A 144,179-nucleotide genomic window follows, 5' to 3' on the forward strand; every position below is an offset into this window, starting at 1 on the left:
CTTTTCCCATGCATGGCAATAGTTCATTTGAAATGTCTTGAACATGAGGAGCATTTTGCAAAAAGAATGGACCAAATTGGAGCTTTGAATCAAAAGTTATGCCATTTTGAATTTCCATGCACACCTTGTGATCAAATGACCATAACTTCTTAACCATTCGTCATATGGACGTGAATTAGGACTTTTTAGAAAGGGGAGACAAAGATATACAACTTTCATGTTCACCAAAAATCCATTTGAAGCTTCTTTGACATTGACAAGTCAAGTTGAATGTGAACTAAAAACTTTCCAAATTTGGAAACTTTGAATTACAGGTCATTTTCCACTTTTAGTAACTTTTTCCATGACCTTTGAATCTTCAAGATGGATGTTTAGAATGATGTATAGGCCTCATTTGAACATGATTGAGGTGTATCAACTCATTTCCCCACCTCATAGCCCTCAGTTGACTGCACAGTTGACTTTTTGGTCCTCAGATGACCTTGAAATGTCTGGATGAACTTGAGCCTTTACCTCTTGATGAAATGGCTTCAAAATGGAACCCTAGCTCATGTAGGCTCCTAATAATGATCATGTGGTCCTCATCTCAAGAAAAATACCCCATCTCTTGTACAAAGGATCTTCTTGAAGCTCTTGACCTGGTGATTGCTTGAGCTACAAACAAAAATGTTAATGACATATTTTTGTGCTTTTGGTTAGTGAATAAAACAAGAAAAGCAATGATATACAATTCAAGCATGCCTGGTGATCTCAAACGACTCACAAGGAGATCCCACCCAAAGGGAAAGAAAGCCAAGATGCTCAATGATCCTTGAGGCTATGCAATGCAATGCTATGATGCCATGAGGGATCTTAGGGACAAAATTGGGGTCTTACATATACCATTCACAAATATAGGCTAAATATTAAAATACGCACACTTAGATTTTATTTCAAAATGGTTACAACATTTAAAATCCTCAATTTCCCTTTTTCAACAGTGGTAACCGGTTAACGCGTTTAGGGTAACCCGTTAACCCGAAACAGAACTCAATTACTGGGCAGATTTTTCAGCATGTAACCGGTTAACACATTTTGGTTAACACGAAAACATAATTCAATTCCTAGGCAGATTTTCAGCAAGTAACCTGTTAACACATTTTGGTTAACCTGTTAACACGAAAACATAATTCAATTCCTAGGCAGATTTTCAGCAAGTAACCCGTTAACACATTTTGGTTAACCCGTTAACACGAAAACAAAATTTTTCTTAACGTTACTATTACTGTAATGAAATTTAATAAACTAAGTGGTTTCTCAATCTATCCCTCAATTTCATCCATATATCCATTCCAAACGCAATTAAACATCACAAATCAAAGATTACTCATCAAAACCTAACAATTCCAAAACCATAAAAATTAGGGATTTCAACCTAAACATATTTCTACCCATTGACCCAATTATACTAACCCATAATAATAAGGATTCTCCCCCTTACCTCTTCAATTTTCTGGAAATCCTAACTTCTCCCTTGTTCTTCCCCTCTTCTCCTTACTTTTTCCTCTTTCTTTCTCTGTTGCCTTGAAAATACCAAAAGAGTGTTACCTCCCACTCTCCTCACCTCTTACTATCTTATTATTATATTTGGGCTTAAGGAATGATACTTCTAATTTAATTATTAGGCCCAAAAAGACATAGTATTATAATATCGCTATTTAGTTCAAATAAATTAAACTAACACAATATACACACCAAGTCAATTAATTCAATTATTCAATTAGATCTCATATCAACTAAATAATTAATTAACACACCAAATTAATAAAATAAAATATAATAATAATATAAGAAATAAATACTAAAAATTGGGTTGTTACACTTGGACCAGAGATTGTTCAGCAGACTACGGAAAAGACCAATATGATTTGGGAGAAGATGAAGGCTTACAGAGTAGACATAAGAGTTATCATGATAAGAAAAGAAAGAAAATTAAGTTCTAAGAGTAAGATCATGTGTTCTAGAGAGTCACTCCAGTGACTGGTGTAACTGAAGGAGAATTGCCATCCAAGGCGCATCGGAATTTAAAATTTATCCATTTAGTGATCCTTACGAATGGGCATGATCAGTGATAGAATTTAGCTCGTACGAATGAAGGCTTTGAGTGAGAGAGAGAGGGAAACGAAATTCCAAGTCTTCACTTGAGTTTTAGTCTGAGTGACAATGCTTCTACCAAAGGGTTCTATTTATAGAACCACTTGTGTGGGCTTCAAGCTAAAAAGCCCACTTAAGTGTATCTGGCCCATATCTCATAATATGCCAAAATCACTTAAGTATTTGGTACCTTACCATATTTCGTATTCCACTTTAGTGCACCGTACCTTACGATGTTCCTTAGTTACTCTATCTCTCATCAATCTGTCCTTTGTGTGTGACCCTGTAAGTTTTCGCGACGTTGGCAATTATATTAAATCACGCATTTAACATAATAAACAGTGAGCGGTATATAGCAACACATCACTGCTACCCAAGACACGAAAATGTCATGTGATCTGACGAAACCTCCTGTGATAATAATTATGTGTATAATTATCTTTTTGCCCTTATGTCTATATTGAACACAAGGTATAGACCGTGTCATCCTTTTCCAGTTCACTATTGGGACCATAGATATTTATCCTGTTACGCAGGATGGGAAAATTCCATCTAGGACACTCATGTCCCTCAGCATGCTTTATGGAGTACCCATCAACTGTCTTTATGGTTATCCAGTTACAGACAATGTTGGATCAGCAATAAAGCACTTGACTCTACATCTAGGGTCCATAGTGGTTTCAGGTCGAAGAGTGGTATACACTATTATCACCATGAGAATAACTTATGACACTTTGCATAACTTTCTATATAGTATTCTCATAGCGTCAATCCGGTATAAATATTACTCTTAATATTCATACCTATGTTTAAGACTTGATAACTCTTTATCCATGATCCATGAGATGTGATCATCAGTCTACAAACATAATAGTCTTAATGCTTTAATGTTACCCCACTTCACAATAAAGCTCGACTACGGATACTTTAAGAATAGTGTCCTTATGTTTAATGTGATCTCATGATTAAGTCATACTTGATACATTAAACGGACTGACTATTCTAGGGACTTTATTAATCAAACATAATAAAGAAAAAGCCTTTTATTATTAATAAATAATTCGATACAAGTACCAAAAGTATTGGCCTCTAGGGCTTACACCAACAATCTCCCACTAGCACTAGAGCCAATCAGGCATACCCCTAATGCCCATTGATCTAGTATGGCCATCATGTATCTGCTGTGCAAGAGGCTTTGTCAGTGGGTCAGCAATATTGTCAAGTGTAGGTACTCTACATATTTTCACATCTCCTCTATCTATTATCTGTCGAATGAGATGATAATGCCTAAGTATGTGTTTGGATCGTTGGTGAGATCTAGGCTCCTTAGCTTGTGCGATAGCACCATTGTTATCACAATAGAGACCAATGGGATCCACAATGCTAGGAACTATGTCAAGTTCACTAATGAACTTTTTGATCCAAACAGCTTCCTTTGCTGCACTTGAGGCAGCAATATACTCGGCCTCGGTTGTAGAATCAGCAACTGTATCTTGCTTTGAACTTTTCCAGCTCACGGCGCCACCGTTTAAGCAAAACACATAACCAGATTGCGATCTAAAGTCATCCTTATCTGTCTGGAAGCTAGCATCGGTGTATCCAAATACAGCCAACTCTTCCTGACCTCCATATATCAAGAATGAATCCTTAGTCCTTCTCAAGTACTTAAGGATATTCTTGACAACTACCCAATGGGCATCACAAGGATCAGATTGGTACCTACTCGTTGCACTTAAAGCATACGAGACATCTGGTCGAGTACATAACATGGCATACATGATAGATCCTATTGCAGATGCATATGGAATCTTATTCATGCGATCCCTTTCTTCCTTAGTTGAAGGGGATTGTGTTTTTGATAGACACAGACCATGTTGCATAGGTATGAATCCTTTCTTGGAATCATGCATATTAAAGCGTCTCAGCACTTTGTCTATGTATGTACTCTGACTTAGGCCAAGCAGTTTTTGTGATCTATCTCTATAGATTCTGATTCCTAATATATAGGCTGCTTCACCTAGGTCCTTCATAGAAAAGCATTTCCCCAACCAAGACTTTACTTGTTGCAGGGTAGGGACATCGTTTCCAATGAGTAATATGTCATGTACATATAATATCAGGAAAACGATCATGCTCCCACTAACCTTCTTGTAGACACAACGATCATCTTCGTTCTTGATGAATCCATATTGTTTTACTGTTTCATCAAAACGAAGATTCCAAATTCTGGAAGCTTGCTTCAATCTATAGATTGATCTTTGTAACTTACATATCTTTTGGGCTTCTTCTGGTATGTCAAATCCTTCAGGCTGTGCCATGTACACATCCTCAAGAAGATTCCCATTAAGGAAATCAGTTTTGACATCCATCTGCCATATTTCATAATCATGATATGCAACGATAACAAGTAAAATTCGAACAGATTTAAGCATTGCAACTGGTGAAAAGGTTTCATCATAGTTAAGCCCATGAATTTGTTTATATCCTTTTGCAACCAGTCTTGCCTTATAGGTATGTACCTTACCATCCATGTGAGTGTTCTTTTTGAAGACCCACTTGCATCCTATAGGGTTAACTCCTACAGGAGGCTCTACCAAGGTCCAAACTTGGTTTGTGTACATGGAATCCATTTCAGATTTCATGGCCTCTAGCCACTTCTCAGACTCGGGACCAGTTATGGCCTCTTGGTAGGTCACAGGCTCATCTTGATCCATGAGTAATACATCACCTTGATCTGTTATGAGATATCCATATCTCTCAGGTAGGTGACGTATCCTGCTTGACCTACGATGGTCTTGTTCTACTTGAGCAGGTTGCTCTTCCACAACCACTTGTGTTTCCTGCTCTAATTCCTCCATAGGTGTATCGATGCTTTGTGATTCTTGAATTTCTTCAAGCTCTACTTTCCTCCCACTGATTCCTTTGGAAATAAAATCCTTTTCTAGGAAAACTCCAGTTCGAGCGACAAACACTTTGCCCTCTGAAGGATTGTAGAAGTAATACCCTCTTGTTTCTTTAGGATACCCCACAAATAAGCATTTGTCAGATTTGGGCTCAAGCTTAGTTGAAATTTGTCATTTCACATAAACTTCGCAACCCCAAATATTCATGTAAGACATATGTGGTTTCTTACCACTCCATATCTCATATGGTGTCTTTTCAACCCTTTTGGATGGAACACGGTTAAGTGTGTAAGCTGCTGTCAATAGTGCATGTCCCCAAAAGGAGTTTGGAAGATTGGCGTGACTCATCATGGATCGGACCATGTCTAACAGGGTTCGATTTCTTCTCTCAGATACACCATCCCATTGGGGTGTTCCAGGAGGAGTGAGTTGGGATAGGATCTCACACTCTTTCAGATGGTCATCAAACTCTAGGCTTAAATACTCACCACCTCGATTTGATCGAAGAGTTTTAATATTCTTACCTAGTTGGTTTTGTACTTCATTCTTCAATTCCTTGAACTTTTCAAAGGACTCTGATTTATGTTTCATTAAATACACATAATCATATCTACTGAAATCATCAGTAAATGTGATGAAGTACTGAAAACCTCCTCTGGCTGGTATGTTCAGTGGTCCACATACATCAGTATGTATGAGGGCCAAAAGATCATTAGCTCTTTCACCTTTTCCCATGAATGGAGACTTTGTCATCTTTCCAATTAAACAAGATCTGCATGTCTCATATGATTCATAATCAAAAGAGTCCAAGAGTCCATCTTTATGGAGTTTGGAAATGCGTTTCTCATTTATGTGGCCTAATCGACAATGCCAAAGGTAAGTTGGATTTAACTCATTAGGTTTCATCCTTTTAGTATTAATGTTATAAATAGGCATTTCAAGATCAAGGACATATAGTCCATTGTTCATTTGTGCAGTAGCATATAATATATCATTCAAATAAATTGAACAACAATTGTTTTTTATTATAAATGAAAAACCAAACTTGTCCAAACAAGAAACGGAAATAATATTTCTGCTAATTGCAGGTACATAATAACAGTTCTCTAACTGAATTATTAAACCATTAGGTAAAGTCAATACATAAGTTCCTACGGCTAAGGCAGCAACCTTTGCTCCATTGCCAACTCGTAGGTCGACTTCACCTTTTGTCAAATCTCTACTCCTTTTTAGTCCATGCACATTTATACAAATGTGAGAACCGCATCCAGTATCTAATACCCATGATGCAGAAGTAGATAAATTAATTTCAATAACAAAAATACCTGAAGTTTGAGTCTCTACTCCATTCTTCCTATCTTCCAGGTACTTTGGGCAGTTCCTCTTCTAGTGTCCGGTCTTACCGCAATGGAAGCAGGTGCCTTCTTTTGCTATGCCTCCACTAGGCTTTAAAGCAGCAATAGTGGGTTTGGGTTTGACAACTTCCTTGCCTTTCCCTTTATCATGTTTGAGGACAATCCTCATGTTTCGGTACCAATCCAGAAAATTTGTCCTAGATAATTTTTCCTTGTCAAAGATTGATCGCAAGACGTCGTTAGAGGTGTTTGTTGTCACGGTAATCTACATAAGGATTAATGAAAATATAAGTATCATTGACATATTTAATTAGGCATTTAATTAAATATGCTCCCACTATTTTACTCAAAACAAATGACCCTCATCATTTGATTCGGAAAATCCCGTTGGAAGATTTTCTAGTGGGTCGAGATCCATATTTCATTTCGTTCTAAGTCCGCGTAGGCGGATTACACAAAACTAGGTTATTTAGGTAGGAACTCCTTCCAATTGTATCTCATACAACTCTTGAAAATATCAGTTGGGTGAATAACTCCTTATTCCAATCCATCATATGGATCATTCCCAACTCTTGCTTCTAAACATATATAATATTATTATAATTAAGTTTGACCCATCGTTTTAGCAGTTGGATATTACAATTATCCCATCGCACCTTACCAATATAGAAAATGCACCTCGCGTAGGCGAAACCTACATTGTCCGATACTAGTCTTGATGAATGCTAAAACTTGGAAAGCAAACACATATAATATTATTATAATTTGTTTAGTTAAGTTTAACCCATTGTTTTAACAGTTGGATATTACAATTATCCCACCGCATCTTACTAATATAGAACATGCACCTCGCGTAGGCGAAACCTACATTATCTGATACTAGTCTTGATGAGTGTTAAAACTTGGAAAGCATAAACTTAATATTTAATTTGAGGGAATTGCACTTTCTCTGATCTCACCGGCTTATTTATCATATAAATCGCCTCTCACATGCATCAACATACATTCATATGCATCAACATACAAACATACATAATGAAACAGTTATGGCCCCTAGCGCAATTGTTCTCCCAAGCCAATGAGAGAACCTAAGCTAACCTAACAACGATCTAAGCTTCTCCAAGCAAGATCTTCAAGGTTGTCCTCCTTTGGCACTGACTTCTTTGCTTTCTTCATATCATTACATAAAAGAAACTCGTTTTACATACGAGGGAGTGAGATGAGAAAAGAAGTTACATTGAGAGATTAAAAGAGAGGCACGACACGCAGGTCGTATTTTAAAAACCAAAACAAAATAAAGAAAAACTAAGGTCATAACCGATCACCACAAGACAATAATAAACACATTATTATTATTATCAATTTTAATTCTTTAATTAATTAAAACCAAATTAAATTTCGACGACCGATCACACTACGCAGAGTTAGCCGGGGGTCCGCTGCCCGGGCAGCGCCCCTGGCCAAAAATTTTATGAACAATTCATTTAAAATCGACGTCGCTTTTCGCATCAACACTTGATACTTTAAAGCACTGAGTTAGCCGAACGGGTGAATTTTGCCTTGCGTTAACCGGTTAACCATATGCGTTAACCGGTTAACACTGTTTGAAAATCTGTTCAAAAATTGTTTTCTGCCTTGCGTTAACTGGTTAACCAAATGCGTTAACCGGTTAACACTGTTTGAAAATCTCTTGGAAAACTGTTTTCCGTCTTGCGTTAACCGGTTAACCAAATGCGTTAGCCGGTTAACACTGTTTGAAAACCTTAAAATTTTTATTTCGTATTGCATTAACCGGCTAACACTGTTCCAAAAAGTGTTTAGAAAGCACAACTCTTGTGCAGTCATAACCCCAATCGCATAACTCTCTGACAACACAACCCTTGTGCCGTCACTAACCCTGATGCACCAATTTCAGACCGTCAAACACATCTAGATTGTTGATTCAGTATGATTGATCAACACGTCATTACTTCACCATACTAATGTCGGATCAAGAAGCAAACGACCATTGATCGCTCAAAGGAAAACAACCATTGAGTGTTTGAATGAACGAAACGAGAACACTATATCATATATAATGTATTTTGCATCTGGATTATATATATCATATATATAACTTGATCGATCTCAATTTAATCTTTGATTCATTCTGTCTTTAATCGTATTAATACAGAAATTAAACAGTTATCAGATTCATGGTTTCGTAAGTGGCTCTGATACCACTGAAGGAGAATTGCCATCCAAGGCGCATCAGAATTTAAAATTTCTCCATTTAGTGATCCTTACGAATGGGCATGATCAGTGATAGAATCGTTACCTCTTGTGGCGATCACGAACGTTGAACGATGACAATGTCTCTACCCAGTCCACACAAACGGATTCCTTCAATCTTAGTGCTAGCTCGTACGAATGAAGGCTTTGAGTGAGAGAGAGAGGGAAACGAAATTCCAAGTCTTCACTTGAGTTTTAGTCTGAGTGACAATGCTTCTACCAAAGGGTTCTATTTATAGAACCACTTGTGTGGGCTTCAAGCTAAAAAGCCCACTTAAGTGTATCTGGCCCATATCTCATAATATGCCAAAATCACTTAAGTATTTGGTACCTTACCATATTTCGTATTCCACTTTAGTGCACCGTACCTTACGATATTCCTTAGTTACTCTATCTCTCATCAATTCGTCCTTTGTGTGTGACCCTGTAGGTTTTCGCGACGTTGGCAATTATATTAAATCACGCATTGAACATAATAAATAGTGAGCGGTATCTAGCAACACATCACTGCTACCCAAGACACGAAAATGTCATGTGATCTGACAAAACCTCCTGTGATAATAATTATGTGTATAATTACCTTTTTGCCCTTATGTCTATATTGAACACAAGGTATAGACCGTGTCATCCTTGTCCAGTTTAATATTGGGCCCATAGACATTTATCCTGTTACGCAGGATGAGCAAATTCCATCTAGGACACTCATGTCCCTCAGCATGCTTTGTGTAGTACCCATCAATTGTCTTTATGGTTATCCAGTTACAGACAATGTTGGATCAGCAGTAAAGCACTCGACTCTACATCTAGGGTCCATAGTGGTTTCAGGCCGAAGAGTGGTATACACTATTATCACCATGAGAATAACTTATGACACTTTGCATAACTTTCTATATAATATTCTCATAGCGGGTCAATCCGGTATAAATATTACTCTTAATATTCATACCTATGTTTAAGACTTGATAACTCTTTATCCATGATCCATGAGATGTGATCATCAATCTACAAACATAATAGTCTTAATGCTTTAATGTTATCCCACTTCACAATAAAGCTCGACTACGGATACTTTAAGAATAGTGTCCTTATGTTTAATGTGATCTCATGATTAAGTCATACTTGATACATTAAACGGACTAGCTATTCTAGGGACTTTATTAATCAAACATAATAAAGAAAAAGCCTTTTATTATTAATAAATAATTCGATACAAGTACCAAAAGTATTGGCCTCTAGGGCTTACACCAACAGTAACACCATAAACCCCGAAACTTATATATAAAGGATTACTCGATAATTTAAGGTGCTATCCACGATAACTCTTAATATAACATATACATTTTAAAAGCATACAACGGAAAAGTAAATAATATATAACACCTGTCATCGCATTCTCACTTTCACTTAGGATATCATCATAGAAAAATCACATTAATCGCAGTAATAAAACATATTAACTTCAAATTGGGTCTTATAAATACTTAACTTTCACAAAATGATTTCAAAAGGAATTCCAATATCTAACTCTTAACAACTTCAAAACTACTCAACATAATAGTCATTAAACTTCAACAAAACAAGTAAGTTGACATCAAACATAAGAAAAGGAAACATCGTTCTCCCCCAGTGTTACAGAATCAGAGCATATCGACTAAAATAAATGCGATAACTAATGAAAATAACTCCAAGAGCTATTTCTCACTCACAACAGCAACTCTACTCCTGAGTATCTGAAAGATGTCCATGGTGGACAATATCAAAGCAAAGGAAGTGAGAATTCACATCAATAATTTAACGGTATAAGTTGCAAGGTAGAATTCAAACATCTACACAATCAACAACAATTACATAACATCATTCTCACACATAATCCCTCATCATACATAAACCAATCATATATTCATCATTTAAATTATGAAATGAGACTCACAACTTAAACATACTCATATGTATGTGGTACCATATCATCATTAATTGGTTCACTCAGGAACTGGGTTTATCCTACTCGAATCCCTAATCTACCCTGCTTGGATTCGGGACAAGTCACAAATCCACCCTGCTCATATTGCAACTTGCCTCTTTTATCAACAACAACGATATAATGAATGCATATCATAACACGCCAATGCAACAACAACACAATGTTTAAAGTCCCCTCTCAACAATAAACAAAGCATGCATTGACCCAACAATAATAGTTCTCCTCCCAAACTATCATCCTACAACAACATAATTCATGCTCGTACAACAACACATTATCATCATAATTCACAATAATTAACACAACATCATCATCACGTGTGCACATATCCATCATTCATCAAATAATTCATATATTTGATTAAAATCATGTGTAACCGTTAAGTCTTACCAAAACATGATTTAAACAGTTGCTAACAGAGCCTAACAATATCCAAAACATGCACAAAAGTCAAAAAATTGAAATATGCAATTTAATATCATCAAAATAAGCATATGCACCCACTACAAACTCGTGACGGTTTATCCGCCACGGTCACGGCACCCGTCACCAACCTCAACACTTCAGAACATCACATATGTGACGACCGACTTGGAAAATAAGCCTGGGCAGCATGACAGGTTACCCGTCACCAACATGACACCCGTTAGCACCCTACAACCTGCAGAACTCATCCTCTTTAATGAAGTTAAATGCAGAACTCCTAATTCTACTTCCAGGCATACAAAATCGATCCAATATATTACACACATGTTATATATTCATCAATAACATCTAATTGCATCAAATCAACACCTTTCATTCATGGTTTTCATAAAATCACGTCGTTCATAAAACCTTCAAAATAACAACAATGGTGAATATGTGTTAACTCATCAAAATAGAATGTGCCATACATCATAGCACACGAATTTCATCACCAATCATCGTCACATGCATCAATCCAATCATTAATAACATAATTATGTTAAAAACACAATGCTTTATTTGAGGCTAAGGCCTCCTCAATTCTACTCCTCATGAGTATACCTATTATTGAGATAGTTTCCCCCTTACCTGTTTATCCTAACAGTATGCAAAATTCTAATTTTTGGTTCCCTAATCCCCTCCAAGTTCTAAGCCTTCTCTTGCACTTTCTCTAGCCTCTTCTTTATTCTCCAATTCTGGTTATACTGTGAGTGCACTACCCTCTTAAATATGTTTTAAATGATGTCAAACTAGGATACTTAGTATTTGTGTGCATTGGATCATGTTGTATATGTCTAGATGTACATTATCATAATAGGACACTTAAAATCATATTAGATAGGCCATTACAAGTCAAAATTATGAATTTTCATGAAAAACAAATCTATGAGTCGATACATTATGGCTATGTATCGATACATACTGAATGAGTTTTAAAGAAAATGGCTCTGACTTAAAGATATCTATACATATGAGGTATGGGTCGATATACAATGTGAATGAGTCGAATCTATCGTGTTTGGAGTCAACTCCAAATAAAAGTTTTTTTAAGCAAATGGTCATGCCTTCAATGTATCGATACATTGTTGTTGTGGATCGATACATAATAGGTATGAGTCGACTCTCCCGTGTTTGGAGTTAACTCATACTGAATAACTTTTTTCAAGCAAACCTCATTGCCTTCAATGTATTAAATCTTTAAGTCCATGTATCGACTCCAAGGCCTTATATATTGACTCATTCGAATTTGGAGTCAATACATTCAGTTCTATTTTACAAAACTTATAATTTTTTGCTATTTGTTTGTCTGTTATTTTTCTACACACACACATACATATAAATATGCATTCATGCATCATTTCTTATAATCTAAACCAAGAATATACAAAGAATTTCCTTTGCATCTTCAACCTTTTTCTTTATACATTCAACAATTACACATAATCATTTTTGTTGAGTGTCATCTATATTAGATTGATAAGGTCCAATTTAAGATTGTTGTAATCATAATGGGGTTTAGTATTCTTTGAAGGTTTCTTTGATAAAATCGGTTAGGGTTTTTCCTCCAAGATCAAGGGTAATTTGAGGGCTTTGTATAAGATTTCATAATGAGAATTCAGCCGAGTGAAAGCTTTGAAGAACGAGGGTTCTATCAAAGGAGTAGCGGTAACCAGAGGATCAACTTGGAAGTCTTGGGTCACTTGATCTTTCTTAAGATCAATGGGATAGAATAAGTTAGGATCAACATCAAACATAGGGTTTGGGGGGTTGGATTTCTACTTTTTCTCTTGTATACAACTCTTGTAAAGGTCAATTACATATCTCAGTTCTATTTGGAATTGGGGGCAGACGTACCCATAATAAGGACAATTGGGGAATTGCCTAAACAAATCTTGGTGTTCTCTCTCTCTCTCTCTCTCTCTCTCACTCTCTCTCTCTTGGTTGTGTTGAAGTAATTCAAACGGTTTTGTAAAGATAATTGCAATTGGTTTTTCGTACCTTTAACACATAGAAAAATCAGTTTGGTGTTTATTGCACACCAAGTGTTTGATAAATTGTCTTAGCTGATATTTTATTTCCAAATTCATTGAAAATTGACTACAAAATGTGATATTGTTTAAATGATTATTTTGTAAAATATATTGATTTACTTTCTCATCATTAGTATACGTTTTCGTTATGGTTTAAACCCATATTTGATTCTTCCGATAATGGTTCGGGATAGACGAGCGTCAATCTGGAATTGCTTCCGCTTGCCATAGTAAATATTTTCAAAACATAATTTTTAATGTGGTATATGGTTATTGGAATGATTATATACGTATCCATATCAATTCTATTGACAGGAATGTACGGAACACCTTCCAAAATGATCCAATTGAAATTACCATGACCAATGAGGATGGTGTTGTTGTACCTAAATCGGAAGTATAATGGAATACGGATGATGAGAAAAAATGGTCTTGGAAAAGTAAAATTCTAATCTCCGCTTTAAGAGTTGATGAATATTACAGTGTTTCTCATTGCGAAACTGCTAAAGCTATGTGAGACTCATTATTAGTTGCCCCATTTATAAAAAAAATATTAAGATTCACTCATTAATTTAAAAATAACATTTATCATTAATAACATATATTAGTGAAATGATTACATCAATAATGTATAGTTCACTTTTCCATATATTATCTTTAAAAATATTGCATCTTAAATTAAAAATAATTTCAAAATAAAAATATTAGTGATATAAATAATTAAAAAATAATATATTTTTTCAGTGTTTGGATTCATACATTATTTTAAGTATATTTACTTTTATTTTCTTTAATTGTAAAAAAATGTAATAACACGTGGGTTCACACGAATTCTAGTGTGGATACCTATGCGTTCGTACGAGTATTTGTGTATTACACGTATTTGTTTCTAAAATGTAATAAGAATAAAAAAAATAAAAAGACAAAATTATTTAACCAAAAAAGTTTATTATTTTTAAAAGAAAAATATATTTTTATTTATATTTAGAAGTTAAATATAGTTTTTCCATATACATAAATATTTGGATCAACCGTATATTTTCCTGTATCTAAATATTAATTTTGTTTTGACATTTTTTATAAAAATATTTATGCAATCATTTAATTTTATAAATATCAACTAATAACATAATATTTGTAAATATTATTTTAATTGTATAAATAAATAATAGTAACATAAATAAATACATTTTATCGGTATATGGATTCATATTTATTTTAAACATATTTACCTTTATTTCTTTAATCGTATGTTTTTGGTTTGGATATCCGGATGAGTTATGTGCATTTGTTTTCAAAATATAATAAGAATTAATATAGAAAAAAACAAAATTGCTCATATATTAGTCAAATTATTACATCTATAATATATAGTTCACCTTTTATTTATTTTCTTAACAAATATTGTATCTTAAATAAAAATAATTTCAAAATAAAAATATTAGTAATAGAAATAATTAAAAAAACAACACTTTTTTACCTGTGTTTGGATTCATATATCATCTTAAATATATTTATTTTTATTATTTTTTAATTATAAAAAAAATTGTAATAACATGTGTGTTCACACAAATTCTAGTCTATATGCACGCACGTTCGCACATATACGGGTGTGTTACCCGCATTTATTTTTAAAATGTAATAAAAATAAAAATAAAAACAGAGAGACAAAATTATTTAACAAAGAAAATTTATTATTTTAAAAAATATTTTTTTATTTATATTTGGATTAAAAAATTGTTTCTTGTATTTGAATTATTAATATATATTTTCTCATATTTCTATCAATAACACATAATCTATTTTTCCCATATTTATATCAATTTTTAACATTTTATTGTATTTATTGATACAAATATTTATCTAATAATTTTTTAATTATTTATCAATACAGACATAATGATTGGGTTTTATTTGAATGTGTAGATATGAATCCAAACAGAAAAATAGAAAAAACCAATCGTCTTATAATTACAAATTTGACTTGATTTTATTTGATGTGCACATTTATTTTTGTAGTTAACTAATGTGTTTACACACATTTAATTCAAATGGAAATGTTTAAATAATTTGTATTTAATTTGCAATAAAAATGGAGTTAATAAATATATATGATTCACGTTAAAATAAATTAATAATATAATTGTGATAAAAAACAAAAGAAATTATATTACATTTTATTCACTAAACCAAAAATAAAAAATTAGATTTACACATATTTGTAATTAATTGATAAATGACACATTTTTTATATTTGGATCAATAATATATTTTTTTCCATATTTATATGGATGAGGTATATTTCTATAATCTTTATTTTAATGTACTAATTACAATTAATGACATGTATATTATCCTATAAACACATTAAAATATCTATAAAAAAACTTTTTGTATTTGCATAATACACATTTATTAAATTATCATTTTAATGATATAAATAACTAATATTTATATCAATAACACATAATCTATTATTTTCGTATTTATATCAATGACTAATATTTATTTGAAATTATAATTTCATGTATCAATACGTTTTCCCATTTTTTTTTATCAATGGTGACTATAATAGGAAAGTATCATAATTATTATTTTAAAATATAAATAAATGAATGTGATTAAATTATAAATAGTAAATAATATTAGAAGAAATAGATAATTTTTCATGAAGTGTAATAAAATTTATTAATAATGCAATGATGAATCTATGATATAAACGACACTAAATAATAGTAACTTATATTTAAATTTTAATATTATTGATTATGATTTTTATTCTCATAGAATGCAATAAAATTTATTAATCATGTTATGATTTAAAATTTTAATATTATTGATTACAAAGCAAAATAAAAGCAATTTAAATTTAATATTATAATGATTTTCTCCTTTCATTAAATGTTTAATTATTTTTTCATAAAATATTAATTTTCAATTTTTTTTGTTAAACCTAAAGAAGAAATAGACAATTATCAAGAATATAGCATTTTATTAAATTGAATACAAAAAATCAACTTTGATTACAACATTGAAATAACATTGAAGTTGTAGATCTTCAAACCTCATAATTTGAGGTTTCCTTATTCCATCCCTTTATTGCAATATAAATGAATACTAAATGATATTAAATAAATTAAATAAATAAGAAAAGAAAAAATAATTTTGTTATCATTTTTATCCATTTGTGAAGAAGACGATAATTAGTGAAGGAAGATAATCTGCTTTTGCCTAATGAGTGATGGGACACAACAAACTCAGAGTTTGATTCTTGAAGCTTGCAGTCTTGCATCCCCTATTTTTTCAATTGATCTTTTACTAAAAAGTTGTAAAGCAACTCTTTTGTCAAATTAATCAACACATTTATTATCAGAGTTTTGCAATTCTAATGTTCAATTTGACTGTTTGCAGGATGCCTCTACCCCCATTTTCCATATTTTTTCAGAAATTCAAAATGCTCAATTATGCTTTTGCAGGAGGCCTATACCCCATTTTCCATATTTTTTCAGAAAAACAGTTTTATTACTGCATTTCTCAAACTCCTGTCAAATTCAAAAGGAAACATTGACTAAAAAAATCAATACTAAGGTTCAGTAACAAACCATATATTGCAGAACTAAAAATTAGTGAAATATATGCCATCAATACTAAGGTTTTTGTGTAAAATACATATAAAATATATATGCATCATTTGCATAATATGTATGCCAACATTTACACTAGATGCTAGTTTAAGTTTTTGTGTCATTCTTACCTGAATGCTAAAATTTCAATAAACTTTGTATCTACCTATAGAAAGAACAAAAGTAATGGAATTGAGACTTTGAGCATGTAAAAAAAAAACATGATAAATAGACAATATTGTTGGTGTAAACCCTAAAGGTCAACACTTTTGATACTTGTATCGAATTATTTATGAATAATAAAAGGCTTTTTCTTTATTATATTTGTCTAATAAAGTCCCTAGAATAGATAGTTCGTTTAATATATCAAGTGTGACTTAATCATGAGATCACATTAAACATAATGACATTATTCTTAAAGTATCCATAGTCGAGCTTTATTGTGAAGTGGGATAACATTAAAGCATTAAGACTACTACGTATATAGACTGATGATCACATCTCATGGATCATGGATAAGGAGTTATCAAGTCTTAAGCATAGGTATGAATATTAAGAGCAATATTTATACTGGATTGACCCGCTATGAGAATACTATATAGAATGTTATGCAAAGTGTCATAAGTTATTCTCATGGTGATATTGGTGTATACAACCCTTCGATCTGAAACCACTATGGATCCTAGATGTAGAGTCGAGTGCCTTATTGCTGATCAAACAATGTCCGTAACTAGATAACCATAAAGACAGTTGATGGGTATTCCACGAAGCATGCTAAGGGACATGAGTGACCTAGATGGAATTTGCTCATTCTGCGTAACAAGATAAATGTCTATGGGCCCAATATTGAACTGGACAAGGATGACACGGTCTATGCCTTGTGTTCAATATAGACATAAGGGCAAAAGGGTAATTGTACACATAAGTATTATTACAAAAGGATTTGTCAGATCACATGACATTTTCGTGTCTTGGGTAGCAGTGATGTGTTGCTAGATACCGCTCACTATTTATTATGTTAAATACGTGATTTAATATAATTGTCAATACCGCGAAAACCTACAGGGTCACACACAAAAGGACGGATTGATGAGAGATAGAGTAACTAAGGAATACCGTAATGTACGGTGCACTTAAGTGAACTATAGAACATCGTAAGGTACGGTGTACTAAAGTAGAATACGAAATATGGTAAGGTACCACGCGCTTAAGTGATTTTGGCATATTATAAGATATGAGCCACATACACTTGAGTGGGCTTTTTAGCTTGCAGCCCACACAAGTGGTTCTGTAAATAGAACCCTTGTGTAGAAGCATTTGTGTAGTTGCATTTTCGTTTCTCTCTCTCTCACTCAAAGCCTTCATTCGTATCAGCTAGCACTGAGATTGAAAGAATCCGTTCGTGTGGATTGAGTAGAGGCGTTGTCATCGTTCAACGTTCGTGATCGCTCCGTAGATCTGCATCAAAGGTTACAATCGCCGCAAGAGGTAACGATTCTATCACTGATTATGCTCATTCGTAAGGATCACTAAAGGTGAAATTTTAAATTCCGCTGCGTTTTGGATCGCTCTTCTCCTTCAGTGGTATCAGAGCCACTTACGAAATCATGCATCTGATAGTTGTTTATTTTCTGTATTTTCTGTATTAATACGATTAAAAGACAGAATGAATCAAAGAATAAACGAGTAATTAAATTTGGCATCATGTGTGTACGATTTGGATGATTGATGTTGACTATGCTTCGGAATCCGACATTAGTATGGTGAAGCAGCGATACATCGATCGTCCATAGATTATGCAATTGAGATCGATCAAGTTAAATATATGATATAAGTAATCTTGATGCAAAATACGGTATATATGATATATTGTTTCTGTTTTGTTCATTCAAACACTTAATGGTTGTTTTCTTTTGAGCGATCAATGGTCGTTTGCTTCTTGATCCGACATTAGTATGGTGAAGCAATGACGTGTTGATCAATCATACTAAATCAACAATCGAGGTGTGTTTGACGGTCGGAAATTGGTGCATTAGGGTTAATGACGGCACAAGGGTTGTGTTGTCAAAGAGTTATGCGATTAGGGTTGTGACTGCGCAAGAGTTGTGCTTTAAAGTATCAAGTGTTGATGCGAAAAACGACGTCGATTTCAAATGAATTATTCATTAAAAATTTCGGCCAGGGGCGCTGCCCCCTTGACCCCCGTCCGCTGATCGGTCAGCGGAACCACCGCCCGCTAACCGGGCAGCGGACCCCTGGCTAACTCTGCGTAGTGTGATCGGTCGCCGAAATTTAATTTGGTTTTAATTAATTAAAAGAATTAAAATTAATAATAATAATGTGTTTATTATTATTGTCTTGTGGTGATCGGTTATGGCCTTAGTTTTCCTTTATTTTGTTTTGGGTTTTTAAAATACGACCTGCGTGTCGTGTCTCTCTTTTAATCTCTTAATGTAACTTCTTTTTTGATCTCACTCCCTCGTATGTAAAACGAGTTTCTTTTATGTAATGTAATATTATGAAGAAAGAGAAGAATTCAATATCAAAGGAGGACAACCTTGAAGATCTTGCTTGGAGAAGCTTAGATCGTTATTAGGTTAGCTTAGGTTCTCTCATTGGCTTGGGAGAACAATTGCGCTAGGGGTCATAATTGTTTCATTATGTATGTTGATGCATGTGAATGTATGTTGATGCATGTGAGAGACGATTTATATGATAAATAAGCCGGTGAGATCAGAATAATTGCAAATTCCCTCAAATTAAATATTAAGTTTATGCTTTCCAAGTTTTAGCACTCATCAAGACTAGTATCGGATAACGTAGGTTTGCCTACGCGAGGTGCATGTTCTACATTAGTAAGGTGCGATGGGATAATTGTAATATCCAATTGCTAAAACAATGGGTCAAACTTAACTAAACAAATTATAATAAGATTATATATGTTTAGAAGCAAGAGTTGAAAATGATCCATGTGATGGATTGGAATAAGGAGTTATTCACCCAACTAAAATATTCGAGAGTTGTATTAGATACAATTGGAAGGAGTTCCTACCTAAATAACCTAGTTTTGTGTAATCCGCCTACGCGGACTTAAAACAAAGTGAAATGTGGATCTTGACCCACTAGAAAATCTTCCAACGGGATTTTCCGAATCAAATGGTGAGGGTCATTTGTTTTAAGTAAAATAGTGGGAGCATATTTAATTAAAGGCCTAATTAAATATGTTATTGATACTTATATTTTCATTATTTTCATGTAGATTACCATGATAAAAAACACCTCTAACAACATTTTGCGATCAATCCTTGACAAGGAAAAATTGTGTGGGACAAATTATCTGGATTGGCACCGAAATCTGAGGATTATCCTCAAACATGATAGAAAGTTGTATTTCTTGGAGAAACCTGTTCCTGAAGAGGAACCTCCTAGTTCTACACCTAAGGTAGAAAGAGATGCTTATAAGAAGCATGTCGATGATGCCAATGAAACTGCTTGTCTCATGCTAGCTACCATGAACTAAGAGTTGCAAAAGCAACATGAGAACATGGCAGCGTTCGATATGATCGAACACCTGAAGATGCTCTATCAATAGCAAGCAAGGCATGAAAGGTTTGAAGTTTCAAAAGCCTTTTTTCAAGGCAAGTTAGCTGAGGGAGCCCCTGTAGGTCTCCATGTGCTCAAGATGATTGGGTATGTGGAAAACCTTGAGAGGTTGGGTTTTCCCCTCAGAAAGGAACTTGCGACTGATTTGATCTTGCAATCGTTGCCAGATAGATCCAGTCAATTTGTCCTAAATTCAAATATGAATGATATGGACAAATCTCTTCCTGAACTGCTAGCCATGTTAAGAACTGCTGAGCAGAATCTGAAGTCAAAAGGGAAGTCTATTTTGATGATCGGAAATGGAAAGAGACAGAACAAAAGACCCACCAAGCAGGGTGATAAAGGGAAAGGCAAGGAAGTTGCCAAACCCAAACTCAAACCCACTGTTGCTGCTTTGAAGCCTAGTGGAGGCATAACAAAGGAAGGCACCTGCTTCCATTGCGGTAAGACCGGACACTAGAAGAGAAACTGCCCAAAGTACCTGGAAGATAAGAAGAATAGAGTAGAGACTTCAACTTCAGGTATTTTTGTTATTGAAATTAATTTATCTACTTTTGCATCATGGGTATTAGATGCTGGATGCGGTTCTCACATTTGTACCAATGTGCATGGGCTAAAAAGGAGTAGAGATTTGGCAAAAGGTGAAGTTGACCTACGAGTTGGCAATTGAGCAAAGGTTGCTGCTTTAGCCATAGGAACTTATGTATTGACTTTACCTAGTGGTTTAATAATTCAGTTAGAGAACTGTTATTATGTACCTGCAATTAGCAGGAATATTATTTCCGTTTCTTGTTTGGACAAGTTTGATTTTTCATTTATAATAAAGAACAATTGTTGCTCAATGTATTTGAATGATATATTCTATGCTACTGCACAAATGAACAATGGACTATATGTACTTGATCTTGAAATGCCTATTTATAACATTAATACTAAAAGGATGAAACCTAATGAGTTAAATCCAACTTACCTTCGGCATTGTCGATTAGGCCACATAAATGAGAAACGCATTTCCAAACTCCATAAAGATGGACTCTTGGACTCTTTTGATTATGAATCGTATGAGACATGCAGATCTTGTTTAATTGGAAAGGTGACAAAGTCTCCATTCACAGGAAAAGGTGAAAGAGCTAATGATCTTTTGGCCCTTATACATACTGATGTATGTAGACCACCGAACATACCAGCCAGAGGAGGTTTTCAGTACTTCATCATATTTACTGATGATTTCAGTAGATATGGTTATGTGTATTTAATGAAACACAAATCAGAGTCCTTTGAAAAGTTCAAGGAATTCAAGAATGAAGTACAAAACCAACTAGTAATAATATTAAAACTCTTCGATCAGATCGAGGTGGTGAGTATTTAAGCCTAGAGTTTGATGACCATCTGAAAGAGTGTGAGATCCTATCCAACTTACTCCTCCTGGAACACCCCAATGGAATGGTGCATCTGAGAGAAGAAATCGAACCCTGTTAGACATGGTCCGATCAATGATGAGTCACGCCGATCTTCCAAACTCCTTTTGGGGACATGCACTATTGACAGCAGCTTACACACTTAACCGTGTTCCATCCAAAAAGGTTGAGAAGACACCATATGAGATATGGAGTGGTAAGAAACCACATATGTCTTACATGAAGATTTGGGGTTGTGAAGTTTATGTGAAACGACAAATTTCAACTAAGCTTGAGCCCAAATCTAACAAATGCTTATTTGTGGGGCATCCTAAAGAAACAAGAGGGTATTACTTCTACAATCCTTCTGAGGGCAAAGTGTTTGTCGCTCGAACTGGAGTTTTCCTAGAAAAGGATTTTATTTCCAAAGGAATCAGTGGGAGGAAAGTAGAGCTTGAAGAAATTCAAGAATCACAGAGCATTGATACACCTATGGAGGAATTAGAGCAGGAAACACAAGTAGTTGTGGAAGAGCAACCTGCTCAAGTAGAACAAGACCAGCGTAGGTCAAGCAGAATACGTCACTTACCTGAGAGATATGGATATCTCATAACTGATCAAGGTGATGTATTACTCATGGATCAAGATGAGCTTGTGACCTACCAAGAGGCCATAACTGGTCCCGAGCCTGAGAAGTGGCTAGAAGCTATGAAATCTGAAATGGATTCCATGTACACAAACCAAGTTTGGACCTTGGTAGAGCCTCCTGTAGGAGTTAACCCTATAGGACGCAAGTGGGTCTTCAAAAAGAACACTCACATGGATGGTAAGGTACATACCTATAAGGCAAGACTGGTTGCAAAAGGATATAAACAAATTCATGGGCTTAACTATGATGAAACCTTTTCACCAGTTGCAATGCTTAAATCTGTTCGAATTTTACTTGTTATCATTGCATATCATGATTATGAAATATGGCAGATGGATGTAAAAACTGCTTTCCTTAATGGGAATCTTCTTGAGGATGTGTACATGACACAGCCTGAAGGATTTGACATACCAGAAGAAGCCCAAAAGATATGTAAGTTACAAAGATCAATCTATAGATTGAAGCAAGCTTCCAGAATTTGGAATCTTCGTTTTGATGAAACAGTAAAACAATATGGATTCATCAAGAACGAAGATGATCCTTGTGTCTACAAGAAGGTTAGTGGGAGCATGATCGTTTTCCTGATATTATATGTACATGACATATTACTCATTGGAAACGATGTCCCTACCCTGAAACAAATAAAGTCTTGGTGGGGGAAATTCTTTTCTATGAAGGACCTAGGTGAAGCAACCTATATATTAGGAATCAGAATCTATAGAGATAGATCACAAAAACTGCTTGGCCTAAGTCAGAGTACGTACATTGACAAAGTGTTGAGACGCTTTAATATGCATGATTCCAAGAAAGGATTCATACCTATGCAACATGGCCTATGTCTATCAAAAACACAATCCCCTTCAACTAAGGAAGAAAGGGATCGCATGAATAAGATTCCATATGTATCTGCAATAGGATCTATCATGTATGCCATGTTATGTACTCGACCAGATGTCTCGTATGCTTTAAGTGCAACAAGTAGGTACCAATCTGATCCTGGTGATGCTCATTGGGTAGCTGTCAAGAATATCCTTAAGTATTTGAGAAGGACTAAGGACTCATTCTTGATATATGGAGGTCAGGAAGAGATGACTGGAATTGGATACACCGATGCTAGCTTCCAGACAGATAAGGATGACTTTAGATCGCAATCTGGTTATGTGTTTTGCTTAAACGGTGGCGCTGTGAGTTGGAAAAGTTCAAAGCAAGATACAGTTGTTGATTCTATAACCGAGGCTGAGTATATTGTTGCCTCAAGTGCAGCAAAGGAAGCTGTTTGGATCAAAAAGTTCATCAGTGAACTTGGCATAGTTCCTAGCATTGTGGATCCCATTGGTCTCTATTGTGATAACAATAGTGCTATTGCACAAGCTAAGGAACCTAGATCTCACCAACGATCCAAACACATACTTAGGCGTTATCATCTCATTCGAGAGATAATAGATAAAGGAGATGTGAAAATATGCAGAGTACCTACACTTGACAATATTGCTGACCCACTGACAAAGCCTCTTGCGCAGCAGAAGCATGATGGCCATACTAGATCTATGGGCATTAGGGGTATGCCTGATTGGCTCTAGTGCTAGTAGGAGATTGTTGGTGTAAACCATAGAGGCCAATAATTTTGGTACTTGTATCGAATTATTTATTAATAATAAAAGGCTTTTTCTTTATTATGTTTGTCTAATAAAGTCCCTAGAATAGATACTCTGTTTAATGTATCAAGTGTGACTTAATCATGAGATCACATTAAACATAAGGACACTATTCTTAAAGTATCCATAGTCGAGCTTTATTGTGAAGTGGGATAACATTAAAGCATTAAGACTATTATGTATATGGACTAATGATCACATCTCATGGATCATGCATAAGGAGTTATCAAGTCTTAAGCATAGGTATGAATATTAAGAGTAATATTTATACTAGATTGACCCGCTATGAGAATACTATATTGAATGTTATGCAAAGTGTCATAAGTTATTCTCATGGTGATAATGGTGTATACCACCCTTCGACCTGAAACCACTATGGACCCTAGATGTAGAGTCGAGTGCCTTATTGCTGATCAAACATTGTCCGTAACTGGATAACCATAAAGACAGTTAATGGGTACTCCACAAAGCATGCTGAGGGACATGAGTGACCTAGATGGAATTTGCCCATCCTGCATAACAGGATAAATGTCTATGGGCCCAATATTGAACTGGACAAGGATGACACGGTTTATGCCTTGTGTTCAATATAGATATAAGGGTAAAAGGGTAATTGTACACATAAGTATTATCACAAAAGGATTTGTCAGATCACATGACATTTTCGTGTCTTGGGTAGCAGTGATGTGTTGCTAGATATCACTCACTGTTTATTATGTTAAATACGTGATTTAATATAATTGCCAATACCGCGAAAACCTATAGGGTCACACACAAAAGGACGGATTGATGAGAGATAGAGTAACTAAGGAATACCATAATGTATGGTGCACTTAAGTCAATTATAGAACATCATAAGGTACGATGTACTTAAGTAGAATACGAATATGGTAAGGTACCACACGCTTAAGTGATTTTGGCATATTATAAGATATGGGCCACATACACTTGAGTGGGCTTTTTAGCTTGCAGCCCACATAAGTTGTTCTATAAATAGAACCCTTGTGTAGAAGCATTTGTGTAGTTGCAATTTCGTTTCTCTCTCTCTCTCTCTCTCTCTCTCTCTCTCTCACTCACTCAAAGCCTTCATTCATAGCAGCTAGCACTGAGATTGAAGGAATCCGTTCGTGTGGACTGAGTAGAGGCGTTGTCATCATTCAATGTTCGTGATCGCTCCGTAGATCTGCATCAAAGGTTACAATCGCCACAAGAGGTAACGATTCTATCACTGATCATGCCCATTCGTAAGGATCACTAAAGGAGAAAATTTAAATTCCGCTGCATTTTGGATCACTCTTCTCCTTCAAATATATGGCGCATCACATAAGTAGCCGATATTTGACACACTGATTTACATTTACATACTAATACACATAAAAGCCTAACAATCCCATCTCAATTCAATTCAGGACATGTATCTATAATTCATAATCTCCAAGAACTATAATTTTTTCGAATTGTTTAAAAGTAAACAAAAACAAAACACTTAATAAGAATTATTCTTGTTATGTTAGTTATCAACCGATGGACATGAAAAAAGCACATAAATATAAAAACTATGCAGGAGAATAACAATAGAAAAAAATAACTCGTCTTAATTCTATAGGATCGAGGTCGAAGTTTCTTCCATATCTCAACCATCTTTTGTTCCTCCTAGTTCAATCTCATTGACAATAAATACGAATGTAGTAGCCATGGAGTATCAAACATATTAACATCTGCTAGTGGAAATTTCTTTCTCAGATACTTTCACAACATGGATCTTATTTTTAAATCAATCCCAGTTCTATAAAACTTGTCTTCTGTGAATACATTTATCCTTTTGTTAAACCTATGAAAAAATAATGAAAACACATCAAATTTGAAAAACTATTTTGCAAGGTATCATCAAAAGAACAAATAATTACAAAGTATAGTTGGTGTTTCATAATCAGTGGATAATTGTATTTATGATTTTCTCCGCATCTTCAAGTTCCTACAATTTACAAGAATAAATAGAATCATGTTATTCATCCTGAAGCCTGAAATAATATGATAAATCTCAATATCAAACCTTAGTATTTAAGAGAAGAATTTACTAAAGAGTGTTTTCCAGTTCTGAAAGGTAACAGACATGTTGCTGCTGCAACCCAATCCTAAAGTCTCAAGAATTTATTTAGGCAAACTCACAGTATTACGTTTCACATCCATGATGTTATCAACTCCATTTTCATGAGTTCTTAGATCTGGAATGACTGAAAATTTCTTGGTGTGGAATCTACTACAAGGAATAAAAAACTTGAAAACGGATAGGAATCAAAAAATTGAAAACTAACAATGTTCAGAACAAATTTCTACTTCAAACAATTCCTTCAGATCCAATTATAGTGATGATCATTAATAATAATAAAAGATATGAAACTAAGAAGAGCTATTTAAGATCTTTCACTATTTGTGCTTGTAAATGGAATTTCAACTTACAATTAATCTTAGTCTCTCCATAGTCAATATAACAAGCAAATACTTCTTGAGAAGCTGAATCACAACGGGAAGCAATGCAAATGTCTCAAAGGGAAGTTGGATGTATGTATCCAGCAATGCAAATGTCTCAAAGAGAAGAAATAATTAATAAAAATTATAATCAACATATACATTTCAAATAAACTCCAACAACAAAAATAGCAACAAATTGAAAGTGAATCGGCCAAATAGTCACATAAAATCAAACAAAATGAAACCTAACAAATAAACTACACGTAAAAATATATTCTTCGAATCATTTTCAGCAAAGAATACAACAGATAAGAAAAAAATAATTTAATCGATGAACACGCGATTGAAAAATTATGTCATAAAGTCAAAACGATAATTAGAGAAAAATTAGAAAAATGAGGAATGGGGATTGAAGATACGAGATATAGAGTTCGTACCTCTCATTAGTTTTGATTGAAGAGAAGCTAAGAGGAAAAAGGTAGGTACCGTAAAGCCCTAGCTCCTTCTTTCGTTGGCTACAGAAAAACCCCAAAAAATGACACTTATTGAGCTATCACTTTCAGATCTGATTGTTTCAATTTCAAATCCGCAAGAAGCCATTTCAAATCACAGTAAATCCTAGACAGAAAAAAGCATTAAAGTTAGTAATAAGAAGAAGAAAAAGAGAAAGCTTTTTTGAAAAACTCTAACATGCAATCTGAATGATTATTTTTCTGGTTCATTGGAAGGTCGTAAGAGAGAGTGATGAAAGAGGGAGTGTAAGACATAAATGGTGAAAGAGAGAGTAGAGAGGAAAGAAAGACGAATAAGAGGAAATGGAAGAGCATAAATGAAAAAAAAAATCCATAATAGTTAAAATTTTCAAACCAACTAGTTTGTAACATGGAATGCCAAAAAGCAAAGAAATGATGTGTTGGAAAAACAGGCGAAGTGGAAGCATGGAAGGAAGAAGGGTATTATGGTAATTTGTTGAATATAACTTTTTCTTATATGATAGAATTTGAGATGTTTAAACAAGGAATGGCAACCTAAGGTCACTGCCATCAAGGAAGCTAACAACTTATTGATATTAGACACTACTACTTTGTTCGAAAAGCTTAAAGAACATGAGAAAGAGCTTATTTGTCTGGAAAAACATGAGAAGAAGATAAAGAAATAAAATAACAAGGAAAATGAGGTAGTCAAGAAGTCAATCTCTCTTGTGGCTTCTAGTTCTAAGTCCTCTACAAAAGAGCATGATGAAAGTGGAACTAGTGATAATGAGAAGTCGGATGATGAAGAAATGAGATTGTTTGTTAAACGATGCCATGAGTACATTAAGAGAAATGGAGTAAAGCATTTCGATAACAATCTCATCAAATTTAGAATACAAGTAAACTCCTTAAAGAAAGATGAGAATAGGAAAGGAAAGTCCAAAGGTTCATGCTTTAATTGTGGAAAAGTCAGTCATTATAAGTCAGATTGTCCATTACTTAATAAGGATAAAGGAAACGGTCAATACAAAAAGTCTAGCAAGCCTAGAAGAGAATACATAGCTTGGGAAAGTGATAGTTAATGATCAAGTGAAGGAAGCTCAAATGAAAGTTATGAAGCGGAATTTTTTTGCCTCATGGGCCATCATCATAAGAAGAAAAATGTTGGATACCTTGGCTCTATGGAAAGAATATGTTTTATTGATAGTGGTTGTTCAAGGCATATGATGGGTGATATTTCCCTATTCATTGAATTCACACCAAAGAAGAAGGGTTTTGTGACCTACGGAGACAATAACAAGGGTGCAATACATGGTAAAGGTAGTGTAGGTAATCCCTCTTCTACTATTATCTCTGACATAATACTTGTTGAAGGTCTTAAACATAATCTGCTTAGCATTAGTCAACTATGCGACAAAGGCTATAAAATAACTTTTACAAATAGTTGTTGCATCATTGAACAAAATAAAAAGAAAGATTATTTGTTTAAGGGTTTAAGGGTTAACAACATATATATGCTTAACTTAAATGATGCATCATTAACAGGTACTAAGTGCTTAGGAACCATGAGTGAAGACTCTTGGTTATGGCATAGACGCTTAACACATGTTAACTTTGATCTACTCAATAAAGTGGTTTCAAAAGATCTATTTATCGGTCTACCGAAAATTAAATTTTCAAAAGATCACCTAGTGATGTATGCCAAATGGGAAAGCAAACAAGAGTCTCTTTTAAATCCAAAAATATTGTTTCAAATTCCAGACCTCTTGACCTTCTCCATATGGATCTCTTTGGTCCTTCTAGAACCAAAAACTTATGTGGTAATTACTATGGTTTTGTTATAGTAGATGATTATCCTAGATTTTTTTGTACTATCTTTTTGCGTGGTAAAGATGAGACTTTGTCAAGTTTCACAATTTTTGCAAAGTTATCCCAAAATAAACTAGGTTCAAACATAGTTGTTATTCGAAGTGATCATGGAGGTCAATTTGAAAAATACCTCTTTGAGGATTATTGTGATAAACATGGCATCAAACATGATTTTTCTGCTCCAAGAACTCCATAACAAAATGGTGTTATGGAGCACAAAAACATAATTTTAGAGGAGTTGGCAAGAATTTTCTGATGTTATTAGTACGGCGTATTATGTTTTAAATAGGATATGTATTCGTCTTATTTTGAATAAAACACCTTATGAAAATTTAAAAGGTAGAAATCCAAATTTATCACATCTTCATATTTTCATATGCAAATGTTTTGTCTTATATAATGGTAAAGATAACCTTGGAAAGTTTGATGCAAAAATTGACAAAGGTATCTTTCTTGGACACTCGCAGTCAAGAAAAGCTCATAGAGTGTACAATAAGAAAATACTTAGTGTTGAAGAGTTTGTGCATGTCACTTTTGATGACTTTTATCCTATAAGTGTTGGGAATGATATTTCTTTTCATGATGCAGATATATCTTCAGAAGACATACTCAAAGACACGAAAAAAGGAATTGATCAGCCTAAAGCGGTGAAACCTAAGGAGGAGGAAATGACATTTCTAAAAAGGAGAAGGATGAAAGTCCAACTAAAGTGAATGGTCTTACTTTGTCTTGGAGGTCTTCCAAGGACCATCCAATAGACAACATTCTTTGAGACATCACCAAAGGCGTGACTGCATGCTATAAGCTGAGTAATTTATGTTATCATTTTGCAATCATTTCACAAGTTGAACTTAAAACGCAAAAGAAGCCTTGATTAATGAGAATTGGCTCATGGCCATGTAAGATGAGCTAAATCAATTTAAAATAAATGATGTGTGGGACCTTATCCCACCTCCACGATACCACTAAATCATTGGAACTAAGTGGGGTTTTAGAAGTAAACTAGATAAAAATGGAGTGATAACTAGGAACAAGGCCCGAATAGTGGCTCAAGGATATAACCAAGAGGAGAGTATAAATTATGAGGAAACTTATGCTCTAGTTGCCCGCCTCGAGGCTATACGCCTTTTACTAGCATATGCATGTTCTATAGATTTCAAATTATTTCAAATAGACGTGAAAAGTGCTTTCCTTAATGGCTATATAAATGAGGACGTGTATGTTTTACAACCTCCCGGTTTTGAAAATCATGAGCATCCTAATCATATTTTTAAACTAAAATGAGCTTTTATGGTCTCAAATAAGCCCTCAGGGCTTGGTATGAGAGACTTAGTAAGTTCTTACTTGATCAAGGATATTCTAGAGGGAAGGTAGATACAACACTTTTCAAAGGTGCAACTTGGTTCTGGGGTAGAGGTCGAGGTCGTGGTCATTTAGTTGAGCGTCATTATGGATAAAGTTTCGCATGCATGTATTTATGTTTACTATTATTCTATTGTGACCTTCTTATGACAATAAGTAATGAATTTCATCTCCTTTGTCTGACTTGGTTGTGTATTTACGTTTATGCTTTGTTTAAATTTGATGTAATTCTATGTGAGTGAACGTTATAGTTGAATCTTTTAATCTTTGTAATGCCTCTAAGTAATTTATATGTTGTTGTGAATTTTCAATGATACTTCTCACATTTTATACATTTGTCTCTTTTTAATGTTGTCAAAGGGGGAGAAGTACAAAGTCTAATACACATATTCAGGGGAGCTATGATCAAGATACCAAATGCTTTGTAAGTTTGGTCATCATCAAAAAGGAGGAGCATATGAGTGCACTATACTCTTAGATGTGCTTTCAATGATGTCAAAACTAGGACACTTAGTTTTTGTGTACATTGGATCTTTTGTCTATGTCTAGATGTGCATTATCATAATAGGACACTTAAAATCAGATTAGACAGGCCATTACAAGTTAAAATTATGATTTTTCATGAAAAAAAGTCCATGGGTCGATACTTATGGCTATGTATCGATACATACTGAATGAGTTTTAAAGAAAATGACATTGCGAAGCACAATCACATGCTCGCGCAATGGGATTAACAGAGTCAGCATCAATCTTTATTTATTCTCATATAGGTAAAGGTAAAATATCGAATAAAACCCCAAAAGAAGGACAAGGATATGGTCATCACAACCAATATCAGGGTTCGGGAGTCGGTTACGCAAGAGCAATGTATTAGCACCCCTCACGTCCATTGTACTCAAGGGGAACCATTTGGTTAGTTGTGCATGTTAGTGTTTATTTAAAATTTAGGTTTCTCGAGTTATTAATATGGGAAAGAAGAGGATAAAAGGTTTGTTTTTTATTAGTGAGCCTGACAAGATTTCGCAATCTTGCTCCTACGTATCTCAAAAGAGAAGTCAAGGCACACATAGTTCTGGGTAAAAAAAAGTTTGTTTCGTGGTCAACTTTAGCGAAAGTTATCTTGTATTAATCGATGGAAAACATTATTTTACCCAAAACAGGTGAGGAGCGGATGTTTGCACCACATTGAATGGATTTACAAATCACATTCATACCACTTATCTCAACTCAACAGTTATGGATGAAACGTTATTTTGTATCATCTTAATACAAAATATCTTCCGTTTTTGAAAAGGTTTTTTTTAGGTTGTGCCAAAAGGCAAAAAAGGTTTGAATGAGTTTGATGTATTTTTGGCGATGGCGAGAGCTTGGATTAGCGAGATATCCATCTCGAATCCCAGTCTCAAGAGCTCGTGGTATTCACCTCGTTCCGTTTCTATCTTTATTAAAAAAATCATTTCAGACATTTTTAAGTATTTTGAAGTTTTATTGGGAAAATGCACTCGATGTTGATTGAGGTTTGTTTATGGTTATGAAAAAAAAGGTTGAAGTGGTTTTAAGGTTTGAAAAATAATTTGAGTGTGGATGGTTGATAAATTGAGATAGTGGGAACAGTTTGAAAAGAAAAGTTTCAAATGAGTTAGTTTTGAGATGATTTTGAAAATAGCTTGATGTTGGATCAAGCTTTTGACTTGCCTTGCAAAATAGTTTTGAAAATGATTTTGAGTAAGTGATTAAAAATGAATTGAAATCGATGGTTAAAGACGATGAATATGATTAATAACATGAAGGGTGTGAATTGGATCGCGAAGGGGTGCAAGTTCAAGTGTAGTGACACAAACTCAAACACAAGGCGTAAATCAAACGTCACAAGAACCGAATGTACATACAAGCATTCAGCAATGATAAAAAACAAATAATAAAAATAAATACAATAGCATATACAATATTTACATCACGCATCCACAACAAATTATTCAGAAAAGTAAAGTGAAAATAAAATGCACGGATTATAATCATGACGCAAAGACGTGAATCAAAATCATGTACGCGAAGACGTGCAAATCTGATCTAAACATAACGATGTTGAATTGTTATTCTTAACACAAATAATAAAAATAACAATTGCTAACGCATAAGTGGTCATTGCAAGTCGAATCAGAAAACAATAATAAAAATCAAATTAAAGCATAAATTTGCAAATCGAAACGCGAATTGGTAAGCACACAAAAAGCATATCATCGTTATATTAAACCATTGGACGCATGAACAAATCAAAGCACGTTGGTAATTAATTAAAAATATCGCACATAAACCGTTAAGTTAACCAATAACTTGTTACACTTAACGTGATCCTCGCAATCAGGGATGGAGCCAGAAATTTTATGTTATGGGGGCAATATATTAATTTATGGATTTCTAGCATAATATATCTACGACGAATAGAACTTAGAAACATAAATATATATCGTATTCTTTTTTTATCAAATTTATCTTTAAAAATATTTAATAAAGTTTAAATTTTTTATTTATGTAATCTTTTTAATTTTATTATCAAAAATGTTTATCTATCTACTTTTTTATGTAAGCAATTGACAATTGAAGATGATATGAATAAGTTGATTGGAATTTTTTAAAATGATATCTTAGTATTAAAATAAAAACATCTAAAGTAAATTTTTGAAAACACTTTTAGTAAAAAAAAATTGAAATTAAATACAAAATTAATTTAACTATATTTTAACTGAACACATTATAAATTTAAAATCAACTTTTAAAATAAATAACTCACAAATGAAACCCTAAACAATTATTCATATATTTACACCAACGTCCTTTTAAATTGTTTTTGTGTAATAGATTGGTCATTTAAGTTTTTTTTTATAACAACTTGATCTTTTAGATTGATTTTAAATCGTTTTCTTCATGTTTAGAACATTTAGAAATTGGTAATTGTTGTATTTCTAGTTGCACTTCATCATTTTTATATCACTCAAAATAATTGTATCCATAATTTGCACATTCACGCTGGTAAAAAAATAATAATGATGCACACGTTTGATAATTTAAAGGACCGAGTTGTTACACACAAAACCTTAAAAGCTTAATTTATTCCACAAAAATAATTTAAAAAACCTTTGATGTAATTTTGCCTATATACATATAATTTTAAATTATAAAGTCATAACAAAATACTCTTTCAATTATTGTATAGGTTATTATATTTAAAATAAATATTTTTTATCAAATGTCATATAAATATATAATAATATTAAATTGTTTTTGAAAATATAGTTGAGGCACATGCCATCTTACCATCACAAGTGGCTTCGTCCCTACTCGCAATATGAATCAAAATCGTGCGGATCTAAGTTTATTGAAAAGAAACGCAAAGAAAAAGAAATTTTAAATGTGCTAAAAAATACCAACGATGTTGCTAACGCAAAAAATGCGATCATCGCAATCGGGTCGAACCAACACAAATGTCACGCATTATGCACACCTAAATGCAAACAACGTATCGACATGATTCGATCCGAATAACATAATCAAAGTATAAATAAAACACCATCGATCCAGTAATTTTTATAGTATTTATACATCTAATCCAGCGTAATCGAAAAATAGAAAAATAACATAACACACACAATGCCCAATAAAATTTCATATTGTTACAAAATCAAAATAGAACTAAAATAATTATATAAAAAAACATTAACAATAAAAGAAAGATATATATATATATATATATATATATATATATATATATATATATATATATATATATATATATATATATATATATATATATTATGAACATAGAACCTATATTATGAACAAATAGTACTAGGTTTAATATTTTGATCGGTTTCCCCGTTTTTCAAGAAAAACAAATTAGTAAGTGTATGTATGTGTATACTCAGTTTTTCATCTTTTTTGATTGCATCGTAAATGTGCTTTTTTTAGATCTGTCTCTCCTCTCAGCATCACTACTATATATACATATTATTTTAGAGTTTTTAATAAAAAAAATTAAATTCACAAATGCCCTTAATGCTTAATTTTGAGACAAAAATAAGTAAAATTAGTTAAAATTAAATAAAATTAAACACTACAAAATAATTAAAATAAAAACACCAATAATTCTATTTAATTTTTCTAGACACTTTGACAAAAATGCAAAAATAAAAAGACTCAAAATAAATAAAAGTTGGGCGCAAAAATGCCCAAAAAAATAAATTGACTATGCCAAAATGGCCAGCATGAAATAAAATTCTCGGAAATATACATCGTTTGATTTAATTTTGAAATACATTTTGACCGGTAAAAAAGCTCAAACTGATCAAAATACGATCGAAACAATAGTAAAAAAATAAAACGAGCACACCATATTAAACTACGCGAAACATAGATTAATATAATTGACGTCTGCAAGCTCGATTTTGAAATTTTTCGTCCATTGATTTTATGCACAGTTGAGATTCACTTTGACCGGTCTGTCTGTAAATCTGAAAAAGTATTCTCACTGACAATTTGGACATTGTGCGAGATGAAATGCATGTTACGATTGAAGCTAGCGGAAATATACCCGAACGCATTGCACGCTCGAACATACAACAGAGTTGCCATTGAACTTTATTTATTTCTGAAGGAAATGGAAAACATCGATAAAACCCGGGGGAAAGAGGATATGTTGGGTAAGGAAGTCGGTAATGCAAGGGGAATGTATTAGCCCCCCTAACATCCATGGTACTCTATGGGAACCGTTTTGATTATTCTCGCTCGAATGAGTGTTAGATCTAAATATTACTCGCACAAGAATGAAAAGAAAGAAAAATAAATAGATAAAGTGCTCGGTGAGGATTGGGGCCCTCGTGCCTATGTATCCTTGCAAGACACCAAATTTGAACCTAAGATCCCTCATATTATCTCATCATATGCATTGACTTTGGGGTCACACCTTGGCATCCTCCTTACCCCTTATTCATTAGGTTTGCATTGGGAGAGATCATCAAGCACTTTTGATTCTATCATACTTTGTTTTTCATTATTTACTAACCAAAATATCAAAAATATGTCAATGTATAGTTTGTTGCTTTTGTAGGTAGTGTGTGTGTTCACCAATGCCTCATCAAGCTTATATCTAGGATTTGAGACCCTCAATGCAAGGAGACTAATCAAGAGATGGTTAACATTGACTCTATACATCATATATGGATCCCCATGATCTTCACATATCATTTTGATCAAGAATTCATCAAGAGTTTGAAGCTTGTTTGCCTTGGAAACCCTAATTCATCTAGGTATCTTGTGTGACTTCCTCAACAAGTTTCTTCAACATTTGATCAAATATTTATAGTTATACTTCATATTACATCATCTTACACATATATGATCCTCCATGAGTCCCAAAGATCAAGAGAATGTCAAGTTAGCAAGTTGGTTCATGGTGGATGACTAGAGAAAGTCAATTGGTCAAAACTGGGGTTCCCTAGACCCTATCTCCTACAAATTTTGTCATATGAAAATGATTACAAGATAAATGTTACTCCTCATGACATTCTAAACAAATTTCAAGTTGAAGTAAAGATCTAGTTTTGCTTGGAAAGTCATTTTTTATGGTAAAAGATTATAGGTCATTTTGTCTGAACCCTAGTTAGGAGGTCAACTTCCAAAGACCATAACTTTCTCAATTTTTATGATATGGAATCCATTCAAGTTCCATGATTAAATTCAATATGTCCTTTTCAACTTTTATGTTTGGAATAATTTCAAATTCAACTTGAAAATGCATGTTTCAAGAGGAAACATTATAGGTCATTTTGGGTTATTACCATTGAACAAGTGATTTTCCTCAACTTCTAAAATGCATAACTCCTTCATGCCAAATCCAAATGAGGTCAAATTTGTGACCAAATTGAAGAAGTTTGAAAGAGATACAACTTTAATGAAGGAATGTTTTCCATTTAAAGTCCATAGAAAAAGTTATTCAAGATGAAAGAAGTGAACATTTGACTTGGTACTTAGAAAATTTTCAAATATGTTTGATTTTCCAGACTTCCACCTCAAACTTCATCATGATCCCAACTTCAAATGGAAAAGTGTTAAACATTAAATTTGTTCCCCTTGATCTCACCTTTCCAAAAAGTCCAAGATCATTACATTTGAATCAAAATCGAGGGACTTGCGCATGGCTCCATTGTGGGATTTGTTTTGGCATGTTTTGGATTCAAGTGATCATTCCTCTTTGCATGCTTCCATGTAATGACTTAAACATCAATTGCACATGAATTAGAGATGGATTTCATCATTCCTTAGGCCCAAATCATTGCCCATGCATCCATGCACTATGGTTTCCAATTTTGGCAAAATTTCAAATGGTGCAAAAATCAATTCCCTTGCCTATTTAAACAAGCTCATGGCCTCAGCAATCACACATGTAACACCCTTCTAAAATACCCCAAATTTCAATTAAAATATCAAAACATAAATCAGAGTAGATATGCAATTTAAGGGTGTCACACTTGACACTTCACACCGTTTTCCAAAATATCCTGTCATGCTCATTTATTTAATCAAAATAAAACGTTTGCATAATTCGCAGCGGATAAAGTCTAACAACAATGCAAAACATGTAACACATTACATGTAAACTTGTTCAACAATCATCAATGAAAAACAAGTAAAACATCCCGTCCCGATGTTACATCTACCAGAGCATGACCCACTAAGGAACTACACTAGACTCCAAGGACTAGCTTCTACTCAATCATTGCTCGTTACCTGAAACATGGTTGTAAGGGTGAGTTCTTCAATCGATATAATAAGCATTATAAATTATCATGTAATGTTAAGTAAGTTAACACATTCAATCACCCAAATCAGATCACACAATCAGTAACGACAATATCAACTCCAAAATCATACTCAACACAATCACCAAAACAACACGTATAATATTGGAATACATCCATTCATATTATACGGCGTACATACATACATTATGCAATGAGACTCCATGCATGCGGTACCGACTATTCGTGAACATATAGTTCAACCTCACCGATCAAATCCAGATACGGCTACCAAGCTCACTAGTCCCACTCATTTGAGACCTAGTGACTCACTCACTAATTCCTCACCATGGGAATTAGCTACCACCCCAAGGGCTATGATATGCACGCTAACCACCTAGCATGCAAACATCAACAACAATCCACAATAACTCACTCACTAATTCCTCACCATAGGAATTAGCTACCACCATAAAGGCCATAATATGCACGCTAAATCAACTAGCATGCAAACATCAACAGTCCACAATGGACATATGCTCACACTCTAAGCCATAAACAGTCCATTCACAATTGCATACATAATAGATACATTCACAACATTATGCATACCATCATACATCATCAACATATTTATCACATAATCATATCATGTCATGCCACATAATCAATCACAGTATTAGCACACTCTACTAATACCTATACTGCTCAAAACAACGGGAAATGATCCCTACTCTATCATACATCAGCTAAATTACATACTCAGCTGAACAACCAAAAAACTGCACAACAACAGCTCAGAAAATCACAATTCTGCCCATACGCGTATTGCCTAGTCCCATACGCGTATGGCCCATTTCTCAGCCAATCCCATACGCGTATCACCTGTCTCATACGCGTATGCTACGCGTACCACTTCCCCATACGCGTACCCACAGAGACCAAACCACGTTCAAAACATCATCTTCCTCATCCATACGCGTATTGCCTAGTGCCATACGCGTACCAGACCATCTCATACGCGTATTGCCTAGTGCCATACGCGTATGACCAGAAACCAGATTTCCAGATCTGCTATGGTTTTCTCTGCCACGAGATTCCTCAGATCCAACCTCCCACAGTCCAATCTTACACAGTATTCGTTCATATCATCTAACACGAATCATACCCTATTCGATTTCACAAATTCTAACATTATTACATCTAATTCCTACGAATTTCCTTCAACTATAACCCATATTTCGTTCATCCAATATTTCACGAATTTCAGCATACATCATTCTAATCAGAGGCAAATCAATGGTTTATCACTACCCATTACATGTTAACCCATAATACCCATCAAACGACGATAAACCCCCCTTACCTGAGTTAATCCGGCAATCCTTTAGCTTCGAGCTCTTCCTCTCTTCAACCCTTGTTCTCTGGCTCTTTGCCCTTTTCCACTTTTGAGTCGTTTCTCTGTTTTCACGTGAAAACCTCTTTTTACCAAATGGGACTCTTTTTACTGATTCCAACATTATATTCCAATAATAATAATTCCAATAATAATAATCCAATTATTTAATTAAATTAATAAATATATTATTAACTTATTTTAAATAATTATCTTATTTTTATCGGGGTGTTATAACTCTCCCCCACTAAAAGAGTTTTCGTCCTCGAAAACATACCTCAAATGAATAACTCAGGATAAGACTCCTTCATCTGACTCTCAAGTTCCCAAGTCACATTGCCACCTGCTGGTCCTCCCCAAGCTACCTTTACCAAAGCAATCTCTTTACCCCGCAACTGCTTCAACTCTCGATCCTCGATCCTCATAGGTGATGTTTCAACAGTCAGGTTATCTCTCACCTGTACATCATCTACTTGGACTACATGCGACGGATCAGGAATGTACCTCCTCAACTGAGACACATGAAAAACCTCATGCAAATTCGCAAGTGACGGCGGTAAAGCGATACGATAGGCTACCTCCCCTATCCTCTCCAAAATCTGATAAGGACCAATAAATCGAGGTGTCAACTTCTTCGACTTCAAAGCTCGACCAACCCCAGTTATCGGAGTAACACGAAGAAACACATGATCTCCCTCTTGAAACTCAAGTGACTTCCTCCTCTTGTCGTGATAACTCTTCTGACGACTCTGAGCAATTCTCATCTTCTCCTGAATCATCTTAATCTTTTCCGTAGTTTGTTGAACAATCTCCGGTCCAACCACATCACTCTCACCGGATTCATACCAACATAAAGGTGTCCGACATCTCCTACCATACAAAGCTTCAAACGGTGCCATACCAATGCTCGAATGAAAACTATTGTTGTAGGTAAACTCAATCAAAGGTAAATAACAATCCCAAGCACCTCCCTTTTCCAAAACACAAGCCCTCAAAAGATCCTCCAGTGACTGAATCGTCCTCTCAGTCTGACCATCAGTCTGCGGATGATATGCAGAACTCAATCTCAGCTTAGTTCCCAAAGCCCTCTGCAAACCTTCCCAGAACTTCGATGTAAATCTAGGATCTCTGTCCGAAACAATACTCGACGGAATACCATGCAAACTTACAATCTTCTCAATATACAACTCAGCTAATCTCTCTAACGGATAATCCATTCTGATCGGAATGAAATGAGCCGATTTTGTCAATCTGTCAACAATCACCCAAATAGCTTCAAAATTCTTAATTGTCCTCGGCAAACCAGAAACAAAATCCATACTGATACTATCCCACTTCCACTCTGGGATAGCCAACGGTTGCATTAGCCCAGACGGCTTCTGATGCTCAATCTTTGACTTCTGACAAGTCAAACAAGAATAAACAAAACTCGCAATTTCTCTTTTCATTCCCGGCCACCAAAATAACTTTTTCAAATCATGATACATCTTCGTATCCCCAGGATGAATACTCAGGCCACTACGATGTCCTTCCTCAAGAATACTCTTCTTAAGTTCGGTAACATCCGGAATACACACCCGATTACCAAATTTCAAAACACCATTCTCATCAACTCTGAATTCACCACCTTGACCTTGATTCACTAGAGTCAACTTATCAACCAAAAGCACATCGGATTTCTGACCTTCTCTAATCTCATCCAGAATACCACTCGTTAATTTCAACATTCCCAATTTAACACTATTGTGAGTACTCTCACACACCAAACTCAAGTCTCTAAACTGCTCAATTAAATCCAATTCCTTAACCATTAAAATAGACATATGCAATGATTTCCGACTCAATGCATCAGCCACTACGTTTGCTTTACCTGGATGGTAATTCAAACCAAAGTCATAATCCTTCAGAAACTCTAACCATCTCCTCTGTCTCATATTCAGCTCTTTCTGATCAAACAAATACTTTAAACTTTTATGGTCGCTGAACACCTCAAATCTTGACCCGTACAAGTAATGCCTCCATAATTTCAGAACAAATACCACAGCTGCCAACTCTAAATCGTGTGTCGGATAGTTCCTCTCATGAACCTTCAGTTGTCTCGAAGCATAAGCTACAACCTGCTTATTCTGCAACAAAACACCACCCAAACCCAACAATGAAGCATCACAGTAAACCTCAAATGGTTCCGACGGACTTGGTAATATCAGAATAGGAGCAATAGTTAACCTTCTCTTTAACTCTTGGAAACCTTCTTCACATTTTGAATCCCAAACAAACGCTTGCCCCTTTCTAGTCAACATCGTCAACGGTAACGCCAACTTAGAGAATCCCTCAATGAATTTCCTATAGTAACCTGCAAGTCCGAGAAAACTCCTTATCTCAGAAACTAACTTCGGAGCTTCCCACTTAGATACCGCTTCTATCTTAGAAGGATCAACAGCAACACCACCTCTTGAAATCACATGACCAAGAAAACTAACCTCTTCTAACCAAAATTCACACTTGGACAGTTTAGCAAATAACTTCTTTTCTCGTAGAACTCCTAAAACCACTCTCAAATGTTCAGCATGCTCTTCTTCAGATTTCGAATACACCAAAATATCGTCAATAAACACCACAACAAACTTGTCTAGGTACGGATGGAAAATCCTATTCATATACTCCATAAATACTCCAGGCGCATTAGTCACACCAAAAGGCATTACAGAATACTCATAATGTCCATACCTTGTTCTGAAAGCAGTCTTCTGAATATCCTCAGTTTTCACACGTATCTGATGATATCCCGATCTCAAATCTATTTTACTGAACACACTCGCACCAATCAACTGATCCATCAAATCATCAATCCTCGGCAAAGGATACCGATTCTTGATCGTCACTTTATTCAGTTGCCTGTAGTCCACACACAACCTCATAGTACCTTCTTTCTTCTTAACCAATAACACTGGTGCACCCCACGGTAACACACTCGGACGAATAAATTTCTTATCCAACAAATCTTCCAGCTGACTCTTCAATTCAGTTAACTCAACAGCAGACATACGGTACGGAGCCATCGATATCGGCCTAGTACCAGGTACCAAATCAATCGAGAACTCAACTTCACGCTCTGGTGGTAATTCATTCACTTCTTCAGGAAACACATCAGGAAAATCACACACCACAGCTAGATCGCAAATCACCAGTTTATCTTTAGCCTCCAAAGTCGCTAACAGCATAAACAACTCCGCCCCATCTGCTACTGCCTCATTCACCTGCCTTGCTGATAGAAACAAACTCTTTCCTGCCTCACTCTCAGGAAAGATCACAGTCTTATCAAAACAGTTGATATAAACTCGGTTAAACACCAACCAGTTCATACCCAGGATAACATCAATCTGCACTAGTGGAAGACACACTAGGTCCATCCCAAAGTCTCTACCAAAAATACTCAAAGGACAATTTAAACAAACTGAAGTAGTAGTCACTGAACCCTTCGCAGGAGTATCAATCACCATACTTCCATGCATCTCAGATATCTCTAATTTAAGTTTCACAGCACAATCCAAAGATATAAAGGAATGAGTCGCACCTGTGTCAATAATAGCTACAAGAGGAAAGCCATTAATATAACACGTACCTCGGATCAAACGATCATCTGCAGAAGTCTCAGAACCCGATAAAGCAAAAACCTTGCCTCCCGACTGGTTCTCTTTCTTCGGCTTAGGACACTGTGGACTGATATGACCCACTTCTCCACAGTTGAAACAAGTCACAGTCTTCAACCGGCACTCTGCAGCCAAGTGACCACCTTTTCCACACTTGAAACACTTATTCTCATTACTGGTACACTCATGGATACGATGTCCAGCCTGACCACATCTGAAACACTTAGCAGGGGCACTGGAGTCTCCCCCACTAGGCCTCTTCATCCCACTCTGTCTCTGGAAACCTTTGCCAGCTGCATACGGTTTCCCACGATCATTCTGATTCTTGCCTTTCCTATCAACCCTTTGCTGATAGCTCTCCGCTCTGGCCTTGGTATCATGTTCAAAAATCCTGCAACAGTCCACCAGGTCAGAAAACACTCTAATCCGCTGATACCCAATAGCCTGCTTGATCTCGGGACGTAACCCGTTCTCAAACTTCACACATTTTGAAAATTCCCCAGTAGCCTCACTATAGGGAGTGTAATACTTCGACAGCTCTGTGAACTTAGCAGCATACTCAGTAACAGACCGGTTGCCCTGCTTCAATTCCAAGAACTCTATCTCTTTCTTTCCTCTGACATCCTCTGGAAAGTACTTCCTCAGGAATCTCTCCCTGAACACCGCCCAAGTGATCTCAGCACTCCCAGCAGCTTCCAACTCCGTGCGGGTAGCAACCCACCAATCATCTGCTTCCTCTGACAGCATATGCGTACCGAACCTGACCTTTTGGTTATCGGCACACTCCGTCACTCGGAAGATCCTCTCGATCTCCTTCAACCACTTCTGAGCACCATCTGGATCGTATGCTCCCTTGAACATTGGAGGATTATTCTTCTGGAACTCACTCAGTTGACGAGCAGCTCCCAATCCCACAACATTCGGATTCCCTCCAAGTACTCCGGCTAGCATACCCAGAGCCTCAGCAATCGCAGCATCGTCTCTACCTCTTCCAGCCATCTCTATTCTGAAAGCCCAACAAGCTAAAACAATAAGTACTGATAGGGTTACACAACACCTATCCCGTACAGGGAAACAGAATAATTACGACTCGACTCGACCGACTATGCTCTGATACCACTAATGTAACACCCTTCTAAAATACCCCAAATTTCAATTAAAACATCAAAACATAAATCAGAGTAGATATGCAATTTAAGGGTGTCACACTTGACACTTCACACCGTTTTCCAAAATATCCTGTCATGCTCATTTATTTAATCAAAATAAAACGTTTGCATAATTCGCAGCGGATAAAGTCTAACAACAATGCAAAACATGTAACACATTACATGTAAACTTGTTCAACAATCATCAATGAAAAACAAGTAAAACATCCCGTCCCGATGTTACATCTACCAGAGCATGACCCACTAAGGAACTACACTAGACTCCAAGGACTAGCTTCTACTCAATCACTGCTCGTTACCTGAAACATGGTTGTAAGGGTGAGTTCTTCAATCGATATAATAAGCATTATAAATTATCATGTAATGTTAAGTAAGTTAACACATTCAATCACCCGAATCAGATCACACAATCAGTAACGGCAATATCAACTCCAAAATCATACTCAACACAATCACCAAAACAACACGTATAATATTGGAATACATCCATTCATATTATACGCCGTACATACATACATTATGCAATGAGACTCCATGCATGCGGTACCGACTATTCGTGAACATATAGTTCAACCTCACCGATCAAATCCAGATACGGCTACCAAGCTCACTAGTCCCACTCATTTGAGACCTAGTGACTCACTCACTAATTCCTCACCATGGGAATTAGCTACCACCCCAAGGGCTATGATATGCACGCTAACCACCTAGCATGCAAACATCAACAACAATCCACAATAACTCACTCACTAATTCCTCACCATGGGAATTAGCTACCACCATAAAGGCCATAATATGCACGCTAAATCAACTAGCATGCAAACATCAACAGTCCACAATGGACATATGCTCACACTCTAAGCCATAAACAGTCCATTCAAAATTGCATACATAATAGATACATTCACAACATTATGCATACCATCATACATCATCAACATATTTATCACATAATCATATCATGTCATGCCACATAATCAATCACAGTATTAGCACACTCTACTAATACCTATACTGCTCAAAACAACGGGAAATGATCCCTACTCTATCATACATCAGCTAAATTACATTACTCAGCTGAACAACCAAAAAACTGCACAACAACAGCTCAGAAAATCACAATTCTGCCCATACCCATATTGCCTAGTCCCATACGCGTATGGCCCATTTCTCAGCCAATCCCATACGCGTATCACCTGTCTCATACGCGTATGCTACGCGTACCACTTCCCCATACGCGTACTCACAGAGACCAAACCACGTTCAAAACATCATCTTCCTCATCCATACGCGTATTGCCTAGTGCCATACGCGTACCAGACCATCTCATACGCGTATTGCCTAGTGCCATACGCGTATGACCAGAAACCAGATTTCCAGATCTGCTATGGTTTTCTCTGCCACGAGATTCCTCAGATCCAACCTCCCACAGTCCAATCTTACACAGTATTCGTTCATATCATCTAACACGAATCATACCCTATTCGATTTCACAAATTCTAACATTATTACATCTAATTCCTACGAATTTCCTTCAACTATAACCCATATTTCGTTCATCCAATATTTCACGAATTTCAGCATACATCATTCTAATCAGAGGCAAATCAATGGTTTATCACTACCCATTACATGTTAACCCATAATACCCATCAAACGACGATAAACCCCCCTTACCTGAGTTAATCCGGCAATCCTTTAGCTTCGAGCTCTTCCTCTCTTCAACCCTTGTTCTCTGGCTCTTTGCCCTTTTCCACTTTTGAGTCGTTTCTCTGTTTTCACGTGAAAACCTCTTTTTACCAAATGGGACTCTTTTTACTGATTCCAACATTATATTCCAATAATAATAATTCCAATAATAATAATCCAATTATTTAATTAAATTAATAAATATATTATTAACTTATTTTAAATAATTATCTTATTTTTATCGGGGTGTTACAACACACACACACACTCCTTGCCTAAGCTTTGCCAAGAGAACTCAGACCCTCACACTATAGAATTTCTTGAGGATTTCATTGAAATCGAGTTTGAATTTCACCTTCTGTTTTGAAGTTCAAACTCCAAGAATTCATTGCCTTTTCCATCTCAATTGATCACTACAAATAAGAGGAGGAAGAATCAAGCAAATTCAGATCAAGATCAAGCTGAATTGAAGCTACTCGAAGGTAAAATTTTAGAAACTTTATCTCTTCAATTCTCTCTCAATTCTTCACTATTCTTTGTGATTTTTGGTTGGCTGAAGTCCTACTGTGATACGGTGAACTGACTTTGTGTTTTTGCTTTGAAAAGCTATGTTGCGGATAGCAAGAGTCGCCACCGACTTTTCTTTTATCCAATAAGGAAAGGCGGAAAAGAACAGGAAAGACCTTGATTAGATTTTGAGTTCGGGAGGTACATTATACAAAGGGAAGGTGTTAGCACCCTTTGTATCCATGGTTATCCATGGGCTCTTAATTGCTTAACTCACTTATGTTTTCCTTGTTTGAGAAAGTGTTTGAGAAATGTGGTGTGTTTAGAAAATATTTTGAAAGGAGAGTTTAACTTTGTAATGATTCTTGTACGAATGTATACAAAGTGTTTATCTCGTTTGATTTTGAAAGATGTTTAGAAAAATATAACTCGGCGATGATTCTGGTGCGAATGTATACCAAGTGGTGATTTTCTAAAAGATGTTTTGAAAAGTGTGAGGTGTGAAAAGTATTTTAAGCTGTGAGCAAGCATTTAAGAGTTATACCTAACCAAGGTCTTTATAGGTATTTCCTATCCTTAGGAGGGTAAAACTGTCCTTACTATTGAGAAGTAAGTAGTCTTATCCTTTGGATGTAAAGGGACATTGTGGGGTCGTCGATTGGTCATTGAAGGCAACATTTGTAAGGATACCTTAGCATTCAAAGGGACGATCATCATTTAATCGTAGGCTACAATGAAGGGTCATCGAGGGACAAAGTCATATATTCGAAGGCAACGTTCGAGGGACAAGGTCATATATTCGAATGCAACGTTCGAGGGACTATGATTTATCTTGTAGGGACATTGACCTTTTAATCGAAGGGACTCTGACTTATTTGTTTAGGGATGATGATGATTTAATCGAAAGGGCCTTTGCTAAGGGTATCCCCACATTCGCAGGACATGACCGTAATATCGTAAGGCAACAAAGAGAGGGTTACCCTAGAGGTGCAAGTGTGGAAATGATTGGATTCGGATATATTATCTTGAATTAATTTATCTAAGTTCGATTATTTATCTTTCCATGCAATCCTATTAGCATATATCTAGACAGTTATATTCACAATACGGAAAAATTAAAGTACGAAAAAATAAGACTACGCTATTACATGGCTTCGGGATGGGGGGTACATAATTTAAAAGGGATATAAAATATCTATATCTTAATTAACGAGTACAAAATTAAAAGGGCATACAAAATAATAAAACCTAATTAAACTAAAAAGAAAGAAATAAAAAAAATCCTAATTAAATCTATTACATAGAAAGTTCATGACAAATGAAATAAATAAATTAAATTTAAGAATGAATTAAGAATATTTTTAGTCTATAATAATAGAAACTTTTTTTTTATGAATTTATGGAAAAACTTATACTAAATTGATAGAAATTTTAAAAGAGAAGAGAAAAAAAATATATAATTAGATTTTTATTATTCAAAATAGCTCATTTTAATTAATTAAGTGATATATGAAAATTTAATTAATAAACTAGATTAAATTATATCCTAGTTTAAATAACTAATATAATATATTAATTAGAAAATTAATTAATGGGTTTTATTTTAATAATAGAAAAAGAGTTATGAATTAATTATAGTGGAAAGGGAATAAACATAGTAAAAACACTCAAAAGCTAAAAAATAGGTCCTGGGGGCTCAAACCCAGGACCCCTACGTTGCAGTGAGGGGGGAGCTACCAACGAGCCATGTTGGTCCATTCGTTATTTATTCGCCTTCATTAAAATATATATTAATTCTACATGGATTTTTCCATTTTGACACAACACCACCATGCATGTTACAACTTTCTCTCTTACGGCAAGCTACTTTATTTTTTTCTCATGCAGTTTCTTTCATGTGAATACAACAAACCTGTAACTTCATCTTATATCAAACCACACACATAAAATAAGATCACATGTAATCATCATGCAATAATAAAAATAGTCATGCACAAATCAAGAAGCTTATATTATTTTACTCATGTATTAGTTCTCTTTACTGCAAGTGATAATGATAAAACAAACCTTCCACATCCATGTTAAAGACAACCAAGGATTTATATTATCACCATTATATCATCATCATCATTATTATGTAATAACAACATGTGAAATAAACATAATCATGCTAGAAATAACACTCATATAATAATAACTAAATGGCAGATATAATTCTTTAATCATGCAAACAGAATTTCTCCAACATGCTATGACATATCAAGAACAGATGCATACTTGAATAAAACAATATCAACATCCACCAAACCATGAATACATCATCTCAATATATATATTAAACCAATATTATTCATGCATGAATTAAGGAGTATTGAAAGGTAATCATGCTGGATGCAAATTCCATAATGAACACTTACTGGGGATTTGATTCTTCTAGCTTGCTCACTGTATGTGTGTTGTTCTTATTCAGGCTATGAGTGCTTTATGGTTGCTTCTCTTTTCCCTGCCCGTGAATCTTCTTGCTTCTGCCTTGCCTTGTGTATCTTCTTCTGCTATATCTCTCCTCTTTTTCGTCTTTTTCCTCTCGCTGCAGCCATATGAAGTATTTATAATGGTGTGGATTAGGGTTTAACCTTGCTAAATATTTGGATCCCTTCCTATACTTTAGGAGAGTTAGGGTTTAACCTTGCTAAATATTTATTAAATACAAATATTATTATAAATAATGAATAATTTAAATGACTTTTAACAAATAAAAATTAATTTAAATTTTAGTTACATAATTGAATTAAAATTTAAACCTATTTCTATTTTTACTTTCATCATTTAAAAAAAAAATCAAAACTATTCTTACTTATATCAACCAGAATTATTTTATAATTTATGGGCTTTTAAAAAATGTTACTTTTATAAATAAATTTTATTAAGTAAAAAACGTGAATTACTAAATAAATACTATTTATAAATAATGAATAAATGGAACATGAGTCACTAAATTATAAAAAATAGTTATTATAATTTAATGAGCTTTAACAAATAAAGTTAATTTAAAATTTTAATTATACAATTAAAATTCAAATCTATTTTTATTTATCATTAAATTAAAACTATTTTATTTATATATATAAAATTTATTTATATCATACAAATAACCAAAATTATTATTATTTTTTATATCTGTATCACATAATAAATAAATTAAAATTTATAATTTATATGAGAATGTATGCTAATGAATGAATGCAAATGTGAAATGAATGTCATGCATGAATCAATTTATCATAAAAATTAACAGACAAGTTTTGGGGTATGACACCTACCAATATAGACATCAAGATTGAGTTGCTTTGAGGTCAAACCGAAGCAACTCAATTCATGATTCTCAAAATTCAAATCTCTGTATCTTTTATATACTTGGAATTGGAGAAAGTTGAGGCTAAATTCGAGCTCTTGGGCATTTTATCTTTGAAATATTGTCCTTGTTTTTTCATTTTTCATGAAGTTGAGGTTGGACCAGTCCGATGGTGATCATCGGAGAAGATGACCGGAGCTCGGACTCCGGTGGTGCGTGGGCAGGTCCCAAGTCATCTGATTTAGTCCAAACGTTTCAATCGTGGCCCTTGGTTGTGATTACCATGTGTGTGGCGCTTGGACTCGGGTCTTTGGTGGATAGCGCGCGTGTGGCCATCAGATATGCCACCTCAATTAATAAGGGAGATCTAATGGGCCTTGAATTTTTGTATTTTCTGATTTTTTATTTAATTGCTTTATTTTGTTTAATTCATAATAATTTTATTTTTAATCCAAAAAATATGAGACTTCCACCAAAAATCTTTAATATTTTTCTATTTCATTTTCTGAATTAAAATTATTTTTTGGATTAATTTTGATATTTTTCATGAATTAAATGTTTTGTGCATATTTTTAATTGTTTGAAAATACTTCTGACTTTTCAAAAACCATGAAATTTTTCGTCTAAGATCCTTTGAGCTTGTTTGACCTAGGATAAATCTCTTGGCCATTTATTTGGTGTTTTGAAGAGGTTTTAGGTTTTGACCAAACTAATTTGTATTTTAATGATTTTTTAAAATTGATTTTTAATTGATTAAATGTGTAAAAATTATGTTGAGCCATTTTTATGGTCTTGTGATGTTTGACTATTTGTTTGGGCCTTGATCAAGTTTGATTTGACTTTTGTTGGATTAAAATCATTTGATTTAGGGGATTGATGAAATGTACATTTCATCTCCCAAAATGAATGAATGATTTTAATTTGATAAAATTCCTCCCATGGTCAATTTGTGTTTATCTCACTCCCCTCCCTTTTCATCTTCATCCTTATTCTTTCCCATTCCTTTCATTGACCAATGAAATCTCAAATATCCTAAGGCTAATTGGTTCATCAATGACTTTGTGTCAGATGAACCAATACAAGTATGGATGAGATAAATCCATCCCTTTTGATCTTTTCTTTTAGTGTGTGGTATATTTTAGGAGTTTGGTTCATTATACCAAATCTCTAACATGCATTAACACCTAAATTTTTATTGCCCAGCCTCAGATAGTTGTGACTTCTACATAAGTCCAATTATGATTGTTTAACATAGAGCTAAATTTGACCCTAAACGCATAGCATTATAGTAAGTGAGATTGTAAGTCTCCCATCTTTTATGGTATTGTATGGAAACTTGGCTTTTTTTCCTTCCTATGGAAGATGTCGTGGTTCAAGGATTCATGCTTATGAATAGATGGTTGAGTGTTCTCCAAAGAATGACTTAATCAATTAAAAATCAAAAAACACTATTATCATTCAATTAACTTTGACTAACATTTGATTAACTCTTGTTAATATTGCTTTATGTTCAAGTCATTTACTTTATGCAATTTAAATTTCAGTCATTTATCATTTATTTCCATTTACATTTCATTTAATGTGTTTATGTTTATGTCATTTTCACTTTGATAATATGTGCCATATCTTGTGATTGTATATATTTGTTAGTGTATTTTGATTGTGCTTGTGGTCTTAGGACCTTAAAATACTTAATAAACAACAAAAACCCTAAAAAATGTTTGGTGGACTGTTGATCGTGATTTGAACTTTTGGACTTAGAACTAAGCAACATTCCCTATGCAAAAAGTACTTGGCCAATGCCAACATTTTGAAATCAAGTTATTGAGAATTGAGCCTTCATATGATGCAAGTCTTGGGATTTATTTTGAACTCATCTGCTACATTATCTTGATGTCAACTGTTATTCTGATCTTATGTCTAATGCTTTATTCTGAGTTGATCAAGGAATATGTCATCTGATACATGAGAAGACAAAGAAGATTTCTAGCTATGGGATTTGCTTTCTTGGATGTGGCTATCTTTATTTGATGCCTTAATCTTCATGATGTCTGGTATTTGCTAATTGTTTGATTGATTATTGCTTGATTCAAAGTCCAAAGGGAAAGTGTGTTTTCTGTATGACATTCTTGTCTGTATGATTGCATCCCATTGGTCAGATCTTTTCAACTCTTAACTTTTAATTTTGTGCTTAGGATAGTCTCTTCATCTTATCCCACTTCTTAAATTTAAAATCCCCCCCTTTTCAAAAACTTTCCTTGCTTGTGTTTTCAAACTTAGACTTTGTTTAAATGATTAGAAACTTTGGCCTTATGCCAATGAATTTTCAAACTGTTTTTCTTAAATCAAATTTGTAAATGAACTTAACCATATTGACTTAAAATTTCAAAAGACAAAAAGAACTAACACTCATTCAAACTTTTGGGCTATTTGTGTCCCTTTTATTAAAACGTTTAATTAACAACAACTCGCCCATTTTGAAATTGATACCACAAACTACGAGGTTTTGATCCCTCATTTTCACGTTGGTACATAGGCACAAGTCTGAAGGTCTTGTCAAACACAAAAATATAATCAATGAATTTTTTTCTCATCCCCGCACTCTATTTTTCTCAAACATCTTTTATACCAAAAACACATACACACATAAAAAAGGGCTCCCTGGGAGTACCTAGGACACTTTGGGTGCTAACACCTTCCCTCTGTGTAACCAACCCCCTTACCTGTAATCTTTGGCATTTTATTAGTTTTGATTTGAAAACTTCTTATTTCTGGGTTTTGTTCGTACTTTTCCCTTTTCCTTTGGAAACAATAAAAGTGCGGTGGCGACTCTGGTTTTATTGACGTTAAGCTTATCCATAGCTTGATGGTCATGAATTTACCGCTACAAAAATTAAGTGGTGACTCTGCTGGGGAGTAGTCCTCAGTGGGTTTAGCCTACTTTTTTCTGTGTATATATTTGTATATTTGATTGTTTGTATATTTGTTTGTATGATATAATTTATCTGTTGTGCTTGGTGATCTCTGAGTGGTGAGATAAGTTCTAACCCAAACATGAGTGAAATTAAGATAGGAGGATGGCATAGTCATGTTCGACTTGTGTGGAGTAGTCCTTAACAAGTTGGCTTGATACCCATCTACTTAGTGGAGACCCTTTTAGAGTTACTAATGTCACACAAGTTATTTGTGGTTAGGCATTATTTTCTCTGATTTGGGGTCCAAGAAGGTGAGGACCGTAGAACATTTAACCCAACTTGGCCTATTTAGGAATTAGTGCAGAGACTGTTAAGGTGTAGACCTGATAACAGTTGTTATGTGATACTACACTCAGACGAGTTTCTCTTGAGAATATTATGGGTTGATGAGTCAGCCATCCTAACCTATAATATCCGATATATGAGATTAAGACTCTAGGAACTTTTTAGAATATGATCTACAGGTTTTTATCCTTAGTACACTCCTTTGGGATGGTTCTTAACCCGACTCCATGCTTGTGACTCACAATAAACCCTTTGATTCTTGGTTGATCCGAAAAGTCTTGTCAATATCAATGGAACTTGGGTGTTGATAAGCTGAAAACCGCAATCCACCAAAATGGATGATTGATCTTGATAATGACTTGATCCATCCCTTGACCTTTATTTGTGTTTGCCTTGTGTGTGATCCATTGTTTATGATTGTTGTATCCATGCGGATCATAACATTTATCACAGAAAATAAATTTCAAGGAACTGTGGTCTTATTTGCAAATATTTTTAGACCATAGATTGTGGACAAAGGAACACAAAGAAGTACATTTTCAGATGTCCTGATTTGAAAGAGCTAAGGAAGTCGTCATATTTTGTATTAGATCCCTTGAACTTCAAGCAATGTCGTGGGAAACTTCTCTCTGTGTTATCTGCTAATGTAGTTAAAGGACTTCTGAGTGTTTTGGTTCAGTTTTATGATCCTCTCTACCGGTGCTTCACTTTTCCTGATTATCAGCTTGTGCCTACGTTAGAGGAGTATGCTCATCTCTTGGGTATACTCGTATCTAACAAGCTATCTTTTAGTGGATTGGAGGAGATTCCCAGATCTCATATCATAATTGAGGCTCTTCATCTGAAGAAATCTAAGATTGAGGCTCATTGGGTGAAGAAAGGAGGTATTCTTGGGTTGACTTCTGAGTTCATCATTCGTAAAGCTACTGTCTTTGCTCACGCCGGTAGTGTGGATGCTTTTGAAGCCATCTTTGTGTTTCTCATCTATGGTCTAGCCTTGTTCCCTAACATTGACGGTTTTGTTAATGTTAACGCCATTAGAATCTTCTTGATTGGGAATCCTATTCCTACTCGGTTGGGTGATATGCATTTCTCTTTGCATTTGAGGAATTCTAAAGGTGGTGGTGCGACTATTGTATGATGTGTTCCTCTTCTGTACAAGTGGTTTATTTCGCACTTGCCTCAAACGCCTGCTTTCTTGGAGAACAAGCAATATCTACGGTGGTCTAAGAGACTTATGTATCTCATTAATGATGATATTGTTTGGTATGATTCTACATTGAGTAGTGTGGATATTATTGACAGTTGTAGTGAATTCTCTAATGTGCCTCCCATTGGTACACAAGGAGGAATCAATTACAACCCTGCTTTGGCTCGTCGTCAACTTGGGTTCCCCTTGAGAGACAAACCTAATAACACTCAATTAGAAGGTATTTTCTATCAAGAAGGTAAAGTTCCCCATCATTTGAAGCAGAAGATGATACATGCTTTGCATAAGGTGCATAAGAAAGGAAGATTCGAGTTTGGTCTGTATAACTGTGTAGCTTTGGAAGCTTACACTATTTGGTTCGCGCAACTGTGAAGATGTCGTATGCTTGTGAAAGACCTATGTCTTTGGTTGCGGCTGAGCCATCAAATCTCCCTAACCAAGATGTAGAGGAGTTGGAAGACACACTCATCAAGATGAAGCAACAGAGAGATATGTGGGAAGAGTGGTTCCATGATTTGAGCCAAAAGCATGAAGAGCTGCAACTTGAGTCGAAAGACAAGGATGCACTTATTGAACTTCTTGAAGACCGAGCAATGAAGAGACAGAGAGAGCCAGAGGGCCTACCTTCCTCTAGCATGCCTCAGCCTTCCAGTGCTTGGAAGAAGATTGTTGACCAGCTTGTCCTTGAGAAGGCTCAGATGAAGACATCCTTTGAGTCCGAGATTCGACGCAATCGAAGGAATTACGTGCCCACAGCTAGATCATCTGATATCGTTGCTAAGGGGTCCTTAGGATGATTAGTTTCCTTTTTTCTTGTACTTTAGTTTCTGAAATTGTACTTAGTGTAATCCTTCCAAATTTTATGAATAAAAAGAGTTTTTATGGTCAATCAAATTGTTGTTATTATTATTATATATATTTGCAAATAAAACTTCATATGTTCCTTGAAATTTTAATAAACAAAAACATTACATTTCATGCATCATTTGCATAACAGGTTTTCTTCCGTCAAATGTCTTATCGGTTATTCTTATGTGCTTCAGCCAAACTGACTCACTGATACAACACTCACGTTAATCAACTGAAGATCATGGAACACTTAGAGCAAGAGAACAGAGAGCTGAAGGATGAAATTTCCAGGTTAACAACCTTGATGGAATCTGTCATTGCTGCGTAGAACCGGACTTCACCAACTCCTGCAACTCCTCCTCAGAGGATTTTCATTTCTGAGGTTGCTACATCGGCTGTTCCCGTTGCTTCCAGCCAATCTGGTACTTCTATGCCTACTAGATTCCCTTGGGGAATGCCATCCAACTTTATGCATGAAGGGTATGCACCCACTTTTGTTTCTATGTCGGCATCTAGCTCGATCATGTCTGTGCCACCTCCAGTCGTTCATACTCTGCCTCGTGTTGAGGATACTATCTACCATTCTGAGCCATCTGAGGGCCTAGATGTATATGAGAAGATGGACAAAATGAAAGATCAGTTCCTCGAGCTGCACAAAGAATTGAAGACTCTGAGAGGAAAGGATTTCTTTAGGAAGAGCGTTGTTGAATTGTGTTTGGTTCCTAATGTCAAGATTCCAGTAAAGTTCAAAGTCCCCGACTTTGAAAAGTATAAGGGAAACATTTGCCCGTTGAGCCACCTTATGATGTACGCCAGAAAAATGTCAACTCAAACTGATAATGATCAGTTGTTGATTCACTACTTCCAAGACAGTTTGACTGGTGCTGCTTTGAGATGGTATATGGAGTTAGACAGTGCAAGCGTTCGTACTTTCAATGATTTGGGTGAAGACTTTGTCAAGCAGTCAAAATACAACATTGATATGGCGCCTGATAGAGACCAACTGAGGTCTATGTCTCAGAAGGATAAGGAGACGTTAAAAGAATATGCTCAGAGATAGAGGGAGTTGGCTGCCCAGATTAGTCCACTGTTAGAAGAAAAAGAGATGACGAAGATTTTCTTGAGGACGTTGAGTTTGTTTTATTACGAACGTATGATTGCTAGTGCCCCCAATGACTTTACCGAAATGGTAAATATGGGGATGAGGTTAGAATAGGGAGTCTGTAAGGGACGTATGTGTAAAGAAGAAGCATCGTCTAGAAAGAAGTATGGGGGTAGTTTCTCCAAGAGGAAGGAGGGGGAAACTAATTCAGTGACTGTGGGGAGGAAGAGGAGGCCTCATGTCAGAAAGAGTTCTCAACCTTGTCAACATCAACATCAAGTTTCTTCAGTGATTCTAGATTTTTCAAACAATTCCAACAATCAATCAGTTCTGATTCAACAACAACCACGTCAACAACAACCACAACAAAGAACCAATTACAACAACAACAATAATAACCATCACAATTTTGAGAGGAAGAAGGTCTCCTTTGACCCTATTCTTATGTCGTACGCAAAATTGTACTCATCTTTGGTTCTCAAGAACCTCATTCAACCCAGAAATCCTCCACAAATTCCTGAGCCACTTCCATGGTGGTTTAAACCTGAACTTCGTTGTGCCTTTCACTAGGGAGCCCCTGGCCACGACATAGAGAACTACTACCCATTGAAGTATGAAGTAAAAAAGCTTGTGAAGAGTGGGATGGTGTCCTTTAAGGATCAAGCGCCTAATGTGAAAGCTAATTTGTTGCCTGCTCATGGTAGTGCTTTTGTCAACATGATAAATGGTTGTCTTGGTGAGTACAAAGTTTATGATGTTCGCCATATCAAACAATCTTTGGTGGCAATTCACAAAGATATTTGTTTGGTCAATGACTGTGAGCATGACCATAATGGTTGTTTGATATGCAGTGTGAACCCTCGAGGATGTGTTATTGTCAAGAGAGATATTCAGAGGTTGATGGATGAAGGTATTATCCAAATTTGTCAGTCGAGAGATGTAAATGATGTAAATGTGACTGTGCCAGTGTTCAAGACCCCTAAGCGGGTAGTTATTCAATTTGATAGCAGCAACAACAATAGTGTTAATAGATTGGTATCGTCGTTGGTAATACGGTTAGCGGACCCTATTCCGTATGCATCCGATAAAGTTGTGCGTTATCAATATAACGCCACAATGATTGAGAATGGTCAAGAGGTTCCTCTACCAATAGCAGATTATATGGTGAATATTGTTGATATTGCAAAGGTGACCGTAGTGGTCATGTGTTCGGTCCGGTTTTCCCGAGAGAGGTAGAAGATGATGCAGCCAGTAAGAAAGAAGAGATTCTAGTGGTGAATCCAGTTAGTGCTCCAGTGTGTCAGTCTGGTGAATCCAGCAAACTAAAGGCTAATGACGATGACGAAGTGTTGAAATTGATAAAAAGAAGTGAGTTTAATGTGGTGGAGAAGCTGCTCCAAACCCCGTCAAAGATCTTAGTGTTGTCCCTATTGATGAATTCTGAGGCACATAGAGAGGTGTTGTAGAAAGTGCTCGAGCAGGCTTATGTTGAGCATGATGTGACTAAGGATCAGTTTGACCATATTGTTGCCAATATTACTTCTTGTAATAACTTGAGTTTTTGTGATGAAGAGATTCCCGAGGAAGGCAGAAATCACAATTTGGCACTCCATATTTCAATAAACTGCAAGGAGGATGCTATGTCCAATGTGTTGGTTGACACTGGATCATCTTTGAACGTGCTTCCAAAGTCAACTTTGTCCAAACTTTCTTATCAAGGCGCCCCAATGAGATACAATGGCGTAATTGTGAAAGCGTTTGATGGTTCCCGGAAAACCATCATTGGTGAAGTGGACCTTCCAATTAAGATAGGTCCGAGTGATTTCCATATTACTTTTCAAGTAATGGATATTCATTCGACCTATAGTTGCTTGTTGGGAAGACCATGGATTCATGACTGGAGTGGTGACATCTACTCTACACCAAAAATTTATGAAGAACGGAAAACTTGCCATTGTTGGTGGAGAGAAGGCATTATTAGTAAGCCATTTGTCATCCTTTTCGTATGTTGAAGCTGAGGAGGAGGTTGGAACACCGTTCCAAGCCTTGTCTATTGCTGATGAAGTAAAGAAAACTGGGACACCCATGTCTTGTTTAAAAGATGCACAAAAGGTATTGAAACTGGCAACATTGATCAGTGGGGTCGTGTGATAGAGATTCCTGAGAACAAGTGTAAGACCCCAATTTTGACCCTAAGATCCCTCATGCAATCTCATCATATGCATTAGCATTGGGATCATACCTTGGCATCCTCCTTACCCCTCTTTCATTGGGTTTGTTTTGGGAGAGATCACCAAGCACTATGTGATTGTATCATACTTGGTATTTTATCATTTTACTAACCAAAATACCAAAAATATATCTTTGCATTTGCCTAACTCCTTTGTAGGTAAGGCATGATCTCCATTGATCTATCAAGTTCATATATAGGGTTTGAGACCCTCATGACAAAGAGCACAATCATGAATTGGTCCAAGAATGGTTATAAGCATCATATATGAGTTCCATTCATCCTACATGATATATTGATCAAGTGTTCTTCAAGAGTTTGAGGGTGATTTGCCTTGGAAACCCTAGTTTGACTAAGTATCTTGAGTAACTTCTCCAACAAGTTATCTCACCAAGTGATCAAATTTCTCAAGGGAAACTTCAAAGTTCATCATATTATGCATATATGATCTACCATGAGCCAAGAAAGTCAAAATAATTGAAGGTTAGCAAGTTGGTTGATGGTGGTTGGCCAGATGACCCATGTTCATTCATTTTGGACAAAGATTGCTAGGTCTACACATGGCTTTAACAGGGTTACATCATTGGAAAGAATCAATTGCACAAACTTCAGTTCACAATGCCTTTCCATTCAAGCTTCATTCAGACCTCAATTGGAATCATTTTAGACCTTAATGCATTGCACCATAGGCATGTACATTCCCATGCACTTGTGCCATCCATATTGCCAATTTCGGACAGATTTTGAAGTGTGCAAATATCATTCCCTTTGGCTATAAATAGAAGGCCTCTGAGCTCATTTGAGGAGGACTTTGCGTGCCAACTTTTCCCCCCATTGAAACCCTTTCATTCTAAAGGAAACCCTGAGAAATTTCAATTTGAAATTTGAATTTGAATATCAACTGTTGGAGATTCAAGAACTCCAGGATCCAAAGCCTTGCAACCTCTCTAATCACTTCTTGCTAGCCTCTCAAGTGTGATCAGACTGTGTTTGGAGCAAGCCACATCAATATCTGCATAGCATTGAAGGTAATTTTCATAAAACTTCATCTCTTCGATTCTCACTCAAATCTACTCAATTCTCTTGGATCTTTGGTTGTCTGAAGTCCTACCAATGTAGGCAAGAAGATTGAGTTGCTTAGAGGTCAAATCGAAGCAACTCAGTTGACACACCTCAAAATTCAACTCTTCATATCTTTTTATATATTTGGAGTTAGTTGAAAATGAGGTCAGATTCGTGCTCTACACCATTTTTTATTTCAGATCGTGTCCTCCTTTTTTATTTTGGTGATGGTTGAGGATGGACTAATCCGGTGAGATTCACCGGAGAAGAAGACTGGAGTTACAGCTCCGGCGATGTGTTGGCATCTCTCCAGACCACAGGATTCTTTTCAAATATTTTAATCTCACGCGTTGGTTTTGATTACCATCCCTGCAGCGCATTGACTAGTGTCCATTGTGGAACGCGCATTGAGGACCACTTGATCTTCCACCTCAATTAATGAGGGAGATCAAGTGGTCCACGTTTTTTGCTATTTTCTTATTTTCATTTTAATCCTTTTATTTTCATTAATTCATATTAATTTTAATATTGATCCAAAAAATATGAGAGTTTCACCAAAAAAATTCAAATAATTTCCTCTTTCATATTTTGAATTAAAATTATTTTTTGGATCATTATTAATATTTTTCATGATTTAATTGATTTTTCATTTGTTTTTAATTGTTTAAAAATATTTTTAAGTCTTTAAAAATTTTGAAATTTTTTCTCCAAGGTCCTTTGACCTTGTTTGACCTATGATAAATCTCATGGCCACTTCTTTGATATTTTGATGAGGTTTTAGGAATTTGACAAATCATATTTAATTTAAATGTATTATTTTAGTCTTTTTAATTTGAATAAATGTCAATTAATTGTGTTGACCAATTGTGATGACTTGTTTGAGTTTGACTCTTGTTATTGGGCCTTGGTCAAGGTTGATTTGACTTTGTCAAGTTAATATCATGGGATTTAGGGGATTGATGGAATGTACATTCCATCTCCCAAAATTAATGGATTATATTAATTTGGTAAAGTCCTCCTTTGACCAATTTGAGTTTTGATCCATTCCCCTCCCTCTTCAACTCATTCCCATTCTTTATGCATTCATCTCATTTGGCCTATGATAGCTCAAAATCCTAAGGCTAGTTGATTGAAAAATCAACATAAGTATGGATGAGATTAGGCCACCTCTTTTGCATATTCTTTTTGTGTGTGGTATGTTTCATGAGCATGGTCCATTATATTATGTCTCTAACATGCATTAACACCAAAATTCTATTATCCGACCTTAAATAGTTGTGACTTCTATATAAGTCCAATTATGATTGCTTAACATAACGCTAAATTTGTGACATAAAATACATAGCATTCTAGTTAGTGAGATTGTAAGTCTCCCCTATTTCATGGTATTGTTTAGAAACTTGGCCTTTTTTCCTTCCTTTGGAAGATGTCTTGGCTCGAGGATCCATGCTTGTGATAAGTGGGTTGAGTGTTCTCCAAAGAATGACTTAAAAATGAAAAGCAAAACCAAAACAATACTAACTTCTAACTTATTAACAACTAACTTTTTGTTGGTGTAAGCCCTAGAGGCCAATACTTTTGGTACTTGTATCGAATTATTTATTAATAATAAAAGGCTTTTTCTTTATTAAGTTTGTCTAATAAACTTCCTAGAATAGATAGTCCGTTTAATGTATCAAGTGTGACTTAATCATGAGATCACATTAAACATAAGGACACTATTCTTAAAGTATCCATAGTCGAGCTTTATTGTGAAGTGGGATAACATTAAAGCATTAAGACTATTATGTATATAGACTGATGATCACATCTCATGGATCATGGATAAGGAGTTATCAAGTCTTAAACATAGGTATGAATATTAAGAGTAATATTTATACTGGATTGACCTGCTATGAGAATACTATATAGAATGTTATGCAAAGTGTCATAAGTTATCTTCATGGTGATAATGGTGTATACCACCCTTCGACCTGAAACCACTATGGACCTTAGATGTAGAGTCGAGTGCCTTATTGTTGATCAAACATTGTCCGTAACTGGATGACCATAAAGACAGTTGATGGGTACTCCACGAAGCATGCTAAGGGACATGAGTGACCTAGATGGAATTTGCCCATCCTGCGTAACAGGATAAATGTCTATGGGCCCAATATTGAACTGGACAAGGATGACACGGTCTATGCCTTGTGTTCAATATAGACATAAGGGCAAAAGGGTAATTGTACACATAAGTATTATCATAAAAGGATTTGTCAGATCACATGACATTTTTGTGTCTTGGGTAGCAGTGATGTGTTGCTAGATACCGCTCACTGTTTATTATGTTAAATACGTGATTTAATATAATTGTCAATGCCGCGAAAACCTACAGGGTCACACACAAAAGGACGGATTGATGAGAGATAGAGTAACTAAGGAATACCGTAATGTACGGTGCACTTAAGTGAATTGTAGAACCTCGTAAGGTATGGTGTACTTAAGTAGAATACGAAATATGGTAAGGTACCATGCGCTTAAGTGATTTTGGCATATTATAAGATATGGGCCACATACACTTGAGTGGGCTTTTTAGCTTGCAGCCCACATAAGTGGTTCTATAAATAGAACCCTTGTGTAGAAGCACTAAAGGAGAAATTTTAAATTTCGCTGCGTTATGGATCGCTCTTCTCCTTCAATGGTATCAGAGCCACTTATGAAACCATGCATCTGATAGCTGTTTATTTTCTGTATTTTCTGTATTAATACGATTAAAAGATAGAATGAATCAAAGAATAAACGAGTAATTAAATTTGGCATCATGTGTGTACGATTTGGATGATTGATGTTGACTATGCTTCGGAATCCGACATTAGTATGGTGAAGCAGCGATACATCGATCGCCCATAGGTTATGCAATTGAGATCGATCAAGTTATATTTATGATATAAGTAATTCTGATGCAAAATATGGTATATATGATATACTGTTTCCGTTTTGTTCATTCAAACACTTAATGGTTGTTTTCCTTTGAGCGATCAATGGTCTTTTGCTTCTTGATCCGGCATTAGTATGGTGAAGCAATGACGTGTTGATCAATCATACTGAATCAACAATCGAGGTGTGTTTGACGGTATGAAATTGGTGCATTAGGGTTAATGACGGAACAAGGGTTGTGTTGTCAAAGAGTTATGCGATTAGGGTTGTGACTGCGCAAGAGTTGTGCTTTAAAGTATCAAGTGTTGATGCAAAAAATGACGTCGATTCCAAATGAATTGTTCATTAAAAATTTCGGCCAGGGGCGCTGACAATGCAGTGGACCCCCGACTAACTCTGCGTAGTGTGATCGGTCGCCAAAATTTAATTTGGTTTTAATTAATTAAAAGAATTCAAATTAATAATAATAATGTGTTTATTATTATTGTCTTGTGGTGATCGGTTGTGGCCTTAGTTTTCCTTTATTTTGTTTTGGGTTTTTAAAATACGACTTGCGTGTCGTGCCTCTCTTTTAATCTCTTAATGTAACTTCTTTTCTGATCTCACTCCCTTGTATGTAAAACGAGTCTCTTTTATGTAATGTAATATTATGAAGAAAGAGAAGAATTCAATATCAAAGGAGGACAACCTTGAAGATCTTGCTTGGAGAAGCTTAGATCGTTATTAGATTAGCTTAGGTTCTCTAATTGGCTTAGGAGAACAATTGCGCTAGGGGCCATAACTGTTTCATTATGTATGTTGATGCATGTGAGAGATGATTTATATGATAAATAAGCCAGTGAGATCAGAATAATTGCAAATTCCCTCAAAATTAAATATTAAGTTTATGCTTTCCAAGTCTTAACACTCATCAAGACTAGTATCAGATAATGTAGGTTTCGCCTACGCGAGGTGCATGTTCTATATTAGTAAGGTGCAATGGGATAATTGTAATATCCAATTGCTGAAACAATGAGTCAAACTTAACTAAACAAATTATAATAAGATTATATATGTTTAGAAGCAAGAGTTGGAAATGATCCATGTGATGGATTGGAATAAGGAGTTATTCACCCAACTAAAGTATTCGAGAGTTGTATTATATACAATTGGAAGGAGTTCCTACCTAAATAACCTAGTTTTGTGTAATCCTCCTACACGGACTTAAAACAAAGTGAAATATGGATATCGACCCACTAGAAAATCTTCCAACGGGATTTTCCGAATCAAATGGTGAGGGTCATTTGTTTTAAGTAAAATAGTGGGAGCATATTTAATTAAAGGCCTAATTAAATATGTTATTGATACTTATATTTTCATTATTTTCATGTAGATTACCATGATAACAAACACCTCTAACAACATTTTGCGATCAGTCCTTTACAAGGAAAAATTGTGTGGGAGAAATTTTCTGGATTGGCACCGAAATCTGAGGATTATCCTCAAACATGATAGAAAGTTGTATGTCTTGGAGAAACCTGTTCCTGAAGAGGAACCTCCTAGTTCTGCACCTAAGGCAGAAAGAGATGCTTATAAGAAGCATGTCGATGATGCCAATGAAACTGCTTGTCTCATGCTAGCTACCATGAACTCAGAGTTGCAAAAGCAACATGAGAACATGGCAACATTCGATATGATCGAACACCTAAAGATGCTCTATCAAGAGAAAGCAAGGCATGAAAGGTTTGAAGTTTCAAAATCCCTTTTTCAAGGCAAGTTAGCTGAGGGAGCCCCTGTAGGTCCCCATGTGCTCAAGATGATTGGGTATGTGGAAAACCTTGAGAGGTTGGGTTTTCCCCTCGGAAAGGAACTCACGACTGATTTGATCTTGCAATCGTTTGCAGATAGATTCAGTCAATTTGTCCTAAATTTCAATATGAATGATATGGACAAATCTCTTCCTGAACTGCTAGCCATGTTAAGAATTGCTTAGCAGAATCTGAAGTCAAAAGGGAAGTCCATTCTGATGATCGGAAATGGAAAGAGACAGAACAAAAGACCCACTAAGCAGGGTGATAAAGGGAAAGGCAAGGAAGTTGCCAAAGCCAAACCCACTGTTGCTTCTTTGAAGCCTAGTGGAGGCATAGCAAAGGAAGGCACCTGCTTCCATTGCGGTAAGACTGGACACTGGAAGAGAAACTGCCCAAAGTACCTGGAAGATAAGAAGAATGGAGTAGAGACTTCAACTTCAGGTATTTTTGTTATTGAAATTAATTTATCTACTTCTGCATCATGGGTATTAGATACTGGATGCGGTTCTCACATTTGTAAGATATGGGCCACATACACTTGAGTGGGCTTTTTAGCTTGCAGCCCACATAAGTGGTTCTATAAATAGAACCCTTGTGTAGAAGCATTTGTGCAGTTGCAATTTCATTTCTCTCTCTCTCTCTCACTCAAAGCCTTCATTCTTAGCAGCTAGCACTGAGATTGAAGGAATCTATTCGTGTGGACTGAGTAGAGACGTTGTCATCGTTCAATGTTCGTGATCGCTCCGGAGATCTGCATCAAAGGTTACAATTACCACAAGAGGTAACGATTCTATCACTAATCATGCCCATTCGTAAGGATCACTAAAGGAGAAATTTTAAATTCCGCTGCGTTATGGATCGCTCTTCTACTTCACTTTTAATTTCAAGCCATTTAATTTTAGTCTTTATTCATTTGCCATTATTCATACCATTCTAATTGTTTATGTTAATGCAATTTTCACTTTGTCCATTTGGACCATATTGTGTGATATATCTTGTTTGTGTATACTTTGCTTGTTTGTGTGGTCTTTGACCATTAATGTACATAATAACAGTAAAAACCCTAAAAAACTTTTGTGAGGACTTTTGGCTTGATCTTGGACAAATGGACTTAGAATTTAGGCAACATTCCTATGATAAAGGACTTGGCCGATGCCAACTTTTGTGAAACCAAGTGCTTGTAATTTGAAATTTCATCTGATACATCATTCAAGATCCCTTTGAGTTCATCTGTAACATGATCATTATGAAGCTGTTATTTTGAACCTGTGACTTGTGGAATTCATCTGTTACATGGGCTAATTGAAGAAGATCACGGAGTGGCTAAAGCTTGGATGTGGCTATCTTTATTTGATGCCTTTGCTCTTCAAGATTGATATAATTGTGCATTTGTGTGTTGCTTGATTCTAAATATCCAAGGGAATTTGGGGTTTCTATATGGCATTCTTGCCTATTGGATTGTTACCCATCGGCCAGATCTTTTCAACTCTTAACTTTTAATTTTGTGCATAGGATTAGTCTCTTCATCTCCTCCCCATTTCTTTAATTTCAAAATCTATCCCTCCCTTTTAAAAAAATCTTCTTTGTTTGAACTAGTTTTATTCTAAACTTTGACCACTTTGCAAAAAGATAGAAACTTTGGCCTTATGCCATTACATTTTCAAACTTCTTTTCTTAAATCCAAATTTGTAAATAAACTTAACTATACTTGACCTAAACTTTCAAAAAGCCAAAAAGAACTAACTCATTCAAACCATTTTTGGGCCTTTATGCCTTTCGAACTTAATTTTTGTTAAAAGCAATGCATCCACTTTGAAATTTGTATCACGAACTACGAGGTTTTGATCCATCATTTTTATGTTGGTACGTAGGCACAAGTCTGAAGATCTTGTCAAACACAAAAATATAATTAATGAATTCTTTTCTCATCCCCCCATTCTATTTGTTTGTAAACATTATTTTGTACCAAATACATATGCACACAAAAAGGCTCCCTAGGAGTACCTAGGACACTTTGGGTGCTAACACCTTCCTTTTGTGTAACCAACCCCCTTACCTGTAATCTCTGACATTTTATTAGTTTTGATTTGAAAACTTCTTACTTTTGGGTTTTGTTCGTACTTTTTCCCTTTTCCCTTGGAAACAATAAAAGTGTGGTGGCGACTCTGGTTTTATTGATCTCTAGCTTATCCATAGCTTGATGATTATGAATTTACCACTACAGAAATTAAGTGGCGGCTCTGTTGGGGAGTAGTCTCCAGTGGGTTTAGCCTACTTTTTGTGTGTATATATTTGTATATATGTGATGTTTGTATATTTGTATGTGTGATATAATCTGCTTGTCGTGCTTGGTGATCTCTGAGTGGTGAGATAAGTTCTAACCCGAACTTGAGTGCAATTAAGATAAGAGGATGGTATAGTCATGTTATACTTGTGTGGAGTAGTCCTTAACAAGTTGGCTTGAGATCCATCTGCTCAATGGAGACTCTTTTGGATTTGGAAATGTCACACAAGTAGTTGTGGTTAGGCATTACTATCTCTAATTTGGGTCTGAGAAGCTGAGGACCGTAGAACATTTACCCCCTCTTGGCCTATTTAGGATGTAGTGTGGAAACTGTTCAAGTGTAGACTTGATAACAGTTCTTACGCGATACTACACTCAGACGAGTTTCTCTTGAAAATATTATGGGTCGATGAGTCAGTCATCTTAACCTGTAATATCCGATAGATGGAATTAAGACTCTAGGAACTTTTTAGAACATGATCTACAAGTTTTATACTTAGTTCACTCCTTTGGGATGGTTCTTACTCAAACTCCATGCTCGTGACTTACAACAAACCCTTGATTTTTGGTTAATCCAATCAAGTCTTGTCAATATCAATGGAACTTGGGTGTTGATAAGGTGTAAGCCATAATCCACCAAAATGGATGATTGATCTTGACAATGACTTGATTCATCCCTTGACCTTTGTTTGTTTGCCTTGTGTGTGATCCCTTATTTGTGATTGTTGCATTCATGCATTCATGCGCATCATAACATTAATCACACGGAAAATTTCAAAGAACTGAGGTATTATTTGCAAATATTTTCAGACCATGGATTGTGGACGAAGGAACACTAAGAAGTACAGTTTCAGATGTCCCGACTTGAAAGAGTTAAGGAAGCTAGCATCTTTTGTATTAGATCCCTTGGACTTCAAACAACGTCATGGGGAGCTTCTATCCATCTTGTCTACTGATGTGGTTGAAGGACTCTTAAGTGTGTTGGTGGAGTTCTATGATCCTCTCTACCATTGTTTCACTTTCCCAGGTTTTCAGCTTGTGCCTACCTTGGAGGAGTATTCTCATCTTTTGGGGATACCTATTTCTAGTAGAGTGCCTTTTATTGGATTGGAGGAGATTCCCCGATCTAGTCTTATTGTTGAAGCTCTTCACTTAAAGAAGTCTGAGATAGAGGCTCATTGGGTCCTTCCTCTTTCAAACTTGTTCATGCAGCGCTAATGATCGCCTTGACAGGGGCCGTGTCCTTCCTCTTTCAAACTTGTTCATGCAGGGGCTGACACGGGCACCCGTGTCAGGCCCTTGGAAAACACCCTTCTCTATTCACTTCCTGACAGGGGCCGTGTCAGCTGACACGGGCACCCGTGTCAGGCCCCTGATTTTTCTTTTTCTATCATTATTGTCTCGAGCTTGTGTCGGGCTTATGCTTCCGATTTTTCCAGATACTTTTTGCATACAAACTTTTGGCTCCTCTAGCAAACATTGTTCAAACCTACAAGTTAATAACACGCAACAAAACAAAGAAAATAATTGGACACAAAAACGTGGGTTGGCTCCCACGTAGCGCTTCGTTAACGCCGCCTTGCTCGACGGTTTTTTCATCTTATCAGACAAGATGAAAAATATCAATTTGACCAACTTCTTGCTCCACATTGTAAGGCTTCAACCTTTGGCCATTCACTTTAAAAATGTCCCCATTGGATGGATTTTTTATGTCAATTTCTCCATGGGGATATACCTTGTGTACCATAAACGGTCCTGACCATTTCGATCTCAGTTTTCCCGAGAACAACTTCATCCTCGAATTAAACAATAGTACCATTTGTGCTTCCCAAAATTCCTTCCTTTGAATCCTTCTATCATGCCATATTTTTGTTTGATCTTTGTCAATTTTGGCATTTTCGTATGCTCGGTTCCTAAATTCTTCTAACTCACGGAGTTGAAGGATTCGGGACTCTCCCGCTTTCGAAAGATCCAAATTAAGGAATTTTGAAGCCCACAAAGCTTTCTGTTCAAGTTCTAAGGGTAAGTGACAGGCCTTACCATATACCAATTGATAAGGAGACATACCAATCGGTGTTTTGAAAGCAGTTCGGTATGCCCAAAGCGCATCATCAAGCTTACTTCCCCAGTCTTTGCGAGATGAGTTAACCGTCTTCTCCAGAATTTGTTTCAGCTGCCTATTCGACACTTCAACTTGACCACTTGTTTGCGAGTGGTACGGAGTGGCTATACAATGTTTTATATTATACTTCAAGAGTAGCTTCTCCATTAGGTGATTTAAGAAATGAGTTCCCTCATCACTTATTAGAGCTCTTGGCACTCCAAACCTGACAAATATGTTCTCCTTTAGAAACTTGACTACCACTTTTGCATCATTCGTTGGTAGAGCAACTGCTTCTACCCACTTGGATACATAATCCACTGCCACCAGGATATAGTTCTTTCCGAATGAAGGTGGAAATGGTCCCATAAAGTCAATACCCCAAACATCAAAGAGTTCAACTTCCAACATGGGGTTTTGAGGCATCTGATTTCTTTTCGAGATATTTCCCATCCTTTGACACTTATCGCACTCTTTGATTAATTGTTGAGCATCTTTGAAAAGTGTAGGCCAGTATAAGCTTGACTGGAGGACTTTGGCTGCGGTTCTATCACCACTAAAGTGTCCACCATAGTCAAAGTCATGGCATGCTTTCAGGATATCTCTCTGTTCTTCTTCGGGAACACATCTTCTAACCAACCCGTCTACTCATTTCTTGTACAAGAATGGGTCATCAAGCAAGTAAAACCTGCAATCAAGCACAAACTTTTTCTTTTTGTTAAAGTCAAATTCGCTAGGGATCACCCCACCTACTAGATAGTTCACATAGTCTACGAACCATGGCATTCCAATAACAGCAAGGATGTGTTTGTCAGCAAACTCATCCTTTATTGGACGTTTTTCCTCATTCTCCTCTATAGGGGACATCCGAGAGAGGTGATCCGCCACAGTATTTTCACACCCTCTTTTGTCACAAATTTCCATATCAAACTCTTGGAGGAGTAAGATCCATCTCAATAGTCTTGGCTTAGAATTCTGCTTAGCAAATAAATACTTCAAAGCAGCATGGTCAGTATTAACAATGACTCTAGAACCCAACAGATATTGCCTAAATTTATCGAAGGCATAGACCACTGCTAGCAACTCCTTCTCGGTAGTCGCATAGTTCATTTGTGCAGGGTTCAAAACGTGACTAGATAAATATATGACATGCTGTTGAATGTAGTTTTAAGTGTCGGGTTTTTGTTATCGTCTCCACAGGGATTGTGAGATATCGCCGCCGTTTGACAGTTGTTTCAATTCTTAACTCGTAGTAACAAGGGGGTTTTGGTTTTAGTCACAGTATCTTGCATAAAAGTGTAATAAAATGCAGTAAAAGTTTTGGTTTTTCTATTTGAGAAATATTGTCAAAGTTAGGGTTCGACGATCACTTTGCATGTATATGTTCGATCAACAAAACTTATAAACTCCTTTAGATGACAAACTATTTCACAAAGTCCTCCCAATGTGTTTATCTCTAACACACATTGTGGGTTTTCCCATTTTGATCCATTGTTTATCTCTAACACAATCTATCAAAATGACAACTTTTTGGTTCAACCTTATGGTGAACAAAATCATTCATTACTATCTCTAGCTAACAAACAAGATTGGATGAAAACCTAGGTAAAGAGTTGGTAAACATCTCTCGATCATAAACCAACACAAAGAGTTTTCAATAAAACAAGGTTTTCACCATATATTCATCATTAAAGAGTTTACAAATGAAGATCATCCCATTTACACACAAAGTTAATGATCATCTACATCTAACCTTGACAAAATGAAGAACTTAGCCACTCATTTTCATGGTGGCTTGCACAACAAGTCTCGGTTGAAGGTTGATCAACATCCAAGTCGAAGAATCGAGATTGGATGGGAATCCACCTTCTTTTTGTAGAAGAATGTTAAGAGATGAAGAAAAATGGGTTTCTAGGTTACAAAATATCTCTAGAGCAATGCTGAAAATATCTAAAAAAAGTACAAAGTATGGAAGTGTAAAAGTATGGCTCCAAAAAGTAGCCCCTGCTACTTATAGTGCTGCTACTGAGCTGTCATGCTCGCTAGGCGAGCAGAATGGTTCGCCTAGCGAGCCCCTAAAATAGGCACCAGAGGCACCTGCGCCCAGAGAAATATCCTTTGCCAGATTTGCATGTTCGCTAGGCGAACAAAACCTTCGCTAGACGAAGCCCATGCTTCAACCTTCGCTCCAACGAGCTTAGGAGGTTTTGCTACTGGAATTGCTCATTGGGAGCTCGTTAATGGCTCGCCTAGCGAGTGAGTGCTGGCTGCGCTATTGACCAAGTCTGGGCGTGTTCGCTACCACCTTCGCTGGCTGCTCGCCTAGCGAGTTTGTTGATGTTTGCTACTGTAAAATACTGGAGATGTTCGATGGGTGCTCGCTGGGTGCTCGCCTAGCGAGCACTTCGCCACAGCACTCGCCTAGCGAGCGTGCTGATGAATGCTTTCTTCTCTTGGTCCCTTTGCCAACTTTCTTTTGCCTTCATTTTTAATTATTTGATGCCTAATTCCTGCACAATAACACACAAATCAAAGGTACCAAGATCGTTTAACATTGTATTGCGATTCATCTAAAACAAAGGCGGTTTCAAACGCTTTAGCAACAAAAAGGAGTGAAAGATGCCCACATTTGATAGCTCAAATAAGCACTTTTGGGCATCTAACAACTCTCCCCAACTAGATTCTTGCTTGTCCTCAAGCAAAGTATGCCTCTTGAAGGACAAGAGGATTTGCTTTAAGAAAAAGGTTTCTCCGAAGTCGGATAAAACGGCTCAAACACAAGAAAATCAACCAGGCATAAGTTCCCAATGGTTAGAATAACATAATGCACAAGAACTAAAACTTAATAGCAGTGCGAAATATTTATCTATCCACAACAATATTATCTTGAATGAATCACCCTATCTCTCCTCTTCGAATAAGGATTGAAGAAATTACGCGTTTGCAACTGCAGGGACAATCTCTCTCTCCAACAAACAATGAAGAAATAAATTCAATTCATACAATGTCTAACAATTATAAATGGAAATGCGGAAGCGAGAAGATCACTAAGGACTTTTCCGGTTGTAGCTTGGTTAGGTTTACAAACAAGGGTCATTTCTAAGGCCATTGAAAACGAAATTGCCGATGCAAAAGAGATATTCACTGTACATTATTCACACATCTCAACTTCGTTCCATTTGTTTCTCATTTGAAACCTTCACAACTCTTATTTCACAACTCAATTTTTGTTTTTCACTATTTTTCTTCCAAGCAAGCATTCATTTTCATTTTTTCTATTTTTTCTTTTCTTTCACATCATATTTACAAAGCAGATGTTTCTCTTTTCTATATATTTTTTATTTTTTTTATTTTCAATGCTTGCTCGGTTTTTCCAGAGTTGTGGCACTTACCGATTCTCTTTTTCGTTCTCCCTAACTTATTTCTTACTCACCCTAAGTGAATGCTCTTGACTTTTTATGGCAAAAGAACAATTATCAAAATTTTCCGGGTTTCAAGAAAAAAGATTTTTGACATCTCGCTTTATTTCAAGCTGAGATTCAACTGTTTAAGCTCAAAGCGGTTAACGAATACTCTCTCTGCTCACGGGTAAGTTGTATTTGGAATTGGTTGTGCTCATAAGAAAACAAGCGCCTTGATCATTTCTAATTGCTTCCACAAATTCACAATAATAAAAGACCAAGCATGAATCAAATGAATCAACAAAGTTTATTAGAATCCAGCATTTAAGTGTACAATGGAGGTTTCCTCATAATTTGTGGTTCTAAGTCCTAGATGAAACATTCATTCAATTATGTTGCAAAAAGAACAATATTCAATTACAAAAAAGAGTAAAGTTCTTAATGCATTCTAAAATTCTAACCGGAGGTAACCATGTACCTTAGCATTATTCACTTGTTTATTTTTATCATTGTCATCCAAGCTCGGATGCACCTTCATTGGATACTTCTTTGAGGAGCAACCAATCTAGAAGGTTTGACACTCAACAACCAAAAATTTATTAAACAAAAAGAAATTTAAACCAAACACACAAATTAAAAACATAAACAATGCTCATTACTTAAAAATTTTAAAAATGTGCATGGGGGACAAAACACCCCAAAAGTACATAACCAAAATCAAAATACAACAAATCTGAAAAATACAATAAAATAAAACAAACTTAGCCCTCAAAGGACTCAAAACCCTCATCACTACCGGCTTCAGAACCGGTAGCATCATCATCATCATCATCCTCAGCACCACCTGAAGCACCGGCACCAGATGCACCGGCACCCGCCCCCTCTCCAAACATAGGCCTGTCCACAGGCCAGCTAGCGTTCTGCAGAAACTGCTCACGCGTCATCATCGAGTGATCACCGGAGGGGTCACGTGCCTGCAACTACAACAGCTGCATAGAGTCGTGCATGTCAACCATGGCGCGCTGAGTTGCCGCCATCCAATCCCAATTGTAGTTGCAGACAGCCTGCTGGAAAGGATCGGATCCATGAGCAAAAGTACCAGGACCATCAGACGTCCCGGTATTACCAGCAGCTGCACCACTTCTTAAGTTCTTAGGCTTGCAAAACTTGGCCACATATCTATTATTGATGGCCGGCGGGATCCTTACTTGACTCCGGGAGGGTAGCTTCACCTTCGCATGTTGGCACAAAGCCATGATTAGACACGGGAAAGCAAGGGGGCAGTTAACTCGTGCCCCCGACTTTAGCCCGCTCTCGACCACAGACTTCATCTCCAAAGCAATTACCCTCGCCACATCAATTTGAATATTCGTGAAGATGCAGTGAACCAGATGTGCCACTGGGATCGGCACGGTAGAGGTGTGAGACTTGGGTTTTATATTTGTGAGAACCAACATGAGTATCAGCTGAGCCATGGGAATCATGTCTTCCCTATGGTATCTCATCGGAACCCCAGATGGGTTCAGCTCAACTGATTTCCCTTCAAAAAGCAGGGCAGCAGAAATTGAATCGGTATCCCGGTGAAGCCTCAAATCCCTATGGTAAGTGTCTCTCTCATTCGCTCCCAGATGGAGCGGTTCACCCAAGACACGGTTAATTGTGTCCCGATCGAATGCAACCTAACGGCCAGACACTCGTGTTGTCCATGTGAATGGCTCGTCATCGTTAGGCAGTGCGTTCGCGTAGAACTCACGCACTGTTTCGATGTCATAGTGTTCAAGTGGAGATATCAACCGGTCCCACCGCTTACTGTGAATCAACCCGGCAAATGTACGGTATTCGCCCTCGGGGTTGATTATGAATCTTTTCTCCGGCAGAATCTTTCTCTTCTCCAAAGCGATATATCTAGCCGCTTGCTTTGGCCCGACAAATTTGTCGGTGTCGAATTGTATGGGCACGGTACGGGAAGTGCTCCCGACCTTTCTCTTTTTAGGCGCGCTTAATCTAGATGCCATCTGCAAAGACATAGAGAGGAAACAACACAAACACAAAACAGATTAGAAAGCAAAACAGAATATCCAATTATTGTCATGTTCTCCACTGATTCGCCTAGCGAGGTGCTAGCGAATCTTGCGGGTTTTGGGTTCTGCCTTGTTAACACTGAAATTTCAGAAAAACCCAAGGTCTCATGGTATCTATTTCAGAACAAAATGATTTATCATGAAAGGCATCATTCTAAGGTACATGCAAATCTACATCCACATGTAAAACCTAATGTACCCATTCCCTCAAATTCACCCTAAATGACATATACATCATAAATTTACAAAGTTAAAACATAAAGAAATGGAATTAGGGCAAACCTTAGTGAAAGAGATTGATTAAATTTGAAGTGCACAATGAGGTTTGCAATGCAATGTAACCGTTTAGGTTTTGAGTGAGATGAAAAGTGAGAGAGTGATTGTGAGTTCTTGAGTGAGTTTGATCCTTTATCAGACTAAAAAAACGAAATAACAAGTGTTTGGGCCCAAATGAGTGGCCCTGTGAAACAGAAATAAAGTGCTGCCACGCAGCGCTCGCTGCTGCTTCGCCTAGCGAGCAGATAGCGAATCAGCTCGCTACTGCCTTCGCCTAGCGAGCATGACAGCAATTTGTTTTTTCATAACAGCAGGTAAAGCACATTCAGCAAGGTTTTTCAAAATGGACACCAATACAACATAACAGAAAACTGTAAATACTTACAATGTTGGGGAGCGCTTGTTTAACGTCGGATAAGCTCGACGGTTCGATGCTCACAGAGGAGCATCCAAGGAAATAGCACAGCTCCCGCGATCCACATGACCGCCGAGATAAACCTTCAAACGTTGGCCATTTACCGTCCAACTCTCCTTCTTTTCCATGTCCTCAATGATAATAGCTCCATATTCCTTGACTTCTTTGACCCGAAATGGCCCGGACCATTTTGATTTCAATTTTCCGAGGAATAGCTTCAACCTGGAATTGAACAATAGGACCAACTGTCTGGGCACAAAATCCTTCTTTTGAAGCTTTTTGTCATGATATTTTTTTACCTTTTCTTTATACAACCAACTCGAGTGATATGCGGCATTGCGCATCTCTTCCAACTCAAGCAGTTGCACTTTCCTTTTCTCACCGGCCAAATCCTTATCAAAATTTAATAATTTCAGGGCCCACAATGCTTTGTGCTCCAATTCAACCGGCAAATGGCAAGTTTTACCAAACACCAATTGAAAAGGAGTTAGCCCAATTGGAGCTTTGAAAGCGGTACGGTATGCCCATAACGCTTCATCCAATTTTTGTGACCACTCTTTTTTCGAATTTGACACAGTTTTCTCAAGAATTCTCTTAATCTCACGATTAGAGACTTCGGCTTGACCATTAGCCTGTGGGTGATACGGAGTTGTCACTCTATGCGATACACCGTAATGTTTTAAGACGTGTTCTAACGGTGCATTACAAAAGTGTGACCCTCCGTCACTAATCAACACTCGGGGGGTTCCGAAACGGGAAAATATGTTTTTCTTCAAAAAATTTATTACCGTTTTCGCATCCGCCCGAGGTGAGGCAATCGCCTCAACCCACTTTGAAACGTAATCAACAGCCTCAAGCATATACTCGTTACCATAAGAGGGTGGGAATGGTCCTACAAAATCGATACCCCAACAATTAAATACTTCAACCTCTTGGATGTTTTGGAGAGGCATCTCGTCTCTCTTACCAATCCCACCGCTTCTTTGGCAACTATCACAACCTTGCGCATGGGCATGTGCGTCTTTGAAAATAGTGGGCCAATAAAATCCCGACTGAAGGACTTTAGTGGCCGTTCTTACCCCATTATAGTGTCCGCCGTAAGGCGAGTTGTGACAATGACAAAGGATGCTCTGCGCCTCATCGCTGGTAACACACCTTCTCAAAAGGTTGTCACCATGCAACTTAAACAAATATGGGTCATCCCATACGTAGTACTTGGCATCCGAGAGAAATTTCCTTTTTTGGTTCGAAGTTAGGTCGGGAGGCACCAAACCACTAGCCTTGTGGTTCGCAAAGTCCGCAAACCACGGCCTAACTTGAACTTTAAAAAGTTTTTCATCAGGAAACTCTTCTCGGATTTCTTTCTCTGAAGCTGTAACCTCCACATTAACTAAGCGAGATAAATGATCCGCCACCAAATTTTCCGATCCTTTCTTGTCTTTGATTTCAACATCAAATTCTTGCAACAAGAGGATCCAACGGATGAGCCTTTGCTTCGAATCCGGTTTGGTGAGCAAATATTTAATCGCCGAGTGGTCGGTATACACTACGACTTTGGACCCTATAAGATAAGACCTAAACTTTTCAAGCGCATACACTATCGCAAGTAATTCTTTTTCAGTGGTGGCATAGTTAATTTGAGCCTCATTAAGAACTTTACTTGCGTAATGTATCGCATGAAAAATTTTCTCTTTTCTTTGGCCTAATACCGCTACGATTGCATAGTCGCTCGCATCACATATGAGCTCAAAATTTAAATTCCAATTTGGAGCGACTATAATTGGAGCGGTAACCAATTTTTCCTTTAAAATCTCAAAAGCTTGCAAACATTCATCAGTTAAAAGAAATACCTGGTCCTTGGCTAGCAAATTACTCAAAGGCTTAGCACCTTTGAGAAGTCTTTGGTAAAGCTCCGATAGAAACCGGCATGCCCCAAAAAGCTTCGGATTCCCTTCACATTCACCGGAGGAGGTAACTTTTCAATCACTTCAACTTTAGCACGATCAACTTCAAGCCCTCTTGAAGAGACTTTATGGCCAAGCACTATCCCCTCGGTCACCATGAAGTGGCACTTCTCCTAATTAAGCACAAGATTGGTCTTCACACATCTTTCAAGAACCGTTTCCAAGTTTGCCAAGCATAGACTAAAGGAACCACCAAATACTGAGAAGTCATCCATAAAGACTTCCATTTTTTTCTTGATAAGGTCGGCAAAAATAGCTTGCACACATCTTTGGAAAGTCGCTGATGCATTGCATAACCCAAAGGGCATTTTACGGTATGCGAAAATTCCAAAGGGACATGTGAAAGTCGTCTTTTCATGATCGGCCGGGTCAACCACAATTTGGTTATACCCGGAATAGCCATCTAAGAAACAATATTATTGTTGCCCCGAGAGTCTTTCTAACATTTGATCCATAAACGGGAGTGGAAAATGGTCTTTTCGAGTTGCGGTATTCAACCGCCTATAATCAATGCACATACGCCACCCCATTGCAACTTTGGTTGGGATCAACTCATCCTTATCATTTCGAATCACGGTAATGCCACCTTTCTTCGGAACCACATGCACAGGACTAACCCATGGGCTATCCGAAATCGGGTAGATCATTCCCGCATCCAACAACTTAACAACTTCCTTCCTAACAACTTCCTTCATAGTAGGACTTAAGTGGCGTTGTGGTTGAGCTACCGGCTTAAAATCCTCTTCCATTAAGATCTTGTGCATGCAATAGGAAGGACTAATTCCCTTGAGATCGGAAAGAGTCCAACCCATGGCTTCTTGATTCTTTTTCAACACTTTGATCAAACAGGCTTCTTCATCTTTTGTCAAAAGATTGCTTATGATAACCGGCTTTGCCTCGGTCTCGTCGAGGAATGCATACTTCAAAGTAGAAGGTAACATTTTCAATTCAATAGGCGATTTTTCCTCATTAACCTCCCTCTTCAAGTCTTCCTCCTCAACTTCCCACGATTGTAGTTCGTTTAAACTATCAAGTTCCCTTAAGCATTCATCAAGAGCTTGCTCTTCTTCAACTGTGAAAACTTCAAAGGAGTCATCAAGAGCTAACTCCATAGGAGATATCTCATGAATATGCTTAGAAACTTCAAAGGTTACCTCTTCAATCGCATCAATGCGAAAACTATCACGTCTATCATTTGAATGCTTCATTGCTTCGAATAGGTCAAATGTAACTTCTTCATTTTGGACCCTTACCTTCATCAAACCGTCGTCAACGTCTATCATCATGCGCGCGGTTTTCATGAACGGTCGGCCAAGAATGAGCGGAGCATCATCATCTTCTTCCATATCAATCACAATGAAATCGACCGGGAAAAAGAATTTGTCGACATTAACCAAAACATCTTGGGCTACGCCATGAGGATGGGTAGTCGACTTATCGGCCAATTGCAACGTCATCCGGATGGACTTAATTTCAATGTTGCCAAGCCTCCTCACAATAGACAATGGTATAAGATTAATGCTTGACCCCAAATCAATTAGTCCCTTTCCGACATAGACATCACCAATTTTAACCGGCAAAGTAACTCGTCCCAGATCAACCTCTTTTTTCGGAAGCGTCCGTTGGATGATCGCACTACAACTAGCATCGAGGACAATCGTCTCCGGTTCCGTATACATCCGCTTCTTTGTAAGTATGTCTTTCATGAATTTGGCATACTTGGGCATTTGCTCCAGTGCTTCGGCAAACGGAATGTTGACTTCCAGTTGTTTGAAAATATCCATGAACCGGGCGTAATATCGTTCATTCTCCCCTTTAGATGGAGCATGTGGATAAGGAAGGTTTTGGATTGGAGTAGCGCTCACTACCTCCTTTCCTTTAGCAACTCTAGAACTTCTCGCTCTTTTCTTTTTCACTTCATTACTTCATCACTCTTATTTTTCTCAATTTCCACACTTTCTTTCTTTTCAACTTCACCATTCTTTTCGTTCTTTTCAACTTCTTCCTCACTTCACTCCCCCACTTCACCATCAATATTATCCTCTATTATTTTCTCCTCATCATTTTTTTCTTCCTCTCTTTTTTCACTCTCATCTCTTTTTTTATTCTCACTAATCAACTCCCTTCCACTTCTCGTTGTTATCGCTTTACAATGCTCTTTAGGATTAGTTTGCGTGTTCGCCGAAAAAGATGGACCGGGTTGTTGTTCCGCTAGTTGCTTAGCAAGTTGTCCGACTTGAGTCTCGAGGTTTTTGATTGCCGCATCGTTACTTTTTTGATTAGCCATTGACATTTGCATAAATTGTGTCAATGTCTCTTCTAGCTTTGAAGTCACGACCGGCGGTTGTTGAGGTTGGTAAGGATTTTGGGGAGGGTTTTGACGGCTAGAAGAACCACCCCCATAACCTTGGTTATGGTAATAGTTACTCCTAGGTTGGAACCCTTGATTCCCTTGGAAGTGTTGTTGTTGATTTTGAGGATGTGGTTGATAAGGTTGTTGTTGTTGTTGTTGTTGTTGTCTCGGTTGGTAGTCTCGTTGGTTCGCCATGTAGTTTACTTCTTCGAACCCGGGAGGTGGACAAAATCCGGTGTCATGCTCACCTTTGCAAAGCTCACAACAAGCTATTTGTTTAGCTTTTGAAGGTTCTCTCAACTCTTTTATTTGTTGAGTTAAGAGTTCCACTTGTTGTGAAATGAGTTTGTTTTGGGCAAGAATAGCATCGTTCGTCCCAAGTTCAAGCACTCCCGGCTTCTTCAAAGAGTTGCCTCTACTTTGACTTTGGAGGTCATTTAGAGCCATTCGGTTAATAATATCTGTAGCTTCTTCGGCGCTTTTAGACAATAAAGAACCACCCGAGGTAGCATCCAACAAAGTCTTGCAATTCGGTTGAAGGCCATTTTTGAAAATGTGGATTTGAGTCAATTCGTCGAAACCGTGCCCTTTGCACTTCCGAAGCATGGATTTGAGTCTTTCCCATGCCTCATTCAACGATTCGTTGGTCCCTTGTGAAAACACGGAGATGGCCGTCTTGGATTCCATGAACCGGTTGTGGGAGAAAAATCTTTCGATGAACTTCTCTTCCAACACGTTCCAATCTATCATGACGGCAGGTGTTTGATCTAAGTACCAATCTTTTGCTTTGCCGAGCAAAGCGTGGGGAAATAATCTTTGAACAACGGTAGCTCTTAAGCTTGATCAACTCCGGCCGCCAATGCTATCTCGTAAAATTTGGTGAGAAAAGCAAAGGGATCTTCATGGTCCATTCCGGTGAATGGACTTCCATATAGTAAATTAAGAGTTCCCGTCTTCATCTCGGCTTGCCTTCCCGTGTGGTTGGCAAACTGAGCAGTATTCCTTGGACTGTTTACACATGGAGTGGAAATGGGCGGTGGTTGTGGTGGTTGATCCATGATAGGTATGAACGGTGGTGGATGTATGGTAGAAGAACTTTCACCTTGTTCTTGTCGTTGTCTAGCTTGTTGCCTCCTTCGTCTCGTTTTGCTATTCAGTCTCCTGGAGGTTCTTTCGATCTCGGGATCAAAAAGAAGTTCGTCCACAGGAATCTGCCCTCGCATAAAACGAAAGCTGCACACTAAACCAAACAAATTACAAGCACAGGTCAAAAATTCGAAAGCTAAAAATTAAGCAACTATTGCGATGCTCGCAATATCAATTCACAATCCCCGGCAACGGTGCCATTTTGTTGAATGTAGTTTTAAGTGTCGGGTTTTTGTTATCGTCTCCACAGGGATTGTGAGATATCGCCGCCGTTCGACAGTTGTTTCAATTCTTAACTCGTAGTAACAAGGGGGTTTTGGTTTTAGTCACAGTATCTTGCATAAAAGTGTAATAAAATGCAGTAAAAGTTTTGGTTTTTCTATTTGAGAAATATTGTCAAAGTTAGGGTTCGACGATCACTTTGCATGTATATGTTCGATCAACAAAACTTATAAACTCCTTTAGATGACAAACTATTTCACAAAGTCCTCCCAATGTGTTTATCTCTAACACACATTATGGGTTTTCCCATTTTGATCCATTGTTTATCTCTAGCACAATCTATCAAAATGACAACTTTTTGGTTCAACCTTATGGTGAACAAAATCATTCATTACTATCTCTAGCTAACAAACAAGATTGGATGAAAACCTAGGTAAAGTGTTGGTAAACATCTCTCGATCATAAACCAACACAAAGAGTTTTCAATAAAACAAAGTTTTCACCATATATTCATCATTAAAGAGTTTACAAATGAAGATCATCCCATTTACACACAAAGCTAATGATCATCTACATCTAACCTTGACAAAATGAAGAACTTAGCCACTCATTTTCATGGTGGCTTGCACAACAAGTCTCGTTTGAAGGTTGATCAACATCCAAGTCGAAGAATCGAGATTGGATGGGAATCCACCTTTTTTTGTAGAATAATGTTAAGAGATGAAGAAAAATGGGTTTCTAGGTTACAAAATATCTCTAGAGCAATGCTGAAAATATCTACAAAAAGTACAAAGTATGGAAGTGTAAAAGTATGGCTCCAAAAAGTAGCCCCTGCTACTTATAGTGCTGCTACTAAGCTGTCATGCTCGCTAAGCGAGCAGAATGGTTCGCCTAGCGAGCCCCTAAAGTAGGCACCAGAGGCACCTGCGCCCAGAGAAATATCCTTTGCCAGATTTGCATGTTCGCTAGGCGAAGCCCACACTTCAACCTTCGCTCCAGCGAGCTTAGGAGGTTTTGCTACTGGAATTGCTCGCTGGGAGATCGCTAATGGCTCGCCTAGCGAGTGAGTGCTGGTTGCACTTTTGACCAAGTCTGGGCGTGTTCGCTACCACCTTCGCTGGCTGCTCGCCTAGCGAGTTTGTTGATGTTTGCTACTGTAAAATACTGGAGATGTTCGCTGGGTGCTCGCCTAGCGAGCACTTCGCCACAGCACTCGCCTAGCGAGCGTGCTGATGAATGCTTTCTTCTCTTGGTCCCTTCGCCAACTTTCTTTTGCCTTTATTTTCTATTATTGCATGCCTAATTCCTGCACAATAACGCACAAATCAAAGGTACCAAGATCGTTTAACATTGTATTGCGATTCATCTAAAACAAATGCGGTTTCGAACGCTTTAGCAATAAAAAGGAGTGAAAGATGCCCACGTTTGATAGCTCAAATAAGCACTTTTGGGCATCTAACACATGCAACAGTTTATCTCTATGTTGCCCGAGAACTACTCCCACTGCAATGTAACTCGCATCACACATGATCTCAAAAGGTAGAGACCAATCTGGGGCAATGACAATTGGTGTCGTCACCAATTTTATTTTTATAGTTTCAAATGCAACGACACACTCTTTATCAAAAATAAAAGCCTTGTCCTTAACCAACAGGGTAGTTAAAGGTTTAACTATCTTAGAAAAGTCTCTTATGAACCTGCGGTAGAAACCCGCATGCCCTAAGAAACTTCTTATACCTTTTTCGTTTGTTGGAGGGGGTAGCTTTTCTATTACCTCGATCTTGGCTTGGTCCACTTCTATTCCTTTGTGGGAAATTTTGTGACCCAAGACTATGCCTTCTCGCACCATGAAGTGACACTTCTCCCAGTTGAGAATTAAGTTCGTCTGTTGGCATCTTTCTAAGATAAAGGAAAGGTTAGTCAAATAATTATCAAAAGAGAAACCAAATACCGAGAAGTCATCCATGAAGACCTCCATATGCTTTTCGAGCATGTCAGCAAAAATGGAAGTCATGCATCTTTGAAATGTGGTTGGTGCATTACATAACCCGAATGGCATCCTTCTGTACGCAAAAATACCATAGGGGCAAGTAAAAGCTGTCTTCTCTTGATCTTCTGGTGCAACTGCTATCTGATTATATCCAGAGTAGCCATCAAGGAAACAATAGTAGTCATGACCAACCAACCTTTCCAACATCTGATCGATGAACGGTAAAGGAAAGTGATCCTTTCTTGTCGCCAAATTCAACCTTCTGTAATCGATGCAAACACGCCATCCCGTGACTATCCTTGTAGGGAGCAACTCATTTTTCTCATTCCTTATCACGGTAGTTCCTCCTTTCTTTGGAACCACATGAACAGGACTCACCCAGGAGCTATCGGATATGGGATAAATTAACCCAGCATCTAATAGTTTAACAACCTCTTTCCTAACCACTTCCTTCATTGCGGGATTTAGTCTTCTTAGGGGTTGCACCACTGGTTTGTGACCATCCTCCATGAGAATTTTATGCATACATACCGTAGGACCAATCCCCTTCAAGTCTTCTATCACCCATCCTATTGCACTTTTGTGCTTCTTTAGAACCTTGACGAGCTTGTCTTCTTGGGAAACTTCTAGATTAGAGCTTATAATAGTCGGGCATCTCCTTTCAGAATCTAAAAAAACATACTTGAGATTTTCCGGCAGTTGTTTCAGCTCAGCTACTTTCTTGGTCTCATCTTTCTTTTCCTCAAACTGAGGTTCCCTCAAGTTTTCCCATCGGAGTGATCGGGATCCCTTAAAGGGTGGTTGTGTTTCCATCATAGCTAACACTTCCCTCTCCTTCTCATCGGCTTCTTGAGTGTCTTCAGAAATTGATAGACTTAGAACTCTCTCCAAGGGCAATTTTGGTTCACCTAAAGGATTTTCTTGCAGAACCACTTGATCAATCACCTCTATGTGTTGACTGGTGGTCATATCATCTTTGTATCTCATGGTGTTACACACATCAATTTTCAATTCTTCATCGTAAACTTTTAGAGTCATGGTGCCCTCTTCTATATCTATCAAACATCTTCCTGTCTCTAAAAATGGTTTACCAAGAATGAGCGGCATCTCTTCATCTTCCAGCATTTCTAAGATGTCAAAGTCCACCGGAAATACAAACTTATCAATCTTCACAAGAACAACTTCTACTACTCCATAGGGTCTCTTCACAGAGTGGTCAGCAAATTGAAGTGTCATCCTGGTATCTTGCACTTTTCCGATCCCCAACCTCTTGTAAATGGATAACGGCATGAGACTCACACTTGCCCCCAAGTCTATAAGGGCCTTTTTGAAAGATCCATCCCCAATAGTGCAAGTGATAATTACCGAGCCTCGATCTTTCTTCTTCACTAGAATCTTCATACCGTGCAAAATTGCACTACAAGTTTCAGTTAGTACAATAGGGTCAGTGTCGGTGCTCCTCTTTTTTGAAATAATATCCTTCATAAATTTGGAATAAGAGGGCATTTGTTCAAGTGCCTCCAAGAACGGAATGTTAATCTCAAGCTTTTTGAACATCTCCAAGAATTTCTTGAAGTTCTTCTCATGTTGCTCTTTCTTCTTATTTCTTGTGGGGAAAGGGAGTTTGACAACCGACTTTGATTCACTAACTTTTTCTTTAACCATCATTTTAGGCACTACCACCTCTTCACTCACAACCTCATTTTCTTTTATTTCCAACTTAACTTCAAACAATTGGTCTTCTTGGTCATCATCTTTCTCAGGGACTTCTTTCAATTTACCACTCCTTGTGGTAACAACACTCACATTATTATACTCTCGTGGATTTGTAATTGTAGCACTCGGTAATGCACCCGATGTTTGAGAACCCGCGAGCTGTTGAGCAATCTGACTCATTTGCACTTCCAGATTTTTTATCGAAGCACCAGTATTTCTTAGATTACTTCTAGTCTCCTCTTGAAATTGGGAACTTTGAGCCGCCATTTTTTCAATGGCAATTTCCCAATCTGCTTTCCTTGGTACCTGTTGTTGAAATTGTTATTGGGGTTGGTGAAACTGTTGCTGGTATGGTTGTTGTTGTTGTGGTCGATACTGTTGTTGTGGTTGGCTTTGATATTGATTGGGTGCTTGTTTCTGAACATTTCCTTGCTGGTCCTTCCAGGAGAAATTTGGATGATTTTTCCATCCAGGATTATATGTATTGGAGTAAGGGTTGTTCTGCTTCAGAAAATTAATCTCTTCTACCTGTTGTGCAGTTGCCACACAATGCATGGCGAAGTGAGGCCCCCCACAAATTTCACAACTAAATGCTTGAATAGGTTGAACCGATTGAACTTGTGTCACCGTTTGAATGTCAAGAGCCATTTTCTTGATTCTTCGCTCTACTTCAGTTGTTATTTGATCTTCCATCTTCACAACTTGATTTGCTAGCTTGAGATCAATGATACCTTCAGGTTGACTTACACTGCGGTCATAGAGCTCCAGATGCTCATTTGCTGCAATGGCTTCGATGATTTTTTTTATTCCAGTGGTTGTTGTAAAATTTGTTGAGCCACCGACAGCTGTGTCTATGAGTTGCTTAGTCTTCATTCTAAGGCCATTCACAAAATTTTGCATCTGTACAGTTGCATCCATGTTATGAGTAGGACATGCAACCAACAATCGCTTGAACCTCTTGTAAGCGTCTCCAAGTGACTCTCCTTCCTTCTGTTTGAAATTAACAATATCATATCTCTTACGGATATACACAGAGGCAGGGAAGTACTCATTCAAAAATGTTGTCTCCATTTGTTGCCAGGCTGTAATGCTTCTCGCGGGTAAAGAGTAAAACCACTCTTCAGCATCTTTTGATAGTGTAAACGGAAACATCACCAACTTTTTAGCTTCCTCTGAGTGTCCCTCAATTTTCAACGATGTCGGCATGGTCATAAATCTTTATAAATGCTTGTTGGCATCTTCATTGATTTTTCTGGAGAACGGTCTCCTTTCGAGTTGACGAATCGTTGAAGGGTGTAGCTGAAAATGATCAACATTCACCGGTTCATTTACAATTTTTAACCTTCCAGTCGGAGCATTTGCACCTCCATAGTCACTCAGAAGTCTTTCCACGGGAGGTAGGGCTTCAGCCATCGTTTCAGATACGGTTTCGGAGTCTTCTAAATGAACTGAAACAACTTCTTCTTTTTCAGACTCAGAAACAATAGGGGTTTCTTCTGATAGTTCTAGTCTAGCTTTTCGGCGTCTTGCACGCAATAGTCTTTCTGGATCTGCATCAAAAAGAAATTCAGTTGAGGCCTTACCTCGCATACAAAGATTAGACAATTATTAGAATTTATAAAAAGAAACAATAGTACAGAGAAATAAAATTTAGGTTACAGAGCAACAAAATTTCAATTGAATTATTATTCAACTTATACTTTGGCAGTCCCCGACAACGACGCCAAAAACTTGATCGGTAAAATAGCAAGTGTATTATTTGCACCAATGTAGTAATAAAATGGGAGTTATCCCGAGTATCGATCTCGAGGACTGCGTATTAAGTACAAATCGTTACAATAATTCCATTGAACAAAAGATCCAAGGGGGTTTTGATTGTTTTCAAAATGATAAGAACGAGAATAAATTATATAAAGCGTATAAAAATCAGTTAATCGATATAAGAAAGTATGTTAGGGCAAGATGTATGAATTTCTTTGTACTACACTACTTCCACATTATATAATATCTACGTTGTAATTATTCAAAGCCGATTCTCAAGAATTGTTTTCTCTAATTCCTTAGCCGAAAACCATTAACAGTCAATTTCAATCCTAATTCCTTAGCTATTCAAAATGACGTTAAGAAATACGCAATTTGATCAACAATTAACGGCTACTACAGTTTGATCCTTATTCCTAAGTGATTAAACCGAAGTATTATTATACAACAAGCGATAAGGTGGTTTGTCCGACCTAAACCTTAACCATAGATCAAAATTCCATTTGTCCGATAAAATAAAGCATTAAGAATGTTGTATAATAATTTGAATTAAGAAAACGTTGATGATCATACAAACATAGAAATAGTGTTCATACAGTAGCAATTCAGGGACACCCCCTAGCATTGGGGGGTTTAGATTCTCATAGTATTAAAAGGAAACAAATTACAAAATAGAGACATTACAATTATTTGGTGATGAAGGTTGATCTTCAACCTCTTCCGATCTTGAAAATCTCTTCTTCTCCACACCATGCAAGCTTTCTTCCCCTTTCTGTTTCTTCTTCGTACAATCTCAAAAAGTCCCTTTTCTCTTTACCAAAATGCAGACTAAATAGTTCCCAATCATCTAAAAACATCGTGAAATATTAAGACTGTCCTCCGGATTTACAAAGACACCAAAATAATAAAAATCAGCAAACTGGGCGAATTGGCCAACACGGGCCGTGTCAGATGACACGGGCACCCGTGTTGGCTCTCTGTCAACTGTTTCCTTCAGCCTTTGCTGACACGGGCCATGTCAACTGACACGGGCGCCCGTGTCAGCCCCATGTTTTCTTGTTTCCTTGATCTCCACTCTGCACATGCTGACACGGGCACCCGTGTCAGCCCCCTGGTTTTGCCTTATTTCGCTTTGTATGATGTCCTCGACTTCCGTTCTTCCTTTACGCATCTTTCGGGCTTATTGTTAGACCTGGAAACCAAATAGAACTACCACGGAAACGCATAAAATGCGAAAAAAGAGATGAATCACTAATACAACATAAAATAAACATGAATTTAGAAAATGCGATAAAATTTAAGAAATCAACTAAAAGAAAGAACAAAGGGTTACCGATTCTTGAAGATTCATGTTGGATGGATGATGAAAACTAAGTGCAAATGGTGAGCGATCACCCTACAACATGATCCGTTAGTTTTTGGCAGAGCTAAGGATTTAGAAACCAAAGGAAAACAACAATTACTTTGATATCGGAATGACTTAAGGAATCTCAATTACTTCCCAATTAGTCAAAGTTACTTAACACTGATACACCAAATTTGTCATGTCTTCATCTTCAGTGTCTTCTTCAACTGCATTAACTTGATCTCCATAGACATAGCCTGCATTGAGGAATACTTCTTGAATGCTTCGCATACGATCCTTTGTAGGGTCCGGAGCTCCTTTTTTAGAAAATGGCTTGTACCCTAAACCGAAACGGTCTTTCTTCATGCTGATGTGAATAACTTGTCCCCAACCTTCAGAACTCCCATTCTCAATAGTTGTCTTTGTACTTTTCACAAATGCAAATGACAGGATGAGTTTCTCCACAAATTCCTTCACTTCCACAAAAGTGGCATTGGCTATCTCTAGAGCTTGGAAAGAAGTTTCTAAGGCATATTCATTAGCCTCGATGTAACGGAAGGAGGAGAGGTGGCTAACCATGAGATCTTATTGACCATAAATGATTACAAGCTTGTTGTTGATGACAAACTTTATTTTCTGATGCAAAGTGGAGGTTACTGCCCCAGCAACATGTATCCAAGGTCACCCCAATAGACAATTGTGGCAGGATTGATATCCATGACCTAGAAAGTTATGTTAAATGCATGTGGACCAATCAGAATTGGTAACTCCACTTTGTCGCATCCGCGAAAAACAACCGGCGGGCTGAAACAAAAACAACACAGAGCCGCCACCGTGCGTTATTTATCCCAAAAGAGGGAAAGGAAACGCTCGAAGTAAACCTGGAAAATACATGGTCTCGCGACCAAAGAGAGATGGGATCGGGAGTCGGTTATGCGAAGGGAAGGTATTAGCACCCCATACGCATCCGTCGTACTCGACGGGATCCACGCTCAGAAGATAGGAAAAGGTTGCTAAAACAAACATCACACACACACTGAAACAACACAGGTGGAGGAAGAGGGGAGAGGGCTCGCTAGGATATCGCATCCTATGCCTACGTATCTCGTCTGGAACGAGAATCAGAGCTACCGTAGTTCGGCTCACGCACGCCAAAATAAAACACACGCACAGAAAGGCAAACATGGAACCCGAATGCCAATTGCTGGACTTACATCAGCTTCCGAACCAAACAAACCCACACTGGAAACCAGATGCCACTTGATGGACTTATACCGGACTCCAAGCACACAACAATAGGATACGAAATGCCAATTGCTGGGCTTACATCCGTCTCCTAACTCACACACAAGAAGAAACAAGCAACAAGTTACTAAGGAGTCGGGAACTCGAGCCTAGCAACTGTCAAGCAAACACACACAAAAAGAAAAAGAAGTGCCCGGAGAGATCTCGTACGACCTCCTGCCTACGTACCTCATCTGGTATGAGGATCAGGGCAACGTAGTTCCCCTGAACAGGGGAGAAAGACTAGCCTAACCAGATACAGAGGGAGACACAACTACCGACTATGACTCGAGCCTAGATGTTATCATGCATATCATCCCTAAGTTAAGGTTGGCTATCTATCTTGCTCAGGAAGCAAGCTAATCCTAAACAGGCAAAGCAAAGCATGCAAGCATAATCAAAACACAGCAAACATTCACAATTAACACACACTATATACAGACAAAGTGGGCTCACACAAGGGTTAGGCTGCAAAAGCAAACCAACTGTATCAGGTGATGTTAGCTCTTAACCCTAACATTGAGAGTTAGGGTGAAGCTGATGAAATAGGAAGTGAGGGGTGTGCCTCACAGCTCTTATCCCTGGCCAGGGAGAGCTTTAGACAAAGGAAGTGTGGGTTCAGAAAGTGGGAACCCTTCTACACTTATGACACTGACTCAACTGTACAACTGTACAAGGATCTTGGGTTACTATCCACAATGCATCAACACAGTGGTGTGAGCAGAGGGATGACTCAACTGAATAGCAGGAGATGGATTGCACATCTCTTGTATCTGCCAATTGCCTTAACAAAGGTCTTTTCCTGCTTGGGGACAAAAATAAACAATCACAAGCATTGCCTCTTAAGGAGGACTTCAGACAGGTGCCTGGCCAAATAACAGGCCAGGTCTTCCAGACTACATGGAGAAGAAATGTTATACCTCAAATGGTTTATACAACCAAGCAACAGCACAAGCAAGTTCAAAATGAACTATAGCAACTAAGGTACCTGAAATCAATCTAACATAATCAGTACACAACTTAAACAGTCAAACAGACAAACTAAAAGTCAACAGTTAACTGTACACAAGCAATGCATCAAGCAAAGCATAAGCCAATGCTCAACACAAATGACTTAGAAGCCACCTACAAAACAAACTTAATGTTAATCAACATCAATCAAATAAGCTACTCAAGCCAAGTGAATTAATTCCTCCATGCCATATGCTTTTTGTCCTGAAAACACAACTCAAACATTAAGCACTAACCACTAGGACATGGCCTAGGGTCAAAATGAGAGCAATAAACCAAAACAGAACATGAAAATCATCAAAAATCAAGTTCAATCAAATAAAAAACAAATCCAAGTGGTCTCACATTCATATCATCAACCAATATCATTTCATGAAGCATTCAGTGCAAAGCATTCAATTTCAAAGCTCAAAGGACCAAACAGAAAGATCCAACTCAAATCAACTCAAAAATATTTCAATAAATCCCCAAAAAATTCATGGCTAAACAGCACTCATTAAAGGATCATCACACCAAATTTCAGGCCATTTGGACAAAAGGAAGCAAGTAAATTAAATTCATCAAGCCAAAGCATACTCAAACAAGCTCATACAAGGCATTAAATCATGCATCAACTTCAAGCAATCATAAAATAGAAACCAAACATGATAAATGAGTGAAACCAAAACCATGGCAAACCTCAAGATGTCTATAATACACATGCCAAATTTCAAGTCCATCCAATAAACCACAAGAATTTCACAAAACATATGAGATCATGACTCACAAAAGGTTCACAATTGGTCAAACAGGGGAGAAATTCTCAAACAAATAGGAAATGCATTCAAAAATTCCAGGAAAATTCACAAGACATCCTAACATCCAGAAGATTCAACATGCAAAAATTCACATCATTTTGAGTTCATATGGCATGGTAATGAAATTCCACAAATTGGACAAGAAATGGTGTGACACACATTGTCACACCCATATTGATCATAGCATATCTCACAAACCAGGAATGCAAAAATCACAAACTCTATACCAAAATGCTCCTCATGGTGTCTAGATTATGCATACAAAATTTCAGCTCCATCCAATTAAGCATCTTTATTTCATGAGCAAAATAGCAAGCAATGTGCAACAAATGACATGTATGAGCAAACCCTAGCCAAAACAGAAATCCATACGTGCACAATTTTCCTAAAAATCATCAAAAAATACTAGACATGGCAAGGATTATGGCACAAAAAATTCCAGCTCAATTGGATCAATAGTTTAGGAGATATGATTTTTTTCATGTGGAAGAAAATTAAAAATGTGAATGAAGTCATGTAAAATATGTAAGGCATATATGAAGAAAAAGCAAATGTCAAAATGTGGAAAAGCTCTAGCCAAGAATCGAAGTATGTCCACGTTTGAAATGCTGCGCGCGCTCACCAATGGCCATGACACGTGGTCCAATCGCATGGCCAATAACACTCAACACCATGCAAAACACGGAAATGAAGATCAAAAGAGGTTTTCTGGAAAATATTTAAACCTTCATCGCGTGTTCATCCTAAAACCTAACTCAAGAACGATTCTTCACCAAAATCAACAAAACGCATATCATTGGAAAGGTCTTTCCAAGCACATTAACAATCTCACATCAATTAAGCCTAATTCTTCCTAGATCAAAAGTTTCGAAGCAAAACATATTTGTGCATCAATCTTAAAATCCACATAACTTCCTTGTTTCTCAACCAAATTCAGTGATTCAACTTGCAGTTCACTCTACTAAGGAAGATCTATCAAACACATATATCAATTGCAAGAATCATCAAAGTCGAAAACTCACCTTCCAGAAATTGCAGTGGTGAAATCGTCCGTTTTAGGCTTGACGAAGCAAAAACAGAAACTCCTTGATGCTTGGATAGGTGAATGGAACAAGGTTTTGATGTTGATTACCTTGGATCTAGCTCAAATCCGCATTTGCCATTGTTGCACTCACTTGTAACAGTCCTTGATTCTTCAAGATTTCTTCAAGATTTTGCTTCAATCCACTTCCAATATGCATGTAGATGATGAATAGATCGAAGGCAAGGCAAAAAGAATGAAGAAAATTGATGAAGAAAGTTGAGAGGAAAATGAAAAAGTTTTGGATCTAGATCTAGAATTCACAATTCTGTTATGGTTAATCAGAAAACAGTTATGATTATGGTTTTATATGTGATGTTAATGATGTTCACTAATCATGATTAGGCTAATGTGAGTGTTTAAGTGAAATCAAGTTTTGGTGCATTTTAGCATTTTGGCCAATTCACCTTCTCATGTGAAAACCAATGTAACAGTGAAATTTCTCGTTTGGAGCAAGTTTAAAAACATGTTTGTAAGCTAATGCAAGTGGAATCATGTGAAAACAATGCTTATTTTGCAAAATGACCTTTTTCCCTCCACTTTTCAAATTAAGTCCACTTGAAAAATGCACTTTTTGTGTGAGCAAAATTCATGAAATGTAATGCTTGAATTGAATAGAGGAGGTCAAAAGAAATTTGCTCCAAAAAGTCTCACTCCATTTGGCCTTTTGAATCAAAAGTTATGCACCTTTGAAATTCAACTTTTCTTGACAAAGATCAATCCATAACTTGCCAACCACAAATGAGAAATGGATGTTCTTAGACTTTTTGGAAAGGTGAGAGAAAGATCTACAACTTTCATGTTGAACAAAATTTCATTTGAAGCATTTTTGGACATGTAATTTTGAGGAGAAAACCTTTCCATTTTTGGCAATTTTGAATTACAAGTCACTTTCTATTTTTGGAAAGTTTTCATCTGACTTTATTTTCTTCATTGTTGACGTTTGAAATGTCAAATGAAACTTGTTTGTACATGAATGAAGTGTCTCTAACCCTCTCCCACCTCCAAATCCATCAGTTGACTTGTGGTTGACTTTTGTTGACTGATAGATGAATTTCAGCTTGACTGTTGAACTTGAGCTCCAAACTCCTGATGAAATGGCTCAATGATGAAACCCTAGGCTTGAATATCTCAACCTCTTTATCCTATGATCGAGACCTAAGAGGATGGCTTGCTTGTTGTTGCCATATGATATGCAAAGATGTAATGACTAATGACCTAAAAATGAAATGCAATATGCTAAGCTAGTCCCAAGAGAGGAGGGCAAATTTTGAGGTGTTACACACTTCACCAATCACAATCCTCTGAGACCCATCAAATGCTTTAACGATCAGTGCACTAGGCCTCATTTCTGATCCATGAAAATCTAATTTGGCAAGTGTCATCTTAGGTAGAACATCAAGGGAGGACTCGGTATCCACTAAAACTCTTGCTAGAGTATCCTCTTGGCACTTCACTGACACATGCAAGGCGCGATTGTGACTTTTTCCTTCCTTTGGCAACTCTCACCTTTGATCCGACATATTTTCATCACTTTGGTAAGATTTGTGGTTGTTTTTAGTTGTTTTATAGTCATTTGACATGTTTTGTTAGTTTATTATCGCATTGCATTTTGTTACATGTTTGTGTCAAAAAGTCTCTTTTATGCTTCGATTGGGTAGTGTTATTGTTACAGGTTGTTACATAGGTTCAAAAGGGCTAATAGTTGATTGTTGGATGCTCAGAAAGGCAAAAATATGAAGATACAGCAAGTCAACACGGGCCCCCGTGTGCATCAACACGGCCCGTGTTGTTTGCTAGGAAAAGAGAGCTCAAAGAGGTAAAACAGAGGGTTAACACGGGCACCCGTTTGAATCCACACGACCCGTGTTGACGCCCCTGTAGCTTGCTCTAAAAATTACACCTTTTGAAGATCAACGCGGGCACCCGTGGGAATCAACACGGCCCGTGTTGATGGGCGCGGCTGGGAATTTCTACTTCATGTTGTGTGGATCTGCCCTGTTCATTAAGGGTATTTTGGACTTTTTGCTGGGAGAAAATCCATCTGAGGCTATTAGAAGACTTGGAAGAGAAAGAGGAGAAGACTTTTTTTTACGTACGAAAAGAAACATTGCACCGGAGAAGATAGCTACCACGGAGGATTTGAAGACGGCGAGATTCAAGGGCATCAACCATTGAAGATCAAAATCTCCTAATTCTTTGTAATGTTTCATTTTTATACTTTGATTTCTTTGAATACTATGAGAGGCTAAACCCCCAATGCTAGGGGGTGGTCCTGATTTGATCTGATGTTATGAATTCTAACTATGGATTACCTTATTACTATGTTAAGAATTTCAATCCAATTGCGTGATGTGCTTATGCTTTTGTATTGGACAAATACAATTAGATCTATGACTATCAATAACAGGATTGTGATTGTTAGGGTTTTCACACAATTGGGTTTATAATTGCATCACCTAGGACTAGGAACTTTTGTAATTCACCATAAACCTTGATATTGTTTATGATTAAAACCAATGATTAATTGAATGGACATTTGAGTAAGAATTGGTAGTTTAATAGTTTCTTCCTTATGGACTTAAGGAAGAACATTCTGAGGTTAGGTGATTGAATGTTTCATGTGTATTAAGGAAATCTTGACTGAATTCATAACTAGTTAAATCAACCACTCACCCTAGCATGTTTCATCTTAATCAATCATTTTTACTATCTTTTTGTGTTTATCGTTATAAATTCCCAAAACCAACCAAACCATTATCTTTTTGTTCAAATAGAATCAGAAGTGAAATAAGTATTTTCTACGCAATCCCTGAGATCGATACTTGGAAATAAAACTCCTTATTACTACATCGGTAAAAATAGTATACTTGCTATTTTTTCGATCAAGTTTTTGGCGCCTTTGCCAGGGATTGACAAAATACCTATTTTAATTTTTATTCTATTGAAATTTTGTTGCTCGTCAACCAAAAATTTATCTGTGACAATCTTGTTATTCAATTCTAATATTTGTCTAACTTGTTTATGGGAGGTAAGGCCTCAGCGGATTTTTCTTTTGACGCAGATCCAAAAAGAACTCTTCGCGCTAGACATAGACAAGCTAAGCGAGAAAAACTGGAATTAGCAGAGAAAGCAGAGGAGGAAGTTGTTTCAGTGCATTCAGAAAATTCAGATTCAGACGCAGAAGCAATTCCTGAGGTCATGGCTGCATATCCACCACCACCAGAGAGACTTCTCGGTGACTATGGCGGAACCAACACTCCGGGTGGTCGTATGACAATTGTAAACCAACCGGTTAACGTAGAACAATTTCAGCTGCATCCTAGCACAATTAATCAACTCGAAAGGCGGTCCTTTTCTGGAAGAGTGAATGAAGATGCCAACAAGCATCTCCAAAGGTTTTTAACTATGAGCACAACGCTGAAAATGCCTGGACATAACGAAGAAGCAATAAGGCTTCGTATGTTCCCATTCACCTTAGCAAATGAAGTCGGAGAGTGGTTCTATTCCTTACCTGTTGGCAGTATCACTACATGGGAGGAGATGGAAACAACATTCTTGCATGAATATTTTCCTGCATCAGTGTCACTGAGAAAAAGATACGAGATCCTAAATTTCAAGCAGAAGGAGGGTGAGTCACTAGGAGATGCCTATAAAAGACTCAAGAGAATTCTAGTGGCTTGTCCTACTCACAACATGGATGAAACTGAGCAGATGCAAATGTTTGTTAATGGTCTTCGAATTCAAACGAGACAAATCCTTGATTCAGCAGCTGTTGGCTCAGCTAACTTTGCAACAGCCACCGGTATGAAGAAGATGATTGAAGCAATTGCCTCAAATGAGTATCTGGAGTTGTATGATAGGGTGTCAAGCAAATCTGCAGTCATTGATTTGAAGCTTGAAACAAACAAATAGGTGAAAATTGAAGAAGCAGTTGCTGCAGAGGTAGAGAAAAGGTTGAAGGCACTAAACATAGGTGCTCAGAAAGTGGCTCAAGTACAACAGGCACCAAACGATGTGTGTGGCATTTGTAATGGACCACACAATATTGTTCATTGCTTTGTAACACCACAGCAGATAGAAGATATCAAGTTTTTAAAGTAAAACAATCCCTACTCCAACACATACAATCCGGGGTGGAAGAATCATCCCAACTTTGCATGGAAGGGTCAGAAAGGGAATGTGCAACAACAAGTACAAGGTCAATATCAAAACCAATATCAGCAACAACAACAATAAGTCCCAAAGAAGGCAGATTGGGAGATTGCAATTGAAAAGATGGCAGCTCACAACATCCAGTTCCAAGAGGAGACTCGAAATAATCAGAAGAACACTACATCATCCATAAAAAATCTTGAAATCCAGATGGGTCAAATAGCTCAACAGTTAGCTTCCAGTTCCCAGGTACCTGGCACGCTTCCGAGTGGAACAATTGTGAATCCACGTGATCAAAGTCACATTAAAGCAGTGGTCACAAGAAAAGGAAAAGTTAATGAAAAACAAATTGACGAACAGGTCGAAGAAGATGGGTTGTTGGAAGTTGATTTAGAGATTAGAGAAGAGCCAAAACGAGCTGAAGAAGTGGTGGTACAACTGGCAAGCCAGCAAGAGAAACAAAAACCAAAGATCATTCTTCCTTTCCCTACGAGAACAAAGAAGAAAGATCTCAATGAATTTTTTTTTGAGAAGTTCTTAGAATTATTAAAGAAGATCGAGATCAACATACCTTTTACTGAAGCTTTAGAACAAATGTCGATCTATGCCAAATTCATGAAAGACATCATATCGAAGAAGAGGTCGATCGAGGGCGAGCCGATTATGCTAACTGGAACTTGTACTGCTATTTTGCAGGGCCTAAAAATTCCGGTGAAGAAAAAAGATAGAGGTGTTGTCACTATTCCTTGCACCATTGGAGATAGATCATTCAAGAAAGCACTAATCGATTTGGGAGCAAGTGTTAGTCTAATGCCCCTTTCGATTTACAAAAAATTGGAGTTAGGAGAAGTGCAAGACACTCGTATGACACTGCAGTTTGCTGATCATTCTATGAAGAGACCCTATGGTATAGCAACAGATGTTCTGGTGAAGATTGATAAATTTGTTTTCCCGGTGGATTTTGTGATACTCGAGATGCCGAAAGACGAGGAAATCCCTCTCATTTTGGGAAGACCTTTTCTTGAAACTGGAAGATGCATGATAGATATTGAGGAAGGAACTATGACCCTCAAAGTCTATGATGAAAAGCTCAAAATTGATGTGAGAGATACTATGAAATTCAAGGATGACGAAGGTGCAAGTAAAAGTATTGAAGTTCTGGATACAATGTTTGCTCAATCTATGCAGATTACAACACCAAAGCTTCCCTTAGAAAGAGTTTTAAGCTTATCTATCATTGAGGATACTGACGGAATAGATGAGAAAGAATCTGAAGTTGTGTCTATGTTAAAGGCACAACCGCCTTGGATTCATTCTCGACCACAACGGTGGGAAGAGCTTCGACCTAAAGTATCTCCAGAAGAAAAGCAAGATATAAAAAAGGGGATGGAGTTGAAACAATTACCATAACATCTCAAATATGTCTTTCTAGACAATGAAGAGAAATGTCCAGCAATCATCAATTCGGGTTTGAGAGAGATTCAAGAAGAAGAGCTAATCAAAGTACTTAAGAAATACAAGAGTGCTATTGGTTGGGCGATGGAAGATTTGAAAGGAATCAGCCCAACACTGTGTATGCACAAGATTTTGATAGAGGATGATCAGAAACCTGTTGTTCAACCTCAACGGAGACTGAACCCAGCTATGAAAGAAGTCGTTCGCAAGGAGGTTGTTAAACTTTTAGATGCGGGGTTGATTTACCCAATATCTGATAGTTCGTGGGTGAGCCCAGTTCATGTGGTACCGAAGAAGGGAGGAACAACTGTGATAAAAAATGAGAAAAATGAGTTGATCCCCACCCGTACAGTAACAGGTTGGAGAGTCTGCATTGACTACAGAAGACTGAACACTGCAACCAGGAAGGACCATTTTCCCTTACCTTTTATTGATCAGATGTTGGAAATATTGGCAGGTCATGATTTCTATTATTTTCTGGATGGGTATTCAGGGTACAACCAAATTGTGGTGGCACCTGGAGATCAAGAGAAAACGGCGTTCACGTGTCCGTATGGAATCTTTGCTTATAGAAGAATGTCGTTTGGATTTGTAACGCACCAGCAACATTTCAGAGGTGCATGACATCCATATTTGCCGATATGCTTGAGAAACATATGGAGGTATTTATGGATGATTTTTCTGTATTCGGATCTTCTTTTGAAAATTGTCTGTATAATCTGTCACTTGTGCTGGAAAGATGTCAACAAACCAATCTGATCCTAAATTGGGAGAAGTGTCATTTCATGGTGAGAGAAGAAACATAGGGTTTAGGGTTTAGGGTTTAGGGTTTGTGATACTCGAGATGCCGGAAGACGAGGAAATCCCTCTCATTTTGGGAAGACCTTTTCTTGAAACTGGAAGATGCATGATAGATATTGAGGAAGGAACTATGACCCTTAAAGTCTATGATGAAAAGCTCAAAATTGATGTGAGAGATACTATGAAATTCAAGGATGACGAAGGTGCAAGTAAAAGTATTGAAGTTCTGGATACAATGTTTGCTCAATCTATGCAGATTACAACACCAAAGCTTCCCTTAGAAAGAGTTTTAAGCTTATCTATCATTGAGGATACTGACGGAATAGATGAGAAAGAATCTAAAGTTGTGTCTATGTTAAAGGCACAACCGCCTTGGATTCATTCTCGACCACAACGGTGGGAAGAGCTTCGACCTAAAGTATCTCCAGAAGAAAAGCAAGATATAAAAAAGGGGATGGAGTTGAAACAATTACCATAACATCTCAAATATGTCTTTCTAGACAATGAAGAGAAATGTCCAGCAATCATCAATTCGGGTTTGAGAGAGATTCAAGAAGAAGAGCTAATCAAAGTACTTAAGAAATACAAGAGTGCTATTGGTTGGGCGATGGAAGATTTGAAAGGAATCAGCCAAACACTGTGTATGCACAAGATTTTGATAGAGGATGATCAGAAACCTGTTGTTCAACCTCAACGGAGACTGAACCCAGCTATGAAAGAAGTCGTTCGCAAGGAGGTTGTTAAACTTTTAGATGCGGGGTTGATTTACCCAATATCTGATAGTTCGTGGGTGAGCCCAGTTCATGTGGTACCGAAGAAGGGAGGAACAACTGTGATAAAAAATGAGAAAAATGAGTTGATCCCCACCCGTACAGTAACAGGTTGGAGAGTCTGCATTGACTACAGAAGACTGAACACTGCAACCAGGAAGGACCATTTTCCCTTACCTTTTATTGATCAGATGTTGGAAAGATTGGCTGGTCATGATTTCTATTGTTTTCTGGATGGGTATTCAGGGTACAACCAAATTGTGGTGGCACCTGAAGATCAAGAGAAAACGGCGTTCACGTGTCCGTATGGAATCTTTGCTTATAGAAGAATGTCGTTTGGATTTGTAACGCACCAGCAACATTTCAGAGGTGCATGACATCCATATTTGCCGATATGCTTGAGAAACATATGGAGGTATTTATGGATGATTTTTCTGTATTCGGATCTTCTTTTGAAAATTGTCTGTATAATCTGTCACTTGTGCTGGAAAGATGTCAACAAACCAATCTGATCCTAAATTGGGAGAAGTGTCATTTCATGGTGAGAGAAGAAACATAGGGTTTAGGGTTTAGGGTTTAGGGTTTGTGATACTCGAGATGCCGGAAGACGAGGAAATCCCTCTCATTTTGGGAAGACCTTTTCTTGAAACTGGAAGATGCATGATAGATATTGAGGAAGGAACTATGACCCTCAAAGTCTATGATGAAAAGCTCAAAATTGATGTGAGAGATACTATGAAATTCAAGGATGACGAAGGTGCAAGTAAAAGTATTGAAGTTCTGGATACAATGTTTGCTCAATCTATGCAGATTACAACACCAAAGCTTCCCTTAGAAAGAGTTTTAAGCTTATCTATCATTGAGGATACTGACGGAATAGATGAGAAAGAATCTAAAGTTGTGTCTATGTTAAAGGCACAACCGCCTTGGATTCATTCTCGACCACAACGGTGGGAAGAGCTTCGACCTAAAGTATCTCCAGAAGAAAAGCAAGATATAAAAAAGGGGATGGAGTTGAAACAATTACCATAACATCTCAAATATGTCTTTCTAGACAATGAAGAGAAATGTCCAGCAATCATCAATTCGGGTTTGAGAGAGATTCAAGAAGAAGAGCTAATCAAAGTACTTAAGAAATACAAGAGTGCTATTGGTTGGGCGATGGAAGATTTGAAAGGAATCAGCCAAACACTGTGTATGCACAAGATTTTGATAGAGGATGATCAGAAACCTGTTGTTCAACCTCAACGGAGACTGAACCCAGCTATGAAAGAAGTCGTTCGCAAGGAGGTTGTTAAACTTTTAGATGCGGGGTTGATTTACCCAATATCTGATAGTTCGTGGGTGAGCCCAGTTCATGTGGTACCGAAGAAGGGAGGAACAACTGTGATAAAAAATGAGAAAAATGAGTTGATCCCCACCCGTACAGTAACAGGTTGGAGAGTCTGCATTGACTACAGAAGACTGAACACTGCAACCAGGAAGGACCATTTTCCCTTACCTTTTATTGATCAGATGTTGGAAAGATTGGCTGGTCATGATTTCTATTGTTTTCTGGATGGGTATTCAGGGTACAACCAAATTGTGGTGGCACCTGAAGATCAAGAGAAAACGGCGTTCACGTGTCCGTATGGAATCTTTGCTTATAGAAGAATGTCGTTTGGATTTGTAACGCACCAGCAACATTTCAGAGGTGCATGACATCCATATTTGCCGATATGCTTGAGAAACATATGGAGGTATTTATGGATGATTTTTCTGTATTCGGATCTTCTTTTGAAAATTGTCTGTATAATTTGTCACTTGTGCTGGAAAGATGTCAACAAACCAATCTGATCCTAAATTGGGAGAAGTGTCATTTCATGGTGAGAGAAGAAACATAGGGTTTAGGGTTTAGGGTTTGTGATAGTCGAGATGCCGGAAGACGAGGAAATCCCTCTCATTTTGGGAAGACCTTTTCTTGAAACTGGAAGATGCATGATAGATATTGAGGAAGGAACTATGACCCTCAAAGTCTATGATGAAAAGCTCAAAATTGATGTGAGAGATACTATGAAATTCAAGGATGACGAAGGTGCAAGTAAAAGTATTGAAGTTCTGGATACAATGTTTGCTCAATCTATGCAGATTACAACACCAAAGCTTCCCTTAGAAAGAGTTTTAAGCTTATCTATCATTGAGGATACTGACGGAATAGATGAGAAAGAATCTAAAGTTGTGTCTATGTTAAAGGCACAACCGCCTTGGATTCATTCTCGACCACAACGGTGGGAAGAGCTTCGACCTAAAGTATCTCCAGAAGAAAAGCAAGATATAAAAAAGGGGATGGAGTTGAAACAATTACCATAACATCTCAAATATGTCTTTCTAGACAATGAAGAGAAATGTCCAACAATCATCAATTCGGGTTTGAGAGAGATTCAAGAAGAAGAGCTAATCAAAGTACTTAAGAAATACAAGAGTGCTATTGGTTGGGCGATGGAAGATTTGAAAGGAATCAGCCAAACACTGTGTATGCACAAGATTTTGATAGAGGATGATCAGAAACCTGTTGTTCAACCTCAACGGAGACTGAACCCAGCTATGAAAGAAGTCGTTCGCAAGGAGGTTGTTAAACTTTTAGATGCGGGGTTGATTTACCCAATATCTGATAGTTCGTGGGTGAGCCCAGTTCATGTGGTACCGAAGAAGGGAGGAACAACTGTGATAAAAAATGAGAAAAATGAGTTGATCCCCACCCGTACAGTAACAGGTTGGAGAGTCTGCATTGACTACAGAAGACTGAACACTGCAACCAGGAAGGACCATTTTCCCTTACCTTTTATTGATCAGATGTTGGAAAGATTGGCTGGTCATGATTTCTATTGTTTTCTGGATGGGTATTCAGGGTACAACCAAATTGTGGTGGCACCTGAAGATCAAGAGAAAACGGCGTTCACGTGTCCGTATGGAATCTTTGCTTATAGAAGAATGTCGTTTGGATTTGTAACGCACTAGCAACATTTCAGAGGTGCATGACATCCATATTTGCCGATATGCTTGAGAAACATATGGAGGTATTTATGGATGATTTTTCTGTATTCGGATCTTCTTTTGAAAATTGTCTGTATAATCTGTCACTTGTGCTGGAAAGATGTCAACAAACCAATCTGATCCTAAATTGGGAGAAGTGTCATTTCATGGTGAGAGAAGAAACATAGGGTTTAGGGTTTAGGGTTTAGGGTTTGTGATACTCGAGATGCCGGAAGACGAGGAAATCCCTCTCATTTTGGGAAGACCTTTTCTTGAAACTGGAAGATGCATGATAGATATTGAGGAAGGAACTATGACCCTCAAAGTCTATGATGAAAAGCTCAAAATTGATGTGAGAGATACTATGAAATTCAAGGATGACGAAGGTGCAAGTAAAAGTATTGAAGTTCTGGATACAATGTTTGCTCAATCTATGCAGATTACAACACCAAAGCTTCCCTTAGAAAGAGTTTTAAGCTTATCTATCATTGAGGATACTGACGGAATAGATGAGAAAGAATCTAAAGTTGTGTCTATGTTAAAGGCACAACCGCCTTGGATTCATTCTCGACCACAACGGTGGGAAGAGCTTCGACCTAAAGTATCTCCAGAAGAAAAGCAAGATATAAAAAAGGGGATGGAGTTGAAACAATTACCATAACATCTCAAATATGTCTTTCTAGACAATGAAGAGAAATGTCCAGCAATCATCAATTCGGGTTTGAGAGAGATTCAAGAAGAAGAGCTAATTAAAGTACTTAAGAAATACAAGAGTGCTATTGGTTGGGCGATGGAAGATTTGAAAGGAATCAGCCAAACACTGTGTATGCACAAGATTTTGATAGAGGATGATCAGAAACCTGTTGTTCAACCTCAACGGAGACTGAACCCAGCTATGAAAGAAGTCGTTCGCAAGGAGGTTGTTAAACTTTTAGATGCGGGGTTGATTTACCCAATATCTGATAGTTCGTGGGTGAGCCCAGTTCATGTGGTACCGAAGAAGGGAGGAACAACTGTGATAAAAAATGAGAAAAATGAGTTGATCCCCACCCGTACAGTAACAGGTTGGAGAGTCTGCATTGACTACAGAAGACTGAACACTGCAACCAGGAAGGACCATTTTCCCTTACCTTTTATTGATCAGATGTTGGAAAGATTGGCTGGTCATGATTTCTATTGTTTTCTGGATGGGTATTCAGGGTACAACCAAATTGTGGTGGCACCTGAAGATCAAGAGAAAACGGCGTTCACGTGTCCGTATGGAATCTTTGCTTATAGAAGAATGTCGTTTGGATTTGTAACGCACCAGCAATATTTCAGAGGTGCATGACATCCATATTTGCCGATATGCTTGAGAAACATATGGAGGTATTTATGGATGATTTTTCTGTATTCGGATCTTCTTTTGAAAATTGTCTGTATAATCTGTCACTTGTGCTGGAAAGATGTCAACAAACCAATCTGATCCTAAATTGGGAGAAGTGTCATTTCATGGTGAGAGAAGAAACATAGGGTTTAGGGTTTAGGGTTTAGGGTTTGTGATACTCGAGATGCCGGAAGACGAGGAAATCCCTCTCATTTTGGGAAGACCTTTTCTTGAAACTGGAAGATGCATGATAGATATTGAGGAAGGAACTATGACCCTCAAAGTCTATGATGAAAAGCTCAAAATTGATGTGAGAGATACTATGAAATTCAAGGATGACGAAGGTGCAAGTAAAAGTATTGAAGTTCTGGATACAATGTTTGCTCAATCTATGCAGATTACAACACCAAAGCTTCCCTTAGAAAGAGTTTTAAGCTTATCTATCATTGAGGATACTGACGGAATAGATGAGAAAGAATCTAAAGTTGTGTCTATGTTAAAGGCACAACCGCCTTGGATTCATTCTCGACCACAACGGTGGGAAGAGCTTCGACCTAAAGTATCTCCAGAAGAAAAGCAAGATATAAAAAAGGGGATGGAGTTGAAACAATTACCATAACATCTCAAATATGTCTTTCTAGACAATGAAGAGAAATGTCCAGCAATCATCAATTCGGGTTTGAGAGAGATTCAAGAAGAAGAGCTAATCAAAGTACTTAAGAAATACAAGAGTGCTATTGGTTGGGCGATGGAAGATTTGAAAGGAATCAGCCAAACACTGTGTATGCACAAGATTTTGATAGAGGATGATCAGAAACCTGTTGTTCAACCTCAACGGAGACTGAACCCAGCTATGAAAGAAGTCGTTCGCAAGGAGGTTGTTAAACTTTTAGATGCGGGGTTGATTTACCCAATATCTGATAGTTCGTGGGTGAGCCCAGTTCATGTGGTACCGAAGAAGGGAGGAACAACTGTGATAAAAAATGAGAAAAATGAGTTGATCCCCACCCGTACAGTAACAGGTTGGAGAGTCTGCATTGACTACAGAAGACTGAACACTGCAACCAGGAAGGACCATTTTCCCTTACCTTTTATTGATCAGATGTTGGAAAGATTGGCTGGTCATGATTTCTATTGTTTTCTGGATGGGTATTCAGGGTACAACCAAATTGTGGTGGCACCTGAAGATCAAGAGAAAACGGCGTTCACGTGTCCGTATGGAATCTTTGCTTATAGAAGAATGTCGTTTGGATTTGTAACGCACCAGCAACATTTCAGAGGTGCATGACATCCATATTTGCCGATATGCTTGAGAAACATATGGAGGTATTTATGGATGATTTTTCTGTATTCGGATCTTCTTTTGAAAATTGTCTGTATAATCTGTCACTTGTGCTGGAAAGATGTCAACAAACCAATCTGATCCTAAATTGGGAGAAGTGTCATTTCATGGTGAGAGAAGAAACATAGGGTTTAGGGTTTAGGGTTTAGGGTTTGTGATACTCGAGATGCCGGAAGACGAGGAAATCCCTCTCATTTTGGGAAGACCTTTTCTTGAAACTGGAAGATGCATGATAGATATTGAGGAAGGAACTATGACCCTCAAAGTCTATGATGAAAAGCTCAAAATTGATGTGAGAGATACTATGAAATTCAAGGATGACGAAGGTGCAAGTAAAAGTATTGAAGTTCTGGATACAATGTTTGCTCAATCTATGCAGATTACAACACCAAAGCTTCCCTTAGAAAGAGTTTTAAGCTTATCTATCATTGAGGATACTGACGGAATAGATGAGAAAGAATCTAAAGTTCTGATCCTAAATTGGGAGAAGTGTCATTTCATGGTGAGAGAAGGGATAGTGCTAGGCCATAAAATCTCTCATAAAGGAATTGAAGTTGACAAGGCAAAAGTGGAGGTGATAGCCAATCTCCCTCATCCAGTAAATAAGGTATACGGAGTTTCTTGGGACATGCGGGATTCTACCGTAGATTCATTAAATATTTCTCCAAGATCGCAAAATCGTTAACTAGTCTTCTTGTGAAGGATACTCCGTTTCTGTTTGACAAAAAGTGCAACGAGGCCTTCGATACTCTGAAGCATAAATTAGTGTCTGCTCCTATAGTGATCTCGCCTGACTGGTCTCTACCCTTTGAGATAATGTGCGATGCGAGTGATATAGCAGTAGGGGCAGTCTTGGGGCAAAGAAGAGACAAACTCCTCCACGTGATCTATTATGCCAGCCATGTATTGAATCCAACTCAGATGAATTATGCAACCACAAAGAAGGAGCTACTGGCTGTGGTGTATGCCTTTGACAAATTCCGGTCATACTTGTTGGGAACAAAGGTAATTGTTTATACTGACCATGCTGCTTTGAAATATCTTTTTTCTAAACAGGACTCGAAGCCAAGGCTGCTCAGGTGGATTTTGTTGTTGCAAGAATTTGATCTAGAAATTCGAGAGAAAAAGGGGTGTGAAAACACAGTTGCTGACCACCTATCTCGAATGTCCTCGATAGAAGAGACTGAAGAAGAACACCCAATCAAGGACGAGTTTATTGATGAACGAATCCTCGCGGTGGTGGGTGTTCCATGGTTTGTCGATTACGCAAACTATCTGGTAGGTGGCATAATTCCTGAAGACTTTGATTATAACAAAAAGAAAAAGTTTCTTCATGATTGCAGGTTCTATTTGTGGGACGAACCATTCTTGTATAAGAAAGGGGTAGACGGACTGATTCGTCGATGTGTCCCGGAAGAAGAACAAAATGAAGTCTTAAAAGCTTGTCATGATTCAGATTATGGGGGACATTTTAGTGGAGATAGGACAGCCGCAAAAGTCCTCCAATCGGGGTTGTACTGGCCTACTTTGTTTAAAGATACCCAAGTCATTGTGAAGGAATGCGACAGATGCCAACGGACAGGGAATATTTCTAGGAGGAATCAGATGCCCCAAAAGGGCATGCTTGAAGTGGAATTATTTGATGTTTGAGGGATTGACTTTATGAGGCTATTTCCACCCTCATTCGGGAAGAATTATATTCTAGTGGTTGTGGACTACGTCTCAAAATGGGTGGAAGTTGTTGCCCTCCCTACTAATGATACGAGAGTAGTGGTAAACTTTCTCAAGCAAAACATCTTCTCAAGGTTTGGTGTGCCAAGGGCACTTATCAGTGATGAAGGGACACATTTCTTAAATAAGCTCATGGAGAACTTATTGAAGAAGTATAATGTGAAGCACAAGATTGCCCCTCCGTATCATCCTCAAACGAGTGGGCAAGTTGAAGTGTCCAATAGACAAATAAAACAGATTTTGGAAAAGACAGTGAGTGCTTCAAGAAAAGATTGGGCGATCAAATTAGATGATGCACTATGGGCGTATCGAACCACCTTTAAAACCCCAATCGGCATGTCTCCTTATCAACTGATTTATGGTAAGGCTTATCATCTCCCTATGGAATTAGAGCACAAAGCCTTTTGGGCATCCAAGTTCTTGAATTTTGATCTTGCAAAAGCCGGTGAATCCCGAATTCTTCAACTTCACGAGTTAGAAGAATTTCGTAATCAGGCCTATGAGAATGCGAAGATGTACAAGGAGCAAACACGGAAGTGGCATGATCAGAGAGTCATCAAGAAATATTTCTGGGAAGGATAACTGGTGTTGTTGTTTAATTCGAGGCTCAAGTTGTTTCCTGGCAAATTGAAATCAAGATGGTCCGGGCCATTTGTTGTGCATAAGGTATCTCCCCACGGAGCGATAGAAATCAAGAATCAAACCAATGGGGATATATTCAAGGTGAATGGCCAGAGGTTAAAGCCCTATCACATAGGCCAAGAGTCTGGATTGATTGACCATGTGCGCCTCACCTAATGAGGTGGACGACCGTCGAGCCATGCGATGTTAAACGAAGCGCTTCGTGGGAGGCAACCCACGAGTTTGATTTCTAACTTATTTCGTTCTTCTTTTTCTTTGTGTGTGTTAAAATTTTGTTGTAGGTGAGGAGGAGAACTAGAAGGGAAAAGTCAAACACCTCCAAATGGAAGGACACCACGCAAATGCAGTAAAACAACAAAACAAATTTCAAAAGTTGAGGGAAACAGGTCAGCAACACGGGCGCCCGTGTTGATCAACACGACCCGTGTTGATTTCCATGAACCAGAAAGTGGGCGTGTGCAAGAGGAAAAAACAGTTCATTTACACGGGCACCCATGTGGATGCACACGGCCCGTGTTGGTGGCCCTAAACCAAAGAAGAAAAGAACAAAAAACAGTTCGTTAACACGGGCACCCGTGTGGATGCACACGGCCCGTGTTGTTTCATATGGGTTGGATTTTGAATTTTTTTGAATTTTGTTGTTTTTTAATGGTGGGACCCACGTGGCTTTTATCTCACCTCCACCACTTATTCTTCATTATTCTGATTTTTCATGCCTCTCACTCTCTCTTCCTCCATTGTTAACCTAGCCTCCACCACCTAAAGCTTCACTTTTCACCACTACCCACTCCATAAAACCTCATCTCCCTTTCATAAAAACTGTTCTACTCTCCGTCCTCTACATAGTGACGGTGACCATTTTCACTAATTTGTTATTTGGGTTTTGAGAATTTTTGTAGGTACCCATTATGCCCCCGAAGAGAGCAAGCAAAGGAAAGGTTGTGGCCACATCTTCCAGGCCAAAGCAACGTGCGAGACGCACCCCGAATGCACATGGCATCCTATTTGAGGAACCGGATCACCATGATAGGTATGTGATACTTGCTCAACGAAAACTCATTCCTACAAGATATATGTGTGATGCTACACTTGATGAGCTAGGATTAAAGGAAGAAGTGCATCGCATGTTTCACAACATCGGTATGCTAGAATTTATGCAATTCGAAGCACCGACTTTTGCACACATCACACTTGAATTTTTTAGCATTGTTGAGTTTAAGATGAGACGCAAGTGGACTGGTTCCGAAATGGAATTTTATGGTCAGTTGACTTTCCGATTGTTTGATGAGGACCATGAGTTGTCTGTGGAGGAACTTGGGGGGATTATGAGACTCCCAGTATCTGGACCCGGAGCACCCCCAGACACTTTTTCAGCGGTTGATTTCTGGAGGGCCATTACAGGTAAAAATGGTTACAACCCGAGTTCTGGCAAGGCTTCCGGGATTCATAACCCTTGTTTCAGGTATGCATATAAGGGGTTAGCGTACACCTTGTTTGGACGGGGTGATAGCACCGGGGTGGCCGCAAAGAGAGAGCTGTTTTTCTTACATTGCATGGCCAACAATGAGAGAGTAAATGCAGCCGTTTTTGCTGCCAATCATTTGAAACAAGTTGGCCATACAAGTACAGGTGATATTTCTGTGGGTGGCATGATCACTCAGATTGCAGACCACTTTGGTTATGGTCAGCTCTTGATGGAAGAATCAACAGTGGTAGGGAAGACAAAGATCGACATGAACACTCTTGTCAATCAACAAATGATTGCAATCATGCCGAATTATTACTCTCTGGTTATTCATAATGTGGAAGTTCTTGCATTACCAGCACCTGGTTCCATTAGTATTGCAAATGTTGCTAACTGGCTTTATGCAGCTTCTGCCCCATCTGTAGGGGACAATGTTCAGTATGACCAGGATTTTTCAGGTGATGAGATGGAGGAAGATGATAGACCAGAAGAGCAATTTATGCCACCCCCACAAGATTCAAACTTACATGGTGAAGGGCCCTCTTCTATGTCTCAGGACCAGTGGGGTTGGATCCAAACTGAGATGGGTATCCTCCGAACCGAGCAAACCGGACAAGGTGCGGAGTTGTCCAGACAAGGTGTGGAATTATACCGTCAAGGGACGGTCATGGATGACATGCAAGCTATAATGCAACGTCTGATGTTGCATTTCCTGCATGATCCTCCACCTCCTCCACAACAGTAGTCGTTGTAAGTCCCCTTTGTATTTGGATTTAAACATTGAGGTCAATGTTTAGTTCAGGTGTTGGGGGGGGTTCCTTTCATGTTTTATTTCGTTTTTAATTTGTTTATGTTTTTGGCTTTTGTTTTTGCTTCTGTTGTCGTAGTATTTTGTTTTTGTTGTTTACCTGTGTGTACAGAGTGATGAGAAATTGTTGGACGAATCTGGGATCGATTATAGTGGATGAAAGACACCCCTCATACTTGTTCTGATAAGGTACCCCGGAAGTTGATGCAACCATGAGAAAGAAAAAGTCAGACACAATTTGGTGACACTGGACCAAGAGAGCGGTATGGTAGAACCGAATCGGAAAAGAAACCACATGACACTAAGAGGCTTCAGAGCTTGTAAGTTTAACCAACATGGTGAGAATACAAAGGCCAAACACTAAATATCAGCATGAGAGTTCAGCCAGGTATGACTCTATTACTCTGATTTTGCGTATGTTCTTTTGACACTTCACAGCATGACAACACACACTGAGGCAAATTGTTTGTTTAACCCAGAGCCTTTCTAGCCATCCCTATTTGTATGTTTACCCTTCGTGAACCCCGTTGAGCCTTAGCCATTTTGTTCGTAATAAACCCCATGTTAACCATTAATCATTCATTTCTTCCATTAACCGGCATGATTGTTGTGAGTTACATGATGTGCAAAAAGCTAAGTTTGGGGTGGTAATCTTGAAAGAAAGGGCAAGTGCATAATAAGAGATCTAAAAGTAATACAAAAAGAAAGACATGTGTATGTCCAAACAAAAAAGAAGAGAAAAATGCACTTGCCAAGACTGGAGACTCTAACACCTGTAAAATGCTCACAGAGAATTGAGTAAAAAGAGTCAAAAGTGAATAAACCCCCAAAGCTATGAGTTAAGCACGAAAAGAAAAAGAGAAAATAAAACAACATGAATGCCGAGTTCAAAACCATTTGTTATCCATTTCTGTGTTTATCCTACCGCACCCAAGCCCCGTTACAACCGAAAAGACCTCATAAAGTGTGTGGAATCTGTTGTTGCAGCGAAATTAGAATGTATTCAAATTTAAGAGTTTGGTATTGCATGTTGTGTTGTGAGTGTAAACACCCTAACCATGAGAGATGTTGTGAGTATGTGAAAAAGCTTGCAGGTAACGAGGCTTCTGATGTGAAAATGTGGTGAACAGTCTGAGTCGGGAAAACCAGAAACTTGATTGGAAAGGAAGAATACAAGTTGTGAAGAACAAGGTTGCATTGTGGAAAATGAATTCGTGGGTGACCTTTGTTTGGACTCAATACATCACTTGAGGATAAGCAATTAGACAAGTTTGGGGTTGTGATCGGTCACCATTTCCATTGAATTCTCACCTTTGATCCAACATATTTTCATCACTTTGGTAAGATTTGTGGTTGTTTTTAGTTGTTTTATAGTCATTTGACATGTTTTGTTTGTTTATTATCGCATTGCATTTTGTTACATGTTTGTGTCAAAAAGTCTCTTTTATGCTTCGATTTGGTAGTGTTATTGTTACACGTTGTTGCATAGGTTCAAAAGGGATAATAGCTGATTGTTGGATGCTCAAAAAGGCAAAAATATGAAGATACAGCAGGTCAACACGGGCCCCCGTGTGCATCAACACGGCCCATGTTGTTTGCCAGGAAAAGAGAGCTCAAAGAGGTAAAATAGAGGGTTAACACGGGAACCCGTGTGAATCCACACGTCCCGTGTTGATGCCCCTGTAGCTTGCTCTAAAAATTACACCTTTTGAAGATCAACACGGGCACCCGTGGGAATCAACACGGCCCGTGTTGATGGGCCCGGCTGGGAATTTCTACTTCATGTTGTGTGGATCTGCCCTGTTCATTAAGAGTATTTTGGACTTTTTGCTGGGAGAAAATCCATCTGAGGCTATTAGAAGACTTGGGAGAGAAAGAGGAGAAGACTTTTTTTTTTACGTACGAAAAGAAACATTGCACCGGAGAAGATAGCTACCACGGAGGATTTGAAGACGGCGAGATTCAAAGGCATCAACCATTGAAGAACAAAATCTCCTAATTCTTTGTAATGTTTAATTTCCATACTATGATTTCTTTAAATACTATGAGAGGTTAAACCCACAATGCTAGGGGGGTGGTCCTGATTTGATCTGATGTTATGAATTCTAACTATGGATTACCTTATTACTATGTTACGAATTTCAATCCAATTGTGTGATGTGCTTATGCTTTTGTATTGGACAAATACAATTAGATCTATGACTATCAATAACAGGATTGTGATTGTTAGGGTTTTCACACAATTGGGTTTATAATTGCATCACCTAGGACTAGGAACTTTTGTAAATCACCATAAACCTTGATATTGTTTATGATTAAAACCAATGATTAATTGAATGGACATTTGAGTAAGAATTGGTAGTTTAATAGTTTCTTCCTTAAGGACTTAAGGAAGAACATTCTGAGGTTAGGTGATTGAATGTTTCATGTGTATTAAGGAAATCTTGACTGAATTCATAACTAGTTAAATCAACCACTCACCCTAGCATGTTTCATCTTAATCAATCATTTTTACTATCTTTTTGTATTTATCGTTATAAATTCCCAAAACCAACCAAACCATTATCTTTTTGTTCAAATAGAATCAGAAGTGAAATAAGTATTTCCTACGCAATCCCTGAGATCGATACTTGGAAATAAAACTCCTTATTACTACATCGGTAAAAATAGTACACTTGCTATTTTTCCGATCAATTACTCTTGAGATTAGGCCCCAAGTCTCTGAACGAAAGAATCTTCTTTTCCACCAATTCTTGCACCATATGCTTCAAAGCGTAACATCCTTCTAAATCATGCCCAGGTGCACCCTCATGGAAAGGGCAATGAGCATTTAGCTTATACCATGGAGGAAAAGGATCAGGAGGTGGACCCTAAGGTCTAGGAACCACTAATCCTTTTTGCAATAGAGAAGGATATAACTCAATATACCTCATCGGAATCGGAATGAATGGAGGTTTAACACATTGTCTAAAGGAGAAGGGCATGATCAGTGATAGAATCGTTACCTCTTGTGGCGATCACGAACGTTCAACAATGACAACGCCTCTACTCAGTCCACACGAACGGATTCCTTCAATCTCAGTGCTAGTTGCTACGAATGAAGGCTTTGAGTGTGTGTGTGTGTGTGTGTGTGTGGTGTGTGTGTGTGTGTGTGTGTGAGAGAGAGAGAGAGAGAGAGAGAGAGAGAGAGAGAGAGAGAGAAATGAAATTGCAAGTGTAACAATGCTTCTACACAAGGGTTCTATTTATAGAACCACTTGTGTGGGCTGCTGTCGCATCCGCGAAAAACAACCGGCGGGCTAAAACAAAATAACACAGAGCCGCCACCGTGCGTTATTTATCCCAAAAGAGGGAAAGGAAACGCTTTGCAGTCCTCTACGGTATGCCCAGGAGCACCTGAATGGAATTCACACTTAGCATTTTCATCGAAACTGGCTGACCTCTGATCAGGTCTCAAAGGTGCCAGAGTTCTCAGCTGTACCAACCCCAGATCTTTCAGCTTTTTCAATAGGAAAGAGTAAGTCACAGGCGGCCTATCAAACTGCCGATCATTCATCCTCCCCCTGACCTGATATCCAGCCCTCTGAGGTCTCTGCTGAAACGGTTGTCTTTGTTGTTGTGGTTGCTGCTGTTGCTGTTGTGCAGGCTGATTGTTAGCAGGAATAGTTACCGCAGCAGTGTGCTGGAAGTAACGATCCCTACTTTGTCCTCTCTGAGTGTACACAACACTTGTATCACCCTCCTTCTTCCTCTGGCCATTTCCGAAGGGCTTCTTCGATCCTGACGATGAAGCATTACCACCCTGGATTTTTCCGAGCTTCAACCAACTTTCTATCCTCTCACCGGCCACCACTATGTCAGCAAAGTTTGTCACCGGGCAACCAACCATTCTCTCAGCAAATGCCCCCTGCAGGGTACCCATGAACAGATCTGACATCTCTCGGTCCACCAGTGGAGGTTGCACTCTGGCAGCCAACTCCCTCCACCTTTGAGCATACTCTTTAAATCCTTCACTTGACTTCTGAGACATACCCTGCAGCTGGGTACGACTAGGAGCCATGTCAGCGTTGAATTGGTACTGTTTAAAGAAGGCATCACCAAGATCCTGCCAGCTCTTAATATCAGAAGATTTCAGCTTGGTGTACCACTCCAAGGACCCTCCGGACAGACTGTCCTGGAAGAAGTACATCCACAGCTTCTGATCCATCGTGTATGTAGAGATCTTGCGGACGAAGGCCTGAAGATGAGTTTCTGGGCAGGAACTTCCATTATATTTATCAAAAGCGGGCGCCTTGAACTTCTGTGGGATCACAATCCCCTCAACCAGCCCCATGTTTGACATGTTGACAACCCCGGGAGTGGCATAGCTTTCTAGAGCCCTGATCTTTTCTGCCAACAACTGAATCTCTTTGTTGGGTGGCTGGACACCATATTGCCCAAACGGCTCATTGTGCATGGAGAACTGATCAGCTTCTCTGTCTTCCTCTCTGTCATCATCAACCCCAAAGAACGGAGGAAACAGACTATCTTTCAGATTAGGACCCATCGGACCAGGTTGACCTCCGGTAGCAGCACCGAAACCACCAGCATTGTTCACTACACCCATAGTCGTCCTTTTTCCACCTTCCCTCGAACCACCAAGCCCCTGGTTGGAGACACCATCCAGGTTGATACCGCTGTTGGCAGCTGAAGCTCGCTCGAGCTTCTCAACTTTATCAGCCAGAGCCTTCTGACCAACTGCAAACCCTTGCATAATGTTGATCAATTCATTCATCTTGTCCTTCAGCTCGAGAACATCTGCATTAGGAAGATCCATCAGCCTTGGAGTGTTGCGTCTGGTAAAATATCGGTGCGGACGTGTTGAGTGCAAAGGTACAACTCTACGAGCACGAGCAATGATTCCTGAAACAATCAAGCACGTTAGAACTGATACCTGCAAAACAAAAAACAAGTTATTATGATTATGCATGAATGCAGTGTTTATCCACGTGAGGAACACTTTGTTTCTCGATCCTGGCTTCATCGAGACAGATAATAATCTGGCAGCAATATTCTGTCATTCATCATTTGATTTCATCATACAGATCAGAGATATATGATTTAGCAAAATACCACCCAACCATGTGTGTGCTGTGTGAGTGCATACGGTAAAGCAAATAAAGCTTGAAGATCAATCGCTGAATGAAAATAACCATGCATATCAAGAGTGCACAATAAGCGCCATAGTCATACACCAAGCTGATACAAGTCAAATACAATCCTCCAGAATCAGAAAGAAAATACAAGCAAATGAATTCCGTCAACAGGCCTGACGGTAATCCACACAAATAAGAAAGGTCTATCCTGATGAGGGTCCCACAGAAGGCCCTATATCATCAACCATCTTAGCAAACTCCGCGGCGAACCTGAGCTCGGTGTTCTCCTGCTGTAATCTCCCCACCTCCTTCTGGTGAATCTTCATCTGCCTGAAGTAATGATCTCTCTCAGCAATGTAGTGATCTCTCTCGGCGATGATCTTTGCTTTCTCCGCTTCCCATTCTGCAGCAAGGACTCTGGCTCTAGCATCTCTCTGATCTCTCACGAGGATTTGCCTCCTCTTCTCATCTTCAATGACCTTTGAGGCTCTGGCTAGCTTCTCCTTAGTGATGTCGTGCTCCCTTGTGGATGACGCTAAGGCTTGGCTGATCTTCCCATAGTAAGCAGTATCCATGTCAAAGCGCTTCACTTCCAGGGCATGTCGCTTATCCTGATCCTCCATCCTTACTTTGATCTCCTGATTAGCCATCTGAACCCGAGCGACACTCATCTCCAATTCCGTTTTCTCTGCAAGCAACTGATCTCTCTCCCGCTTCATCTCTAGGAACTCTTCCATACTAACAGAAGAAGGAGATTCCTCAATCAACGGATACCAAGGATCAACCATAGGAAACGGTAGACAAGTAAGCTCCACTCTCTTGCTGAGCCAGTCATCAAACGGAGGAAAAGACCTGTTATTGGCTCTACCCCAAGAAAACTTGCCTTTCCTTTGAATGATGCCCCATGCATCAGATACCTGCCTTAACTTGGCCTGATTGCCCTCAACCGGGAAGTACAAAGTTTCCTGAATCTCACTCTTGAGAGGAGGAACCTCCATAGCGAATCCCATTTGTCACTTAAGGAGCGTAGGGTTATAATTAATGCAACCCTGAACTCCTATAAGTGGCACATTGGGAAAACCCCCACAACTGCAAATGAAATCTTGTCCAACCCCACTACTGTGAGTCCAAGCTATGTCTTTGGCCCGCAAACCCATCAGCTTGGTCGCCCAATTGACAGTATGGTCAAGAAGAACAAAAGCACCCTTGGAAGGCAAATATCCCATAAACCACTTGTATAGCAGCTGAGTGCAACATCGAATCAATCCCCCACGTCTCTTCTCGTTCCGATTGTGGACCGAGTAATAGACATCTCCGATCAAGGTAGGGATAGGATTCCTCTGAACAAACAAGCGGATCGCATTAATATCCACGAAGCTCTTCTGATTAGGAAACAGAATGGTCCCATAAATGCTAACAGCAATCAAGGCACAGACAGCCTTCCAGTTACCCAACTCGGCATGCTCCTTGGCCTTGGCCTCCAAGAAACTTAAGTGAAAACCGGGTAACTTTCCCTTCTCTTTCAGACCCCCCTTAGTCACCTCCGGACTCAAATAAAGAGCACGGGAAATCCCACCGATATCGGGTTCTTCCTTAGTAGCATAGAAAGGAACCTGATTTCTGATCTGAATGCCCAAGATACCAGCATAGTCCTCCATCAAAGGCCCCAATAAGTAATCTGGGAAGACGAAACACCTCAAACCAGGGTCGTAAAACTGAAGAAGAGTATGAATGGCACTCCTATCTCTGTCAGTGAGTCTGAAAACCATCTTCAGAACACCACCGTATATCTCACGAAACATCCCCACATGGTCGGGTGTAATCAATGCTATCATATCCCTCAGCACACTGATCTCTGGGTCAAAGAAACTGTAGACAACATCATCCTTCAAACCGGGCCTCATATCTGAGCAAGAAGTCTCTCAACCAGGATCTCGATCAAGAATGTCCCTGCATATGGATAAACATGTGTTAGATGCAGGTAAATGCAAAATGTGATGATGCTGATGAATGAATGCAATGCATTGTGCCATCCTCCAAGTCATCTGAACATCTTGTTGCACTGAAGCCTGATCTCTGAACTGATCACAACCATCTGAGGTACTGAGCAAACACAAGTCCGACTTGGGAGTTCCGAAATAAACGGAACTGAAAGATACATCACCATCATCATCAGACAATCACTGAGCAGACAACCACAAGACCCTCTGAATCGGCCCGGGGAATCCTAAAATAAACGGATCCCCACTGATAAATAACACGGACAGCACTCTGGCGTCTCAGAAATAAATGCGCATAAATCTGACTTATAAATAGGACTCTGATCAACAGAACCAATAATCACCATCAAAGTCACCATCTGAGCATGCATCTGTAAGAATCACCCTCCCCTCACAGGTAAATTCTAATCAGGTCATCCTAAGGCGGATAATGGTTTCGACAATCGGGCAAAGATACTCAACGGGTTTTCCCTTTCGGGTGTGCCGTTGCAGCTCTCTTAAGAACGTCTAAACCAAAGATCCGGGAAAGAACGGTCACCGAAGTCAATAGTTCAAAAGAAGTAACCCAACCAAAGTGGAAAACCCCACAAAGGAAGAGCTCTCTCAGATGAACCTCGTCCGGCTTGTGGTATGTCACGTCGCAACAACATGCCCAACCAGCATGTGAGGAACGTGAGACCACACTAATCCTAGGTGTATACTCGGGCCTGGGTTTTAGCCCCACTCAGAACACCCACCCCAAAACAGAGGAACCACCTGTACAGAGGACAGCAACATGATAGTATGATGCATGCAAATATTTATGCAAATATATACACAGCAGAATAATCATAAGTGCCATAAATAGAGCAACAAGCAACCTAAACTATCCTAGAACGCTAGGAGAGACTCGCTTAGGGAAGATGGACCAGCAATAGGTCAACTTTTGAGTCCCCAGCAGAGTCGCCAGCTGTCGCATCCGCGAAAAACAACCGGTGGGCTAAAACAAAACAACACAGAGCCGCCACCATGCGTTATTTATCCCAAAAGAGGGAAAGGAAACGCTCGAAGTAAACCTGGAAAAGACATGGTCTCGGACCAAAGAGAATGGGATCGGGAGTCGGTTATGCGAAGGGAAGGTATTAGCACCCCTACGCATCCGTCGTACTCGACGGGATCCACGCTCAAAAGATAGAACAAGGTTGCTAAAACAAACATCACACACACACACTGAAGACAACACAGGTGGAGGAAGAGGGGAAAGGGCTCGCTAGGATATCGCATCCTATGCCTACGTATCTCATCTGGAATGAGAATCAGAGCTGTCGTAGTTCGGCTCACGCACGCCGAAACAAAACACACACAAACAGGCAAACATGGAAACCGAATGCCAATCGCTGGACTTACATCAGACTCCGAACCAAACAAACCCACACTGGAAACCAAATGCCACTTGTTGGACTTATATCGGACTCCAAGCACATAACAATAGGATACGGAATGCCAATCGCTGGGCTTACATCCATCTCCTAACACACACAAGAAGATAACAAACAACAAGTTACTAAGGAGTCTGGCACTCGAGCCTAGCAACTGTCAAGCAAACACACACAAAAAGAAAAAGGGTGCCCGGAGAGATCTCGTAAGATCTCCTGCCTACGTACCTCATCTGGTATGAGGATCAGGGCAACGTAGTTCCCCTAAACAGGGGAGAAACTTTCTCCTAACCAGAGACTGGGAAATGACCAACTAGAAGGGAGACTGACTCGAGCCTAATAGTTATCATGTATTCCACAATGGTCCTAGGTTGAGTTTTCTATCTAACTTGCACAAGCAGCAAGCTATCCTAAGCAGGCAAAGCAAAGCATGCAAGCATAATCAAAACAAAGCAAACATACACAATTAGCACACATTATATACAGACAAAGTGGGCTCACACAAGGGTTAGGCTGCAAAAGCAAGCCAACTGTATCAGGGTGATGTTAGCTCTTAACCCTAACATTGAGAGTTAGGGTGAAGCAGATGAAATGGGAAGTGAGGGGTGTGCCTCACAGCTCTTATCCCTGGCCTGGGAGAGCTTTAGACAAAGGAAGTGTGGGTTCAGAAAGTGGGAACCCTTCTACACTTATGACTGACTCAACATTGATCTTGGGTTAATATCCACAATGCATCAACACCAGTTGTGTGAGCAAAGGGATGACTCAACTGAATAGCAGGAGATGGATCGCACATCTCTTGTATCTGCCAATTGCCTTATCAAAGGCCTTTTCCTGCTTGGGGACAAAGATAAACAAACACAAGCATTGCCTCTTAAGGAGGACTTCAGACAGGTGCCTGACCAAGTAACAGGCCAGGTCTTCCAGACTACATGAAGTCAATGAGTTATACCTCAATTGGTTAAGCAACCAAGCAACAGCAAAAGCAAGTTCAAAAGAACTATAGCAACTAATGTACCTGAAAACAATCTAACTCAATTAGTATTCAACTCAGACAGTCAAACAGACAAGCTAAAAGTCAACAGTTAATTGTACAAACAGACAACAAACAAGCAACAAGTGCAAGCACAAGCTCAACTCAAATGACTTAGAAGCCACCTACAAAACAAACTCAAGATTAGTTCAACATTGACCAATTAGTCAACTCAAGCAATGTGAATCAATTCCTCAATGCCATATGCTTCTTGTCCTGAAAACACAACTCAAACATGAGAAGCAAACCCCTAGGACAAGGCCTAGGGTCGAAGAGGGAGAAATAATTCAAAACAGAACATGAAAATTGGCACAAATCAAGTTCAATCAAATTAGAACAATGTCCAAGTGGTCTCACATTCATATCATCAACCAATTTCATTTTATAAAGCAAATAGTGCAAAGCATGCAAGTTCAAAGTTCATTGGACCAAACAGAATGAATCAATCCAAACTAACTCAAAAATAATTCAATAAATCTCAAGAAAAATCATGTCTAAAAAGAATTCATCACATGATCATCATACAAAAATTCAAGTCATTTGGACAAGTGGAGACATGTCAAATAAAATCCATAAGGCAAGGTATGCACAAACAAGCACATACAAGGCACAAAATCATGCATCAACTTCACACAAGCATAAAACAGAATCTACACATGATAAATGCATCCAATCAAAGCCAAGATAAACTTCAATGTGTCTATAATCAATCCACAAAATTTCAAGTCCATAGGATAAACATCCATCATTTCACAAATCTTTGAAGATCATGACTCTCAAAAAGCCCACAAATGACCAATCAGAAGAGAAAATCTCAAACAAATCCAAATTGCTTCCAAAAAATCCACAAAAATTCACAAGCAATCTTAACATCCAGAAGTAGCATCATGCAAAAATTCACATCAATTGGCATTCATATGGCATGGTAAATAAAATCAACAAGTTGGACAAGAAATGGTGTAACACACATTGTCACACCTATATTGATCAGATCATATCTCAACAACCAAGCATGCTAAAAATACAAACTCAAAGCCAAAAGATCAATCAAAGTGTCTAGATTAAGCATGTAAATTTTCAAGAATGTTGAATAGAATCTCATCATTTCACAATCAAAATGGCAAGGCATGTCAAGAAAACACATGTACATACAATCCCTAGCCAAAATAAAAATCCACCAGTGCACAATTTCTGGAAAAATCATCAAAAAATAGTAGAGATCATGATGAACATTGTGCAAAAACCTCATGTCATTTGGATTAATATTGATTGAGATATGAATTTTTGAATGGAAGAAAAAAAATAAAAAATGCACATGGAAGCATACATGGAATAGCATGGTTAAAGGTGAAAAATGCAAAAGCAAAAAAAGAAAATGCCGGAGGCCAGGATCGAGCGCGCCACACATTCAAATATCCAAGGCGCCAAGACCAAAACGAGGTCGTTTCAGCCAAGCCCTAGGCGCATGCATGCTGGGCAACGTGAATCCGCAGGAAAAGCATATGGATCCGCAGGAAAAGACGCGGCAAACGCTATGAAGGTCACGGATAAATCCGCAGGAAATTTCCAGCGATCAAGAACACATGAAGATCTTCATGATCTTCATCCATAATTTTTCCAGAAAAATTGAAAGGTTCCAGAAACACAAATCGTGCATTGCATCATGTAGATCTAACATTAGGCAACAAGAATCAACAATTAACACATCCAAAAACACTACATCAAGCATGAATCGATCAAAACAAAAATCATCCATCAAATTTCAAATCAACCGTTCTCTCTCATTTTGGCATGGTTTTACACGATTCAAAGCTCAATCAACTCAGCAATAAAGGATCTATAACATTAACATAAGAAAAAGCAAGATTATGAGAATTAGTTTGTGACCTCTTGTAGCAATAGAAGCGGATTCAGCTGGAAATAGGCCTTGTGATGCTTGGAGAATCTTCTACAATGCTTATGGAGATGTTTAGAAGGAAGATCGAAGCTCATCCATGCACGATTCTACAGTTTCAAGACTTCACCATTGTTGACATTCTTGCTTTGAGGAGCTTCAATTTGCACGAATTTCAGTTGAATCTTGCTTGAATGTTGCTCAGTAATGATGCTTGATGATGAACAGAGCAAGGATTATGCCAATGCTTTGAAGAAATGAGAGAAAAATTTGAGAGAAAAAGTGAGAGAAAAAATTTTAGATCTGAAAAATGAATTGTGGTTAGGGTTTTTCTGTTATGATTAGGGTTATATACCCCCTGTTAATCATGTTCACTAATCATGATTAGGTTAATGCAAAGGTTTAAGTGAAATGTAAGTTTTAGTGCACATTAGCAAATTGCCTTGTACATGAAATAACCAATGTAACAGTGCAAGGTTTCTAAACCAATTCACTTCAAAATGCTGTTTCTAAGCCAAGGCAAGTGGAATCAAGTGAATTCAAAGCATAATTTTCAAATTGCATTTTTCCCTCCAAAATTCCAATGGAAAGTCCAATTTTTTTTTTCCAATGGAAATTCATGGATTTTGATTCTTGAATTGGATAGAGCATGTCAAGACAAGAATGTGGCAAAAAATCCCACTCCATTTGGCCTTTCGGTTCAAAAGTTATGCACTTTTGAAATTCAAATTTTCTTGACCAAGATTGATCCATAACTTGCCAACCACACATGAGAAATTCATGTTCTTGGACTTTTTGGAAAGGTGAGAGAAAGATCTACAACTTTCATGTTGGACAAAATTTCATTTGAAGCATTTTTGGACATGTAATCTTAAGGAGAAAACCTTTCCATTTTTGGCAATTTTGAATTACAAGTCACTTTCTATTTTTGGAAAGCTTTCTTCTGACTTTATTTTCTTCATTGTTGATGTTTGAAATGTAAAATGAAACTTGTTTGAACATGAATGAAGTGTTTCTAACCCTCTCCCACCTCCAAATCCATCAGTTGACTTCTGGTTGACTTTTGTTGACTGATAGATGAATTGGCTATGCACAGATGAATTTGAGCCTCAATCTCCTGATGAAATGGCTCAAACATGAAACCCTAGCTTCCATAAGCTCAATAAAAGCATATGATGATCCCCCATCTCAATGAAGACCTCATCTCCTTGACAAGCCCTGACTGGCACAATACAGATGATTAGGGTTGATTAGGGTTGACCAAAGGTCAAAACCCTAATCCCCAGGAAAATGATCAAGCACAATGAACCTCTTGGTGATGATAAGACCATGATGATGATGATGTACCATTTCAACCAAGATAATGTCCACTCTCCTTGAGGAACCAAGAAACCCTAATTTGAAGCACCAACCCTCAGATGATTAGTGATCAACTCATGAAACCCTCAGGTTGAATCTTTTTAACCTCTTTATCTTCTGATCAAGACCTAGGAGGATGACTTGCTTAATGTTCCCACATGATATGCAAAGATGCAATGCCTAATGACCTAAAAAATGCAATGCAAGATGCTCAAGCTAGTCCCAAGAGAGGAGGGCAAATTTTGAGGTGTTACAGCTGCCCCTATTCAATCCACTGTGAACCTGTCGATATGAATAGCCTCGGCTTTCAGATGATCAGGATGAAGAGTGATTGAATACCAAGAACAGACGAACAATTTGCACTCTGATGGGAAAATAATTAACAATGCCTGTCAGAATTGGCAAAGAAGGAATCTTGAAAGATAACCCGTCTGGTACGGAGAACAGTCGACCTGAACACTGAAACAGAAATATTTGTCTGGATACCAAAATAAAAGGTGACAGGGATAATCATGGCATGAACACCACTGGTCAGTCCGCATACTGAACATCAGAATATGAGACTACGGATATCGGTCTGACTACCGGGAGATTGGCCTGAATGCCCAACAACTGGCCTGAACGCCACTTTGGTCTGAACACCACTTCGGTCTGGATACCATGTTGGTCTGAACACCACTTCGGTCTGGATACTGGGAAAGCTGGCCTGAATGCCATAAGCTGCATCGATCTAAACTTCGGAAGCTTCTTCGACCTGAGAATCGGAAAATTGGTCTGAATACCACAAGTTCTTTGACCTGATTGTCGAGAACTTCTTCGATCTGGAAATCGGAACCTGGCCTGAGTGCCGCTTCGGTCTGAATACCCGCCTCGGTCTGGACACCGGATGATTGGCCTGACTGCCACAAGTACTTCAACCTGATCGTTGGAAACTTCTTCGATCTAGAAATCGGAAACTGGTCTGGATACCATTTCGGTCTGGATACCGGGAGCTGGTCTGAATACCACCTTGGTCTGAACACCGGGAAACTCTCCATGCCTATCAGCATCGGCAAAGATAACAAAACAGTGATAAGTGAGTCAGCACGCGTGCCAACGACCCATGTTGGGGACAACAAGCCACAAACCGACCATTCTTTGTTCAACTCTAACCAACGATCGCGTTTAGCTGGGGATTATCTCTTTTCCTTGTTTTTCTTTTTGAACCCCGAAAATTCCTTGATTAACATTCCCATCTCTGCTCGACAGAAACTCTTCCTCCAATATCGCACTACTGGGGAATACCTGTTGATGCGGCGCCAAACTCCTCGGAGTAACACCTTCACCCTCGGGCAAAACCACCTCTCAAACAATAACTACGGTTTGAGACTAGCTTATGCTTGCAATAATGATGCATGATATTCTTTTCAGCGTAATGCTCCATAATCATGGAAATGCTACGCGATTTGTTATGCAACATGCTATGCTTATCTACATGATGAATGTATAAAAAGTATCCCCCTCAAGGGACTCTTCTGGGGAGCTCGAGACACTCTGCTGAGGAACTCGACGACACTCCGATTTCCACCCTGCTGGGGAATAACACTGCTGCCGGGAAAAAGGAAACCCTTGCTGGGGAAAACCTCCTTTGCACCCGATCCGCTTGGGGAATTGCTGGGGTAAGATCCACCAACGCACTCTGTGGGGAAACAACGGTCTTCGACTTGCCGGGCAATATCAATCCCGACTCTGCTTGGGAAACCACCACCCACAAATACCTCCGCTGGGAAATAGCAACCTTCAGGCCTGGCTGCTGAGGAAACATCGATCCTAAACCTGCTGGGGAATAACCATCCCGACCCTGCTAGGGAACCACAGACCACAGATACCTCCGCTGGGGAATTAGTCATCCCGACTCTGCTTGGGGGATGAGGAAACCTTGGTACCGAACACCCGTCGACTCGTCGAACCATGGCATTCACCGTCCAAATCCACTGTCAGCTTTCCAATTTTGAGAATTCCCAGACTCGTCTGGACTTTTCTGATTCATCACCTTGTACTCCTCGACCGCTCCGTACTCGACGAAGAGCGAACTCCTGGGATTTACACAGACTTTCTAATCTTCCGACTTTGAAGAGTCTTCTTGATTAATATCCAAGATCGTCGTACGTCCTTTCGCCGTCTTTTCACTAGTCTTCTATTCATTTGTCCCTGATTGGACTCCGTGGGGATTGTTTTGTCAAAAGCTTCCACATCACAACCTGCAAGTGAGTGAAAATACCTAACAGTACCTGCAAAAGAGATCGTTAGATAAAAACGTGCCTCAGGCATGTCAAGATTTCAACACTTGGGTCACTCAACCTTCCGAATAAGATTTCAAATTTTCAATCTTATAAACATGCATTGGAAGGGACCTGTATGTCTTAAAATGCAAGATTCTTTATCACAAACAATCGGATGTTTTTGCAATCAAAGCGGTAATGAAAAACAAAAACAAAAATTATTTGACTGAATATGCATTTATTGATTGAAAAGTGTGGCTCAAATTGAGCAATACAAAGGAAGCAATTCCTGAAAAGAGGTAATTGCGCACAAAAGGAAAAATCTATCCTAATGGCAATGTGAAATCGTGATCTCATCGAGTTCCAACTCGGTTACACCCCATATGTCCTCAGACTTTCCGTACTTTCTGCCTTCTAAACAAGACGTTTCTGATTGATCCCTATCGGGGATTATCCATGTGCCTTAACCAAAGCAAACGATCATGCTAGACGCAGTTGTTCGTTTCAATCCCTCTTTTGCCTGGACCGCCCTTTCGGGTTTTCAGTCCACCGGGATACCCTTTTTTGCCCAAGCCGCCTTCTCAGGTTTTCGACTTGCCGGGTGTACATTTTTTCTTTTTATCCCTAATTTTTGCCCGAACCTTTTCTTTCTGTTTTTTGGTTCACCGGGATGCCCATTTTTGCCTGGACTATTTTATTCTTTTTGTCCAGCGGGTCTCTTTATACGAAGTATTTTTTAACTGCGTCTGCATTCACAGGGGATGGAAAATCTTCGCCATCCATGGTCGTTAACAACAAGGCTCCTCCAGAGAAAACCTTCTTGACCACGAACGGACCTTCATAATTGGGTGTCCATTTGCCCCTACGATCGTTTTGAGGAGGAAGGATCCTTTTCAGCACCATATCACCTACGTGATACACCCGAGGTGGTACCTTTCGGTCAAAAGCACGCTTCATCCGCTGCTGGTACAACTGCCCATGACAAATGGCTGCCAGCCTCTTTTCCTCAATCAGGCTCAACTCTTCATACCGGGTCCTTACCCATTCAGCCTCGTGCAACTTTACGTCCATCAGGACTCTCAACGAGGGAATCTGGACCTCAACCGGTAGCACCGCTTCCATTCCATATACCAGAGAGAAAGGCGTTGCCCCAGTAGATGTACGCACCGAAGTTCGATACCCATGCAATGCGAACGACAACATCTCATGCCAGTCCTTATAGGTCACCACCATTTTCTGCACAATCTTCTTAATATTCTTATTAGCTGCCTCAACCGCCCCATTCATCTTCGGACGATAAGGAGAAGAATTGTGATGCTCAATCTTGAATTCCCGGCACAGCTCTGCCATCATCTTGTTATTCAGATTAGAACCATTATCAGTAATGATTCTCTCGGGAACCCCATATCGGCAAATGATGACTCTTTTCATAAATCGGGCAACGATCTGCTTTGTCACATTCGTATAAGAGGCTGCTTCCACCCACTTGGTGAAGTAATCAATAGCCACTAATATGAACCGGTGCCCATTCGAAGCCGTAGGCTCAATCTTTCCGATCATATCAATGCCCCACATAGCAAACGGCCACGGAGACGACATTAAGCTTAACGGATTTGGAGGCACGTGCACCCTGTCAGCATAAATCTGGCATTTATGACACTTCCGCACAAAATTGAAACATTGGGCCTCCATTGTCATCCAGTAATAACCTGCCCTCAGCAGCTTCTTCACCATTGCATTCCCACTGGCATGGGTACCAAACGATCCTTCATGAACCTCTTTCATCAATTGGCTTGCTTCTCTATCATCAACACATCTGAGCAAGACCCAATCAAAATTCTGCTTGTACAAAACCCCATCCTTATTGAGATAGAACACCATGGCCAACCTCCGCAGAGTCTTTCGGTCCTTCTTGGATGCTCCCTCAGGATACTCTTGAGTCTCCAGATAGCGCTTGATATCGTAATACCACGGCTTCTCATCGTTAGGCACTGTATCAACAGCAAACACATAAGCCGGCCTATCCAGACGTCCCACCTCAACACTGGGGAATTGATTCCACCACTGCACCTTAATCAAGGCGGCCAGAGTAGCCAAAGCATCTGCCAAAGGGTTCTCCTCTCTAGGCACATGATGCATCTTCACCTTGGTGAAAAACGTCAACAATCTCCTCGTATAATCCCGGTATGGAACTAAATGAGATTGATGCGTAAACCATTTTCCGTTAACCTGATTCACAACCAGAGCTGAATCTCCATATATGACAAGGTTCTTGATTCTCAAATCAATCGCCTCTTCAATCCCCAGGATGCAAGCTTCGTATTCAGCCACGTTGTTGGTGCACTCAAATGTTAGCCGGGCAGCAAAAGGAATGTGGGATCCTTTCGGCGTAACCAAAACAGCACCAACACCGCTACCATTCCCGTTAACGGCCCCATCAAACATCAGAATCCATTCGGACTCAGGGTCAGGCCCCTCCTCCGGGATCGGTTCCTCACAATCTTTCGATTTGAGAAACATGATGTCCTCATCAGGGAATTCAAACTTCATCGGCTGATAATCCTCAATGGGTTGCTGGGCGAGGTAATCAGACAATACACTCCCCTTGATTGCTTTCTGAGAGGTATACTGTATATCATATTCTGTCAAAATCATTTGCCACCTCGCAACCCGTCCGGTCAATGCTGGCTTCTCAAAAATGTACTTGATTGGATCCATCTTGGAAATCAATAAAGTGGTATGAACCAGCATATACTGCCTCAGTCGGCGAGCAGCCCAGGCCAAAACACAGCAAGTTTTCTCGAGCAGTGAATATCTTGTTTCACAGTCGGTAAACTTTTTGCTAAGGTAGTATATGGCATGCTCTTTTCGACCAGACTCGTCATGCTGCCCCAATACGCACCCCATAGACCCCTCGAGGACTGTCAGGTACAGAATTAACGGTCTTCCCTCCACAGGAGGCATCAGAATCGGAGGCTCCTGCAAATACTCTTTGATCTTTTCAAATGCCGCTTGGCAATCATTATTCCACCTGACCGTTTGATCTTTTCTTAACAACTTGAATATTGGTTCGCACGTGGCTGTTAGATGAGATATGAACCGTGAAATGTAGTTCAATCTACCTAAGAAACCACGAACCTCCTTCTCTGTTCTCGGTTCAGGCATTCCTTGTATTGCTTTTACTTTCGCAGGATCAACCTCGATTCCTTTCTCACTTACAATGAACCCCAGCAATTTACCGGACCGCACTCCGAAAGTGCACTTGTTCGGATTCAACCTCAGTCTGAACTGTCTCAGCCGGTCAAACAGCTTGGCCAGATCTACCAAATGCCCCTCTTCTGTCTGGGACTTTGCTATCATGTCATCAACATAGCATTCGATTTCATGATGAATCATATCATGAAACAAAGTCACCATAGCTCTCTGATAAGTAGCACCGGCGTTCTTGAGACCAAATGGCATCACCTTGTAACAGAAAGTGCCCCATGGTGTGATGAACGTTGTTTTCTCCATATCATCTGGCGACATTTTGATTTGATTATAGCCAGAAAAGCCATCCATGAAGGAAAACACCGAGAATTGAGCTGTATTATCTACCAACACATCAATGTGAGGTAATGGAAAATCATCCTTCGGGCTAGCTCTGTTCAGATCCCGGTAGTCCACACACATTCTCACCTTCCCATCTTTCTTCAGGACCGGCACAATATTCGCGACCCAAGGCGGATAATTAGTGACAGCAAGGAAACCAGCATCCCACTGCTTCCGCACTTCCTCTTTAATTTTCATCGCCATGTCAGGTCGAGTTCTGCGCAACTTCTGCTTCACTGGAGGACAATCTGTTCTCAACGGTAGCTTGTGCACAACGATATCGGTATCCAACCCTGGCATATCTTGATAAGACCAGGCAAAGATGTCGACATACTCTTTCAACAACGCCACCATTCTGCTCTCACTTTCCTCCAAAGCAGCCCCGATTTTCACCTCTTTTCTGACCTCTTCGGTACCCAGGTTCACTACCTCAACTTGCTCTTCATGCGGCTGAATCACCTTCTCCTCTTGTTTTAACAACCTGGCTAACTCTCCTGGCAGTTCACAATCTTCTTCGCCTTCTTCTTCGGCATGATAGATCGGATTGTCGAAGTCATATGAGGGTGTAACAGGATTGTTATCAATGAGATCCGGAGAATGATCGCATCTGCATGAATGTGGATTCATGCATTGCTTTAGAACCGGAACGAGACAAATTGGAAAAGAAAAATGAAAACATCGCCATTTTTATTTGTTTATTTTTAAACTGTAAAAATAAATGAAAAACAGGGAACACCGCTTTTAATTGAAAAACATCCATTTATTGATGATGCAAAAAGTTGCAAAATTAAACATGAGGTGGCCCTTACAATGAACCATTACGTGTCGGGCAACACGTATGGCTTTCATGCAAATAAAACTGAAAACAGGAAAATATTACTCTTCGAGCAGAGTGACCGTGATGATCTTTTCAGCCTTCCAGTTCTGGACTTCCATCCCTGGTGCGCACGGCTTTATCCATTGATCCAATTCGCGGTCGCTATCAGCTTCATCACCCACCATACAGATGTGATCTGGATCCAGCATCCCAGCACTGGTGAATGTGACGAACGGACGACGTCCTCTGCCTTGTCCAGATGAGCCTCTGCCCGGCTGATAACCCACTCCGAAGCGGTCTTTCTTGGCGGAGATGTCCATCATCTTCCCCCAACCAGGAGCTTCTCCATTCTTCACCACCTCGGCGGCCTGCTTGTATGAAGAAATGGACGGTTTTTCCTCCTCTTTTTCAAAAAGAGCATTCTCTACCTTAACGGTTTCAAATGCTTGACTCGGCGTCTCCCATATCTCACCGTCCATCTCCACGTATTTGAATGATGAAAGGTGGCTGACGAAGATATCCTCTTCTCCACAAACGGTGACGACCTGTCCTTCCCAAATATACTTCAGCTTTTGGTGCAAAGTCGAAGTCACTGCCCCAGCAGCATGAATCCATGGGCGACCCAACAGGCAACTGTATGCCGGCTGAATATCCATGACGTAGAAAACTGACTTAAACACCTCAGGGCCTATCTTCACCGGAAGCTCAACCTCTCCGAACACAGCCCGTTTCGACCCATCGAAGGCCCTTACTATCAGATCAGTGGGCGTCAGGATCAACCCTTCACAGTTCAGCTTCGCCAAGGCCTTCTTTGACAACACATTCAAAGAGGAGCCAGTATCAACCAGCACATGCGAAAGCACGGCCCCTTTACATTCCATCGTAATGTGTAAAGCCCGGTTATGATTCCTCCCATCCACAGTCAAATCCATATCGGTGAAACCCAGCCCATGGCTGGCATGCACATTAGACACCACCGTCTCCAACTGATTAATCGTTATCTCCTGAGGAACATAGGCTTTCTTCAGAATTTTCATCAAAGCCTCTCTCTATGCCCCTCAGAGCTCAGCAGCAAAGATAGAATTGATATCTTGGATGGAGTTTGCTGCAGATGGTCAACAAGTTTGTACTCAGACTTCTTGATGATTCTTAAAAATTCTTTCGCTTCATCATCAAGTTCTCTCTCCGACCCCACAGGCGCCGGTGTCACTACAGGAGTACCTTCATTGGTCACTGCTTGTTTTCCTTTCGCCCTGGCTAAAGCCTCGGCCTTTTCTTTCTTTTCTTTTTCTCCCTCCCCACTTCTTAAAGCATCGGGAGCAAACAACCTTCCACTACGAGTGAAACCACTGGGTCTGGCATTATCCACCTTTGAAACGGTGGCTTCACTTGTAGTTTGATCCTCAACCTTCTCTCCATTACAATAAACTTCCCCACCATAATGCCACGGCACGGCATCATCTTTGTCATACGGAATCGGCTCAGGTACCGTGATAGTAACTGGAGCCGCCTCAGCCAGAGTTGACAAATCAACCGGGTCGAAGTATATAGTTATGGTGGAGACATCCTCTTTCCCTACATCAGCCCTCTCAAACCTGAGACTTCCTTCGTCCATCAGCCTCTGGACAGCCTCCCTTAACAATACACACCCCTCAGGGGTAACAGTGCACTCAGCACAACAGTCATCACAGCCCGGATAGACCCCATTCAACAACAACTGCCTCTTGACCTCAGCCAAAGGAGTCTTCAATTGATCAACATTCAACAGCCCAATTCTATCCTCCTCAGAGATAGCATTCACCCCCCTTTGACCATGCGCGGGCATGGGATTAGCATTCACATTTGGGGAAGGAGCGAAGTTGATAGCTTTTGAATCCACCAGGTCTTGGACCACGTGCTTAAAAGCTTTGCAGTCCTCTACGGCATGCCCAGGAGCACCTGAATGGAATTCACACTTAGCATTTTCATCGAAACTGGCTGGCCTCTGATCAGGTCTCAAAGGTGCCAGAGTTCTCAGTTGTACCAACCCCAGATCTTTCAGCTTTTTCAATAGGAAAGAGTAAGTCACAGGCGGCCTATCAAACTGCCGATCATTCATCCTCCCCCTGACCTGATATCCAGCCCTCTGAGGTCTCTGCTGAAACGGTTGTCTTTGTTGTTGTGGTTGCTGCTGTTGCTGTTGTGCAGGCTGATTGTTAGCAGGAATAGTTACCGCAGCAGTGTGCTGGAAGTAACGATCCCTACTTTGTCCTCTCTGAGTGTACACAGCACTTGTATCACCCTCCTTCTTCCTCTGGCCGTTTCCGAAGGGCTTCTTCGATCCTGACGACGAAGCATTACCACCCTGGATTTTTTCGAGCTTCAACCAACTTTCTATCCTCTCACCGGCCACCACTATGTCAGCAAAGTTTGTCACCGGGCAACCAACCATTCTCTCAGCAAATGCCCCTTGCAGGGTACCCATGAACAGATCTGACATCTCTCGGTCCACCAGTGGAGGTTGCACTCTGGCAGCCAACTCCCTCCACCTTTGAGCATACTCTTTAAATCCTTCACTTGACTTCTGAGACATACCCTGCAGCTGGGTACGACTAGGAGCCATGTTAGCGTTGAATTGGTACTGTTTAAAGAAGGCATCACCAAGATCCTGCCAGCTCTTAATATCAGAAGATTTCAGCTTGGTGTACCACTCCAAGGACCCTCCGGACAGACTGTCCTGGAAGAAGTACATCCACAGCTTCTGATCCATCGTGTATGCAGAGATCTTGCGGACGAAGACCTGAAGATGAGTTTCTAGGCAGGAACTTCCATTATATTTATCAAAAGCGGGCGCCTTGAACTTCTGTGGGATCACAATCCCCTCAACCAGCCCCATGTTTGACATGTTGACAACCCCGGGAGTGGCATAGCTTTCCAGAGCCCTGATCTTTTCTGCCAGCAACTGAATCTCTTTGTTGGGTGGCTGGACACCATATTGCCCAAACGGCTCATTGTGCATGGAGAACTGATCAGCTTCTCTGTCTTCCTCTCTGTCATCATCAACCCCAAAGAACGGAGGAAACAGACTATCTTTCAGATTAGGACCCATCGGACCAGGTTGACCTCCGGTAGCAGCACCGAAACCACCAGCATTGTTCACTACACCCACAGTCGTCCTTTTTCCACCTTCCCTCGAACCACCAAGCCCCTGGTTGGAGACACCATCCAGGTTGATACCGCTGTTGGCAGCTGAAGCCCGCTCGAGCTTCTCAACGTTATCAGCTAGAGCCTTCTGACCAACTGCAAACCCTTGCATAATGTTGATCAATTCATTCATCTTGTCCTTCAGCTCGAGAACATCTGCATTAGGAAGATCCATCAGCCTTGGAGTGTTGCGTCTGGTAAAATATCGGTGCGGACGTGTTGAGTGCAAAGGTACAACTCTACGAGCACGAGCAATGATTCCTGAAACAATCAAGCACGTTAGAACTGATACCTGCAAAACAAAAAACAAGTTATTATGATTATGCATGAATGCAGTGTTTATCCACGTGAGGAACACTTTGTTTCTCGATCCTGGCTTCATCGAGACAGATAATAATCTGGCAGCAATATTCTGTCATTCATCATTTGATTTCATCATACAGATCAGAGATATATGATTTAGCAAAATACCACCCAACCATGTGTGTGTTGTGTGAGTGCATACGGTAAAGCAAATAAAGCTTGAAGATCAATCGCTGAATGAAAATAACCATGCATATCAAGAGTGCACAATAAGCGCCATAGTCATACACCAAGCTGATACAAGTCAAATACAATCCTCCAGAATCAGAAAGAAAATACAAGCAAATGAATTCCGTCAACAGGCCTGACGGTAATCCACACAAATAAGAAAGGTCTATCCTGATGAGGGTCCCACAGAAGGCCCTATATCATCAACCATCTTAGCAAACTCCGCGGCGAACCTGAGCTCGGTGTTCTCCTGCTGTAATCTCCCCACCTCCTTCTGGTGAATCTTCATCTGCCTGAAGTAATGATCTCTCTCAGCAATGTAGTGATCTCTCTCGGCGATGATCTTTGCTTTCTCCGCTTCCCATTCTGCAGCAAGGACTCTGGCTCTAGCATCTCTCTGATCTCTCACGAGGATTTGCCTCCTCTTCTCATCTTCAATGACCTTTGAGGCTCTGGCTAGCTTCTCCTTAGTGATGTCGTGCTCCCTTGTGGATGACGCTAAGGCTTGGCTGATCTTCCCATAGTAAGCAGTATCCATGTCAAAGCGCTTCACTTCCAGGGCATGTCGCTTATCCTGATCCTCCATCCTTACTTTGATCTCCTGATTAGCCATCTGAACCCGAGCGACACTCATCTCCAATTCCGTTTTCTCTGCAAGCAACTGATCTCTCTCCCGCTTCATCTCTAGGAACTCTTCCATACTAACAGAAGAAGGAGATTCCTCAATCAACGGATACCAAGGATCAACCATAGGAAACGGTAGACAAGTAAGCTCCACTCTCTTGCTGAGCCAGTCATCAAACGGAGGAAAAGACCTGTTATTGGCTCTACCCCAAGAAAACTTGCCTTTCCTTTGAATGATGCCCCATGCATCAGATACCTGCCTTAACTTGGCCTGATTGCCCTCAACCGGGAAGTACAAAGTTTCCTGAATCTCACTCTTGAGAGGAGGAACCTCCATAGCGAATCCCATTTGTCTCTTAAGGAGCGTAGGGTTATAATTAATGCAACCCTGAACTCCTATAAGTGGCACATTGGGAAAACCCCCACAACTGCAAATGAAATCTTGTCCAACCCCACTACTGTGAGTCCAAGCTATGTCTTTGGCCCGCAAACCCATCAGCTTGGTCGCCCAATTGACAGTATGGTCAAGAAGAACAAAAGCACCCTTGGAAGGCAAATATCCCATAAACCACTTGTATAGCAGCTGAGTGCAACATCGAATCAATCCCCCACGTCTCTTCTCGTTCCGATTGTGGACCGAGTAATAGACATCTCCGATCAAGGTAGGGATAGGATTCCTCTGAACAAACAAGCGGATCGCATTAATATCCACGAAGCTCTTCTGATTAGGAAACAGAATGGTCCCATAAATGCTAACAGCAATCAAGGCACAGACAGCCTTCCAGTTACCCAACTCGGCATGCTCCTTGGCCTTGGCCTCCAAGAAACTTAAGTGAAAACCGGGTAACTTTCCCTTCTCTTTCAGACCCCCCTTGGTCACCTCCGGACTCAAATAAAGAGCACGGGAAATCCCACCGATATCGGGTTCTTCCTTAGTAGCATAGAAAGGAACCTGATTTCTGATCTGAATGCCCAAGATACCAGCATAGTCCTCCATCAAAGGCCCCAATAAGTAATCTGGGAAGACGAAACACCTCAAACCAGGGTCGTAAAACTGAAGAAGAGTATGAATGGCACTCCTATCTCTGTCAGTGAGTCTGAAAACCATCTTCAGAACACCACCGTATATCTCACGAAACATCCCCACATGGTCGGGTGTAATCAATGCTATCATATCCCTCAGCACACTGATCTCTGGGTCAAAGAAACTGTAGACAACATCATCCTTCAAACCGGGCCTCATATCTGAGCAAGAAGTCTCTCAACCAGGATCTCGATCAAGAATGTCCCTGCATATGGATAAACATGTGTTAGATGCAGGTAAATGCAAAATGTGATGATGCTGATGAATGAATGCAATGCATTGTGCCATCCTCCAAGTCATCTGAACATCTTGTTGCACTGAAGCCTGATCTCTGAATTGATCACAACCATCTGAGGTACTGAGCAAACACAAGTCCGACTTGGGAGTTCCGAAATAAACGGAACTGAAAGATACATCACCATCATCATCAGACAATCACTGAGCAGACAACCACAAGACCCTCTGAATCGGCCCGGGGAATCCTGAAATAAACGGATCCCCACTGATAAATAACACGGACAGCACTCCGGCGTCTCAGAAATAAATGCGCATAAATCCGACTTATAAATAGGACTCTGATCAACAAAACCAATAATCACCATCTGAGCATGCATCTGTAAGAATCACCCTCCCCTCACAGGTAAATTCTAATCAGGTCATCCTAAGGCGGATAATGGTTTCGACAATCGGGCAAAGATACTCAACGGGTTTTCCCTTTCGGGTGTGCCGTTGCAGCTCTCTTAAGAACGTCTAAACCAAAGATCCGGGAAAGAACGGTCACCGAAGTCAATAGTTCAAAAGAAGTAACCCAACCAAAGTGGAAAACCCCACAAAGGAAGAGCTCTCTCAGATGAACCTCGTCCGGCTTGTGGTATGTCACGTCGCAACAACATGCCCAACCAGCATGTGAGGAACGTGAGACCACACTAATCCTAGGTGTATACTCGGGCCTGGGTTTTAGCCCCACTCAGAACACCCACCCCAAAACAGAGGAACCACCTGTACAGAGGACAGCAACATGATAGTATGATGCATGCAAATATATACACAGTAGAATAATCATAAGTGCCATAAATAGAGCAACAAGCAACCTAAACTATCCTAGAACGCTAGGAGAGACTCGCTTAGGGAAGATGGACCAGCAATAGGTCAACTTCTGAGTCCCCAGCAGAGTCGCCAGCTATCGCATCCGCGAAAAACAACCGGTGGGCTAAAACAAAACAACACAGAGCCGCCACCGTGCGTTATTTATCCCAAAAGAGGGAAAGGAAACGCTCGAAGTAAACCTGGAAAAGACATGGTCTCGCGACCAAAGAGAATGGGATCGGGAGTCGGTTATGCGAAGGGAAGGTATTAGCACCCCTACGCATCCGTCGTACTCGACGGGATCCACGCTCAAAAGATAGAACAAGGTTGCTAAAACAAACATCACACACACACACTGAAGACAACACAGGTGGAGGAAGAGGGGAAAGGGCTCGCTAGGATATCGCATCCTATGCCTACATATCTCATCTGGAATGAGAATCAGAGCTGCCGTAGTTCGGCTCACGCACGCCGAAACAAAACACACACAAACAGCCAAACATGGAAACCGAATGTCAATCGCTGGACTTACATTAGACTCCGAACCAAACAAACCCACACTGGAAACCAAATGCCACTTGTTGGACATATATCGGACTCCAAGCACACAACAATAGGATACGGAATGCCAATCGCTGGGCTTACATCCATCTCCTAACACACACAAGAAGATAACAAACAACAAGTTACTAAGGAGTCTGGCACTCGAGCCTAGCAACTGTCAAGCAAACACACACAAAAAGAAAAAGGGTGCCCGGAGAGATCTCGTAAGATCTCCTGCCTACGTACCTCATCTGGTATGAGGATCAGGGCAACGTAGTTCCCCTAAACAGGGGAGAAACTTTCTCCTAACCAGAGACTGGGAAATAACCAACTAGAAGGGAGACTGACTCGAGCCTAATAGTTATCATGTATTCCACAATGGTCCTAGGTTGAGTTTTCTATCTAACTTGCACAAGCAGCAAGCTATCCTAAGCAGGCAAAGCAAAGCATGCAAGCATAATCAAAACAAAGCAAACATACACAATTAGCACACACTATATACAGACAAAGTGGGCTCACACAAGGGTTAGGCTGCAAAAGCAAGCCAACTGTATCAGGGTGATGTTAGCTCTTAACCCTAACATTGAGAGTTAGGGTGAAGCAGATGAAATGGGAAGTGAGGGTGTGCCTCACAGCTCTTATCCCTGGCCTGGGAGAGCTTTAGACAAAGGAAGTGTGGGTTCAGAAAGTGAGAACCCTTCTACACTTATGACTGACTCAACATTGATCTTGGGTTAATATCCACAATGCATCAACACCAGTTGTGTGAGTAAAGGGATGACTCAACTGAATAGAAGGAGATGGATTGCACATCTCTTGTATCTGCCAATTACCTTATCAAAGGCCTTTTCCTGCTTGGGGACAAAGATAAACAAACACAAGCATTGCCTCTTAAGGAGGACTTCAGACAGGTGCCTGACCAAGTAACAGGCCAGGTCTTCCAGACTACATGAAGTCAGTGAGTTATACCTCAATTGGTTAAGCAACCAAGCAACAGCAAAAGCAAGTTCAAAAGAACTATAGCAACTAATGTACCTGAAAACAATCTAACTCAATTAGTATTCAACTCAGACAGTCAAGCAGACAAGCTAAAAGTCAACAGTTAACTGTACAAACAGACAACAAACAAGCAACAAGTGCAAGCACAAGCTCAACTCAAATGACTTAGAAGCCACCTACAAAACAAACTCAAGATTAGTTCAACATTGACCAATTAGTCAACTCAAGCAATGTGAATCAATTCCTCAATGCCATATGCTTCTTGTCCTGAAAACACAACTCAAACATGAGAAGCAAACCCCTAGGACAAGGCCTAGGGTCGAAGAGGGAGAAATAATTCAAAACAGAACATGAAAATTGGCACAAATCAAGTTCAATCAAATTAGAACAATGTCCAAGTGGTCTCACATTCATATCATCAACCAATTTCATTTTATAAAGCAAATAGTGCAAAGCATGCAAGTTCAAAGTTCATTGGACCAAACAGAATGAATCAATCCAATCTAACTCAAAAATAATTCAATAAATCTCAAGAAAAATCATGTCTAAAAAGCATTCATCACATGACCATCATACAAAAATTCAAGTCATTTGGACAAGTGGAGACATGCCAAATAAAATCCATAAGGCAAGGTATGCACAAACAAGCTCATACAAGGCACAAAATCATGCATCAACTTCACACAAGCATAAAACAGAATCTACACATGATAAATGCATCCAATCAAAGCCAAGATAAACTTCAATGTGTCTATAATCAATCCACAAAATTTCAAGTCCATAGGATAAACATCCATCATTTCACAAATCTTTGAAGATCATGACTCTCAAAAAGCCCACAAATGACCAATCAGAAGAGAAAATCTCAAACAAATCCAAATTGCTTCCAAAAAATCCACAAAAATTCACAAGCAATCTTAACATCCAGAAGTAGCATCATGCAAAAGTTCACATCAATTGGAATTCATATGGCATGGTAAATAAAATCAACAAATTGGACAAGAAATGGTGTGACACACATTGTCACACCTATATTGATCAGATCATATCTCAACAACCAAGCATGCTAAAAATACAAACTCAAATCCAAAAGATCAATCAAAGTGTCTAGATTAAGCATGTAAATTTTCAAGAATGTTGGATAGAATCTCATCATTTCACAATCAAAATGGCAAGGCATGTCAAGAAAACACATGTACATACAATCCCTAGCCAAAATAAAAATCCACCAGTGCATAATTTCTGGAAAAATCATCAACAAATAGTAGAGATCATGATGAACATTGTGCAAAAAACCTCATGTCATTTGGATTAATATTGATTGAGATATGAATTTTTGAATGGAAGAAAAAAAATAAAAAATGCACATGGAAGCATACATGGAATAGCATGGTTAAAGGTGAAAAATGCAAAAGCAAAAAAAGAAAATGCCGGAGGCCAGGATCGAGTGCGCCACACATTCAAATATCCAAGGCGCCAAGACCAAAACGAGGTCGTTTCAGCCAAGCCCTAGGCGCATGCATGCATGCTGGGCAACGTGAATCCGCAGGAAAAGCATATGGATCCGCAGGAAAAGACGCGGCAAACGCTATGAAGGTCACGGATAAATCCGCAGGAAATTTCCAACGATCAAGAACACATGAAGATCTTCATGATCTTCATCCATAATTTTTCCAGAAAACTTGAAAGGTTCCAGAAACACAAATCGTGCATTGCATCATGTAGATCTAACATTAGGCAACAAGAATCAACAATTAACACATCCAAAAACACTACATCAAGCATGAATCGATCAAAACAAAAATCATCCATCAAATTTCAAATCAACCGTTCTCTCTCATTTTGGCATGGTTTTACACGATTCAAAGCTCAATCAACTCAGCAATAAAGGATCTATAACATTAACATAAGAAAAAGCAAGATTATGAGAATTAGTTTGTGACCTCTTGTAGCAACAGAAGCGGATTCAGCTGGAAATAGGCCTTGTGATGCTTGGAGAATCTTCTACAATGCTTATGGAGATGTTTAGAAGGAAGATCGAAGCTCAGCCATGTACGATTCTACAGTTTCAAGACTTCACCATTGTTGACATTCTTGCTTTGAGGAGCTTCAATTTGCACGAATTTCAGTTGAATCTTGCTTGAATGTTGCTCAGTGATGATGCTTGATGATGAACAGAGCAAGGATTATGCCAATGCTTTGAAGAAATGAGAGAAAAATTTGAGAGAAAAAGTGAGAGCAAAAATTTTAGATCTGAAAAATGAATTGTGGTTAGGGTTTTTCTGTTATGATTAGGGTTATATACCCCCTGTTAATCATGTTCACTAATCATGATTAGGTTAATGCAAAGGTTTAAGTGAAATGCAAGTTTTAGTGCACATTAGCAAATTGCCTTGTACATGAAATAACCAATGTAACAGTGCAAGGTTTCTGAACCAATTCACTTCAAAATGCTGTTTCTAAGCCAAGGCAAGTGGAATCAAGTGAATTCAAAGCATAATTTTCAAATTGCATTTTTCCCTCCAAAATTCCAATGGAAAGTCCAATTTTTTTTGCAATGGAAATTCATGGATTTTGATGCTTGAATTGGATAGAGCATGTCAAGACAAGAATGTGGCAAAAAATCCCACTCCATTTGGCCTTTCGGTTCAAAAGTTATGCACTTTTGAAATTCAAATTTTCTTGACCAAGATTGATCCATAACTTGCCAACCACACATGAGAAATTCATGTTCTTGGACTTTTTGGAAAGTTGAGAGAAAGATCTACAACTTTCATGTTGGACAAAATTTCATTTGAAGCATTTTTGGACATGTAATCTTAAGGAGAAAACCTTTCCATTTTTGGCAATTTTGAATTACAAGTCACTTTCTATTTTTGGAAAGCTTTCTTCTGACTTTATTTTCTTCATTGTTGATGTTTGAAATGTAAAATGAAACTTGTTTGAACATGAATGAAGTGTTTCTAACCCTCTCCCACCTCCAAATCCATCAGTTGACTTCTGGTTGACTTTTGTTGACTGATAGATGAATTGGCTATGCACAGATGAATTTGAGCCTCAATCTCCTGATGAAATGGCTCAAACATGAAACCCTAGCTTCCATAAGCTCAATAAAAGCATATGATGATCCCCCATCTCAATGAAGACCTCATCTCCTTGACAAGCCCTGACTGGCACAATACAGATGATTAGGGTTGATTAGGGTTGACCAAAGGTCAAAACCCTAATCCCTAGGAAAATGATCAAGCACAATGAACCTCTTGGTGATGATAAGACCATGATGATGATGATGTACCATTTCAACCAAGATAATGTCCACTCTCCTTGAGGAACCAAGAAACCCTAATTTGAAGCACCAACCCTTAGATGATTAGTGATCAACTCATGAAACCCCCAGGTTGAATCTTTTTAACCTCTTTATCTTCTGATCAAGACCTAGGAGGATGACTTGCTTAATGTTGCCACATGATATGCAAAGATGCAATGCCTAATGACCTAAAAAATGCAATGCAAGATGCTCAAGCTAGTCCCAAGAGAGGAGGGCAAATTTTGAGGTGTTACAGCTGCAAGCTAAAAAGCCCACTCAAGTGTATATGACTCATATCTTATAATATGCCAAAATCACTTAAGCGCGTGGTACCTTACCATATTTCGTATTCTACTTAAGTACACCGTACCTTACGATGTTCTATAATTCACTTAAGGGCACCGTACATTACAGTATTCCTTAATTACTTTATCTCTCATCAATCTGTCCTTTGTGTGTGACCCTATAGGTTTTCGCGGCATTGGCAATTATATTAAATCACATATTTAACATAATAAACAGTGAGCGGTATCTAGCAACACATCACTGATACCCAAGACACGAAAATGTCATGTGATCTGACAAATCCTTCTGTGATAATAATTATGTGTATAATTACCTTTTTGCCCTTATGTCTATATTGAACACAAGGCATAGATCGTGTCATCCTTGTCCAGTTCAATATTGGGCCCATAGACATTTATCCTGTTACGCAGGATGGGCAAATTCCATCTAGGTCACTCATGTCCCTTAGCATGCTTCGTGGAGTACCCATAAACTGTCTTTATGGTCATCCAATTACGGACAAAGTTTGATCAGCAATAAGGCACTCGACTCTACATTTAAGGTCCATAGTGGTTTCAGGTCGAAGGGTGGTATACACCATTATCACCATGAGAATAACTTATGACACTTTACATAACATTCTATATAGTATTCTCGTAGCGGGTCAATCCAGTATAAATATTACTCTTAATATTCATACCTATGTTTAAGACTTGATAACTCTTTATCCATGATACATGAGATGTGATCATTAGTCTATAAACATAATAGTCTTCATGCTTTAATGTTATCCCACTTCACAATAAAGCTTGACTACGGATACTTTAAGAATAGTGTCCTTATGTTTAATGTGATCTCATGATTAAGTCATACTTGATGCATTAAACGGACTAGCTATTCTAGGGACTTTATTAAACAAACATAATAAAGAAAAAGCCTTTTATTATTAATAAATAATTCGATACAAGTACCAAAAGTATTGGCCTCTAGGGCTTACACCAACATTGTCTTCTATTCTGAGTTGGTGCATTCTGACGAGGAGCTTGAGCTTTTGGTTGTTGATATGTTGGGGTTGCAGGCGCTTGTTGATATGCAGGAGAAACCTGCGCGGGTTGATAAATTGGTGTTTGCTGAACTGGTTAATAAATAGGTACTTGTTGTTGGTTGAAATTTGGCTCAATTGCTGCCACATATGGTTGCTGAACATACTGCACAGAGTATGTTGGTTGTTATTGAGCGAATTGTCGTTGTTGCTTTCTCCATGATTGAATCCTTCCTTAATTGGATGACACAACATTCGTCTTTCCTTCCTTCTTTTTCTGAAAATTTCTGGGAAACTTCTTAGCATTGTCATACTCTTTATCCTCTCCTAGAACATTGGTTGTACGGTATCCATAAACCAAACGACTAATTCTTTTTCTGCCAAAGGTGGTTCGACCTGAGAGGCCGTCTCTCTCCAGCATTGTCATACTCTTTAAATGACTCGTTGTCTTTCTGAGACATATTCATCAGTTGTCTTATGTCTGGGGCCATATCCATGTTGTATTTGTAATGCTTTATGAAAGCATCAGACAAGTCTTAGAAGCACCGAATACAACTCTAATTGAGGCCTAGGTACCACTTAGAGGGGGCGCCCTTCAAGTTGTCTTGAAAGAAGTTAATCATGAGCTTATTGACTTCAACATGGGCAACCATTTTCCGGAAGTATATAACAAGATGACTCTTAGGACATGTATGTCCCTCATAAGATTAAGTGTTTTGGAGGCGTAGGTGTTGGTGTAAGCCCTAGAGGCCAATAATTTTGGTACTTGTATCAAACTATTTATTAATAATAAAAGGCTTTTTCTTTATTATGTCTGTTTAATAAAGTCCCTAGAACAGCTAGTCCGTTTAATGTATCAAGTGTGACTTAATCATGAGATCACATTAAACATAAAGACATTATTCTTAAAGTATCCGTAGTCGAGCTTTATTGTGAAGTGGGATAACATTAAAGCATTAAGACTATTATGTATATAGATTGATGATCACATCTCATGGATCATGGATAAGGAGTTATCAAGTCTTAAACATAGGTATGAATATTAAGAGTAATATTTATACTGGATTGACCCGCTATGAGAATGCTATATAGAATGTCATGCAAAGTGTCATAATTTATTCTCATGGTGATAATGGTGTATACCACCCTTTGACCTGAAATCACTATGGACCTTAGATGTAGAGTTGAGTGTCTTATTGCTGATCAAACATTGTCCGTAACTGGATGACCATAAATATAGTTGATGGGTACTCCACGAAACATGTTGAGGGACATGAGTGACCTAGATGGAATTTACCCATCCTGCGTAACAGGATAAATGTCTATGGGCCCAATATTGAACTGGACAAGGATGACACGGTCTATGCCTTGTCTTCAATATAGACATAAGGGAAAAAGGGTAGTTGCACACATAAGTATTATCACAAAAGGATTTATGAGATCACATGACATTTTCGTGTCTTGGGTAGCAGTGGTGTGTTGCTAGATACCGCTCACTATTTATTATGCTAAATATGTGATTTAATATAATTGCCAATGCCACGAAAACCTACAGGGTCACACACAAAAGGAAGGATTGATGAGAGATATAGTAACTAAGGAACACCGTAAGGTACGATGCACTTAAGTGAATTGTAGAATATCGTAAGGTATGGTGTACTTAAGTAGAATACGAAATATGGTAAGGTATCACGCGCTTAAGTGATTTTGGCATAATATAAGATATGGGCCACATACACTTAAGTCGGTTTTTTAGCTTGCAGCCCACACAAGTGGTTCTATAAATAGAACCCTTGTGCAGAAGAATTTGTGCAGTTGTAATTTTGTTTCTCTCTCTCTCTCACACACACACACACACACACTCAGAGCCTTCATTCGTAGCAGCTAGCACTGAGATTGAAGGAATCCGTTCGTGTGGACTGAGTAGAAGCGTTGTCACCATTCAACGTTCGTGATTGCTCCGTAAATCTGCATCAAAGGTTTCAATCTCCAGAAGAGGTAACGATTCTATCACTGATCATGCCCACTCGTAAGGATCACTAAAGGAGAAATTTTTAAATTCTGTTGCATTTTGGATCACTCTTCTTCTTCAGTGGTATCAAAGTCACTTACGAAACCATGCATCTGATAGTTGTTTATTTTCTGTATTTTTTGTATTAATACGATTAAAAGACAGAATGAACCAAAGAATAAACGAGTAATTAAATTTGGCATCACGTGTGTATGATTTGGATGATTGATGTTGACTATGCTTCGGAATCCGATGTTAGTATGGTGAAGCAGCGATACATCGATCGTCCAAAGGTTACGCAATTGAGATCGATCAAGTTATATATATGATATAAGTAATCCTGATGCAAAATACGGTATATATGATATACTATTTCTGTTTCATTCATTCAAACACTTAATGGTTGTTTTCCTTTGAGCGATCAATGGTCTTTTGCTTCTTGATCCGACATTAGTATGGTGAAGCAATGACGTGTTGATCCATCATACTGAATTAAAAATCGAGGTGTGTTTGACGGTCTGAAATTGGTGCATTAGGGTTCATGACGACACAAGGGTTGTGCTGTCAAAGAGTTATGTGATTAGGGTTGTGACTGCGCAAGAGTTGTGCTTTAAAGTATCAAGTGTTTATGTGAAAAATGACGTCGATTTCAAATGAATTGTTCATTAAAATTTTGCGTCAGGGCACTGCCCCTAACAACCCCGCAAGGGGCCGCTGCCCTCTTGACCCCCGTCCGCTGACCGAGCAGCGGAACCCCGGCTAACTCTGCGTAGTGTGATCGGTCGCCGAAATTTAATTTGGTTTTAATTAATTAACAGAATTTAAATTAATAATAATAATGTGTTTATTATTATTGTCTTGTGGTGATCGGTTATGGCCTTAGTTTTCCTTTATTTTGTCTTGTTATGAAGAAAGAGGAGAATACAATATCAAAGGAGGACAACCTTGAAGATCTTGCTTAGAGAAGCTTAGATCGTTATTAGGTTAGCTTAGATTCTCTCATTGGCTTGGGAGAACAATTGCGCCAGTGGCCATAACTGTTTCATTATGTATGTCGATGCATGTGAATGTATGTTGATGCATGTGAGAGACGATTTATATGATAAATAAGCCACTGAGATCAGAATAATTGCAAATTCCCTCAATTAAATATTAAGTTTATGCTTTCCAAGTTTTAGCACTCATCAAGACTTGTATCAAATAATGTAGGTTTCGCCTACGTGAGGTGCATATTCTATATTAGTAAGGTCCGATGGGATAATTGTAATATCCAATTGCTAAAACAATGGGTCAAACTTAACTAAACAAATTATAATAAGATTATATATGTTTAGAAGCAAGAGTTGGAAATGATCCATGTGATGGATTGGAATAAGGAGTTATTCACCCAACTAAAATATTCGAGAGTTGTATTAGATACAATTGGAAGGAGTTCCTACCTAAATAAACTAGTTTTGTGTAATCCGCCTACGCGGACTTAAAACAAAGTGAAATGTGGATCTCGACCCACTAGAAATATTCCAACGGGATTTTCCGAATCAAATGGTGAGGGTCATTTGTTTTGAGTAAAATAGTGGGAGCATATTTAATTAAAGGCCTAATTAAATATGTTATTCATACTTATATTTTCATTATTTTCATGTAGATTACCATGATAAAAAACACCTCTAACAACATTTTACGATCAATCCTTGACAAGGAAAAATTGTCTGGGACAAATTTTCTGGATTGGCACCGAAATCTAAGGATTGTCCTCAAACATGATAGAAAGTTGTATGTCCTGGAGAAACCTGTTCCTGAAGAGAAACCTCCTAGTTCTGCACCTAAGGCAGAAAGAGATGCTTATAAGAAGCATGTCGGTGATGCCAATGAAACTGCTTGCCTCATGCTAGCTACCATGATCTCAAAGTTGCAAAAGCAACATGAGAACATAGCAGCGTTCGATATGATCGAACACCTGAAGATGCTCTATCAAGAGCAAGCA

The sequence above is a fragment of the Lathyrus oleraceus genome, chromosome 5, assembly GCF_024323335.1.
Source record: "Lathyrus oleraceus cultivar Zhongwan6 chromosome 5, CAAS_Psat_ZW6_1.0, whole genome shotgun sequence".
In the NCBI taxonomy this organism is placed as follows: Eukaryota; Viridiplantae; Streptophyta; class Magnoliopsida; order Fabales; family Fabaceae; genus Lathyrus; species Lathyrus oleraceus.